The 121896-nt window shown below is 35.5% G+C and overlaps 1 protein-coding gene across 1 annotated transcript; it reads left to right on the top strand.

The window, feature by feature from the left end:
- Window positions 1-409: 409 nt before the first annotated feature.
- Window positions 410-46380, top strand: VLDLR (very low density lipoprotein receptor). Its single transcript, XM_074280636.1, has 18 exons — window positions 410-548; window positions 20200-20319; window positions 23995-24117; window positions 26342-26464; window positions 29279-29650; window positions 29777-29899; window positions 30018-30140; window positions 30858-30977; window positions 31094-31219; window positions 31911-32082; window positions 32887-33111; window positions 34299-34417; window positions 34831-34970; window positions 35433-35574; window positions 35903-36049; window positions 38424-38504; window positions 38711-38880; window positions 40130-46380. The coding sequence occupies exons 1-18, from the start codon at window positions 470-472 to the stop codon at window positions 40163-40165; spliced, it is 2541 nt and encodes an 846-aa protein (XP_074136737.1). The 5' UTR covers window positions 410-469; the 3' UTR covers window positions 40166-46380.
- The last annotated feature ends 75516 nt before the right edge of the window (window positions 46381-121896 follow it).

Raw genomic sequence — 121896 nt, 5'->3', positions numbered from 1 at the left:
TTCTTGACCACTCCTCCCTCTCCCCCACTCTCACTCCTTCTCCTTCCCTTTACCCCCCCACCCCCCTCTACAGTCGCCGCTGTGCTTGGCTCCTGGCTCCTGGCTCCTGCTCTCTCCTCGTCTCCCTTCCCCACCCCCTCACCCTTTCCTTCCCCTCCTCTGCATCGCCTGCGTTATTTTCGTTTAGCAGGCTTGCTTTTGCAAAGCAAGGGGGAGGTGGGTTGATTAGTGGAGGGGGGGATATTGTGCAAGTTGTAGGGGAGGGGGACGTCCTCTTTTTTTCCCTCCCCCACCCTCCCCCTTAACTCCCTTACCTTCTCCCTCCCCTCCCCCTTTACCCTTCCTTCCCCACCCCCTCAGGCCCTGTCCCCTTCCCTCTTTCCCAAGGGCTGCTAACTTGTGCCAGGGAGCGGTGTCGGTACCACCTCCACCAGCAGCAGCCCAGGAGCAGCAGTAGAAGCCCGGCACCATGGGCACGTCCTCGCTCTGGGGACTCTGGCTACTAGTCGCAATGTGGTGTTTGTCTGGAGAGCGCAGCACTGTGGAGGGTAAGTGAGAATGGGGCACCCTGAGTTTGCCGGTCCTGGAGAAATAAGCCTAGGTGTGATTTCCCTTTCCTCATTTCTACTCGCCACCCCTTCTCCTTCTGTCTTCTCCCTGCCCACCCTGGCGGCGCCCCAGAGTCCCCTCTGCCAGTCAGTATCTTGGGGGTGGGAAGAGAGAAAAGAAGGTGGTCGACAGAAGGGATGACTTTAAAATCTCACTTTGCTCCCCCCGCAAAATAAAAATAAAAATCCCTACCATTCTCAAATTAAAGGTCTAAAGAAACCGTATTTTCCTTCATTTACCCCCTCCGGGGACTCCTTGAACGTGAGCTTGTGCACGATTGCAACAATGGTTTTCTCTCCTCCCCAAGGAGTAAGAGGAAGAAGGGAGGTAAAGGGCAAGGCCAGCCTGAGCCGGGCGCCAATGCCTCTCGGTGCTCCTCCGGAGCTGTCTGAGGGTGGAGGAGGACCGGCGGACCAGGGGGTTAGGGAGTGGGTGTTGAAGTCTTACCAAGCCTAGTGGATAGTACTACTGCTGCCGTGAGCCGGCGCACGTTCGGAGTATTTCTTTCTGCTCTTGTAAAGGAGGCAACAGTGGATTTTGCTTTCAGCTAGGCTAGAATAGTCTGGTTCTGGAGCAAGTCGCTCCCTAGGATGTGGATGGAAGCGGAGGCTTTGGATAAGACTCCTCCATTAGCTCCATCCTCGCCTCCTTTCTCTTCTCTTCCCCCTCGCTTCGGACAAGAATGCTCTCGGGCCTTTTATTCGTATTGCCGGGGAGGGGGAAGTGGAAGATGTAGGATTTAATTCAATTCTGGTCTCTTTGCATCTTTCTCAGGAGGTTTTCAGAGATGGGAGTCCCAAATCTAGTGACTTTAATTAACGCTCTCTCCAAACAAAAGAGCAAAAGGAAATAATACGAAATTATGAGTCAGGGTTTCTTTTGGAGTGAGGGGAGGAGGAAGGTGATATACGTTTGTTGTTCTACCCTAGGCACTGAGATTTTATGACTATTCTTCACACCTTGGTCGACCGATGCTATCTCTTGCTTCAACTCTGGAAATCTCCTTCCTTAAAAGCACGTCAGGAGCTTCTGGCAAAAGGGTTTTAAAAAATTGTTGAGGTGCTAAATTACCCGTTTACTGGCGATGGAGCAGGTTGTCCGAATCCCCGGCTCGAGTCTGAGGTCCTAGGCTGCATCTCCCCAGAGACAGGAGGACAAAACTATCGGCCATCAGCCACTTGTGAATTAGGGGTTGGGTTTTAAGGGGAAACATCTTCAAATCTAAAGACCAAAAAGAAAAAAAACAAAACAAAACAAAACTGAATTATATAGCTTTCTTCTTCAAAACTGCTCTCTCAATTTAGTCACTAAAGTGTTCTAAGTGATATCGTTCTTGTATTCTGACTGGTCCCTTTCCTCTACCTTTGAGATTGCATCACACAGAAAAAAATGTGATAGAGTAACCATTTTGTAACTTTGTGAAGTAATAAGTTGAACAATTTTGCGTGGAATTTTGTAAAAAAAAAAAAAACTTGTGTGAAGATTCTACCATCTTCAGAACTTTGGACTTTGAGATGGACTTTCTTTTGGGGTGGGAAGATGTGAAACCAAAGTTGTCTGCCTAGTTTTGTTTTGTTTTTAAACTATTATCCCTGCCTTGCCCATTCTGCATCTCATCTTAAACCTTTACAGAATTTGGCTTTCTTTTAACTAGTCACTAAAATACACTCTAAATGAGGGAGAAGGGCAAATGATTAGTTTATTATTGCCACCTAATAGGATTGTTACATAGATAAAATAAGGAGATGTATTAAAAACATCTGGCAAATTTTAAGATGCTACACAAATCAGTTATTATTAGTAAACCATCACATACAGCTAGAGCAAGGGTTCTTAAAATGTGTGTCTTGGACCCCTTTGACTGTCTGGTGGCTGCTATAGGCCTAAGTGCTATGACCTCAGGTTAAAAGAATTCTGTATTTGAAGAAGATCAATTTCTTGTTAGTTTAAATCTTTCTTAAAACAGAACTATTGTGTACGTTTATAAGAAAGTAAAGTGTGAATTCTTAAATAATTGAACCACGTAGGGCTCTATGAAATTTAAGCTGTCTTCTCTAGGAAGGGCACATATCTTTAACTTTACCTCAAAAATATCAGGGAAAGGGTAAGAATCCCAACATCATAGTTGCTACTATCAAATAGTAACAAGCTTGTGATACTATTTAGTAAAGATTGGATTTCTAGACACAATAATAAGTATATTAAAATTTAGACTGCATCCTCAGAATGAATTTTGTGTATTTTCAATAGTATTTTCTGTGTCATAGTGGTTTAAACACAAAACTTTATTTGCTATATAGGGATGCTATAGTTTTCACTTAGCGATGACAAAGAAATAGTGATATCTAATCACTGTGCCCCATTCTTACCTGAACAGTTCTAAGACTCCAAGGGTTTACAAAAATTTATCAAATTATGGAATTCATTTGGTCAAAAGCAACTGAATAACTTTGGGAATATAGTGGCCTCAATGATATGGGATATGCGTTCTTCCTGTAATCTTAATCTGGATACCAGTTTTACAAGCACTAAAATAGTTATCTTGAGGGAGTAGAAGAAAACAGGCAGAGAAGACTTATCAAAAACATATTTTTTTTAAGTCCAAACATTTTAAAGACAAAGAAAATTGATTTTTTAAAATTACAGCAAAAATTGTAGACCAGTTTTAGACACCTTTTCCCTCTCCTTCAGCAAGTAAAATCATTAAATATTAGGTATTATGTTTTATAGGAAATCAGTTGTGATGAATTATAAAGATTGTTCCATATCTCTCACCAGTATCTAAGTATTTATTTCATTGCTACTATAATGAAAGGAAGCCTGTATAATTATTCTCAATGTGTGACTTACAGAAACTGAATTTTGATCAATAATAAACCATTTTGGCTTCAAAGAAGACGAAGATGAGGAAACACATCCCTTCTTTCCTTAGGCTGGAATCTTGGGCACAAAATATGACATACTCTAAAAACTTGATCTCTGGTTTTATAAAACCAAGTCTTGGTGTTACTCCTTTTTTTTTTAAGAGGACCAGTGAGATCACAGAATGTCTTGACTTGCATATGAATTGAATTTAAGTGAGACACAGTTCCACAAAGTCATCAGCCTCACACTTTCTTCCAGTCATCTAAGTCCAATGACAAAACAAAAGGTAAGATCAGATAATCTATGGAGGAGTAGGAGAGTATCCAGAAATTACTAATGTTTAAGAAAAAATCATCAAAGGTTGTGAGTTTTTTTTTAAATAAATATTTGATAGATCTAGCCTAAATGACAAAAAGTTGCTAGGTCACTTTCCCAGGATAAATCATTCTATAAATTTGAAAAGGCTAATTTAGTAATCATAGGCTTATCTCACCCTATAGCCACAGCTGGGCAATCTATAAATTTGAAAACATAATCTGGGACAAGAGACAGATGAGAGAATCAAGATAGAGAAGGGTAAGATTTTGTTTTTTTCTTTGAAGAAGTAAGGCCTTAATTGATATATAAAAGTTTTGCAGACTGGCACTTGGGCATCAGTATTCCAGACAGTTGGTAGATGAATTTAAATGTCAAAGTACATACTTCTAGTTGTCTTAAGTTCACATCAGAAATAAAAATGTCTTAGTTATTTACCCATGCAAAAGTTCTAAGGCCTGGGGACTTCTAAAGCAAAAAAGTTTCCTAATTCCCATCTCTTCTTTGAAGCTAAAGAAGAGACCACAGACAACTTTAAAGATGTGCTTTTTAGGAGCTGAAAGCTAGGGTATCTAATTTGTGATGTGGCTATAGATTAGCCACAAGAAAGAATCCATGTTTTTGGTTTTGTTTTTGTTTTTTTGTTTGTTCGTTTGTTTTTGTTACAAATATTGTCTTCATGCTTTTGGCTTTTTGAATCATCCCTGGAAAGATTTACTTTCTCCTATTACTGTGGGACTAATGATATAAGGATCAAACGTCGTTGCAGTTCGAAGAACCCTGGTTTTGGAATTGGAGAACCTAGCAAATCCTTGGGCAAGTTTTAATTTCCTGGTCCTCCAGTAAGATAAGGGAGTTGGACATGGTGGCCTCTAAAGGTCCCCTTTGGTTCTTATTTTATTAATCATGCATTAGAAATAAAATAGCAGATAATGACAAACTGTGCTTTAGAAGCAAGAACAGTAAGCATGTCCCTCTAGTGTAAGGGTTCATAATTCCTAAATAAGGAAGGGTTAAATCTGTGGATAGATTTCAGTCTGAACTTTTTTTTTTTTTTTTTTGCTAAGGCAATTGGAGGTAAGTGACTTGCCCAGGGTCACGCAGCAAGCAGTATATAAGGACACAGAATTGGAAATGGCCAAGACTGGAGTGGATAATCTACTTCATTTGAGAACATAACATGTTAGGTTCTTATTAGGTGCTAAGTAGATACTTAACAATTCTCTAGCTCAGGGTTCACACCTTTGTTCACACCTTTAAAAGGAGTTTACACCTTTTTTAAAAGGAGCAAGTTCATTGGTTGTAGGAGTTCCCACAAGCCCATTCTCTGGGAGGATAAAAAGAGGCAACATTGAGTCTGGAGTCAGTCTGGATTGGGTCAAGGAGAAGACTTCCCACACTCTGAAGCAGAGTCTGATTCCCACACTCTAGGTGATTCTACCTTCACTCTGGCTGCAGACTGCAGGTTCCAGAAGCCTCCCAAGAAACCTGTTCACAGAGAAAAGGATTTGCAGAAAGGAAACTTCCTCCCAGAGAAGGATTATAATTGAGAGACAAAAGGACACTACAATTTGGTGCCCAATGTGGGGCAAGGACTTATTCTGAGCCCTTCAGAGGAGCTAGCCCGACTTGACATTTTGGCGCCTGAACAGGGACAGACACAATCCTGATTCTAGTGGAAAAGCCTCCAATCCAGATCTCAGTGGAAAAGTCTCTCTGAGCCAGAAATAAGTGTGAGTAACAAGGAAACTTTGTTAAAAGCTAAAGTAGAATTTCAATGAAATGGGGTAAATTTTGTTTCTGTTCAAAGAAAATGTTTAGAGAGCATTATCAAGGTTATGAAAAGCCAAGGATTGATTATAATTTTGGAGGAGATTACTAAACTTTTAAAAACTGTGCAGGTCATATGTCCTTGTTTTTCTCTGGAAAAAGAATTGGATCTAGATGAATGGGAATTAGTAGGAGAGCAACTAGGTGAATACTTCAATTCCAAACCAAACTTAATTTCCAAAGATACACTTCATAGTACAATCTAATTCAAGTGGCTTTAAGAAATTATATGTGTTAGATTAAAGAAAAAGAAGAAAGAGCCAGAGGGGGAGGATCCAACTAAACTAGGTGAAAAGGATGAATCGGATAACAATGGAGTTAAGTACAAGTCTGAGCAAGGGGAGCATTTCCCATCTCCTCCCTCAATTAACCCTTTAGTGGTGGAGGAAGAAGTTAAGAAAGGAAGAGTCCTGTGAAGCAGCCTATGACAAAATTAGAAAAAGCATTGGTTAAGGCTAAGAGAGAGGGGCAGGATGTAAGTGATTTCATACATGCATATCCTGTAATTGAAGAGACTGACATTTTAGGTTAAAAAAAGAGAAGATATACTCCTTTTGATTTAAATAAAATTAAGGACTTGAAAAAAGGTTGTACCCTTTAGGGGGCTACATCAGCTTATGTTAAAATGTTACTAGATGCCTTGTCTTATGAAATCCTAACCCCAAATGATTGGAAATCCATAGCTAGGACATATTTAGAACCTGGAGTTTCATGAATTATGCATGATTCAAGTCAGACACAATATGGAAACAGGAGTTAACACACAATTCACTTTTGACCAACTAATGGATGAAGGTCAAGGAGAAGACTTCCCACACTCTTGGAGGCAGAGTCTGATTCTCATACTCTAGGAGATTCAGAGTCAAGATTTCATTCTCATATCTACCTTTGCTCTGGCTGGAGGCTCCAGAAGCCTCCCAAGAAACCTGTTCCCAGAGAAAAGCGTTTACAGAAAAGAAACCTCCTCCCAGAGAACAATCCACAATTTCTAGAGACAACAGGACACTACAATTTGGTGTCCAACATGGGGCTTATTCTGAGCCCTTCAGAGGAGCTAGCCCCGACTTGACAATAATGTAGCAGTACACTTGGTTGAAAAGTAGATTGAGGTTAGATTTTAAAGCCTCAGATGGGATAATAGGAGTTGTCATTCTCCTGTATATTATATGTAAATCTTGTTTAAAATTGCAGCTATAGTTTATAGTATATTGACTTTCAAAGTATTCCACACATGATTTCATTTGATCCTCATGCCTAAAGTCAAAAGTACAATTATCCTTATTTCTAAAATGTGAGCATAGCATCTCACAGATGTTACATAACTTTCCCAGGTTTTCACAATTATCTGTGTAACTAGGACTGATACTCAACTCTTCTGACTCCTAGATTCATGCTCTTTTGTACATTTTGCCTAGTCTATAAAATGATGGATATTAGCTAGTTATTTTTGTAAGACTTTATTTTAAATTTTTTTTAAAACAAATACAATTTTTTAAAAAGAAAAAGTTTGCCATGTGCATAACAGAACATGAGGAATCAAAATATGAAATAAATTTTCATTTAAAGAGAGAGAGCCTATATAATAAATACTACAACATTTTGTTCCAATCTCTCCATCTTTGCTCCCTTCCTTTATTTTGTTTTGCTATGCAATTATTTTATTCTTTTTCCCCCTTTTCCTCCCTCCCTTCCTCAAGATTACAACTTAATAAGGAAATATTTTATATTTACATATAATATATACAAATACACACATATAGATATCTATAATCATACAGATGTTTACATATACACCCATATATATTTATGGAAGGCCATACTATGCTTGTTTCTTCTGTTTCTCTGAAGATAATCTTTCATAAGTTTCTTTCCATATTTTTCTAAATCCACCAAGTTATCATTTCCTCCCCCACAACAATTTTTCAGTCTTATACTATCTAGATATTTTAAGTAGTCTAAAACAAGATTGATTAATATGGCTGCCAATAGTTTCAATATTGTTCTCTTTTGACTAATTTTTAGTTTTAACTTAGAGATTAATGATTACTACCCCTGCTTCCCCCCCCCCCAATGAATTGTCATAGGACTTGAAACTTGTCTTTTTGTACTGAAGCACCAGATCCATACAATTGCTTTAAACTACTGAATCTTTTTACTTAACATTAGCAAAAGTATTCTAAAATGAAGAGCATCAAGATGGTTTTTCTACCAGAATGATAGTTACATTTAATGACCATTAAGCATCTAACATACAAAGCTTGTGCTAGGTATGGTGGGTTAGGGTAGATAGATATAAAGCTGATGTGGAATTTGCTATTTATGGATTTGTGCCAGTTTAAGACCTGACAATGTATGTTTTGTTTTTCTGTATTTTCTTTGGAGAGCTAATTCCTTCTAGCAATGAAGATCAATAACTGTTGTGCAACAGTATTAGTGTTTTCTGGGGTCAGTGAGAGAATAAGTAATTTTCCTGGGATCACATAGCCAGCATATCAGACATGACTCAAACTCAGGTGTTCCTAACTAAAGTGACACATTACCCCTATGTCATAGTCCTTACAACAATTTCCAAATATTCTATCCTAATGATCCTGAAACAGCTTAGAGTAGCCTTCCCTTGTAACTCATCTGAATTAGAATTTATTTTTAAATTATCCATACTAGTTTATCATAGATGGGTGTCCAAATATACATAGCAATATATATATATATATATATATATAAAATATGATATACATAGAAAACTCAGAGTTTATATCACTTGGACAGCCATAGTTTAATAGAAAAAGTATCTAAGAGAAACATCTAAACTTATTAATATTTGGAAACAAATATTTTGCTTTTAACACAAAGATGTGATTGACCTTTATCTTCTAGCCATAATTATAGGGCTTTGATCTCTCTTGTGATCCAGGACCAAAAAGGCTCACTAATCCTGTTGGTGTCCCTAAAGCAGTAATAACTCTCCTTATTCAAAATTCACCCATCAAGACATCATTAGCATAATAATGTGGCTCAAAGTAGTGCTAAAAAGAGAATCTACTAGACTCAAGATGTTGGAGGAGTTTGCTGGTAAATATTTATCAATCATTTGGGAAAGGAGAAGAAACAAGCAGGACATAATTTTAAGTTTAATCTACATTAATTCCATCACTGAAGTTTAGGAAAAAAAAAAAAAAAGAATCGAGTCTCAATTTGTAACATTTGCTGATTTCCCAGGTGTAAATGCTTGCTTACATGGAAAACTTAATCTGTGAGAATTGGCTCCAGTATCTTTCTGCCTATGGAAAATATAGATAAGAATAGTTCTATTTGAGGGCCGAAGATAGTGGGGAAACTGAGTAAGATATAAAGACCCTTCATCGCAGAGGGAACCTGCTGACAATGTCTGATTTGGCTCCCCACCTCCCTTTGGTGTGTCTCACTCTTCCTGAGAAGTCAAGGAGGGCATGACCACCTGTGTTCTACTTAAAGCAAGGGATACTTACAGTAAAGAGGCATTTACATTTCAATAGCAGGGTGCTTTCAGTTAACACTTGTGCAGTGTGCTATGGTTATGTAATGCTGCTATAGTTAGCATTTGTGTAGTGTGCTGTGGTGATGTAATTATACTAAGGTATTTAGGGACTGAGAGGACTTGAAATAAATGGACTCCATCTTTGACTAGCCTAGTGGGTCTCCTGCCTTTTTCACTCCTCCACTAAACCAAGGAGTTGGGCTGGTCCGGAGATCCTCCAGAGAGCTAGTCTGGACTGTATATTTTGGCACCCCATCGTGGGAGCTGTAGAAAGCATAGTACACTTTGTCAGTCCAACTTGGGGGCTCTAGAAAGCACACTACAGTAGGCAGTTTCTTTTAAGTAGGTTTAGTATCTTTTATTTTATTTGAGAGAAAAGCTAAAACTTGCCATTTTTGGTTAGCAAATATCACTTTTTTAATGTTGACTTTTTAACTAGTGACTTCTGAATTTAATAATATATCCAAATGATCTCTTCACAAGCAAAAAGGAAATTGCCTAGGAATTGAGGTGAGGTGATCCCTCCTCCGCTTAGCCTTACTATAACCTATAAATTCAACAGGTCAGCAAGCTCTGAGAGGAAAAACCTGCTCTAATTGGCAGCACTGAAGGGCCACCAACTTCTACCTGCCCCTCAAAAAGATATCCAGCATTTATTTTGATAAATAGTGACACATGGGAACAAACTAGGAGCTTTCTAAGGAGGAGGAGAGAGTATACTTTAATCTAAAGTACCTGAATGAAGAATCAACTTCTTGACAAGATTTGCTATGCCTTACCTCTGCCCAAAGGTCATTTTCATATTAGTTAAACAATCTTTCTCTCTAGAACACCTGACTTAGAACTAGAATATAAAGTAGTTTTTAAACAGTCTTGGCATCTGTCCCTTAACTCACCCTTTCCTTCAAATTTTTTTCTCCCTACCCCTTATTTAAAATTATTTTGCTGCTTTGACATGCTTACTCAGACACTAGAAATCCTAATCTACATTTCATCCTGTGTAGAAAGATTGGAGTGAAAGCAAGCAGTGGGAATGAACAAGGCTTAAAATAAATGCCCTTGGTTGTCTTGGAAGTGCCAAAACAAACTGAGTGTTTCCAGTAGAGAACTTAGAAGGTTCCAGCAATGAGGAGATATGAAAAGTTGATACTTAGCTATGATGTTCCATTAGGTTTGCCTGTTCTTTTAAAAAAGGAGTTTATTCTTTATACTTAAACTTAAACCCACTGCTTCTAGGATGTTAGAACCACATTTTTATTATATGTAATAATGTATTTTTACTATAGGCAATTATGTCATTTATATAATCTGTGATATAATATACCAAATATATGCAAGAGTTACATATGTTGTGAGCGATATATATAAATGCATAAAAACATAAGCATTCTTTTTAGAATCCTACAAATCTCAGAACTTTGTTATAATAAATTTCGGCATCTGATAAGAGTAAACAAACTTTTTTTTTAAAAAAAAGTTTTTTATAATTTTTCTCACACCAATTCAAGTGGTTAGATAAGGAGCTGGCCAGAATAGAACTTTAGGATAAGGATACATATTTGATTTTAAAATAGCAAGATAGGGAGACACTTTTTGCTAACTGTTCTACATATCACCATGGATGCCCCCTACTAAATTAATATTTTTATATCAGAGACCTGGGACATTTTTATTTTAAATAAAGCATATGATTTACCTTTCACTGATTTAGACTTCAGTGATCTGCTATTTTATTTTTTCCTCTCTACATTCAGACCATGGGCTTAATTTTTCAAGCAGCACTTGCAAGATTTAGCTGGGGGATGGGGTTGGACAAAAAGAGCCATGCAATGTTTGCCTGTGTCAACATGGTTCTCCTTGAAGGCAGTGAGCTGTTAATATGGGATGTGTCACCAGAAGCAGTCCCATTGTCTAATAGTGCTTCACCTCACTGGAAAGCCATAGAATGGGGGGGACAGAGGACAGGACAGCTGTCTGATTCAAACACTTAGGAAATCTTCAGTGTATATATATGTGATATATCCACAGGCTATTTTACAGATATATATTTGATTTTCACAATCAAAAGAAGTAAATGGCAGTGTCTGGGGTTTGGTTAGTGTGAAGTAGTCCCTCCTTCACTTACTTTTACTGCACTTAGCTATACTGACAGGTCAATTAGCACCTCTCAGCCTCAGTTGCCTTACATATAAGGAGGATAATAATAGCACCAACTACCAGGATTGTTGTGAGGATAAAAATGTGAATCTGTGAAGTGGTTTACAACTCTCAAAGTGCTATATAAATGCATGTGGTGGTGGTAACAATGTGGTAACAACTACCACAAATGATGGTTTTCAGTTTGTTTGAAATTCACTGTCAGCATTGAAACTCTTTTAAGAGAAAAATCTGCTTTAGGGTGTGTGTGTGTGTGTGTGTGTGTGTATCAACATATATGTGTGTGTGTGTGTATATATATATATATATGTATATATATATATATATACATATATATATGTGGATATGTGTGTGGATATGTATGTAGATAGATAAAATAAAAATCTACCCTCTCTTTGTTAGGTAAGAATATGGAGTGGAAAACTCCTAATCAAGCACCCATTGACTTAAGGTTTCTCATGCCTATGGATTTTTTAGCTATCACCAAGGGGTTTAGAGGCCTTTGGTATGATTTTTCTTATCATGCCTTCTTTTCTTTATTTCTTTTTTTCTGATCTAATTTATTATTTTAAAAAAAGTAGGCAAAGCAGCTATGTTTAAAGTAAGCTTGGTTTATATTTGTGACTCCCTTTAAGCACTTGGTGCTTTAACTTGTGAGTTAAAATGAGCCTGATGGAAAAGCATTGCTTGGTCATTGTTATCATCACATGCATCCTTATAGCATTTTAAGACTTGTAAAGGACAAAACAAATTCCTATTTTATCCTCACAACAATGTTGGGAAGTAGGTATTATTATTATTATGCTCATTTTACATGTAAGGCAACTGAGATGAGAGAGGCTAATTGACATGTACAGTACAGTTAGTGAATGTCTGAAGTTGGAGATGAACTTTGATCTTCCTGACTCTGGGTCTTGTGTTCTATGTACTATGCCATCAAGTTGCTTCTCACTTAGTTAAATACCCTGGGAGTTTTCTGTGTAATTCTTTCTGTAAAGGTATTACTGGATGAGCAACTTTTAGCTATAAAATACCTGTTTGATAAAATGCCTGTAGTGATCCATTGGAGGTCAGTGTTAGTAGCTGAATTTGTAAAAAATCTGATGCAGGCAAGACATTTTAACATTTGGATTCCAACTTTACTCTAATTCTAGCTAGATCTAATGGAATACACAGAAACAGGAGGCATGTATTCCCAGACAAATAGAACAAATTCTAAAACTAAGATGTGCAGCCAAAGGTATCATATTTTCTGGATACACTCTAACTCTTTAAATTGGTTGGCTTCTCTCAATTTATCTGGTGATTTCCCTGACAATTCATCTGGTATAGGAATATTAGATTTTGCTGAAATATAAAGTATTAAATGGCATATTCTGTCCCTTTAAAGGGACAACAAGCCTAAACTGTGGCTGGGAAGATGCCATCTTCTAGGATTTTTATCCGTTTTTGTGTCTGAACTTCTTTGGAGTCTGGATTTCATGGAATCCTTCTTAGATTTTTTTAAATAAAGAAATGCTAACTTTCAGTTAGAGATTAGTAAAAATAAAGAGTTTTGGTTTTTTTTTTTTTTCATCTAAGTTTATAGACTTTTAAAAATCTATTCATGATCTTCCTGGTTAAGAATTTCTGCTGCAGACTTTCCTATCTGTCCTAGCTATAATAGGTTAGTTATTTGTGAGTGAGAGAAAACCTAAAAGGTATATATAAAAGCATCAGTAGTTAAGAAGCACAATCAATTTTTCAAGAGACTATATTTAATGACCATTACCTTAATCTGTGACCATTCACCTGAAATTAATTGTTCTTTTTAAAGAATATCTTAACAGGTGAGGGCAACCCTGCTTCACACAACTGCTTCAGAAACTGAGTTGCCCTTTTTAAAAATTTATTTTTAAGCATCATTTACAGTACCTTACAGCAAAATGTTTGCAGCCTGAAAAAGCTTGAAAAACTAATATTCCACTAATAATTTTATTAAGTGTCAAGCCTAAAAGAAGATAACGTCCTTCAGCTAAATTCATAGCAATCTTCAGCTTGGAACATGATTTTATAGCTGTTGAAATAATGAAAGCAATCTAATTCATTCCAAAATTAATGTGTTAGCACTTCATGGGATCCCCAAGATGTGCAAAGTGGTCACAATTTAAAACTGTTTATTCTTATTATATCCTTATTATATCCTTAAAATGAGATCTGTCTCCTATGCCAGAATTGGGAATAAATAATGTCTAGGATTTCTTAACCAAAGGTCCATTGTTCAAAGGTCCAATGTTAAAACATTGTTAACTATATCTCAAAATAATCGGTTGCTTTTGTACTCCTAAGTAGTTTATTTTATGTCTTTAAAAACATTCCGAGTTATAATCTTCATCAGACGGCCAAGGGGTTCATGACATACAACTTGCTGTAGTCTGATATTATTTCTGAGATAAAGAACCTGAGGACAAATTAATACTACAACTTGGATTTCCAGATTTGTTCTTTCCCCCACTTTATGTGTAAGTAAAAAGTACTGTATATTCAAGAGAGAATTTAACAGCCTGCCCAAGCAAATTGCTATAAAAATGGAGCTTCATTGTTGCTACAGTAATAAGTTTTTTATCTTTAAAATAAACATTTATTCAATCTGTAACAAGAACATTGACTTTACACATCAGTGCACAAGTTCGCATTTGAAAAACAACAATGCATATTATACTTTGCTTTAACTGACTCTGGTCTCAGAGACTCTAAAGAGCATTTGTTTTATTAGACAAAGCACAGATACAGAGATATGGGTGGAAGAGAGGCTAGATTCAAAATAATTTCTACAATTCTGCCACATTTTAAGACAGGAGAAAAGACATGGTCATCATGAGCTATATGTAGCAATTTGAAGCAACACCTATAGTACTTTATTCCCAGCTTCTAAAACTGGTTTATGAACTCATATGGGGTCTCAAAATGGTTTATTATCAGTAATGTCTGATATGTAATACTTTTTCATATATGTGTATACTCAGGGGCATGTAAAAATTTCTCTAGAAAAAGTTTAAGAAGTCCTGAAATCTATATTACTTAGTGTTTATAAACATGCTATCTTTTAGAATAGTTATTTGTCTTTCTTACCCCTTTAGCTATACTAAAGCCCTTTGAAGTCAAGGATCAATAATCATTGATATTCCTTTTTCTCCTAGCTTCAGAGCACTTAGCATAAAGATTCAACCTGATGGATATTCACGTGCTCATTTGGATGAGAAAATTCCTACAGTCTGACAAAAAAAAAAAACAGAAAAAGCATAACTAGGAGAATGTACACTAACAAGAACAAACCCTCCCCCCAAAAAAACCCTAAAACACAATCAAAATTACAAGCAATTATAGTAAGCAATATCCATTCCATAGAAGACAGGATGAACCATCTCTTCCTCTTGTTGGAAAGGAAGAACTGCAGTTAAAGAATGTTAATATCTACTAGTATTAATTGTAATCTAGTTTTGCTAACTATGCTTTATTATAAGGGAGAACCTTAGAGTAGAGTGTATAACAGAAAAGACTATCACCACCATCCCCCTCAAAAAAAGAAAACTTTAAAAAGCTTCTTCTTTAGAATAACTTTTTAAAAATAATTTCATTAATTTTATTTTTCTGGTTATATATGTATATTAATTTTTAATACATATTTTTTTATAAATCATGTTGGGAGAAATTAGAACAAAAGGGAAAAACCATGAAAGAGGAAAAAATAACAGAAAAAAGTGAATGTAAACTAACACATGCTATGTTCAATCTCCATAGTTCTCTTTCTGGATGTAAAGAGTGTTTCCTATCCAAAGTTTATTGGATTTGCCTTGGATCACTGAACCACTGAGAAGAACAAAGTTTTTCTTAATTGATCATTGTACAATCTTGCTGTTATTATGTACAATATTCTGCTCCTGGTACAATGTACTATGTAAACATTTAATCCTGGTTCTGCTTGTTTTGTTCAGCATCAGTTCATGTAAATCTTTCCAGGCCTATCTAAAATCAGGTTGTTCATCATTTTTTGTAATACAATAATCCATTGCCTTAATACACCACAACTTATTCAGCCATTCCCCAATTGATGGGCATCTATTTATTTTCCAATTCTTTGCTACAACAAAAAGAACTGCTACAAACATTCTTGCACATGTGGGTCTTTTTCTCTCCTTTATGATTTTCTTGGGATACAGACCCTATAGTGGTACTACTAGAGCAAAAGATACGCACAGTTTTATAGCCCTCTGGGCAAAGTTCCAAATTGCTCTCCAGACTAGTTGGATCATTTTACAACTCCAACAAGAATGTATTAAGTGTCCCAGTTTTCCCATGATGTAGAGGGCAGCAGATAGTGGGGGAACTCTGGGTAAGGTATAAGATCCTTCTGGTTTGGTTCCCCACTTCCCTTTGAGTCTCACCCTTCTTGAGAAGTCAAGGAGGGCATGACCACCTGTGTTCTACTTGAAGCAAGGGATACTTAACAGTAAAGATGTATTTATATATCAATAGCAGAATGCTTATGGTTAACACTTGCTCAGTGTGATGTGATGGTATAATGGTTCTCTAATTGGCACTTGTTTAATGTGCTGTAATGCTATAATCATAGTGAGGTATTTAAGGGCTGAGAAAACTGGAAATAAAGAGACTCCATCTTTGACCATCCTTGTGAGTTTCCCGCCTTCTTCACTCCTCCACTAAGACCAAGGCTGGTCCCAAGATCCTCCAGAGAGCTAGTCTAAATGGTATATTTTGGCACCCCAATTTGGGGGCTCCAGAAAGCACACTACACCACATCACTTCCAACATTTGTCATTTATTTTTCTGTTATCTTAGCCAGTCTGAGAGGTGTGAGATGGTAGCTCAGAGTTGTTTTAATTTTCATTTCTTTAATCAGTAGTGATTTAGAGAAATTTTTCATCACATGATTATCAGTGGCTTTAATTTTATAATTTGAAAATTGTTCATATCCTTTGACCATTTATCATTTGGGAAATGACTTGTATTCTTACAAATTTGATGTAGTTCTTTATATATCAGAAACACTGGCTATAAACTTTTTTCCCCTTTACTTCCTTTTTAATCTGTGTTGGTATATTTGTGGATGTTTATTCAAAACTGTTTTAATATAATATGATCAAAGTTGTCTATTTTGCATTTCACAATGTTCTGTAGCTCTTATTTGGTCAATAAAATTTTTTGGCAGTTTGGTATGATACTGAATAAGTAGACCAATTTAGATAGAATTGTCATTTTTATTATATTAACAGCCTACTAATGAGCAATTTATTTTTCCAGGTGTTTAGATTTTACTATTTGTGTAAGAAGTGTTTTGTAATTGTACTCATGTACTTCTTGGGTTTGTCTTGGCAGGTAGACACCCAAAATTTTTATTTTGTCAACAGTTATTTTAAATGGAATTTCTCTTTCTATTCTTCTGGGTTTTGTCAGTAATATGTAGAAATGCTGATAATTTGTGGGTTTATTTTATAGCCTGCAATTTTGTTAAAGCTGTTGTTTCAAATAGGTTAGAATAACTTTCTAGTAATGGACTTGTCTTGTAAGGAAAAAGTCTTGCTCATTTCAGATGTACCAAACTTGAAAAAACCAAGTTCTCAAATAGAAAAATTCAGCTGTTAAGAAGTATATATAGCTATTATTAACAACATGCCAATTATTGTTAATCATTGCATCAATGTGAGTAACAGTGTGTGCCTGTCACTATTCTATCTGTTCTTGCAAATGTACCCCAGCTTCTTACTGTTACAGAATAGACTTTTTTGGGGGGTGGCGGAACTCTGTTTGAAAGTCTTCCTACAAGTCTTTTATCTTCCTGTAACTTGTTAGCAAAAGTTAACTGAGGATTTGAGGGTGAAAATAGCAAGATTTTCATATGACATGCACTGAGGACTCTATTCCCTAAAAAAAAAAAAAAAAAAAAAAAAAATCCTCCTTGAATATAGACCAGAACTGTCAAATTGCAGCTGCCAAACTTCTACTGGAGCCTGAGCCAGATTAAATTAGACTCCAGTTTAATCTGGAGTCCAGAAATGTTAAAAAAAAAAAAAAAAAAAAAAAAGAATACAACATACCTAATGTCAATTTGTGTTGTTCCTGATAGCTAGATGGGCTATTCCCCAAGTTCAAAATATTTCACAACTAGACTTGCAGGTAAATAAACACCATCTAGCCTCAGTACTTCTAAAGCATTATAAAAAGTAAACAAGTCCTTGCCAGATTGTGTATTAAAGCCAAAAGGCAAATAAGTCATTGTGTTTATGACTTCAGTATGAAACCATGAAAAATAAAAGAATCTGATAGAATGGTGTGTGGATTTAATTAGAATAACTAATTTAGTACTTCTTGTCATCTCTGAGGTCTTGGACAAGACTATCTCAGTACTCTCATATATAAAACCTTTTAATCTTTAGGCTTTAAGCTCCTTGAGGACAGGGATGTCTTTTTTCTCTTAGAATCTCCATTGCTTAGTTTGGTCTCTGGTAGTAAATGCAAGTGATTGATTATAAAATTGCAATATATGTCCTATCTATCTTATTTGGGCACACTGAAGAATACTAAAAAGGCTTAAAGTAGGGGTTCTCCATCTAGGATTTATAAATTTCTTTGAAAATATTTAAATAACTAGATTTTCATTGTCTTCATAATCTCATGTATTTTTTTTTATTTAAGTACATTATACTAAGAATTATTTACATAGGGTTTTTACTGACTGTCAAATGTATGCCACAACATGCAAGAGAAGTTAATAATCACGGCTTTAAAGGATTGTACAAATAAATTATTATTATTTGCTTAAATTAGTTCTGATCTCAATTAAAGGCATTAGAAGTGATTTGGGAATAGAGAAGCCAAAGTAAAAATAGTTCCTGACCTCCAGGAATTTACAACATGGAGCCAAATAATCTCTTTGTTGATTTTCAATCTTTCATCTCCAACTGCCATTGAGCCATCTTAAACTGAATTCATTATCTTACACTTCCCCATTATACCTTTCCTGTTAATTTAGAGGACAACACCATCTTCCCAATCTGTCTTAAAATCTAGAAGTTATTCTTGATTTTTCACTATCTTACCTTTCACATCTAATCTGTTATTGAGACCTTTCAGTTTCAGTTTTGCACCATCTTATAATCATCATCATAAATATCTTATGCCTCCATCTCTCCTCTGACATTGCCACCACTTCTAGTGCATGCCTTTATTACCTCACCTGGATCATTATGGTATCTGCAGGTTGGTTTCAAGTCTTTCTACTCCATTTCATCCCCCTCCTTTCAGCCACTAAAGTGATTTTTTCCTAAAGAACAGATCTGATTGTGTCACTCCCCAACTCAATAAATTCCATTGTCTAGCCTTCAGGATAAGATACAAATGCTCTGTTTGGCATTGACTCTTTCATAACCACCTCCTACCTTTTCAACCTTCTTATACTGTATTCTCCAACATGGACTCTGTGATCCAGTGACACAGCAAAACATTCCATCTCTTAGCTCTGGGCATTTTCTTTGACTGTCCTGAAATGGACATTCTGTCTGCCAACTTCCCTGGCTTTCTTTAGGTCTCAACTAAAATTCCTTCTTCTGCTAGAAACTTTTCCTAATTTTAATTCTAGTGCCTTTCCTCTATTATTTCTTATTTATTTTGTATATAGCTAATTGTGTGTGTGTGTGTGTGTGTGTGTGTACTTGAATATTGTCTCCCCCAATAGATGTTAAACTCCTTGAGGATATAATTCATGAGGATATGAATTATTTTTCTCTTTTTGCATCTCCAGCACAGTGTCTGCTACATAATAGGCACTTAATGTTCAATGATCAATGAAGATAAGTGTAATACAATTTGAGGTGGGAGAAGCCAAAGTGTGGTGAAAGTAACTCTAATGGACTCTGGGGGCCAATTGTTAAATTTTCAATGTGAGCAGTTATACTGTGGAAACTGGGTTACTATTTTGTTTTACTTCATAGACTTAAATGATAGAGAAAATGTTAAAAATGCGTATTGAACTTGTGTCATGCATGCAGGATTGGTTCCCACCCCCAACCTTCCAAAGAAGTGTTCGTTAGACATTTACCAAGCATACTATTGGAAGAACAGTAACAACTAAGGAAAATAGAAAAGGTGGAAGTGATACCTGGGTTAAGCTCCGAAGGAAGCTAAGAATTCTAGGTAGAATAAAGGTGAAAAGAAAATTTTATAAGAACAGGGAAATGTTTGTTCAAAAGTATAAAGACTTGTGAAATGCATTCTGCCTGGACTATAGAGCCCTTAAGAGGGAGCTAGCATGCAATTTTCCTAGGAGGAGAGGTTGGAGCCCAAATTGGAAGGGCTTTAAGTGGCATGTTTAGGAACTTGCATCTTAGCTTTAGTTAGAAGTTCATTGAAGTTTCTTGAGCAGAGTAGAACCAGGATCAGACTAGTGGTTTTGTGGAAGGTGAATTGGAAAAGAGAGATTAAGAATCCATTATGTGAATTGATATGGTAGCCATGGGGACTTAGAGAAAGGATCAGGTACAAGAGATATTATAGAAGGAGTGACGTGTATTGATGGGATAAGATACCAGGAGTGAGGGAAATGCCTAATAACATGACTGTGATATGAACCTAAGTAACTAGAAAGAGCCACTTTCAACAGAGGAGATTTCAGAGGAGAGATCTCCAAGGGTGCTCATTTGTCAAACTCTAATGTCTAAGAAATGGCACTTGATAAAACTCATTCAGGATACTTGAAGATGGATGGCTGCTACATAATTCTAATGATATATTAACCCCCTTTTCTAAGAACATAAGACAGTCTGCATTTTTAATTTCAAGGTAACAAGCTGTCTATTCTTATCTTAGTTTAAAAAAAAATTCTGATTTAGCTAAGATCTTTCTAACCTTAGGGACAAGAACAAAATGTGAGTCATCTCAATTCCAGTGCAGCAATGGCCGCTGTATTACTTTGTTGTGGAAGTGTGATGGTGATGAAGACTGTAGCGATGGCAGTGATGAGAGTTCATGTGGTAAGTAGCCTCAGAATCTGTTGAATGCTTTCCCCCTTATCAAATCACTGAAATTCAGTATTTTGCTGAAAAATCATTTCTTGACTTATGTTTCTATAAAATTATTCCTTAATGAGCAAAGATCTTTTGGGACTTGGCTTGAGCTTGAAATTTATATCTAAACAACTCCTAGAATTATTGATGATAGATAAGTAAGTTTCCTAGAAGTCTTCTTAGTAAATTGGAACCAGTATACCTTGAGCAAGAAAGGAAAAAAATGAAGAGTGACTCCTCTCACCATTAAAAAAAAAAAAAAAAAAAAGCCCCTATTTACCTCAGATTCTAACAAAGAAAATCAATAGCGCAGTATGTCTAACCCATAGGCAATGAAGAAAGAAGAAAACCATAACCACAACCAACTAGTTGAACTCATTTTACAAATGAGGAAACTGACTGATTTACTCAAGGTCACACAAGCAGTGCCAGAGACAGAATTTTAGTCCAGATTCTCTCCTCCAAGGCCAGAGCTCTTTCTATTAAATTGTTCTATCTCTGAAGAAGTTACAGTCTTATTAGACTAATACTCAAACTCCCAAATCCTAGATAAGTCCTTAGTCTATTAATCCCTATCTCCCTAGAAAGTTGTTAAGTGCTAACTTTAAGGAGCATCTTCTGTCCTTGGTAACAACTTTCATTCCTTGAAGAAACCAGATTTTATAGCCACTTCCTTTGTGAAATGAGAAAACTTGGAGAATTCTGGACTTTATCTTCTTACTTCTGTAAATATAGTTATAAAAACTTGGCTCTAAATAATAGAGTAAGCTAGTGAATTAGAACAGAATATAGAACAGAAAGATAAATAACAGTTCTTCACATTTTAACAACTATTCATTTATGTCCAATACACTTTGCTGGGAGAAAGATTAGGTATCGTGATCTCAGCTCTTAGTAATTCATAATTCTCGTCTTATTCTTCTATTACAATTCTCATTAAAAATATTGTGAGTTCTGAGGAGGGATAGATCAATACTGGATTGAGGGGGGGAAGGATAGGCAAGTTATTAATCTTCCTTCTATTAATTCTATTACTAACATCTCCCGTAACCAATGTTCTACAATCACCCTATTCACCTAACATTAGCTTATCCTTATCTGGAATAGGTTTGCATGACTTTGACAAATCCTTTAATCTACTTACTTATAAAATGGGAGTGGGGGAAAGCACGTGGATCTAGTTCTAATGTTTCATTTCAGAGAGGTGACTACCCATACATCTGCTACATGACCTCAGATTGCCCACAGGTAATTAGGCTGATAGGATTTTTAAAAAAAAATTCCTTGCCATCCAAAGAAATTCACTTTGAAGCAACTTTTCATCTCATTTATTAATTTGACTATATTGTGACTTAAAGGAATTAGATTTGTATGTTCTGTCCCTGTGAGTGAAAGTTACTGGCTTACTTTTTTCATTCTTATGGAGATGGAGCCATAAATGATCTCAATTCAACCCTAAACTAAAAAAAACTGAAGTCCCTTTGTTCATCCATGTAGAATGTATACATAACAGTTTATCCATTAAGCAGCTCAATTTACATAATGTGATCTCTTTCTTTATTTACTCAGACTACTGTAGTTAGAGTATGGTAGTTCTATCACTACTGTTCAAAGAGGTTATCCAATATATGTCTTCTTTCTCTAAATGAATAATATAAACCTGGATTTGGTCAAGATCCAAAATAAGTTTTCTTGCCAAGTCCACCTATTGGAGGTCAGGAATGGTTTCCTCAGATCACTTATATGGGAAAGCTTATGGTGGTAGAACTTAACATTAGACCTCAAAACTTAAATGTTGAATTAGGACAGAATTTCTAGAATACAGTTTGATTTAAAAAAAAAAATAAACTATCACCTACAAATTCCAAGATAATTGCTCTAAATATCACTAATAGATGGTTCTTAATAACTGAGTTTTTTGATGAGATCAAAGGCTTAGATATTCCTACTCTAGATACAGCACTTAGTCTACCACTGTTTGTAAATTCTGTTAAATCCGACTAAAAAGGACTTCCTTCTCTTACCATATAAATTTTATCATTAAGGATCAACTTAACTCTTATGTGCCTAGGTCTTAGTATTCTAAACTCTTCCTTTGATATTTTGACATCAAGAACTAAGTGATATATAATTGTCCTTTCCTTCATCTGAACTCACTTTCCTCAAACTTGAACTCCCTTCTCTTACCAAGTCTAAGCTTATTATGAAGGAATTAAATTGGTGGAGGGTTGTTAAGAGTCTGCTTTATGCTGTAGTGGTATGTGCAGATATATGACCTTAGACAGTTACAAGGGATATCAATAATATTGAGAGGAAAAAGACCACTTAACAGAAAGAATATAAGTTTAATAAGAATTCCATTTCTCCCTAAATAAATCTGAGGGGATTTAGACTTATGGGAGGAAAAGAGAATAATAGAAGAGAAGGCCCTGAATGGGGAATAGCTACAAGTCCCATTATCTATATTCTTTAGCTCCACTAAGGGGTGTAAATAGCTGGAAAAACCCCATAGTATTAAGTACCTTATCTAGCTTCTGAAACCAGAAGTTATTATAAACTATTTGGAAAAAGTTATGGTTATGAAATACAATTAAAACTCTGACAATGTGAATATAAACAAAATAATTCTCACCAGAAGCAAAATTCAGCATGACATAATAAAGAGGTGACTTTGAAGTTATGAAGCTCCAGGTTGAAGTTCTGCCTTACATTTCTTGATGACAGTGGGCAAGTTATATCTAATCTTGAAGTTCCTTCTAAGTAGTTTTCAAATAATTAGAAGTTGAAATGAGTATGCTGATCTATTTTAGAAGTGGTATCTACTACAAGATACACTGAAATCATAGTAAAACTATTAAAAAATATAAATTCAAGTCTAATACAAGAAGCTAATAAAATTAAGGCACATTTCATCCTTAATAATTATTCAACTGCAGAAGTAGCATTCATTTTCTTAGGCTTGGCTGTTTTAGAGAAATGTGCTTTGAGTATTTGGGAAGTGTCAATCAAAACACTGGGATTTTTCCTCCCACTTTTGGATTGTTATAAATTGTAACAATCTGGCTAGGAGCCTTGTATTTAATTCTTTAAAATACCCAATTTATTATTTCACATAATAACTTTTATTTGCCTTATCTGCCATGGTCACTCATTCATCTTGAGGAGTTTTCTTGCTCTGTACTTCTTCCTTTTTTATGAAAACAACTTATAAAATTTGCTATAACATAATACCTTGGCATAAAATATGACCAATTACAAATTTTCTTTAGAAATGGATGTTCTAATTCCCAAACTCATAAAAGAATCTTTTATATTGGAGCAATTATATTAGTAATGTTTTCTCTTTTTTCTTCTGGCAAAGTTCAGTTTCCAATATTTTCATATAGCAATTTTTCACAGGACCAATCATTATTAGGAATAGCACCTGATATATCCAAAGATAAGAGTGACCCTTAGATATTGGCACTTACCAGTTTAAGTGAAGCCATAACTAAGAATTTATTTGGCTGAGTTGGAAACCTAGCATTAAAGAGATTAAAATATAGTTTTCCAGAGAGAGATCCCTTGTACTCTATCAAACAAATGGACTACTGAATTATTTTGATACTAATTCTGTAACTAAATATAAAATTTTATTTGTAGTGAAGAAGACATGTGCTGAGTCTGACTTTGTATGCAATAATGGCCAGTGTGTACCAAACAGATGGCAGTGTGATGGGGACCCAGACTGTGAAGATGGATCTGATGAAAGGCCAGAACAATGTAGTAAGTGCTACTACTTGATTGACTAACTTCCCAAAGTGACAGTTTTCTTATGGGCACTTTTTGGAGTTTATAAATGAAGATTAAGGGGCTAGCTTCAAGTACTTGAAGGACTATCACATAGGAGGGCATAGGCTTGTTTCATTTGCCCAAAGAAGGCAGAACTAGAAATAATGCAGAAACATTTTTTGATTGGATGTAAGGAAAAGCTTCTTTGAAAATCCTAGGTATAACAAAAAATAAATAAATAAGTTGCCTCAAGAAGTTAAGGACTCAATCATGTTAAAGATTTCTAAGCAGAGGCTGGATGACCTTATTAAGGATGTTAAAGGAAACTTTGGTCAGGTATGGATTAAATTAGATGGCCTCTGAAGTTTCTTCTAACACTGGAAGAATGGCATCCATTATATGGTGTATTTTCAACTTGGGAACTAGAAAACTTCTTTCTACATTGCCATGGTAGAGTTAAGTATTGCTTTTGAAAATCAGTGTTTAAAATTTAATCTTTTTTTTTCCTTCTCACAAACTACCCCCTTCGTGCTTACAACATCTTTAAGGTCTTCATTATCCAGGAAGCAGTTGTTGACATAGGTCATTGATAAATTTCAATACAAGTATTTTACCAGTTTTTCCCCCCATTTCAGTTTGTGAGCCTATAGCTAAACTAAAGTTCTCTTGGGTAGTTTATATATGTAGTGTTGAGCATTCCTATTGCTGCCTCAAGTCCATTGAGAACTCATTGACTAGGTGCACAAATGACCCACATGTTCTTGATTATGATTACTCTATAGAAATGGTACGTAATATTAAAAGCTTTCAACATTCCAAATCCCACAAATGGACAGTGAAGTAGTGGACATTCCTTAAAAGTATATATAAAAATAACTGAGGGCTTTTGCTTATTGTCTTTATAAATATCCCTCTAAATGAGGAAACATGACTAGCAAGACAATTTGCAAATGAAAACTAAAATATTATAGCTAAAAACAAACTTACAAATTTTATACCACACACACAGCACTAGGTCTGATATTTCACTTATTTTAATAAAAGGCCATATTAAAAAGGGCATTTAAATTATTTTTCAGGATCAGAAAAAAAAACCAGAAACAAAAGTAACTTTTTAAAGCAAGTCTTAATGATATGAGTTATCACTTTTAAATATACAACAATTGACTTATCGTGAATTATTTGTTATTTTTAAATCCTGGTTTACCTTCTACCCTTTCCATTTGCTATGTTCAAGAAACAAACTCAATTGAACAAAACCAATTCATTCCAATTGCAATGCATAATCTGTAAAGTAAATAATTTTAGAATCTACAATGTTATTCTCTTCTATTGGTTCAGAGAATATTTTCATCTAACATGTTAACAGCTGAACTTTGACTAAGTGCTGTTAGGTATTTTACAAATTAATCTTTTCTTTCTTTCTTCCCCAACTTAGAAGGGGAATGTTTCTGGGGGAAGTAAAAGGGGTGGGATTGACATTAGAGTGAAGAATTTTGCCTAGAAAAATTTTGGAATAAGAGGGTAAAAGGAGGTCAGAATACAAAAGGGATCTTGGAGATATTTAAGAATGGATATTACAAAGAACTGATATAGAAGCATAGAGTATATTTGGTTAGATAATAACTTCTACCTGCCTTAATTTCTTCCTCTATAAAATGGGAATAATAGCATCACTTATCCCTTTGGGTTGTCAAGATTAAATTAAATAAAATTTGTAAAGCACTTTATAAACCTCAAAATATATATAAGTGCTAGCTATTATTGTTTATTTTAGAACTATAAAATATTTTTCTAATTTACTTAGGTGAAGCGTTAGAGAAAATGATCAAGATCATAGAGTAGGAAGCACAGCTGGGATTAGAACCCAGATCCTGACTCAATTTAGCAAACTCTATCATACTACTGCCACATGAGGCAAGAAAATAACAGAAAGCCCTTAGTTTGAATTAATAGATCTTGAAGCTAATAATCACCTAGAAATTACTTCAGTGGTTTGAAGGAAATGTTTTGGGCTTGGTCATCAAATGTCTCAGAATCCCAAGGAGTAGCACTGGAATAAATACTAAGATTTCTCAAATGGAACAGTTTCATAAATATGCTCTTCTGATAACTGAATACTGAACGTCATCAGTACCAAGAAACCATAATCTTCCTCAGCAACTTGTATCGCTTATCACAGTTCTGAGGTTCCTTTGAGACTATGTATCCTCAACAGATATGAGAACCTGCCGAATAAATGAGATCAGCTGTGGTGTTCGATCTACTCAGTGTATCCCAGTGTCCTGGAAGTGTGATGGTGAAAACGACTGTGACAGTGGAGAAGATGAAGAAAACTGTGGTAAGAAGATACAAGTATTGAATCCGTTGAATGGCTTATCCTAAGGATTCTTTGCTAAAGGGACAAAAATCTGTGCCTGAAACAGCTTAACTCTTCAGTGACTTGCTCTTGGTTATTGGTATAAGAGTAAGAATTCAAAATTTCTGACTAGCAATTTGAATAGCCCCTTTCTAAAAGCTCTTATTAAGAAATTTCCTAGATTCATCTACTAATACATTTCTAATACTTTTAGAGTCAGAAAAAAGTGATAAATATATCTGAGGAAGATAGACTATTAACAAATTGGGACTGCAAACTGTCTTGCCTACCCTATTGACAAAATAACTGTGCACTCCTGACCCAAATCCAGTCAAGCTAATTGAGAAAGCAAAATTTCTTTCCTATTCCAAATATGAAAGTTTCCATTTCTGGACCTATTAAAATTTGCCAAATTAGTCTTAGACTTTGCTTTTCTAGGAGAATCTCTGTCTCTGACATCATTCTCTTGCTTGCCTGGCACAGAGTAAACCTGTTTGCTTAATGCAGGCAACCAGAACAAACTAACTTTAAATACTATCGTCTTCTAGGCCCCTGGCCCCCACTTTTTCAGGTTCCTTTCCTAGTGGCTTTCCATTGAGTTCTCATTCATTTGCCTATAGCTTCTCTTGCTCTTTCACCTTTCTGCCTCTGAAAATGTATAGTGGCACACTATATGTTAAAAGTGAGGCTATGAAGGAAATTTTAGGTTGAATAAACAGTTCTTAGTCAACTTTGATTCCCCTTTTAAGTAGGATCCCAAACTCTTTAGTTACAATACAAATCTAAGAGAACTTTTAATTATGGCTATTTGTATAAATCCTGGGTGTTTGTAATTAAGAATACTAATCTTTTTTTAAAGTACATAATGAGATTTCTGGGGTTAAAGCAACTGCACCTAGTCTAATGAGTTTCTTCTCCAATTCATTCCTGGAGTCAAGTTTAATGTTTCATTCTAAATTTATATTGGAAAGCCACAAAATTGCCAGATGTTTCCTTTTTGAAAAAATAGACATTGCTTCCCAAGAGAGCAGTGGTTTTCACCCTATTATGATTATATAAAACAATAACTTATAAATACTTTCATTTTTATCTGGCTTAAGTTCCTGCAAAATGAACTAGACTTATAACCAGGATTAACATGCTTTTTTTTTTTTTGAAAGTCTAAGATTATATTCTAATCCTAGAGTCTGCTAATGTTGGGTTTCTAAAATTTGAAAGAGTTATATGTTAGTACTTGCTTCCTGGCCTAATAATAAAATCTAGAGATTAGGAAGGGAATATAAGTGGTCATCCTACTCTCTACTTTCCCCTCATATAAATAAGAGATTGGCCAAATAGCTTATATTTGTATAACATTTCACTTTTCAAACTCTTTACCTCAATATTCCCATGTTGCAGTAGTATAAGTAGTCTTACTTGATAAAAGATGACCCAGACTAAGAGGTCAAGTTAACTTGCTTCTCTGAATAAATAATAAACATCAGATCTGAAACTTTAACCCATTTCTCACTCTTAATTTCAGTGCTTTTCAATAACATGCTGCCCTATGAATTTAAGTTCATTGATTTGAAGCTGTGAGGGACCTCAGAGGCCATCTAGCCTAATCCACTTATTTTATAAGACACTGAGGTCCAGTGAGGTGACTTATACTAATCACATAAATTTGAATGTCATGTCTATATTATTTCTGTCTAGCTCTAAAAGCTACATCACAATGCAGATAAACTTATTTTCAATATTATCTTTTTAAATTAAATATTTATTTTCTTTCCCTTCTTCAAATAAAGAAAACCTTCATACCAAATATAGTCAAAAAGAGAAAATGCCCACATTGACCACATCCAAAAATATTGTCTAATTTTGTCAAGTTGGCTAGTTACCTAAAATTGTGGTGGATTGGGTTTAAGGCTTTCAAGGCTGTTTTTTTCTCCTCACTTCGTTCTGCATCAATTCAATCAGACTTTCCTAGGTTTCTCTGAAACTATTAGTATTTCTTATGGCATAATACTGTTCCATTATATTTATATACTACAGTTCTTCCATCCACTAAATTATGGGTACCTATTAGGTTCCAGTTGTTTTCTATGACAGAACTGTTATAAATATTTCTTTAAATGTAGAGTTGTCTTTCTTTGATCTTTTTGGGGATATAGACTTAGTAATGTTATTGAGGAGCCACCATTTGAGAGACACTTTATGTGCCTAGTTATTGATCTGAGGTCTTAGTTCCAAATTGCTTTCCAAAACGACTAGAATAATTCACAGTACCACCAATGATGAATTAGTGTGCCTGTTTTCTTGTAACTTCCCAACAGCTGTCATTTCCCTCTTTTTGTATTTGACACCTTGATGGATATAAGTTATTTTAGAGAAACTTTTTTCTTCTAATAAAATGGTATTATAGGCACATGGCATTCATGACTATATAAGGAGTTGACTGTGAAGAGAAGATCTAGCCATAGAGATAAACCTTGTGCTTGTTGATAAGCCTCTACAATGTAACAATGCCTTTCTTATCTTGGAAAGAAAATGGCAGCTTGTGATAATACATGGATTTATTATGTCCTTCTACCTTGCCTCAGTTCATTTCTCATTTCAACTACATTTTTAGAAGTTTCCCTATTTCTGTTGATTAGTGCTATAGAAATTTGTGAATTTTGCTTCTAGTAATAAACATAAATTATTCTAGCTTTTGAATTCTGATATGACTGACTGTAGACCTTCATGTTTAAAATGTTGTTAGAGGTGATAATAAAGTTCAAATGTTGATAAGAGATCATTCCATTTTTCTCTTAGGCAATGTAACTTGTAGTCCAGAAGAATTCACTTGTTCCAGTGGCCGTTGCATCTCTAAAAACTTTGTCTGCAATGGTCAGGATGATTGTAGTGATGGGAGTGATGAGCTGGATTGTGCTCCTCCTACATGTGGTGCCCATGAGTTCCAGTGTAGTACTTCTTCCTGTATCCCTATTAGCTGGGTCTGTGATGATGATGCTGATTGCTCTGACCAGTCTGATGAGTCCCTTGAGCAGTGTGGACGTCAGCCTGTGCCTCATGAAAAGTGTCCAGCCAGTGAGATCCAATGTGGTTCAGGGGAATGTATCCATATGAAGTGGCGCTGTGATGGTGACCCGGACTGCAAAGATGGAAGTGATGAGATAAACTGTCGTAAGTAGTTTCTTTATCTTGGCTTTCAATATGTCCCCCTTAAAATTGGAGTTAATGGAATGCATTTCACTATCTAATCTGGTGGGATAGTTTGTCATCTAGAGGCATTTCTTCGCTTCTTCCTAGCTTCACGAACATGCCGTCCTGACCAGTTTGAATGTGAAGATGGTAACTGTATTCATGGCAGCAGACAGTGCAATGGTGTCAGAGACTGTATAGATGGCACAGATGAACTCAATTGCAAAAATGGTAAGCATCATCATTCTTTTACAACTGGGTAAAATTGGGTGTAGAAGGGACGCTACAGTAGCCATAGTAACTCTCCTAATGGGTATTTTCTTCTCTCTGTACTTTGGATCATGTGTAGCCAATCAGTGCTCTGGACCTGGAAAATTCAAGTGCAGAAGTGGAGAATGTATAGACATCAGCAAAGTGTGCAACCAGCAACAAGATTGCAAGGACTGGAGTGATGAACCTCTAAAAGAGTGCAGTAAGTGAAAGCATTTAAGGATCTATATGGAAGTGCAGAGAAATTTTAAAAACTTGCTTTGGAGCAAGTCTTCCTAAAATTTCTCAGGAGAGACCTATAACAACTTTTATTGCTTCTGTTTGGTGCTGAATTATACTTTTCCAAGAGTCTGATAGAAATTTCACTTATATACTAGCTTAGTAAATTCTTGGTTACATTAGCCAACAGCTGATTTTCAAAGATATTTTGTAAAATAGGGATCAAGTTCCTGGTTTCTTTTTCTTTCCCCTCTCATTCTCCCTTTGCTAGAAATGTCTCTTGGCTGCCACTAATTGCCATGGTATACATAAGGACACGATCTTTCATTAAAGAAATACATATTCCTATAAAATAAGATATAATTGTATAGGGGCAAATCACAGGGAGAAATGAAGACTTCTCTTCCCAATGCCCATGTCTTTTTACTTTTTTTTCCTTCTACCATGTTCTAGTTTGTACATATCTTATCTTTAGCCACACCTCCAATAAACTTAAAAAAAAAAAAAAATCCTGCCTTTAAGGTGCTTAAAATCTTAAGTGGCCCTCTGGAAGAAGCCATTTAATTATTTTCATGAAGAAGTTTAGGCTGATCATTAAGATAAATTTGGTTTTTCAAATAAATGCTTAGATCAATGATTAATTAATCAGTAGCCACAAACAGTAAAGCCCAAATTCTTGTTTGTTTGTTTTTCTCTCTAGATATAAATGAATGCTTGATTAACAATGGTGGATGCTCTCATATCTGCAAAGACCTAATTATAGGTTATGAATGTGACTGCGCTGCTGGGTTTGAATTGATAGATAGGAAGACATGTGGTGGTAAGATTTAAAAAAAAAAATCTATCTTTGCAGGGAACTTGAAAGGGGAAAAAAAAATCAAGATATAACTTGTAAGGAATAGAAATAGCAAGACTAATTCTAAATTTCCCTCCTAGATATTGATGAATGCCAAAATCCTGGAATCTGCAGTCAAATTTGTATCAACTTAAAAGGTGGTTACAAGTGTGAATGTAGTCGTGGCTATCAAATGGATCTTGCCACTGGAGTGTGCAAGGCAGTAGGTAAATAAAATCCAAAGTATAGTGTTTTAACATTGCCTCTGTAAGCAAGTGCTTACAATAGGTACAAGTCTTAGCTTGACATTTTGCTTTGCAATCTTATTTGAAAGCAGTAATGGGATAGGGGAACATAAACTAAGGTTTTTCTATAAAAATAGCATGATATTTCAGTTGTCATGGAGGAGAGCCTGGATTCTTCCAGCTTATGCCAGCAAAGTCTAAACTTTATCATATTTCATTAACCTGGAAAGGTTTATATAATGGTTCTGGGGTACAAGAATATGGAGAATCTCTTCATCAGTAAGGTGAAAAATGTTTTGGTGCTTTATTCCTAGCAATGCATGAAAATGTCATATACAGATATGGTGGGTCTACAAGAAAGTCATTCTTTCAGGTATCATATGTGTGTGTGTGTGTGTGTGTGTGTGTGTGTGTGTGTTTTCTTGATATGAGTCTTGATTCGTTTCAAATTGAAGGAAGAATTAAAGGTTTGGTCTTGACTAGTTGGTATTGTTTCTATTTCACTCAAATGAGAAAACCATAGTGTTTTTGTTCTTTAAATAAGTACTCGGAACTGGAAGATTGGACTGAAATTGAAGGTAGTACTTAATGTTTTGGGTTGTATTTTGGCTTAGTATTGCCCTGTGGGAAAGAGGTCTCACAGTGAGACTAAAGCATAACTTTTTGCTTTCAGGAAAGGAACCGAGTTTAATCTTCACTAATCGAAGGGACATCAGAAAAATTGGCCTGGAAAGGAAAGAATACATTCAACTTGTAGAGCAACTAAGAAATACTATAGCACTAGATGCTGACATAGCTGCTCAGAAGTTATTTTGGGCTGATCTAAGCCAAAAAGCAATCTTCAGGTAATTTGCCCTGTGCTCATTTGATTGTGTTTGAGTGAGTAGATTATTCTATCACTGTTGGGATTGTTGGTAAGATATTGCCAAATAAAAATGTTGATTTTAAAACTTTTTGGTATTCATATGATATGTTCGATGTTTAGCTATAAAACAGGACCCAATTTTGGTTGCAGAGAATAGAATGAGGGAAGATAAATAGTTTAAAATGACTGATAAGCTGGTATGTGCTGGACCAGATTGAACTGGCTTATGAGAGGTAAAGGTAAAGTTTTCAGTGTGAGCATTTCTACCTCAGAAATTTACAAATACTACAAGACTTGATACAGTTTTTATTGATTGTCCAAACTTAAGAAAGCAATTGTGTTAATAATGAAGATTATACTTTAAAGTGTAAGCATATACTTTTTCCCCTGAAGAGCCAGTTTTAACATTTATCGGCATACCACTGCCAATAAGACTAACTTATATTCCTTACTCTCACTAACCACTCTAATTTTACAGTAACAATTTCTTGTATTTTTAATATCAAGTTTTTCAATAATGCTTTTTCAGTCATTATCTGAAATTGCATCATAAAATTTGATTCAAATTCTTACTAATGAAATTCATAGCTTGTCAAATGAATTAGTGTGTTAGCTTCTAGCAACAAATGTTCTCATGCCAAAATCTGCCCTACAACATGGTAATCTAGTTAAATTCAAGCAAAAATATACTACCTTCTATTTTATGAACCTTTTAACCATCTGGAGGCATAAATGTCCTCATTTGTCAAATTCTCAAATCTCATGTGACCCTGTTCTGTTTCAGTGCCACAATTGATGCTCGTGACAAAGTTGGTAGACATGTTAAAATGATCGACAATGTCTATAATCCTGCAGCCATTGCTGTTGACTGGGTCTACAAGAATATCTACTGGACTGATGTGGCTTCCAAGACTATTTCAGTGGCTACTTTAGATGGAACCAAGAGGAAGATTCTATTTAATTCTGATTTGCGAGAGCCTGCCTCCATAGCTGTGGACCCATTGTCTGGGTTAGTTTCTAGGCATTTTTGTTAAGTTACTTGGGAGCTACACTATAAAAGTAAATGGTGACAACCAGTAATTTCATGGTTCCTCCATGAGCCTATGTAACTCACAATCAATTGTTTCCTAATGAGTTTAATAACAAATATCTAGTCTTCAAAAGTAACTCAGGAAAGTCACTGGACTAAGCTGGAAGTTAATAAACTGTTAGCTGGAAATGTGCTCACTTTTGGTATAACAAAGCTGAGTTGTGGTATTCTTAGCGAGTAATTTATTTCAGATGTTCAGCAACAATTTCATTTTAAAAACTGATTTGATCCACATTTTACTTTGGTTCCTTTTATTAAAGGATGTTAAAAAATATCTTTTATTTATTCTCAGCAACTTAAGGTCACCTATAACTTCCCAATTTAAACACCTCTTTTACTTCATCATTTAGTCTTATGAAAGCATAAAATTTGTCCCTTGAGTATATCTAGGTAGAAGATGACTGATTTATTGTGAAATTATGTTAACTGAAAGTACCAACTTAAATCTCGTAATAATACTAGAATGTAAACTTTTAAGGTTAATTTCCCATAGTTTTAGAATTGGCATTTTGTAGCATTAATAATGTATAATTACCCACCTGGACAACTTTCAGAGTTCTTGCTGTTAGAATTTTGGCAAGTCACCTTCATAATATGTGATTTTTGCCCCTTACCATGTATCAGCATCTGCCTGCAGAGACAGGGCCAGAAATGTCTTACTCAAAAGTCATATAATTGATGATATCTTAACCCAGATATTTTCCCTCTTAAGATGAACAATCAACTGGGAAAGGAGGATCTACATAATATTTTAAGTGTTTTTTAAAAAAATAATACATGATCTGAAAGATTCCATTGAATATATTTCCTCTGTATTTAATCCTGATGTGTTTTAATATATCTAGATGATTAATGTATATTTATTAATTTTTATATTTTTGAACATTATTTTATATTTCATTGTGTCTTGGGTACCCAAATATGTAATATAAATGCCTCCATATTATAGAAATAAAAGATTTACCCACTGAAATTAGACCATCAACTTTTCAAAAATCAATCTAACAACTTATACAAAGCTGCGTGTGCAGCTGATACTTTACAGGGTTAATACCATAAATTCTGTTTACTAAACCAGTGATGTTTGATTAATGTTTTCTTTACAGCTTTGTTTACTGGTCAGACTGGGGAGAACCAGCTAAAATAGAAAAAGCGGGAATGAATGGACTTGACAGGCGGCCACTGGTTACTGTAGATATTCAATGGCCTAATGGAATTACACTTGGTATGTCTCTTGGGTTTTTGTTTAACTTTTTGACTCAAGGTACTAAAACAAAGGCACATCGCACCAAAATATAAACCATCATAAAGGTTGAAGATAATTATTCATATAATCTCATTAGGGATAGAATGTTGACAGTTGTATAAACTCAAAATCTTTGTGTACCTTCATTTTAGATTTTATACTGAAAATTAGCAAAACTGGAAACAATAGCATAGCACTATTGGCATTCTACTTTTCCAAGTATAAATTGTAAAATAAACTGTTTCATTTAATGTTTTTTTTGTTCAAAATTATAAAAAGCATTATAGAAGAAACCATTTAGATATATGTACACTTCAGATGAATATATGTGATCCAGACTCCTCTTATGTTGAATGTATTAGCAAACAATATAATTCATTTTTCCTACCTAGACCTTGTAAAAAGTCGTCTCTATTGGCTTGATTCTAAACTACACATGTTGTCCAGTGTGGATTTGAATGGTCAAGATCGTAGAATAGTACTCAAGTCTCTTGAATTCCTAGCACATCCTCTTGCTGTCACAATATTTGAGGTAGGACTCAAAAGTATTTCAACTCTTAACAAGTTATTTCTGTTTTTTATTCCTATGCTTAAAGGTGGGGGGGAGCACAGTTTCTTGGATTTAAGACTGTTTTTTTCTTGAATTCTTTGAAATCCTGGAATAAGTCAACTTTAATTCAAAAGCATATTAATTTTATCTAATCTTTATAACAGTTGAACTAAACATTAATATATGACTAAATTGATATGCCTCAAAATTTTCATTCAACTGCTGTTTCCTTGAATTAATATCTATTTCAGTAGTACAAACCACAGCATGCTGTAGAAAACATTTTCTTCTTCTATAGCTCTATTTTTATGAAAGCTTTCAGTTAATCCTGATTGTGAATAAAGTTTCTTTATATCTCTAGCACTTAGCATATTTTAAATTTTTAATTATTCTATGCAACAAATTCTACAGATAATACCAATTTAAAAAAAATTTCTATTCTAGGACCGCGTCTATTGGATAGATGGTGAAAATGAAGCAGTGTATGGTGCCAACAAGTTTACAGGGTCAGAATTGGCTACTCTGGTTAACAACCTAAATGATGCTCAAGATATAATTGTATACCATGAACTTGTACAACCAGCAGGTAACCTCTAGATGGGTTATATCTTTTAATGACCACCATAAAACCACTCAGAATAATTTGATCTTGTAAGCAGATTAGAAGTTTGTCTTCTAATTTTGACTCTAAATAGACTTTCCATGCATTATGCCATATTGCTTTTATGTCATGAAAAAACTAATGTTCTGATAAATTTGAAGTATTTTTTTCAGAAAGTACAATTAACAGCATATATTAATATAGTAGTGTTAGGGTAATGACTATAAACTGTAGGTAGATTTAAGATGCAAAAATTAAACTCCAAAATTTCTTAGAGGTAACAACTTGAAAGGATTATCTTTTATTCCAATAGGTAAAAACTGGTGTGAAGAAGATACTGAAAATGGAGGCTGTGAGTACCTCTGTCTACCAGCACCACAGATTAATGATCATTCTCCAAAATATGCCTGTTCTTGTCCCAATGGGTATTATCTGGAAGGTGATGGCAGGGCATGTAGAAGTGAGTTTTCCTTTTATTTCAAAATTAGTGTTTTTGTTCAGGTGAATACATGCTATAACTGTCCTACCCCACTCTGCTCCCTCACTGAAAAATAACAACAAAAAGTTTCACATAATGTTCAAGTTTTCAGGGAATTTACTGGGACATAGATATAAAGCAAAACCTGCAATTATTAAAAATAGAAAGTAGGGGCAGCTAGGTGGCGCAGTGGATAGAGCACCAGCCTTGAATTCAGGAGGACCCGAGTTGAAGTCTGGTCTCAGACACTTAACACTTCCTAGCTATGTGACCCTGGGCAAGTCACTTAACGTCAGCCTCAGGAAAAATAAAAAAAGAAAAAGTACACAATATTTAAGAACCTTTGTCTTAGGACCCCTACTATTTCGTTAATATTACCTGTTGTATGAGATTCAGGTGAAACCCCATACAATAAGTACTTTATAAACAGTAAAAGCCCTATATAAATATCTATTAGCATCTATTTGGGGAAGTTTGGCTCTGAAATCCAAGCCAGCATCGAATAAACAACTTCTATAAATTCATCATTTTGGTGAATCATAATTATATAAATATTTTCTAAGCTGTAGGTTTCTAAACAAGAGTTAAGCATAACCTAATAAAGAATTGACCTTCTCCTGATTCACCTAAATTCTTAACATAACTATATTGGTATCTCAGTGAATAACTTTATCTCTGACTAAGATTTAAAGCTTTCACATCGGCTCAGATTTCAAGTGGACTATTGTTAGAGAAATAGTACAGTATTAACATGACTGTTTTACTTCTGGAGCAAAATCTAATTCATCATTGTTTATGCCTGGACAGTTCCACAGATTAAGCTCACCTGAACACACTAATAAAAAGTTTCTTTATTAATTTTATAATTATAAAATTTTTTGACAGTACATATGCATGAGTAATTTTTTTAAATAACATTATCCCTTGTATTCATTTTTCCAAATTTTCCCCTCCCTCTATTCCCTCCCCTAGATGACAGGCAATCTCATACATTTTACATGTGTTACAGTATAACCTAGATAAAATATATGTGTGTAAATCCAATTTTCTTGTTGCCCGTTAAGAATTGGGTTTCGAAAGTATAAGTAACCTGGGTAGAAAGACAGTAGTGCTAATATTTTACATTCAATTCCCAGTGTTCCTTCTCTGAGTGTAGTTATTTCTGCCCATCATTGATCAACTGGAAGTGAGTTGGATCTTCTGCTAATAAAAATTTTCATTTGTCAAAGAGTTACTTATAACCTAGTCACAGTTATACCGCATGGCCAATAAGTACAATCAAGGAGTACAATGCCAAATTTTTGTAGACATAAACTGATTATCCTAAGGATCTTTACTTAGAGGATATGCTTCCAGTGGAATATGAAGTATGTTTATACTTCATTTAACTACAAAGTAAGCAAAGACTTAATTTCTTGAGTTTGTTTGGTATTAGGTTTTCCACTCAATGAAGTATCCTGGATCTCTTAGACTTTAGCTTCAATGAATAGTGTATATTTTTAAACAGTTGATGACTAAGTGCTATTGTATGATTTGATTGATGTAATCTTCTCCTCTAGAAGTAAAATGAAATTCATGCCAAAAAGTGGAAAAACAACTTGCTTGTCCAACATTAAATCATCTTAAGATCTGGGTAAACCAAGTTTATGACTGAAACATTGAAATAGAATGAGACCAAAGCTCCTCAATACAACAGAAGTCATGAACTAGCAGACTGATATTGAAAGTTTTGGATTGAGTAACTCAAAATGATCCTAATTCTAAGATATATAGAAATAACTACAAAGTATGACACTTTTTTAACCAACCTTCCTAGAAATTACTATTGTCTGTTGATAAAAAGCAACCTTTCTCCTATGTTAATGGCTAATAGCTATAAACCTTTGCAGAAAGCCTAACTATATATAATGTACACAGAAACTTCATTTTAAAAATTTGACAAATATTAACTAAAAATTGGTAAGACATAAAGGATGAAGTTTTTTTTTTCTCCTACTTCTAGACCCTAGTACATTTAAGACCTTGAGCCTCTTGAGAGTGCTGAAGAAAATTACTGGTCTAAAGCAAAGAACATGTTAAATAACTTTAGTTTGCGAGTTCCTTGAAATCAAGGATATCTTTTGCTTCTCTTTATATCTCCAGCACTTAGCACAGTACTTAGCATAAAAGAGGTGCTTAATAAGTATTGACTGACATTTGTAATATTAAAGTTTTTAATACTTTCTTTATATAAGAGATGATAGACTTATCTCAATTGTTTTTATTTCTCAAATCAGTCTCTGAATTACTTTCTATTTAGTGCACAAAAGTCTGAAATCATCTGAACTGGCATCATAGATAGTATTTTCTTTTCTAGGAATCAATGTGACTACTGCAATATCAGAAGTAAATGCTTCTCCAGGAGGAACTTCAGCTGCCTGGGCCATCCTTCCTGTCTGTAAGTAACAGGACCAACATATTATACAACAAATACAGTATGATTTGAGTATTTTTTAATGAGTGTTTTTGTATTAAAATGTCACTGAACTATTAATGTGTATGTATGCATATATTCATATACATAATACTGTGTTTGGCACAAAATAGGTGCTGTATAAATGTATATTTCTTTCTTGCCTTATTAAGCTACCATTGTGTTTCTAGTGCTCTTGGCTATGGCTGCAACTGGTGGTTACTTTATGTGGAGGAACTGGCAACACAAAAACATGAAAAGTATGAATTTTGACAATCCGGTCTACTTGAAAACCACAGAAGATGATCTCACAATAGATATTGGGAGACATAGTAGTTCTGTTGGTCACACTTATCCAGCGGTGAGTAAACCTGAAGCTGTTTCCTAAATGTGCCTAAAAGCTCCTAAAAGCTATAGCTCACAATGTGAGCTTCCCATATTCTCTGCCTCCCTCTATCCATGTATATGTACACATATACACACATACACACATGGGTATGGCAATATTCTCGCAATGCTCTTTTTTTTTTTTTTTTCCCTGAAGCAATTGGGGTTAAGTTGTGGCGACTGCACTAGCACCCTGGGTACCTTGGAATTAGCCAGAATCAGGATAAGCAAAAGTCTTTATTCTTGGTCTTTAGCAATAGAAGTGAAGAGAGTGGATGTGTAGGATCTTTGCTACCTCACTACCTCATCTCTCTTGCAGAAGTGACCCTGGCTAGTCTCACTGCACCTCCTAGTCCCTCCCACAATTTTCTGTATACACCAAACGATTGGGCCAGCACAGGATAGTGGGAGGCCATTTTCCAAGCATATTCTTATAGAGTATTGTCCAATCAGTAATTAGCCTCAAGTGTTCGATTGTCCAACCCCAGTGCATTGATTCAAGAGTTTCATCCCTTTACATTAAGTGACTTGCCCAGGGTCATGCAGCTAGGAAATGTTAAGTGTCTGAAACCAGATTTGAACTCTGGTCCTTCTGACTTCAGGGCTAGTGTTCTAACCTCTGCACCACCTAGCTGCCCCACTCAATATTCTTTTAAAGTGAGAACAAGTCATTTTTAAGTATTTCAACCTAGATGAAAATATGTGTGTGTTCACATGTATGTAAATATGACACATATATTATGTATTATCACATAATGTCATATGTACATATAATTAGTATAATATAGTATATGTGTATATATATATATATATATATATATATATATATATATATATATATATATATATTTTCATGATTAAATGTGGTTGATAATCTGATCCATCCTTCAGAATAGCTGTCTTGTGGAGAATTCTAGGATGACTTAAGTAATTGCTATATGCTGTTTTATGACTAGTTGATTACATATAGGTAGCAAAGAGTTAGCATTAGGTTGCATTTCAATTAGAAACTATGGTTAACTTGCTATTTCTTCGTAATGCTTAGAATTTGCCTTAGGTGTCCCTAGGCTACTTTCAAACACTTTCTTGTTTCATCTGTTCCTTCTCCGATTTATTTTTCGTGGAGAAAGGGGAAAGCAAGTTTTTCACAAACAAAATGCTGTCTATAATTTGTAAACTTACTATGATACTCAAAAAGTAATATTTTTTTTCTTTCCTTTCAGATATCAGTTGTAAGCACAGATGATGACCTAGCTTGAATACTTGGACAAGAGACAACCCTTTCAATCTACACTGTTTTAAACTTTTTCTTTTTGATGGTAACCAAACCAATGGCTGAAAAACCAATTCCCTTCCTACCATCTGGAAGATTTTGATCATATTTGTGTGGGACAAGTTTGTGTACTCTACTTTTTATATTCCACTTTTTTTGTAAATATTCTTGTCCACAGTTTAGTTCAGCTCTGGATGTGGTTACCAAATATTTGTAACCCTTGAATTTTTTAGACAGTATTGCCATCAATGGCCAAATATGCACTTTCCATAGAAAGCCATATTCCAGCAATGAAACTTGTACTATAGTATACAACCTGTACATAATTTGTATAGGCCATCTGTAAATATCCCGAAGAACAATCATTATTCTTAAGCACTTTGAAAATATTTCTATGTAAATTATTGTAAACTTTTTTCAATGGTTGGGGCAATGGCAATAGGAGAAAACGGGTTACTAAAATGAAATTGCCAAAAAAAAATTTGTAAACTAATTTTGTATGTGTGAATGAAATCTTTGTGGCCTCCATGGAGGCTTGCAGAGGATGAGTGTTCAGCAAACCACTGTACAATTGTTTTTCAAGTGCTAAAAATTAAACCAAGAGCTTAACAATGGCTTGTGCCTATTCCTATAGGGTGGGAGTGCATTTCAGCACTTCAAGTGACATTACTTGGGCTTAGTCTATTTGGCAAAGCGTAAACAAAGCTTTAAGGCTTAGTTACTGTGAGATGCAATAGTTTACAGACTTTAAGATCTTATGGTCCTGGATTGAATACAGTTAGTATAATGCTTTTATTTAAAAAAAAATCATGACTGGTAAAATAGAGAGAGGAGTAGAAGTTAAGCTATCAAAAAATGATCAAATTCTTCTTAGAAGTGATTTTGGCCTCTTAACATTTTAAGACTAGAAAATTTGGCTTTAAAGTTTTATCTGTGGTACCAAAAAGTGAGTTATTTATACTATCAGCCAATAGTTTTCATTAGTACTTTCTCTGGAGTACTTTTTTTTTTTTCATTAGTACATTTTTAATTAGTGATATGTGATAAAACCTGTGTTCGTTTCCTAGAAATGGTTATATTTTTCCACATGCTTAAACTTTGAAGCCAAAATGAGTTATTTTGCATAGGGAGTGAAGGAACTACTTTATCCATGAGGTAAGAATTCCAGAAATTATTTGATCAACTTGGACAAGGTTTTAGTTTGGTTTTCTGAAGGTTTACATTTTAGCAGTGACTAATTAGGGAGTCACTACTGATCAGGATGTATTAGAGGGTTTCTTCAAGTATATGATTGGGAGAAACAAGGCCAGAAGAATGGAAGTCAGTCTATTTTCTCAGTCATAAAAGACAAGTGATGAGAAGTTTCTCTTATTGCTATCTGAAGTCTCCTGTCTTTATTTATACATAATCTACCTTATCCTAAGAGACTTAATTTCAAATACACAATTAGTTTTGCATGGAATCCATGTGTCTATGGGAGAAGACTCTTTCCTAGAGTCATAGTAAAAATCATGAACCAGAGATGTAGACAAGGAATAGAACTACATGGGGTATTTTTTAATGGATTGTCATCATATATAGTATTGGAGAAATTCAGAACAGGCTAAAAACCAAGAAATCATCAGTTCTTGGAAGAACATGGCAATGAAGGCCCTAAGAAGGAGTTATTAGCTTTTCTTGAGAATAGAGAAACAGCTTGTTGGTCCTAAATACCTTTATTTATTTGACAATGTGACACTAATCTTAGGGAAATGGAGATGGAAATTGTCAGAAAACTTGTCAAATGTGTAAAGATAAAAGATGTAGTAATAGTCTTGAATTGTTTAAGGGTCATGACATAAGAATGCTTAAACACTGAGAAGAAAATGAACAATCAGGTTTAGTCTCTTCTCAGACTCTAACCTTTATATAAGGTAATCAATATTGTAAACTTGGGTAATTCTTAATAAAATTAAAATTCTTATAAAACTTAATAAAAACTTTGGATAATTTCCCAAAAGACTTAAAAATGTATTTTTTCAACTATGAGTATGAATGAATACAAAGTTTTACTAAACCATGTAGCTAATTTGGTATGGTTAAAGGCTACTCTTTAATCTAGTACAATCTACTAATATGGGGTCAGCTAGGTGGCACAGTGGATAAGGAACCAGCCTAGAATTCAGGAGGACCCAAGTTCAAATCTGGTCTCAGACACTTAACACTTCCTAGCTGTGTGACCCTGGGCAAGTCACTTAACCCCAGCCTCAAAAACAAAAACAAAACAAAACAAAACAAAAATCTACTAATATACCTCATTTGTTACCAGATTATAAAAAGAATGAGAAAGTGAAGTAAATTACCCTTACTGTCACCTAATGAAAAGGATTGACACTGAACAACTAACGTCCAAAAAATGTTACATTCATGTCAAGTTCCTACTTACACTTTGGGTTATTTTAGGTTATATTTCTAGTCTTAATAGATTTTTTTTTGTGTTGATGTGCCTCATAGCTGAAAAGATAGGTAAACTGAGCTTTTTGCCATAGCATACATATTTTGAAATTACAATTTTTGGGAGAGTAATGTTCTATAAAACCTTTCAAATGTTCCACATTGGCCTCTTGTTGGCATAAACCATAAATAATAGTCAGATGGCATTACCCACATTTAATGGAAGTGAACATCGGTTCTAACCCAAAATAATTTAATTTTAGATTGTATTGTAAATTTAAATCAAGTTAATAGTGTCTGCATATATACATATGTATAAATATAATGAAGATAAAACTGAGAACAGTTTATAAATAACTTCAAGTCCTATGAAACTATTGAGCCGTGCTCAAGGATTTTTTTCCTAACTGAAAACCTAAGTTTTTTGAGTTATAGTATACATGTTGAGTTATTTATGATCCTGATGTTTCTTGTTCTTTCAAGTTCAGATCCAAAAGAAATAGTAAGAGCTGCTCAAAATATATTGAGCAAATGATTAAGAAGTATCTGATCAAGGATCGAAGTTCCTTAATGGCTTGCCTTTGAATTAACAGAGATTATCCTACCATGGCTTTCTGGCCAAATACATGTTGTAACTAAGGATGACTTTTATATTTTTAAATACAATAAAAGTTTATTTCAAAAAAATTAAAATATTTTAACTATGGGGCTATACAAAAACAAGAGTGGGCTGAATTTGATTGTGTCTGCCTTAAGGGATCAAATTAGCAAGAACTTGTTTTAAAATTTATTCCAAAAATTACTTTCAATCTCTTATCTTCTACTAGTTCACCTGAATTTATGTGCTTAGAAAATTTAAAACATATGGCCATTCTTTACTAATTCTAGTTGTCAAGTTAACATTCTCTGGTCTTATGGAAAATCTATATAATTTTTTAAAAATGTCTTTTCCATAATTATCTGAAATATCAAATTACAACTAAGAACCAGTGAGCAAAAAAATGCAATTAAATGTTTAAACATTTAAAATAAACACTAAAAAGCCTTTAGGAAAGGAATAGAAAGTCAGGAGATCAGTCCTTCACTCTACTAAGCAACCTGAAGGGGAACATACATAGCCAGTGATGCTTTCCAGAGTTTTGAAAGGCAGGAAAATATAACTTGAAAAGCTATCAGTGGAAACTCTTAGCTAATAATTTCACTTTATTCTGAAGCTAAAGTCATCTTGCTATATGTAGCACTAAGGCATCTCACATATGTATATGTGTATACACAGAGAGATGGATTGCAATTGCAATCTCCAAGTTTGAAAAGGACCAACTTACTGTTCTGAAACAGTGGTTCTCAAAGTGTAGTCCAAAGAATCCTGGAATCTCTGAAACCCTTTCAGAGGGCCTACAAATTCAAAATTAGTTTTTATTTCCAATGTGGTAAATATATAAATACAATCCATATAAACAAAAACTCTTTGGATAGTTCCTCAGTTTTTAGTAGTATAAAGGATACCAAGAAGAAAAATTTGCAAACCATTGTTCTAAGATAATGAATTTCTTGATTACTATTTAACAAAATAACTTGCAAATTCATTATTTATTTTCTTCCAAATTTAGGTATCTCTAGCATATAAAGTCTCAAGTTTCTTTTTTTAATGGAAGTATATATTGATATCATAAAATAGATTAGGGCATAGAGGTAGAAGAGAGTTTAGAATGCTGTGCAGTGAAGTATTCCTCTTCTCGGTCACCCCACAGTTGCTGCAGATAAAGCATGTGGTAGCCAACTATTCGACACTCATAACTGAGTTAGGAGGAAGATTGTTATATCTTGGATCAACCTGACCCATACTGAGTCAAAGGGACCAATAAAGTCCGGGGTTCCTTTTGAGGGCCTAGGTCTTTCTATTCTGGAATCCATTCAAATTAGGAATCAATAATAAAAGATGTGGACAGATCTAATGTGGAGTTCCCATCTGATGTTTTGTTGCCTTGCATTTCCTTCCTGTCTGTCTATGATGGCTGCTACAGGCACAAGATACAATGTAATCAAACATGTTACTTCTTAGTACCAAATTCTTTGAGATAATGTTCAGTTTCTAAGTTCATATCACAAATGACCTTTCAAAACTATTTGAAAGAACCTTAAACTGTGAGGTCTAAAGACTGACTTACAAGGTGCTTAAGGCAAGTTATCTTGCCTTTCTGGGTCTTTGTTTAAATGAGAATGTGATATCAATCTCAAAAGAAGTCCTATTCTCTTTTTAGTTTTTTATCATAGGAAGTCTCAGAAGCCAAACACTGGAATTTGGGAGAAGGTGTTTATTAGAGGGGAAATAGATGTACATAGACATCACAACTGGCAGGTGGCTAGAATAAATTGCTTTGACTCTAGTTTGCTTCTTTTTTTGAAAACTCTTCAAAGTATTGAGTAGCAGTTCTGCTATATTTGGAAAGGATCAAGTTGAAGACAAAAGGTAATTTGGGCATCTGGTGGGGACCACTTGCTAAGTGTTTTTGAAATGGAGATTTAGATAGAATTTTGCATAAGAAAAATCAAACCTTCATTTTTGCTAAATCTTTGCTTAAACTATCTATTCTCTCTAATCATAAACAGTGTCTACTTATTGGTATCTGAATAGCCAAGATTTAAAACATTTGGTAGCCCATGTTGATTAACTTTGTTACTGAAGAACATAAAAACTTAAGTTGTGAATAATGGCTCGGGGTGATTAACATATTTTGGTACTTATAGTCAAACTCTGCTTTATGCCTTTTTGCTTTGGGGAATATAAGTTGTGAATTTGTAATGTTATGTTAGAATGTTTCATGTTTAGCACCCAAGCAAGAGAATGCCTGTCTCCAAATTTACTTTCAAATATGGCAACATTACAAGACTGTAACATCAGTAATGACATGTTCACTTTTTAGATTTTTGCTGAGCTAATATGGTTTCACACCTGGAAGATGTTATTAACTGGCTATTTGGGGGATTCCATATAGAATAGATGAAAAATTTAAAAATAAAATTTCCCCAAAGATAAATTTTGAGAAATGATTGGATGATCTCTGAAGTCTCATCCAGTATAAAATTGTATCTTTTGTATTTACTCATGAATTTGCCACAGGAATTTATCATAAAAAATACTAGCCATCTGGCATACAGGTCTGGGAGTTTGGGGGTTGGGGAGACTTTATAGGAAAGCAGTAATAGTGAATAGAGCCAAGCAGGAACCGTTGTGTTCTGGTATAACAGATGTGATGATTCAGAATGGACCCTCATCTGCATATTTTTGTATTGAAAGTTAGCTATGACGTCTATGAATATGTGGAATCTATATCTGCAGAAGAAAAATCATCTAATTCATAGCCTATAACATTAATCTTTTAGTCTAAGGATTCTTAACGTTTTTTCTGTTATGGATCCCCTTGTCAGTCTCATGAAACATATGGACCTCTTATCAGAAGATGTTTTTAAGTGTGTAAAATAAATAGGATTAAAAAGGCAACCAATTATGTTGGAATACAGTTATTAAAATGTTGAAAAATAAAACATTCTTGGATAGTCTCTTGAAAATATACCCTATGATATCTAAATCCTATAATGCTTTTTGGAAACCAAGTCCAGTCTAAGAAAACCATGTTGTCACACATTGGGACCTTTAGATAGTCCCAATTGGAAAACGTACAGTGCTGCTGATCTGTAGATAAGAGCTTTTAGTCTCTAACCCTTTTAATCACCCTTATGATTAAATAAAAATCTATTTTTCAAAAACCTTGTCATAAGCCTCTCCTTTTATTGCTAATTCTGAAGATAGAGGTGTAGAAATAGACATACTTCCTCAACTTTTTTTGACTGAATCGTTCATTCATTGAATACTAATTAAATCATGCATAGCTAGAGCCAGTAGAAACCTGATTTTTGCAATTCTACCCAAAAGAAAAGAAGTGAGGTTTTCCACTCGCTGCCTAGCCTTGAAGTGCATATGCTCCTCTGAGATTGCCAATATAAATTGGTGTATTTTATATCTCTTTCCTGGTAGTGGATTTTTTTCAGAAGTTAAGCTCCTACTCTACCTATTTCTCAATTTTTAGTAAACACAAACTAAAATACTTAATTGCTTTTAGTAAAGTCCTAAGAAAGATTGAGTTGGAATGAAGAGACTACGTGCCATTGTCCATCATGTCTTCCTCCCCCATGGCAGACACTGTGTTCTTGGCACTCTGTGAACTGCCTTCCTAATGAGAGAGAGAAGATTTCAGTGGGTTTATCCTCCAGTGCTAGTTAATCAAAAGTAGCTTACTATTCAGGTCACTGAAGTACAAAGAAGCCCAGAGGTTCTCAAGGCTTCAAACAAGTTCAGCACATTGTTAGATTCATGAGGTGAGATCAAGCATGCTTTCCCTGATATGTACTTTAGCAAGAACTTAGCGCATGCTAAATGGTGCAATGCATTTAGCACCATATCTGGATTTTGGAAGAATCATCTTCTGGAGTTCAATTTGGCCTCAGAAACTTACTAATCATGTTAACCTGGACAAATCACTTAACCCTGTTCATCTTGGTTTTTTTTCAGCTGTAAAAATTGAAAAGCAAATGGCAAACCACTTCAGTACTTTTTCCAAGGAAACTTCAAAAGGGATTACAAAGAGTTTGACATGACTGAAAATTTCTAAATAATAGCAATATCATCATCTACTAGGCACCATCAGAGCTATAGCTAGAGTAGAACTATGTGGGTTCCAGAATTTTGAGGGACACATTGTTTTCAATCCTCCCACACTACTGAAGCAACTTATACAATATAAGCCCCTTGAGGGCAGGAACTATCATTTCTTTTTATTCTCAGTCCTTAGCACAAGCCCCTCCCCCCCACATATGTCCCTAACTGTTAGACTGTTATGTGCTATTTGACCTAAAGACTATTGTTGCCCTTCATGAAGTATTGACTATTAAGTGATGGATTTTTCAACAAATTTGACAGAACGTGTAAATCCAAATGAGGACTATTTGCTCAGGAATATCCAGACAACTTTAAGAGTTGTGAAGACCAGCACATCTTTAGAAGATAAAAGAAGTTGGGATTTGTCTCACTCTGCATACTGAATCCATCAACTCTGTCAAGAGGTAAGGGGTATGTTTCTCTGCATGATTGGTCATTGCATTGATCAGAGTTCCTAAATCTTTCAAAGTTGTTTGTCTTTAGAATGTTGTTATTATTGTACAAATTATTTTCCTGGCTTTACTCCATTTTGCATTGTATTGGCTTTTCCAAACTGTCTCTTTTTTCATTTCTTATGGCACAAAAATATTCCATTATATTAATATACCATAATTTGTTCAGTCGTTCTCAAACTGAGAGGCACTTCTTTAGTTCCCAGGTTTGAGTTTGGGTTTGGGTTTTTTTTTTTTTTTTTGCTATTTTGAAAGGGCTCTATAAGTATTTTTCATGTATTGGTTCATTTTCTCTTTTTTTTAGTCTGTGAATAGGTTTAGTAAATGTATTATTGGATCAAAGAATATTCATAATTCAATAACTTGGAGAATAGTTCCAAATTATCTTCCAATACAACTCAATATAGTTCCATGATATTATCACTATGCTTGTTTTTGACACAAATTTTTCATTTTCCATTTTTGATCAACTTGCCATTAGAATTCATTGATTAGTAGAATACCCTGGTAGAACTTGCACGTTAGGAAAATTACTTTGACAGGTATGTGGAGAATGGATTGGAGAGTTGAGGCAGAGAGACCAATTAGAAAATTATTAAACTAGCCCTGGTAGGAATGATGAGTACCTGAACTAGACTGGTAGAGAAGGGGGGAAATGAAAGAAATGTCGGAGTATAAAAGCCAAGATTTAGCAATTAAATGGTTACTTAGGGTGAAAGGGAATGATGAATCAAAGACAATGATTTGGTTGTGAACCTAGGTAACTAAAAAAAAGGTGATGTCCTTGACAAACAGGAAGTTTAGAAGCTGGTTATTTTGGGGGGAGTTCAATAATAATAATGTTTAATAGGTCCTTGGAAGTACTCATTACTGGAACTAAACAAATAGGGTTAGTCTATAATCTATAGACTTCAGAGATATTTGCAGAGAAATTATAATGAAACCTATGGATCAAATGAAATCATTGAGTGAGAATAGAAAAAGAAAAGATGAGACTAGAGGGTATGCAAAGAAAGATAATAAACCAAAGAGACTGAGAGAAATCAAAGAGTCAGGAAGGAAAATGGAGAGAGCAGTTCCATCACAATCCAAAAAGGAGATATCACCTACAGAGAAGTTTAAAAATGTTGGGGATATCATGAATTACCAGAGTGTTAAAAGAAAATAACCTTTTTATAGTCAATCTTTGGTGTATCAGGCTTTCATAGAATCAAAATTATGGAGATGAGAGGGATCGTAGAAGCTATCTATTGTAATCCATTTTTTTTTATTTTACAAGGAAGCTGAGACTCAGCTTGTTCAACATTATACAGCTAGTATATGGTAAAAAGTAGGATTTGATCCTGGGTCTTGTGTCTCCCAATTCTTTTCTCATGATTCCATGAGACATGTAAATCTAGACCCTAATGAATTATAACAGGACTCTACCACCTTCACATATTTAAGCTATTCCATATAAGCCATACAAAAGAGAGCTAATATAGCTACTACAGGAACAGGCTTTTCCCAGGGACTTGCAAGTTCACTTCTTAGAAAATGATTTTGGAAGTTTGATGTCATGGGATTTGGTTTACAATGAAAATCACTGTGCACAATGTTCTCTGTTTAAAATCATGTCACAAAAGTTGTCAGTGCCAAGTTGATCATACAAATGCCAAGTGAAATGTCATCCCTTCTTCCTCCCTCCTCCCCTAACCCCTTTTTCTCTGCCTGAGATGTTGCTTACATCTCCCAAAAGTGGTTTGCAATGCAAAACCATGCCTGCTTTCTGGGCAATATTACTAAAGTCCTTATACAGAAAGGGGGCCTGTTAAATGGGAGAAAAATTTTAGGGGTAAGACTTACAGAAACCACTAAGTTTCTCTACAATAGTACAGCCTCTAACATAAGCCCTGGGGCACTGGAACAAATTCCTAAGTTCAGAAAAATTAGACATGGAGTGCTGGAAGGGACCTCTAGAACAGATCCTTCATTTTGCAGATAAGGAAACTGAGGCTTTTTGTACAGATTTTTAGCAGTTAGAGCACTTGTGGTTTGGCTGTCATCCCGTTACAGGGGCTGATGCAATCAAGTGAAAGAACTGGAAAGCTACCATTGCAATCAGCTGGATCAAATTGCAAGGGAAGTATACTGTTTATTTATTTATTTTTTGAACAGGAAGAAGGTTAGAACAGAGAACTGGAGAAGGAATTTGGCTTAAGAAAGATTCTGTGGGGCTGTTACATAGTATCACTCAACTGTATCATATGACTTTTCCAACATGTGAAGAAAAGAAAGACTAATCATTTCCTCTCCCCTCAATCCTTCCCATCCCCCCACTCCAATTTTGACTCTTACATGAAATATCCCAAGCTAAGGGTTCTTAACTTTTTGTGTCATCAAGACCTTTGGTATTCTAGTAAAGCTTCTGAACACTTTCTCAGAATTATGTTTAAAATATACATAATAAAATACACAGAATTACAAAGAAAACCCAATGGTACTGAAATGCAGCTATTAAGATTTTGTGAAAACAAATTAATTGACCTTAGGTTAAGAACTCCTACTCCAATTCCTATGCTAATACTTCATTAAATAAATCAAGCCAGATTTGACATAGCTAACATAAAAAAGAAGCTGTGGCCACCAGAGGTGACTGCCTATCTAGAAGTTAATTACAACATATCACAGTAGATAAAGGGCCAATCTCAATATCAGAATGACCTAGCAGGTTCAAAAATGACCACATGACGATGGATGGACATGTTATCTAATCCCTCAGAACCTTTAGGTGCTTCTCTGCAACTTGAGATTCCAGAGCAATTGTTGGTATGTATCAGTGTAAGGATTTTCCCCACCGAAATCACTGGATTAAAGACTCAAAGCTAGAAGAGACATCTCATGCAATTTCCCCATTTTCTAGTCAAAGAAAATGAGGTCCCTAAGATTACATGAGTAGAATTTGAACACAGATCTTTTGACTCCAAAGCCATTTTGTTTTTGTTTGTCTTTCTACTGTACCACATTGTTTCCCACTTACTGGAAGTAATGAAATCACAGATCTGACTACCACCAATCCCCTCCCCAAGTCTAATTAATTATAATATGTCTATCATTGAACTATACATAACTGAAGGGTAATAGAAAGAAAAACTAAGAGTCAGGGGCAGCTAGGTTGTACAGTGGTTACAGCAACCAGCCCTTGGAGTCAAGAGCAGCTGACTTTAAATCTGCCTGTACATTGTCCAGAGAGAATATTTTCCCCCTCTCTCTAGAGCTATATGTGGTGTGGTGTAAAAAAAGAGTACTTGAGGTCGGGAAGCCTGGATTCCAGCTCTGACAAAAATAGACACTAACAAGCTGTGCAATCTTTAGCAAGTTATTTGCCCTTCCTGGGCCTTATTTTCTCCAACTATAAGACAAGGGGTTTGGAGCAAATGAGTTCTAAGAATTTTCCCTGCTCTAATATATGACTAATTCTAAATACATCTCTCTCCAATCTCCCACCAACCCTAGCCAGATCCTAAAATGTAGACAATATCAGTACTTTAAGCCCTGCCTTTTATATCTCTAGGCTATAATCCAATGGGATAACATGAATTGTACTTTGCAAACTCTAAAGTATTATATAAATGCTATTATTGTTATAACTTGTTGGCATGAATTCATCTCCTAAACTCCTGAGGGATATAGGGAAGAAAAAGAAATTGGGATGGGCCAGGAATGGGGAAGTAGCATTATGTTTTGGATAGTATGCTGGATTTACGAGATAGGACAATCAAATATTGTGTTAAAATAACTGTATGGGCATGTATAGATATATTGTATTTAACTTATACCTTAACATATTTAACATGTATTGACAATTTTGCAATTGTCAATGATGAAAAATTACCCATGCATATATCTTGTAAATAAAAAGCTATTTAAAAACAAACAAATGCTGTGCTAATAGCTATGTGACCCTGGGTGGGTCAATTAAACTCTGTGAAATTACAGTTTTGTCATCTGTAAAATGGGAGAATCAAAATTATTTTCATATTTATTCTGAAGTTATTCTAAAGCTCAAATGACATAATACTATCTACAAAGTAATTTACAAACTTTTTTTGCAGAAGGGTTTTCCTTCTGAAATCATTTCCCATCTACTTCGTATGTACCTTTTTATTGACATGTAGTCTTCCCTCTTTAGAGTTGGAACTTTTTGAGGACAAGGAGAATGTTTTTGCTCTTCTTGAATTCCCAGTGCTTAGCACAACACCTGTCCTGGGTGTTTTTCAGAGCTGCTCATTTACCGTTGCTGTCATTCAGTGCTCACTTGTAGATCCAAAAAGCTATAGCATGAGCAGTGGTAACACCCTAGTAAACCATCTTAGTGGATAGGCTAATACACAGGTTGAGGGTAACTCATTTGTCAAATGAATTAGCAGATGTCTACCCCAATCCTGAGAAGATTTTCTCTGGGGGGAAAAACTTAATGAGAACAATTTATTGTAGCACCCATGAAAGTGGCTGAAGCAGGTGTTGTGGTGCTCTCAGAGTTTGATCAGGCATAGGAGATAATAAAGTCATCCATTGAATTATGGGCCAGCCAGTCATATTGATTTTTGTCTTGCCACTGGACTTTGATGACTTTGGAAGTGAGAGTGAGGCTGACAATTTTGTGCAACTCTGCAAATTTAAGTGCAATTCACACATGAGTCAAGATATCACTGTAATGTCATGGGATGATTTGAAAATGAAGTACAAACAACAAAATGAATGTCAATTGATCTTTTGAGTATTCTTCCCTACTAGAAGGATAATTAACATGCCATGGAATTCCAGTCTTCTGTTACAATAGCATTATATATAATGGATATGTTTCCAATACATCTCTTATAAATTAAACAAATATGCTGGAGGTTCAGCTTTTGTTATGAGTTGAGTCAGTTTGAATTCATTTTCCAAAATCTAATCATCTCATTTTGAACTAACAAAACTAGATTTCTGATAGTAGAAAATTATAAGGGCTAGGAATTATGAAGGTAGATAGAATGACAGGGGTTTTTTTCCCCCCAGCTTACCCAGCATATCCCTCCACAACAATCTAGAAAATGTATCAGGCAAGTAAAGCCTAGTAAAAGTCAGAGAGAGTCATTTTTGTTTTTGCTTTTTTTCCCCCAGCTCAAAGCAACTTCAGTAGCTTGAGATTCACTGGACAATGAATGGGATGGGGATTGGCCAGGAAAGCAGTACAATAACTGGTAGTGGGTGAGAGAGCATTCTTTAAGAATCATAATGGTACTACAACTGAACTGCTATAAGACACGAAGCATGGTGGTAGGAAGAGATCCTAGGGAACTCCTACAATTGTAGTAGAAGAAATGGGTGACAGGTAGAAGTTTGTCACCAGTCATCTGTCATCCAGTACCAGGTTATAATTTCAGAATGGAAAAGAACACTTTGTGAGAGTAGCTCATTGTATATAAGGAGAAAGCAACAGGTTCCAATACTTATCTGTGTGGCTCAGAGTTCACTACTAAGTCATAAAGGCTTAGAGAATTGGCCTAATAAACCACTGTCTGGTGACAATGAAAGTTGGTCAGTAGGTAATCTTTTTAAACTCCTTAAAAATCATTTAATTGTCTATGAAAGCTTCAACCTATGTCCATAACAGTTACATCCACAGTATAAAATCATAGCTATTTTGATGTATCGAAGCAGTATTAATAATTATTCTGGATGTTGGGATGATCATAACCAATAATGGATATATTGTGGAGCTACCCTAATAACTGAGCTTTCTTTTGGCTAGCCAAATAGACTAATTTTTAGACTGAAAAGGATAGAATTTAAAAATGGGTGAGTTGTTCCCTAAAGAAAGTACCAAACTGTCCCTATGAGTGCATATCATTAGGCCTAGAAGAATTAACATCTTGGGTGCTAGAGGAACTGACATCTGTGAGTATCTATTTTGACTTCTCTTTTAAAAAAAAATAATTTTAATAGCTTTTTAATTTTTCCCAATACAAACAAAGGTAATTTTCAACACTCACCTTTACAAAATCTTGTATTCCAAGTTTTTCTCCCTCATCTTCTTCCCACCCCCTCCCACAGACAGCAAGCAATCCAAAATAACTTAAACACATGCAATTCTTCTAAACATATTTCAATATTCATCATGCCGCACAAGAAAAATCAGATCAAATGGTAAAAGGAAAAAAAATAAGAAAAAAAACAAGTTATCTCTTAAAGGCTATAGAAAATAGAAGCAATCCAATAAGGATAAATATAGATTCTTATCCTTAGGGTAAAGAAAGCAATTTCACAAGAAGGATTTGGGTAGACAGCTGTTTATCTAGGGGAAGAAGTTCCCTAGGGGAAAATGTGCGTTGCAAGCTCAGTGTGAGTCAACAGGGTGATATAACAACTTGGAAAGTTAAGGCAATCATAGACATTATTAAGAGATGTCTAAAACTAGGGAAGTGATAGTTTTTCTGGACTATGCTATGGACAAACTACTTTTGAACTACTGATTATTATCATTACATTACATATTATGTTATATTTGAAGGATTGTCACCTGGAAGAGACATTAGACTTAGTTTGCTTGACCCTTAAGAAGAAAAAATGGGTAATAAAATATAAGTAGAAGTTGCAAAGACAACTAGGATTGACATGAGGAAATGGTTGCTAACAATCAGAGTTATCTAAAAATGGATTTGACTTCCTTTAGATGTAGTGAATTCCCTTTCACTAGAAATTTGCAAGTAGAAACTGGATGGCTACTTTTCAAATACAGTGTAAAGGTTTGGGCTGAATCAGGCATACATAGGGGTCTCTTCCAACTCTGGAATACTATTATTCTATAAGTATATATCTCACAAATAAACTTTTATAGAATCTCATTTGATACTGAGAGAATAGCATTTGGAAAGTGACTTGATTCTAGAATCAGAGGACCTTTTTTCCAAATCTGGTCTCTTACCTGTGCAACCTTGACCAAGTCATATAATCTCCCTTAGACTTAGTTTCTTTATTTGTAAAACAAGGAAGTTGGAATAAAATACTTTTGAGGTTCCTTTTAGCTCTGGAGCTATGATCTTGTGGACATTTTAAATTCCTTCCAACAACTCTATGAGATAGCTAGCATAGATATTATGAATCCCATTTCTCAATTAGCTTAGAAAGGTTAAATAGTTTTCCCAAAGTCTTAGCTCATCAGTGGCAATGCCAGAACTCAAAATCCAAATTTGAATTCAAATCTATGGCTTTTTCTATTACAAAACACTCTCTAACAAAGGTGTAATAATAGATAGAATATGAAGTCCCAGAGTTTCTATAAACAAAAAAATAAATAAATAATTTCCTAAGATTGTTTAAGGAAAGGAAAAAGGGAAGATAATTCAGGAATTGGAGCATAGAGATTGAAGTAGCAGTCCGAGTGAAGCAAACAGTGGGAAATGTGTTAATGCTATTAAAGTCCTCCTTCAGAATAGTGGAGAGAATACACTCCTTTCTATTAGAAATCTAAGTAAATCACTGAGAAGAAAGCATTATAAAGAGCAGGACATAGTCATAGCAACCAGCTTGAAGATCTACCAGGTAAATCCTAGTCTACCAGGCTCTTTCATGGCAACCACCATTGAAATCTGTCACAATGAATTCTGATCTACTGTTTGAAGATCTGGAGAATTGAATTAGAAAACAACAACAACAACAAACCTAAAAAGTATTTTTAGGAAACTGAGAAAATATGCCAAAGTAACCTTGAATTCCAAGCCAAACTAAAAATCTATAGAGGAATGGTGCTTTTTAACTTCCTGTATAGTTCTGAAACAGATATCATACCAAGTTCTCTTTACACCAGCTGAAAATCCTACTAAACCTGAAAGAGTAAATTAAGATCACCAAGGCAACAAATCCACAGGTATTTATTAAGCATTTACAATGTGACAGATACTAGTTTGTTGTAAGAAAAAGTTTAGTGGTCTTGACACTACCATAACAAGTCTTCCTTTAAGAGAGGCTCTAATTTATAGAATCTATACATGAAAAGTAGAGCTATAAGATTAGACAAAAAAATACTGACAATAACATTTTAAGGTCCATATAGTTGTATGTTGCAAAATAATATCTTGCCAATTATCAGTTTGTCTTTCCCTCTCATATGTGTGTACCTCAAAAATCCCCTATGTACTCTAAACTTGATATGCAAATTGTCCAGCTACAGGCAGCAACCAGGGTCAAAATACATGCATCTCACTCTCAGAAGGGTATTGTAGAGTCTATCTTCCTTCCCTATCTCTTAGAAGCATGCTATTACCATAGGGCCAAAACTTCTCACTCACCTGAATGGGACATATTTCCTGTGTTTCCCAATGCAATGCCACACTTACTTCAGTACTATTCTATGATAATATGTAATATGTCTAACTTGTATATTGGGCTCCCTTTCCCCCTTCTTCCCTTCTCCCTTCTCTTCCATGCTTCTCTATTATTTTTCAGTAAAATTTGAAAGTTGAATTGGTCCCCATTATTATAACCTATTATTCAAAAAAATTGACCAGATCAAAGGGCTTTTATTCCTTGACATCTCTGGTTGCCCTTTCTTTAGACCTAAACCTGATTCCCAGACAATGACTTTCCCTTCTGACAATCAATCATATCTTTAGTAGGGGTGTGAGCACTTTGCTCCCAGTCTTATAAAGCAGAGTCAAAAGGAGAAACTTTGTCCTCCCAGGAGGGACTCCTTTTACCAGAGGACTTTCACAGAACTCTTATTCCCCCATCCCTGAGTCATCTCCTCTTCTTTCTTTCCTTAGATAATCTTAGAAAATCAATCTTTTTGTTTATAGAAACTTTGGGAACCGATACTCTTATCTACTCTGTCTTTTATCACACAATTGGTAGAGAGTGTTTTGTAGTATGAAAAGCCATGGAATTGAATTCAGATTAGTTGAGTCTGAACTCTGGCATTGCCCCTTATGAACTGGGACTTTGGGAAAATTATTTAAACTTTCTGAGTTAGTTGAGTCTGAACTAGTTAATCTGAGTTAAGTGCTTAGGATTCAAAGAGAAGTAAAAAGAAAGATATTTACTGCTCTGAAGAAACATTCTAATGATGAAAGAAAATAGATAAGAGATCTGAAAAGTGAAATGAAGAAGAGATATTCATGTTGGAGCATGGTTCCAAGTCCAAAGAACTTGGTTCTTCCTCATAGTGGAGGTTCTGAGAAGAATTCACTCTTGGGATAAAAAGGCCATAAGGAGAAAAGAAGGTAGCTGATGCATGATAATCTGAGCTCTTCCCTAATGTGCCAATACAAAATCAATAATTGAATGGTCTTGTTGTGAAATGGTCATACAGGAATGACAGAACAAGAAATTCAAATAGCTACAACCAAAAGCCTAAAACTGGGAACTGAGACTATCAGGCAATCTGTGATACTCAACTTCTTATTGTAAGGTTCTTTGTGGTTTACTGGAGGTCTTAGAGCAGCCTTCTTTTCAGCAGATTAATCACCACAAGAATAGCCAGGTATTAAAGTCCAAAAGTCTTTATCATCTCCTTAGCCTGTTGCTCAGCTAACTTTCTTAGAGGCCTTCCAGAGTCTTGGTTTCAGTGGAGAAGCAAAGGAGGATAGCCCTGCCACCAAGGTGATGTGAGATGGGATGAATCTTTCTCTGTGTCCGCCGGACTTATATGCTTTACACCAAGTATAAACCTATCACTATATCACTAGGAAACCATTATTTGTTATAAGATTAAATCAATCATACTGAATTTAGAGAACTATTATTAAGCACTATGCTGAACTAAATAATCATTGTCTTTATCAATCCCACTGACTTAACATCTTGTAAGAATCTTTGTTTAAAGTTCAGAGTTCTGGCCCATAACATCTTACTTCAATGTAAAATATAAAATAGAAGCTCCTTGAAGATAGGGACTAATTTTTTTAATTTCATCTTCACTTCATCTAGCACAGTGCCTTTATGTATCAAGCACTAAATGTTTGCTGAATGGAATTGACTTCGTAGTTGTGAACCTCAATTTTAGTAACAGTTTAGTTTCCTTTTTGTATCAGTTTCTGGGATCTGGGTGGTTTGAAAAAACATCACCCATGCAATCTATATTTTCATTACCTCTCCTTCTTAGCCAAACTAAGTTTCATGTAGAGATTGAACCTTCCCTTTCTCAAATATCAAAATGTCCACTTCCTGGAATGTACTCACTATGTTTCTTCACTATTCTCCCAGGTTGATCATATTTCTCTTAGATGATCACTGGAGACCCAAAAGCTTGTTCCAACGCAAGCTGAAATGTGGATCTGAAAGCCTCAAAAGTTGTACCTTATAATTGGGCCAGTAAATGTTGTATCATTAATGAGAAAGAAGATCGATTCCTATCATACCTTCACTGTAATATATCTTTGAGAAGGGTGGCCTGACAAGACTATAGATGAGTGAGATCTATGTCTATAATATCATATGACATACCTATGATATCTATAACATATATGTAGTCATAAAGAGGAGAATTGGGTTTTTGTAGGCAAAAATGCTGAAACAACCAATATGAAAGAAGCATTTCTAATGACTGCTTTTTCAGGGGACGAGCATGGGTGCTGATTTTTGCTTAGAAAGTGTTCTTGAAACATATCCAAAATTATAATTTGCATTCATAGAGCCCTTAAATAGAGATTTATATTGAGTAACTATATCTGTTCTACTTAGTATACTCCTTTATTCCACCAGATGTAGATGCAGGTCTCCCTAGACATGATGGACACAAGTATTATCCCAATACAATTTTCTTATGTTCCCCTCCTTCTGATTTTGTTCCTTCTGTCAGATTAAATCCTCTATCTCTATCACCCTATTAAGCCATTTTTCTTAACATAGTGGCTCCACAGGAGGGTAAATTAGGGTTTCCCACTACTTCAATAGGAATGAGGGCTCTCTGAGTTTTAGGGATTCAAAAGTGAGGAGATATGCTCAGTTTTCCTCTTCATTTCAGTTCCTTCATTTGGCAGTGGGTGCCACTTCAAATGAGTGATTATATGATAATGCTTTAAAGCAGAGGGAAAGAAACCCAAGAATAAAACTTGCAAATGCAAAGGAGATTTATTAAAGAAGAGTTTTTAGAACTAGATAGAGACAGAAGTGAGATTCTATGGACTTCTAAATCTGTGTCCAAATTGGGGTGATAAGGCAGCTCCAAAAATGATGCCTGATTTTCCCTTTTTACATAAGAAAATTCCCAACTGAGATGTGTGTTAGAAATGTTCCTTTCTTTTTTGGTTCCAGGCTGGTGTCTGGGGCGCTAGTTAATTGAACTAAGTGCTGAGGATGCAGAAAGAAGAAAAAAGAAAGACAGTTACTGCTCTCAAGAAACTTCCATTCTAATGGGGGGAAAAATATATGAGAGATCTAAAAAGTAAAATGAGGAAAAAAGCACTCATGTTGGGACATGGTTCCAGGTCCAAAGAACTTGGTTCTTTCTCGTAGTTGAGGTTCTGAGAAGAATTAAATCGTGGGATAAAAGGGCCACATTTATTATCTCTCTTATTTTTTAAGTCTATTCTTTGGGACTCCTTGAGCATGTAACTTTTCTAATAGTAATAATTAACATTTATACAGTACCTATTATGTGCCAGGCACTGTGCTAAAAACTTTATAAATATTATTTCATTTGATCCTCACAGTAACCCTGGGATATAGACACTGTTATTATTCCCATTTTACAGTTGGGGAAATTGAGGCAAATAAAAAATTGCTGGTTACTGCCTGAAGTTAATTTTTAACTCAGGTATTCTGATGCTGGACAATGGTCAGAGAGCCAAGGTTGGACTCAGGAAAACTTCTGAGTTCAAATCTCATCTCAAGACATTTATTAGACCCTGGGCAAGTCATTTAACCCTGTTTGCCTCAGTTTCCTCATCTGTCAAATGAACTGGAGAAAGGAATGGCAAATCATTCCAGTATCTTTGTCAAGAAAATCTCAAAAAGGATTACAGAGAGTTGAACACAACTTTTGTAGGGTACAAAGACCCTAACCCAAAATTGAGTACTTGGAGACCTCTCAAAGTGAAGGTAGAAGAAAGTTTTTATTAGAATCTCGCAAGAAGCGAGCAGTCCCAACTCCTTGGAAGTCCTGAACTAGGAAATAATAAATAATAAATAAAGTAACAGTTAAAGTAAAACTAATAATGGCCTCATCTGAAAGTATAGCCATATTCCATATTTAGAGCACTTTCTATTTCTAAACACTCCCTTCTATTTGAAAAAATTAACAAAAATCCATTTTTTCTTCCTTCCACTTCACCCCTACTCCCACCCTATTGGGATAAAAAAGAAAAAAAAAAAAAAAAAGAAATGTTCTTGTAATTGCTTATTGCTCTTCCTTCTCAAAGAAGACCAAAATAACATACAATATGATAGTCAAATTACAGTGTATCTGACTGTGGATGATCAAATCAATACAAATTCAGAATGTTCTACCACAGGTCAGACACAAATATTCCATGTGAACATTTGGGGTAGATTTTCTAAAGTTACATATCTCTCATTTCTTTTGAGCTACTTCAACTCTGCTTTGTTTGCAGAGCATAGATCAATTCCAAAAAGACCTTGAAAGTGTCCTCATATTACTTCTTCTGAATATCATGTGAGAGCTTACCTTGTGTGAATTTTCTTTAAATAACAATCTTCTATAAAGTATTTTAGGCAAGAATACATTTGACACTTGAACAATATGGTCAACCCATCAGAGTTGTGTTCTCTGCAATAAAGTTTGAATTCTTGGAAGTTTAGGTCGAGAAAGGACCTCAGTGTCTTTTATTTAACACTACCAGGTTATCTTCAGAATCTTCCTAAGACAGTTCCAATAGAAGTGATTCAGTTTCCCATTTAGTAATGGCACTGGTAGAACGTCAAGATTTCATAGGCATACAACAATGAGGTCAGCACAATGGCTCTGTAGGTCTTCCATTTAGTTGTCAGTCTAATATTTTTCTCCTACATTTAGCTTTTGAGCTTCCCAAACATTGAGCTGGCTCTGGAAATGCATGTATCAACCTCATAATCAATGTGAATGAACATCCCAGGAACGAACTTATCAAGCTAACTGAATTTATTCACAGTATTAAAAACTTCTCCATTTACTGTAACTGATGATTCCACATATAGATAATACAGTGCTGGCTGGTGGAGCACTTGCTATTAATTGTTAGGCCAAAATCAGCATAAGCAGCAGAAAAATATATCCATATTTTGTTGCATCTCAGCTTCAGAGACTGCATTGAGTGCACAATCAACTGCAAACAAAAAATCATGCAGCACCTCTCCCTCCATTTAGGTCTCAGCTTGTAGTTTTTACAGGTTAAATAATGTACCATCAGTGAGGCATAATGCCATATTCATCTTCATTGAAAGTGTCTGACAACATTGCTGAAAATATTATGCTAAAAAAGTATGGGAGCAAACACATAGCCTTGCTATCACTCTATTCAAAATCTTGTTTCACTGACTGGGGAAGCAAGAAAGCATTGTGCATTTTCCCAAACCATGGTAAGCATGCTGTCATGACATTGACAAACAACTGATGAACTACTTCAGGCAACCAAATTTTTACTTAATTTTCCATAGACCTTCATAACAGACAGTATCAAAGGCCTAGTAGCAATTGTATTGTCATGAGCCTATCGTTTACTTCTTTCTCAACTTGAGAAGATTAATTTTTATTGCAAAATCTACCCCAGCTTAATAGTATTCCCTTTCATAGAAATCAGAAAAACATTTATCTAACTTTGACTTGGTAAGCCCACCTTCATTTGCCATCCTGGTTTCATCCAGAGCTGCCATTTGTATGTAATACCTGCTTAGTTCCCTTCCAACAATAGTAGTTCATCTTTCAGGTCTACTACATTTCATGTTGTCCATAAGTGTGTGCACATTCCATGTACTAATAATGAGTAGAACCATCTTTGTTTTTTCTTCTCCATATAATTTATTTTTGATAGCTTTTTATTTTTCAAAATACATGCCAAAATAGTTTTCAATATTCACCTCAGCAAAACCTTGTGTTCCAAATTTTTCTCCCTCACTTCCCCTTTTCCCTCTCCTCTGGACAGCAAGTAATCTAATATAGGTTAAACAGGTGCAATTCTTCTAGATGTCTTTCCACATTTATCATGCTGAACAAGAAAAATCAGATCAAAAGAGGGGAAAATGAGAAAGAAAAAAACAGATAAGCTGTTGTGGGTCTGCTTCCCTGCAGCTTCACTGGACACTGAAAGTTTCTTACTGCACGCTTCACGCTATCACCAGCCTTCGGACGTCTCCGGCCCCGCTCCGGAGACAGGAGCGGGGAATAAGCAAACAGAGAGCCAACATGTAGCAGAGCTGTTCTTTATTGTCTGCTCCCCAAAATGTCTCCCCGAGCTGTTGCTGTTCCCTACTTTTATACAGAATCTTTTTGGACCCTCCCCAATTCCTCCCTTCATGGGCGGGGCCAGCTCCTTTAGCAATGCCTAGCCGTTTTTCTCCTTATATGGCCAGGCAACTCATAATTCCATGCATCTACTGACATGTAGCTCTATTAGTCGACCCGGAACCACATCCTGGAGATGACTGACATTAGGGCGGCTCCCTTCCGCACAGGGGGATCAGTTCCAGGCCCATTACAATAAGCAAGCAACAACAATAACCAAAAGGGAGAAAATACTATATTGTGATTCACATTCAGTCCCCACAGTCTTCTCTCTAGATACAAATGGCTTTCTGTAACATGCCCTCCTGTCAGTAACTATTACCAGTCTGTCCTAGGCCCAACAGAGTACCTTTGACCACTGACCTTTGCAGTGTCAACTCTACCCAGCTCACCTCCTCTGAGGCCTTCAAAGGTTTCTGGCCACAATTTCTTGAATAGTAGTTTAATAACCAGTAGTGCACTCAAGAACAGCCACGTGTAATCTTAAAAGCCTTTATTATACCTACTTATATAATGCCCTGACCTAATGCCCTGACTTGTTAGTTCCCTAGTGAACACCTGGTCTGAAGACCCATGTGTTCACTACCAAACTTCTTACCTCTCTCGGCTATCCATTGACTTGGCTCAGCTACCCCAGGTTCAGGAGCCAGGTTAAAGAGCAAGACTGCTGTCTGCAGTGGGCTTATAAAGGGCCTGTGAGGTCACACACACAGCTAACCAGCGAGAGAGCCGTCACCCATTACAAAGCTATCTCAATATGACCAGGATATGATCTCAATATGACCAATATGCCACAGGGCAGTCCTATATACACAAAGAATATTTCTGGGCCACTCAAATCTCCTATTGTGCTGTCCATTTAAAGGACCCTTACAGCTTTCTCCATCACAAGTTTATGGGAGTTGGCCAGAATCATCTTGCTATTGAAAAGAACCAAGTTCATCATAGTTGATCATCACATTATCTTCTTGTTGCTATGTACATTGTTCTCTTGGTTTTACTCACTTCACTTAGCATCGGTTCATATAAGTCTCTCCAGGTCTTACTGAAATCAGCCTGCTCATCATTTCTTTTAGAACAATAATAGAGTGGAACCATCCTTGCCAAAATTTTTGAATTTTTTTTTTGTGTTGTGACTACAGGGTGGAATACCTGCCTGACACAATAAACAGATCAGAGTTGATTCAAGCAGACAATTTTTAGGACTCCTGGTCCCTCCCTCATACTATCAAGTGAGCAATGTGATCCTTAAAAGGCTGTTCCAGACACCCAGGGAGCTGCGAAATCCCACTCTGCTTCTGTAAAGGACTAGAACTGAGTAGATGCAAGGTAACCTAGAAAGTGTGGCTAATTACCAATTGGACAATTCTCTATTAACATATGTTTGGAGGATGACCCTACTTAACTATTCTATGCTGGCTTTATCAGAGGGTGTGGACAAAGAAAGGAAGGTGAGATCAGTGGGTGGAATAGGAGGAGGAGATTCATTCTTTTGGCAGTGGAGATAGAGGAAGGAGGTGTGGAGATTGCTAGATCTGATCCCCTGAAGGTGACCCCAAAAGACCAAGAATAAAGACTTTCGCTTATCCTGACTCCGGCTGATTCTAAGATATCCAAGGTCACAACATGCTTCCAGCCACAAAATGACTCTATGGCCTGGGCCACCTGTGTATAAGATTATGACTACAGCTCCCAGTGTATAATGTACCTGCTGTTTTGTCACTTGCCTTTCACTATAGAACTTTGAGACAAATAAAAATGATAAAATGGCATGGTGATTTGTACATACATTAGATTTAAATGAAGCAGATTTGCACAAAGTCACTAGCCTTACTATCTCTTCCAAAGTCATCACAGTCCAGTGGCAAGATAGAGTCAAGAAGACTGATGATGACTCAGGATTCAGTAGATGATCTTGGTGTCTTTGATGTCTAAGTGCTCCACAGTGTCTGCTTCAGCCTTCATGGCCATTAAAACAAATTGTTCTCATCTGCCTATTCTAGCAGGAGAAATCTTCACATCTTTGGAGACTACCCCCCTAATTTGCCCAAAGGGTTTGAGACCCTTCAGTTATCCTTAACCTGCTTTAGCCTATCTGCCAAAACAGTTTACTAGGTCATGGCCATTACATTGACTACAATTTCTTGGAGTCATAGATGAGGTAGGTGGATCAAGTGGTGAAAAGAACATACCAGAGGTCTTAGTCTTCCCTGAACATACCTTATACCCCAAATTTGTTGTAATTCATATGCATAGCAAGCAAAATGAATTCCCCTACTGACTGTCCCTCCCTAAAACCATATATATGTATGTATGTGTGTAGGTACATATATACATGTAAATATATATGAAAACATTATGTATATACACTTACATAATATGTATATTATTTATATAATATTACATATGTAATATAACAATCATTGTATGGATCATAGTTCTTTAGAGTTTTCAAAGCTGTTTCTTTTTATGGTGTTGTTATTGTTCTTCTGGTTCCACTCATTTCTCATTAGTCTGTGAAAGTCTTCAAGATTGCTCATTTTTAAGAATATCAGTATTATAATATAAATTATTCTTTTGTTTATAAATATATTCAGATATGGAGCCACAATTTCATTGATCCATAGTACACATCACATTTCAGACCATTCACATCTTTTCATACTGCGTGTGTGTGATCCCATAAATCTTCCACTGGTGAATCTTCCACAAAAGTCCTCCTTTAATGTCTTATCATGGTGACCCAACATACTCTAAGGCTTTGCCACCAGAGCATAAGCTATGTAAAGATCTGTCAAGACAGAATGTCTTCAAGTATGGACCCAGAGGCAGACTACGTCTACTTTCTTTTTTATTTTTTATTTTCCTGAGGCTGGGATTAAGTGACTTGCCCAGGGTCACACAGCTAGGAAGTGTTAAGTGTCTGAGACCACATTTGAACTCGGGTCCTCCTGAATTCAAGGCTGGTGCTCAATCCACTGCGCCACCTAGCTGCCCTTACATCTGCTTTCTGAACAACAGTTTAGCTAAGTATAGAAAAAATCATCCTCGATGTGTTCAATAGTAGATGCTGAATCATGCTGCTATGGAAATCCTGGTCTCAAGAATTTTTCTAAAAGTTTGAATCGTTAATTCTTGGGGAGACTCTGTTCTGCTGTTCTCCAAATTAATTACTCTTTTGAATCTCACCACTGAAAGTTGGGTCACACTTATTTAGCGCCAGGACTATTGTGGGCACTCAATAAGTTTTCCAAGGCTACTACATTAGGTTTATTATACTTCAGAAAGACAGCGCTAGAATACTTATATTTCGAGTCCAAGGTCCTGACTTGTATTATTCATGTTTGGACTCTATGCAAAATTTCTGGCATAAAGGATGAAGCAGATCCACAGTTAAGGGATATTGAAGCATAGCTTTACAAAAATTTCTTTCAGGAAGGACAAAAATGTTGCCAATTTGATCTTTTAGAAGCTAAGATTCTAAATGACATGTTCAGGGTAATGTGATTATGTACCAAATATATAGCTAATATTTAATATAGCATTCACTATGTACTAGGCAGGGAGTGGCACAGTAGCTAGAGTTCTGGGGCTTTATCTTTCTAAGTTCATACCTGAGCTCAGATACTAGTTGTGTGACCCTGTGCAAGTTGTTTAACCCGATTTGTCTCAGTTCCTCATCTGTAAAAATTAGCTGAAGAAGAAAGTGTCAAACCAGGTCTTTGCCAAGAAAATACCAAATGAAGTCACCAAGAGTAGGGCACAACTGAAAAATGACTCAACAAAAAGACAGTATACTAATTGCTTTACAGTTATTACACTTGATCCCCACAACAACGCTGGAAGATAGTGTCAGACAGGTCTTCCTGAATACAGGCACTCTATCTACCATACTACCAGGTGCCTTCCATTTGAATTACATCAGTGAGATGTCTATTAATAATGAAAATTCTCCTTAACTAATATATTTTTATAATTATATAATCACCCCCTCCTCTAAATTCTAGTATGCTAATGAAAAACCTGAAAAAAAATCTTGTTAATTTATTTTGCCTTCTGAGAAAGCCCAAGAAAACAGGATGTGTTATTTTATATACCATAATGCTGAAGTATATGATATTAGGGGCAGCTAGATGACGCAGTGAAGTCAGGAGGACCTGAGTTGAAATCTGCTCTCAGACACTTAACACTTCCTAGTAGTGTGACCACGGACAAGTCACAGCCCCAATTGCCTCAGGAAAATAAATAAATAAATAAATAAAAATTTAAAGGCTATGATACTAGTCAAAACACAAAACTGAGCAAAACTTTAATTTTATAATCCTCAATACACCACCAAATCACTATATATTGCATCATCATCATCTCCCTCTCTCTCCCTCCCTCCCTCTCTCTCTCTCTCTCTCTCTCTCTCTCTCTCTCTCTCTCTCTCTCTCTCTCTCTCTCTCTCTTCATATATATATATATATATATATATATATATATATATATATATATATATATATATATATATGTATAACACAGCTTGCCAGGCTTTCAGGCTTTTCTATCCTTCACTATCTCTCAAAGTCTGCCCAACTTCATGTTTGATGTTTGTATGATACTAGGTATCCATTTCGTCCCCTGCCATCCCCTTTTCTTTTTGCCTTTAATCTTTCTCTACATCAGTGTCTTTTCCAATGAGTTCCATTGTCTCATTCTGTGGCCAAAATATTTGAAGTTTGGCTTCAGTTTTTGACTTTCCAGTAAATAACCTGAATTAATTTCTGTAAGTATTGAGTAATTTGATCTCCTTGCTATCCAAGGGATTCTCAAGAGCCTTCTCCAGGACAATCCAAAAGCATTGATTCTATTATGCTTAGCTTTCTTTACAATCCAAATCTCACAACCATACATTGATACTGAAAAAACCATAGTTTTGTCTATTCAGATCTTTGTTGGCAAGGTAATGAATGTCTCTGCTTTTTTAGTGCACTGTCCAGATTTGCATAGCAAATCCTAACTTTTCTACTTACTATTTGTGTCATGTTCATTGGGCAAGCTAGCTCTTTCTCTCCTCCAGTTGTGTTTGAATTTGTGTTGTGAATTCATGACTCTAAGGAAAAAAATTAAGGATGACTAAATGTTTTTCAAAACATGAAGAAATTCTGGAAAAAGTTGGGATTTGTTATTATAGTGATATAGAAAGCATTAAATAGACACCTCAAATATTTCTTCTTCCCTTCCTCCTTCCTACCCTTTTTAAGTTTCTACTATTTACCAAATAAAATGCTTTTCTTTGGTGATATTGACATACAAAATTCAAAACGAATATGAAAAGTCACAAAGCCCTTCCTGATACCTGAATCAATAATAGTTGCACACATACTCTCTCCCTCTCTCCCCTCCCCTCCCCATCCCCCTCTTTTCCTTCCCCTCCCTCTCCCTCTCTCCACCTCTCCATCTCTGTCTCAAAATTCTAATAACACTTTCTATATATCTTACCCAATTCTCCAGTGTGTTATAGTGTTATATTTATATACTCATATATTAAAACAATCTGTGTAAATTCCAAGGGATCAAGGATTCTATCATATCTAAACTTTGTGTTTCCCTTAGCAACTAGTAGCAATTTTCTCTTCAAAGCAGGTACTTAATAAATATTTGAAGAAAGAAATCAGTCAATCAACAAATATTCATCAGCTATAAACAATGTATAAATAGATCATAGGATCACAAATAACTTAAGACAAGTAACCCCCAAAGAAGAAACCCAACCCCATCCTTCAATCTTCTCATCTCCAAGCTAAAAATGTCCGCAGTTCTTTTAAGTAATTTTTCTGTCACTTGCTTTTTCTCAAGTTCCCTCAGTTTCTTGCCTGCCTTCCTCTGGGTACTCTCCAGCTTAACAATGCCTTTTCTTAGAAGTGATGCCCAGAACTTGACACAATGCTTCAGATATGTTCTGATCAAGATAAAATATAGTTGGTCTATCACTTAATTCAACTAAAGATAACATTAAATTGAGTTAACCACTAAAAGTCAAGTAGAATAATAAGTTTTATGGAAAATTCTCCCCTGGGTCCTGTTGACAACTATATTCTCATATATGTTATATATGCTTGTATATAATAAGTTATATGCTTAGGAATGTCTCTAAACTCAGACCACAATCATATATGTCAAAAATCATGGGAAAATATAGCTCAAGACCATACATATAGATTTTCATCAAATGATAATCCAACTTTGCTCTCCTAAACTCAAAACAACAGAAAACATTCTTGAAAACTTTTTTTTCCATTTTCTGCCATTCTTTATTTTATATTCTATCTTGTCTTGGATCCAAGGACCTAAAATCCCCTCCATCTAGTCTTGATGACTCTGATTATCCTGTACCAGAATGCCATTTATGGGGTCTGTGAACAGAGCTTTAACTCATTTCTGTATTCTTAATAATTTCATCTTTGAACTAGGCTCACAAATTTGGGATATTATAAATAAAGAGCACTAAACTCACAAGATACATATTTTTAAAAACATGCCTATGTTATTTCTTCCCCAATTATATATTAAAACAATTTTTAACATTTGAGCTTTTTTTTAAAGTTTCAAATTCTATCTTTCCCTTTCTCCTGCCCTTCTCCATTCCCTAAAATGATAAAGCAATCAGATATGGATTATAAATGTGCAATCATTTAAAACATTTTCATCTTAATCATTTTGTATAAGAAGATAACTTTCAAAAAGAATTAAAGAAAGTGAAAATAGCTATATTCAATCTGTATTCAAATAGTATTAGTAGAATGCTTCACCATTAGTTCTCTGAAATTGTCTCAGATCTTTGTACTGCTGAGAATAGTTAAGTTATTCACAACTCTTCATCATATATTGCTGTTAATATACACAACCACCTACTGGTTCTTCTCACTTCACTTTGCATTAGTGCATGTAGGTCTTTCAAGATTTTTCTGAATTCATTGTTTGTCATTTCTTTAGCACAGTAGTATTCCATCATAATCATATACCTCTACTTGTTTAGCCATTCCTCAATTGATTTCCAATTTTTAGCCCCCACAAAAAGGAGCTACTATAAATATGTTTATACAAATTGGTCCTAGCAAAGACATATCTATATAGCATCTTGATAGAAGTAATCAAGTTTTTGAGTCTAAAGGGGGAACTCACTAATAAAAATCAAGTCCTTATGAATTTGGGGAGCCTGTTTCTGAAATTTCATGATGAAGTGGGATGAAGGGGACTGCCTCCCCACTTCAGACAGTGCACAGGTATACTCTATTTCAAGTCTATTTGCTTCCTAGTAAAGAATATGGTTTTTGTTTGTTGTTGAGCTAGAACTGAGAGTAAGGACAAATGTCTCCAGTGAAGAAACTTGTTCTTTTTCCTTCTTGCTGATCACAAGATATGGGAAAAGGATGGAGAACAAACAGAGAAATAAAGCTCTGTAACAGAGAAAAGATTAAAATAGGGCATGACTTCTGTTCCAGGCAAAGACTTGCCTAGGGAGCCATTTACTCAATGGAGAGAGGGATAGGTAGTACCTTATTAACTGGAAGTCATAATCTGAAGACTGTTCTGAGAGTTGTCTTTTCAACCAGAAAGGAAGGAGAATGAGAAACTACATTGAGGAAAAGACATAGTAGTATTCTGATAAATGTTTGATCGTTTAAAAAATTTTTTTCACACTAAAAATAACATGAAAATTTAATCTCCATAACATTTTCTGTATCACTTTCTCTTTTGTTGTTTTTTTAATTGAAGTATTTTTTTTAATTTTCAAAACATATGCAAGGATGATCTTTCAACATGGACCCTTGAAAATTTTGATGTTCCAATTTTCCTCCACTTCTCCCCACCCCCTCCCCTAGATGGCATGTAATCCAATATATGTTAAACATGGTAAAAAAAAATGTTAAATCCAATATAGGCATACATATTTATATAATTATCTTGATAAATAAAAAAATCAGATCAAAAAGTAAAAAAAAAATTGATAGAGAAAATAAAATTCAAGCAAACCATAACCAAAAGAGTGAAAATGCTATGTTGTGATCCATGGTCAGTTCCCACAGTCCTCTCTCTGGGTGTAGATGGCTCTCTCCATCACAGGTCTATTGGAACTAGCCTGAATCATCTCATTGTTGAAAAGAGCCACATCCATCAGAACCGATCCTCGTATAATAGTGTTATTGCCATGTATAATGATCTCCTGATTCTGCTCATTTCACTAGCATCAGTTCATGTAGGTCTTTCCAGGCCTCCCTGAAATAATCCAGTTGATTTTTTCTTATAGAACAATAATATTCCATAATATTTATATATCATAACTTGTTCAACCATTCTTCAACTGATGGGCATCCACTCAATTTTCAGTTTCTGGAATATTTTTACACATGTGGGTCCTTTTCCCTCCTTTAAGATCTCTTTGGTATATAAGCCCAGTAGAAATACTTCTGGATCAAAGGGTATACATAGTTTGATAATCCTTTGGGCATAGTTCCAAATTGTTTTTCAGAATGGTTGGATCCATTTACAATTCCAACAACAATGAATTAGTGTCCCAGTTTTCCCAAATCCCCTCCAACATTTGTCATTATCTTTTCCTGTCATCTTAGCCAATTTGACAGGTATGTAGTGGTATCTCAAATTGTCTTAATTTGCATTTCTCTGATCAATAGTGATTTAGAGCACCTTTTCATGTGACTAGGAATGGTCAGTGTCTTCATCTGAAAATCATCTTTTAATATCCTTTGAATTGGAGAATGGCTTGAATTCTTCTAAATTTGAGTCGATTCTCTATAGATTTTAGAAATGAGGCCTTTATCAGAACCCTTGAATGTAAAAATGTTTTCCCAGTTTATCTGCATCACTCTTTTGATGTCAATTAAAAAAATAAATCAAACTTTGATTTATAGCCTTCTAAGGTTTCAATACACTGAAAAATTTAATAATTGTCTCTTAAGAACTGTTAAAAACTAGTCTCAAAACATCCCTGATATTCTTTACTATGTAGTCAATGAACAAGAAACAGAGAATATCTGCAAGCATGCTCTGAAGTAGAGTTAGACCTCTTCAGTCTATACCATCATGAATTTTCAGCAGCAGAAATATCATCAAATCCAAGATCCTGAGACTTACATGAGAAAACTGCCATAATGGCTTGGTTTCTATTATCAATTGATCTCCTATATTAACATCAAACACTGAATGCTGAAAAACCGAAGTTAATAAAAAAATCTTTATTACTTCATTTGAGTTAATATAGGAATATGTGTGTTTACATATCTATATCTATATACACTTGCATATGTATATGCATTCATGTGACCCATCTGCCAGGATCATTATGTCCTATGTTCTGTAGATTGGGTCTAATATTAGAGAATTCTTCCCCAACTCATTCTCTCTTTGGCTTATATACCATCCATCCAAGAGTTTAATTTGAGAAAATATTAGCATACAGCTCATGTCTAGGTCTCCACAGACGTTGGTATAAGTGTCCCTCTAGATCTCATACAAGCATCAAATATAGCAATAATAACACATTTATTTCATCTTGGAGAAAATGAAGAAATTTAAAAAGACTTACAGAAACTTGTAAACAAATGCAGGAAGCATGCAAAGGGACCACAATAGCTCATAAACAACCAATACAACAACTCTCCTTTTCAAGTGGGTCCCACTTTTCTGCAAGATAACAAAATCTTCCAACTTAGCAGTATAGTATAATTTTAATTTCCTTTCCCCCAGAAAGGACTGCATTTTGGGGTTAGTAGACAGGAAACTTCTTCACCTGAAAAACGCAGAGCAAAAGAGTAAAGTTCAAGTCTCTTTATTTCCCAGGTTGTAGTTCTGATCCTCAATCTGTGGTGTGATATCTGGATAGGGGTACATGGGTGATCCTTTTCTTTTTCCAATTTCCCTTTTATGGTTAAAAGGACAGATCCTTTTATTCTTGAGGGTAAGATTACCCTCAAGAGGGATTACCCAAGAAATTTACTTTTGCTGACTTACATGTCAGATTCTGGGATCATGTTACCTAGGGAATTCCTTTCTACCATTACACCTATAAATAAGGGACTGTTCAGGAACAGCAATATATAGGAACTATTTCTTGGACATATAAGTAAGCATAGGTCTGTCTATCTGCTATATGTTTTGACAAATCCACTTTTAATGTCTCTCCCAAAGGGACGAACAACATTGTACTTGCTCCATTCTAGGAATCTATTCAGAAGAAATTCAGGAGGAGAACAGCTGAAAATAGTGAATGAGTTTTTGAGGAAGGCCCTTTTAATAGAACAGCACAAAGAGGTGGCTCCTTTGATAAGAAATGTGTACTAATGACCACACTCCCAAGAATTTGTGTCAAGTAATTTATTTTGATGACAAATCCTATCAGTGAAACACATTTTTTTAGGAGGTCCAACATTCCAAATTATTAATTCATCCTGACGACAGCCCCAGTAACTGAGTCTTAATTAGATGTCTTCTCCAAAAAGTGCCAATAGACATGTCCATCCTCTACAGAGAGATGCAATCAAAAGTCTAACAAAGACTGGCAACTTTTAAAATTCATCCAGTTGAACTCAAATAGAAAATCTATATCTAATTTTTGGGGTCATTGATTTCATTCAAATTTCTCTCCAAACTGAGGGAATTAGACTATGTGACCTATAAGGTCCTAATCAGAATCTAATGGCTTACCATATGTTATATAAGAATTTTTATTTATAACAACTACAACAACATAAATTCAATACACAAAAACAATGAAACTCTTGTCAGTTAAAATGGCCAATGTTAGTACCATGCTATTGAACTTTAGGGCACATTGCTCCTTACTGTTAACATTTGGTTTGAGGGTAAATGTATATTGTGAAGTTTCCAGGAAACATTTATTGTATCAAAACAAAATATGCCAATACATATTTCTCAGGGTTGTAGACTTAGATTCGGAATGGGTTAGTGGGAAAAGGAGATTATAGTATTTTCTATATGCCAGTCATTGTGCTAAGGGTGCCTACAAATACCACATTTTATCTTTACAATAAGCCTGGGAAGTAGGCTTCCATTAGGAACTCCATTTTATAGTTGAGGAAATTAAGGCAAATCTAAGCAAAGTAAATTGCCCCAAATCATACCACCAGTAAGCATCTAAGGTTGGATTTGAACTCAGGTCTTTCTGACACTAGACGTAGCATTTTACTGTATCAGCAGGATCAGGTAGTTCAACCTCCTCATTTTATATATGAAAAAAACTGAAAAAAGACAATAAACTAAAATCTAGAAGTTACATAGTAAGTAGCCAGAGCTACTTTAAATCCAGTAAAATTTAAGAATTATTGCTGAGTTCTAGGCTAGATAGTTGACGTGAAGTCAAAGAAAGAAGAAAGAAAAAACCCCATGGAGACTCCAATGAAATAGGTTAATATTTACATGGTATTTCTTTTTAGAAAGACTTAGTAGTAAGGTTTTCCAATGGAAATATTAGAAAATTTGCAAATTACTTCCCTTGGATTTCTTTATTATGCATACATACAAGAATACACAGGATGTTTTAAAAAAATATATTTAGTCAATCAATTTATTAATTGTTCTGCTCACCATTATCTTCTTTTTCCTGACCTTGGGCCAAGATCTACATCCTTTGGTTTCAGAAAAACCTAGAAAGACTGATATGAACTGTTGCAAAGTAAAGTGATTAGAACCAGGAGAACAACAATAACAGTAATACTGTATAATAATCATCAGTAAATGACTTAGCTATTTTCAGCAATACAGTGATCTCAAACAATTCCAAAATATTTATGATGAAAAACTGCCTCCAGAGCACCTCCAGAAAAAGAACTGATAGAGTCAGAATGCAAATTGAAGCATATTTTTTTCTTTATCTTTCTGGTTAATGTTGAAATACATTTTGAATGATTTCACATATATTCTTGATATCATATGTATTGCCTTCACAATGGGTAGGAGGAAGAGAATTTAGAACATCAAAAAAATTAAATTATATAAATAAATTGAGGGAAATGAAATATTTTTTAAAATTTTATTATAGCTTTTTATATACAAAACATATATATGGGTAATTTTTCAACATTGACTCTTGCAAAAACTTCTGTTTCAACTTTTCTCCTCCTTCCTTCCACCTCCTCCCCTAGATGGAAGGTAGTCCCATACGTGTTAAATATATTAAAGTATATGTTAAATATAATATATGTATACATGTTTATATAGTTATCTTGTTGCACAAGAAAGATCAGATTTAGAAAGAAGGTAAACTTAATCAAAATTTTCTATTTTGTGATCAATAATGACCTCTAGTTCTTCTTTGGTCACAAATTCCTTCCTCTTCCACAGCTCTGAGAGGTCCTAAATTCTTCTAATTTATTTATAATCTCTTTCTTTATGCCTAGATCATGAACTCCTTTTGATCTTATCTTGGTGTACAGTGTTAAGTATGGATCAATGCCTAGTTTCTGCCATACTGATTTCCAATTTTCCCAGCAATTTTTGTCAAATAATGAATTCTTATCCCAAAAGCTGGGTCTTTGGGTATGTCAAACACTAGATTGCTATAGTTATTGATTATTTTTTCCTGCGAACCCAACACATTCCACTGATCAACATCAACATGTCTGTTTCTTGGCCAATACCATATGATTTTGGTGACCGCTGCTTTATAATATAGTTTTAGATAGGTACAGCTAGGCTACCTTCATTTGTTTTTGTTTTTTTTTTTTCATTATTTTCCTTGAAATTCCTGACCTTTTTGTTCTTCCAGATGAATTTTGTTATTTTTTCTAGGTCATTAAAATAGTTTCTTTGGAGTCTGATTGATATAGCACTAAATAAATAGATTAGTTTAGGGAATATTGTCATCATTATTATATTTGCTGGATCTGTCCAGGAGCACTTAATATTTTTCCAGTTGGTTAGATCTGATTTTATTTGTGTGGAAAGTGTTTTTTTAGTTTTGCTCATATAGTTCCTGATTTTCCTTGGCAGATAGATTCCCAAATATTTTATACTATCAACAGTTATATTAAATGGAATTTTTCTTTGTATCTCTTGCTGTAGGATTTTTTTAGTGATGTATAAAAATGCTGAAGATTTATGTGAATTTATTTTGTATCCTGCAACTTTGCTAAAGTTGTGGATTATGTCTAAAAGCTTCTTAGTAGAATCTTTGGGGTTTTCTAAGTATATCATCATATCATGTGCAAAGAGTGATAATTTAGTTTCCTCATTACCTACTCTAATCCCTTTAATTTCTTTTTCATCTCTTATTGCCTAAGTAGTGTTTCTAATACAATATTGGATAGTGGGCAATCTTGTTTCACCCCTGATTTTATTGGGAATGGTTAAAGTTTATCACCATTACATATTATGCTTACTGATGGTTTTAAATAGATGCTACTGACTATTTTAAGGAAAAGTCCATTTTGTTTTTAACAGGAACAGATGTTGGATTTTATCAAATTCTTTTTCTGCATCTATTGAGATGATCATATGTTTTTTCTTAATTTGGTTATTGATATAGTCAATTATGCTAATAGTTTTCCTAATATTGAACCAGCCCTGCATTCCTGACATAAATCCTATTTGGTCATGGTGCATTATACTGGAGATGGTTTTCTGTAATCTTTTTGCTAATATTTTATTTAAGATTTTTGCATTGATGTTCATTAGGGAGATTGATCTATAGTTTTCTCTCTCTATTTTCAATCTACCTGGTTTAGGTATCAGTACCATGTCTGTGTCATAAAAAGAATTTGGTAGGACTCCTTCATTCCCTATTTTTTCAAATAGTTTATATAGCATTGGAGTTAATTGTTCTTTAAATGTTTGGTAGAATTCACATATAAATCCATCTGGTCCTGAGAACTTTTTTTTAGGGAGTTGATTAATAGCTTGTTTTATTTCTTTTTCTAAAATGGAACCATTTAAGCAATTTATTTCTTCCTCTGTTAATATGGGCAAGCTATATTTTTGAAGGTAGTCATCCATTTGTTTTAAATTATCAAATTTATTGGCATAAAGTTGGACAAAATAACTCCTAATTTTTGCTCTAATTTCCTCTCTTCTTTAGTGGACATTTCTCCCTTTTCATTTTTAAGACTAACAATTTGATTTTTCTCTTTCCTTTTTCTAATCAAATTTACCAAATACTTATCTATTTTGTTAGTTTTTTCATAAAACAACTCTTAGTTTTATTAATTCAATAGTTATTAACTTTAAATTTTATTAATCTCTTCTTTTATTTTTAGAATTTCAAGTTTAGTGTTTGATTGGGGTTTTTTAATTTGCTCTTTTTCTAGCTTTTTAAGTTGCAAGCCTAATTCTTTGATTTTTCTCTTTCTCTATTTTATGCAAGTAGGCCTCTAGAGATATGAAATTTCCCCCTTATTACTGCTTTGGCTGTATCCCACACATTTTGATATGTCATCTCATTATTGTCATTCTCTTGGGTGAAATTATTGTGTCTATGATTTGCTGTTTCACTCATTCATTCATTAGGATGAGATTATTTAGTTTCCAATTACTTTTTGGTCTATTTTCCCCTGGCTTTTTACTGAATGTAATTTTTATTGCATTGTGATCTGAGAAGAATGCATTCATTATTTCTGCCTGTCTGCATTTGAATTTGAGGTCTTTATGTCCTAATATATGGTCAGTTTTTGTATAGGTTCCATGAACTGCTGAGAAGAAAGTGTACTCCTTTCTGTCTCCATTCAGTTTTCTCCAAAGATCTATTATACCTAACTTTTCTAGTATTCTATTTACTTCTTTAACTTCTTTCTTATTTATTTTGTGGTTTGATTTATCTAGTTCTGAAAGTGCAAGGTTGAGATCTCCCACTATTATAGTTTTGCTGTCTATTTCTTCTTGCAGCTCTCAATTTCTCTTTTAAGAATTTAGATGCTACACCACTTGGTGCATATATGTTTAATATTGATATTGCTTCATTATCTATGCTACCCTTTAGCAAGATATAGTGTCCTTCCTTATCTCTTTTAATTTGATCAATTTTTGCTTTTGCTTGATCTGAAATCAGGATGGCTACCCCTGCTTTTTTTTTTTACTTCATCTGAAGCATAGTAGATTCTGCTCCAACCTTTTACCTTTACTCTGTATGCATCACCCTGTTTCAAGTGTGTTTCCTGTAAACAACATATTATAGGATTCTGGCTTTTAATCCAGTCTGCTAATTGCTTCCTCTTTATGAGGGAGTTTACCCCATTCACATTTATGGTTAAAATTACCAATTCTATATTACTTGCCAGGTTTTATTCACCCTGTTTCAAGTGTGTTTCCTGTAAACAACATATTGTAGGATTCTGGCTTTTAAACCAGTCTGCTATCCATCTCTGCTTTATGGGAGAGTTTACCCTATTCACATTTATAGTTAAAACTATGAATTCTGTATTTCTTGCCATCTTATTATCCCCAAATTATGCTTTTCTCTTTCCTTTTTCCCTTACCCCCTTCTCAGTATTAGACTTATGAGCACAACTTGCCTCATGTAACCCTCCCTCTTTACAATCCCTCTCTCCCCCTTGAAGTCCCTCCCCTATTCTTAAACATTTTCTTTACTATCTCTGTATTCCCTTCTATTTAGCCTATCCTTTCCCTTTTTGCTTTTCCCCTCCCGCTTTTCATTGAGGTGGGAGAAGTTTCTATATAAACCAAATATGTCTAATATTTTCTCTTTGAGCCAAATCTGATGAGAGTAACATTCCCACTATGTTCATCCTCCTCCTTTTTTTCCCTCAGATATAATAGGTTTCCTTTGCCTTTTTGTGAGATATAGTTTTCCTCTTTTTACCTCCACTTTTCTCTATTTCTGGTACAATTTCCTTTCCACCCCTAGTTCCTTTTTATATTATAACAATAAAACCAAATTATACATGTACTCTTTTTGTATAGCCATAAGAGAAATATAGTTCTTAAGAGTTCTTGAGTCCTATATTTGGAGGTCAAACTTTTTGTTTAGTTCTGTTTTTTTCATCAGAAATAAGTGGAATTCACCTATCTCATTGAATATCCATCTTCTTCCCTGGAAGAAAATGCTCAGTTTGGCTGGGTAAATTATTCTTGGCTGCATGCCAAGTTCTTTTGCCTTTCAGAATATCAGATTCTAGGCCCTTCGATCCTTTAATGTGGATGCTGCTAGATCCTGAGTGATCCTTATTGTGGCTCCTCGGTATTTGAATTGTGTTTTTTTTTTGGTTGTTTTTTTTTTTTCTGGCTGCCTGTAGAATTTTTTTTTCTTGGTCTGATAGTTCTGGAATTTAGCTACAATATTTCTTGGAGTTTAGATTTTGGGATCTCAGTAGGTGATCAATAAATTCTTTCAATGTCTATTTTGCCTTCCGTTTCTATAACATCTGGGCCATTCTCTTTGATGATTTCCTGAAAAAACAGTATCCTGGCTCTTTTTTTAATCATAATTTTCAGGGAGCTCAATAATCTTTAATTTATTTCTCCTAGATATATTTTCCAGGTCTGTTGTTTTCCCAAGTAGGTATTCAACATTTTTTCTATTTTTTTTTTTTTTTTTTTTTTTTGGTTTTGCTTGACTGATTCTTGGTGTCTTCTCGAGTCATTCATTTCCATTTACTCAAGTCTAGTTTTTAATGAATTATTTTCTTCATTTATTTTTTAAAATTTCTTTTTGTATTTGTCCAATTGAGTTTTTAAATGAGTTTTTTCCTATGTTTTTTTTTTTTTTTTTGCTATTTTGCCAAATTTTTTTAAAAGAATTATTTTCTTTTTCAAATTCACAAATTCTGTTTTCCTGGGACTTGATTTCTTTATCGACTCTATCTTTCAATAAATAACATGACTGACTTATCCTGACCCATTTGCAAAGCTTTCCTTTCCTTTCCTCATTTTTCTTCTAGTTCTCTTTTAAGATCCTTTTTAATTTCTTCTATGAGAGCCTTGTGTGATGGGGACCATCTAGAGACAAACTGTTTTTAGTCTCCTCAGGATTTGAAGTCTACTCTCTTTCCATGTAGAAGCTAACTATTGTTAGAGCCTGCTTTGCCTTTTTGCTCATTTTGGGGGGGAAAAAAAAGCTATGATCTGCTTATTTCTAAGCTGCCTCTACAGACAACAGGAAGTGATAATCACAGGCTGTGTTGGGATCAGCAATTGTGCTGAAATTAGCAGCAGTGGAAAGGCAGCAACTCGGGCTACACTGGGACCAGTAACTACAGCTGGGCTTAGATCACACTGAGTCACTCCGGGTGGGTGTAGCCAGGTCTCAAGAGAGACTCTAGCATTTTGGGGTTATAGTCTTTACTCCCTGTGTTTATAGCTTCTCTGCTGATCTACTGGCTTGTTGCCAGGGCAAAATAGCCAACACTGTAGTAGAATCCTCCTTGCAGATTTTCCACCAGCAGAGACCACACCCCACATGAAGTGTTTCCTGTGCTTTCACAGCCTGGGGTCTGTGCCTAGCCTAACCTCATTCCATCCCCATGCACAAGCTAAACAGACCTTTTCTGGTGAATTTCGAGATTATCTTCAGTTGGTAACGTTTTGTTCTCCCAATATTCATGGGTTCCGACAGTCAAGCTCTAATTCTGAGGCTGAATTACATTCAAATAGATTGAGGGTAAAGGAGAGTTTAGAAAGATGCCTGTGTCCTCTCCACCATCTTGGCTTCACCCCCCACCTTCGCTCAAAATATTTAAAAATTTTAAAAATCTAACTTTAGTCAATTGCCCAGGGGTTCTCATACCACGCCCATGGGCCAGATGTGGCCCCCAGGGTTATGGCAAATGGGCTGAGGGGCAGAGACAGAGTATGAGTTTTTGTTTTTACTATAGTCCGGCCCTCCAACAGTCTGAGGGACAGTGAACTGACCCTCTATTTAAAAAGTTTGAGGACCACTGATCATCCTCAAGATTTATTTAGAAAATGACTGAAGCTCCTGAAACTCCACATCCTTTCTTTTGAAATTTATCCTTTGTCATTCTAAGATTAGCATATTAGCTTTTAGAAATAGTGCATCACAAGAAAAAGAACTGCACTTCAAATTAAAAGACATACATACCAGTCTTGCCCTAATTACTAATTTCAATCTTTCTTAGCCCCATTTTTATCATTTGTAAAATGGGAAAAACAATAAGTAGAAATAGATACTGTTGCCAATTATAAGAGCCTCTGTTGGGCTTTTAAAGCCTCTATACCTTGGCCTTTTCTACTTTTTCAGTTTTCTTACACCTTATTCTTACTCTTATTCTTCAATCCTGTGTTCACTGGTCCCCTTGCTGTTCTTCAGACATTCGATTTCCTAACTCTAGTGTTTAATAAATGTTAGTTGAGTCACTGACTGATAAGTATATCTCTGTCTTATTTCAGGATAGCTGAGGGGCTCTGACTTCTCACTGATTTTCCTTTATAACTTACCTGACATCTCTTGAGGGCAGAAATTGTACTTTGTATCTTCCCCTCCACAACACTGTTCCCATTCTCCTCCCCACCCTAGTGCCTGCCTTGCACAAAACCATTTATTGACAAGAAAGATATAGAACTGGAAAATGGGATTACTATTCCTTTTTCAATTAGTTTGTCAGACTTAAAGTCAATTATACAGTTAAAAATCCTCCACTTAAGAGCTTGTGTGTAAGGCTGGAAAGGATTTCATAACTCATCTATTATTTCTTTACTTTTTATTTTACAAATGAGGAAAACAAGCTTCAGAGATGAAATAACTGTCCCATGGTTATACAGGATAAAGCAGGCATTTGAACTGGGGTCATCTAAGTAAGCACAATTATCTTTCAGCTGTACCACACTAACTGATTATTTTGAAATTTTCCTTATCATTTATGAGCAAACATCCAGCATTCTTAGGGGAGTTTTCTATTTGTTTGTTTTTGTGTTGTAAAAAGGGAGAAAGGAAAAGGATAATCACTGGATTTGAGATTTCATTGATATAAAGAACTTGGTTGAAAAGGAAACTTTCTAACAACACAAGCTGGCAGGCACCTTCTCAGTAGCAGCTGATCTTAAGAGTAGTATAAAGGACTGAGAAGGTGGCTAGGTAGTACAATGAATAGAGAAGCAGGCCTGGAGTGAGGAAGACCTGAGTTCAAATCCAGCCTCAGCTATTTCCTAGCTACTTTCCTCATCTGTAAAAAGTGCTGGAGAAGGAAATGACAAATCATTCCAGAATCTTTGCCAAGAAAACCCTAAATGGAATCACAAAAAGTCTGAAATAACTAAACAGAAAGATAATTGAGAGGTTGTTACTTGCCTGAATTTTTTTGCTAAATTTTGCTGAATATGTAAGTTCTCAGAATTGGTTATGCTTTTTACTTGGTTCTGGCAAGAGGCAATGATTATCCCTATCTATGGTCATAGAGAAAACTGAGATTATAAAATTTGTCTAGAACCCAGAATTCTACTTCCCAGAGATTTCAGACAGTTTATTGCTGTCTACAGTGAAAAGGGGAATGTGCCAACCCTATTCATCCCTGCACACCTGGTACCCAATACCACTCAAACTTCCTTTTCTCTGTGCTGCCTCAGGACCTGGGAACATCCCTTGAGGAAAATAGATTCAACGTTCCAGACAAACTGAACAATTCTGTTTCACATTCTTATCTTATTTGCCCTATCTTATTTGATTGTTTTTGCTTATTTATTCTTGAGCTTTGGCTGACACCATCCCTCATGTTTAGAATGGATTTCTCCTCCAATCATTTACATCTATTAAATTCTTCCCATTCTTTTAAGATACTACTTAGGTTAATTTCCTCTAAGTATTCTTTCCCGACATATCCCTCTTCAGATGAAAGTAATTCCTTCCTCAGATGTCTAATAGCACTCTGCCTATGAGTACCTTTATGACAAACAAATCCCAAAACAAAAATTATCAGTCCCAAATTTAAAGCCCTTCACAGTTTAAATCATTCTCCTTCTCACACTTTACCTTCCAGTCAAACTAGCCTATTTACTATTTTCTCATTCAGTATTCTATCTCCTGCCTTTGTACATTTGCCAAAGCTGTTCCCACTGCCTGGAACACACTACTTTTCATGTACTTCTCTTAGAATATCTAGCTTCTTTTAAGCCTTAGCTTGAGCGCTTGCTGCCTCCTCCCTGGAAGCCCTTCTTGTCTTCCCAAATCTACTCCTATCAATTGTGAATACTTTTTCCTCTTCAAGTTATCTTGCATTTATTGCTCATAGGTATCCCCTACTATCACATAAGCTCCTTGAAGGAAGGAACTGCTTTATATTTATCTTCTAATACCAAAGCTGGTCATAGTGCCATGCACATAGTGATTGAAAGATCTTATTGAGTTGAAATGAATTGCCTAGGCTTTGTATTTATCACTCACCTTTGCATCATAGTCCTTCGAGCACAGCTCTTTCTTCCAATTATAATAAACTCCTGCAGAGAACAGTCTATGCTGGATCTGTGTATCCACAGTTCAAGTCCCAAGCTCTTAAACACAGCAGGTATTTAATAATTGTTTATAAAATTGTTGAAATGATAACATATCAGCTGGAATTCTATGTTCATTTCCAATGTGCACTAGATATATCTTTATCCATATATAGAAATGATATATAGTTATAGATAAAAATAATGAAATTTATATATATATATATATATATATATATATATATATATATATATATATATATATATGATATAGGTATAGAAATTCTGAGCTACAAGCACCAAAGGAAAGCTATTTTTGATGACTACTTTCATTTCTTAAACTTTCTTCCCACAGATAGACTATTTTTCCTAAGCAAAATGATAATTATTTTCTAGCCTGATTAGCTGTCCCAGGTATCTTCCTTTTCTTTTGCAAGGCCATGCATGTAATGACTCCAGTTCAGTGAATAATTATTCTACAAATTAATTAGAAAATCCAGGTGGGACTCAGGAGGATATTTGCCAACAACATTTTCAAGTTGGACTTGTTTATTGGACTAAGGCCCAAAGCAGGACACCAATTACAGTTTAACCCCCCCCCCAAAAAAAAAACCATACACTAGCTGTCAAAAGAGGTGGCACATCCGAAAGGGAAAAGAATTTAGTACCAGTTCTGCCATTCATGCTGTTTGAACTCAGGCAAGTCACTTACCTTGTATGAATTTCAATTTTTCTGCTAAAACAGGAATATAACTTGTCTCACAAGTGTCACAAGAATATTGTAGGGATCAAAAGAAATAATGGCTATGAAAGTACTTTGAGAAGTGTATTCTTTTAGACCTTGGGGAATGTATTATTTTAGGGAAAGCTTTGCAGTACAATTTGAAAAGGCTATAATGCAAGACTTATGAATTAACATAAATACTATCATATTACCCTCAGACATCAAATGTTAAAACTGCTCTTATTCAAATGATCTACTTGGATTGGATTGACTGTAATTAGAAGTTAGTAGATTAGTTAATTCCAATATGACTCTGGTTACATTGCATTCTAGGGCAAACTAGCAAAACTGGTTTTAGTAAGATTAATGTTGATGATCCATTAAGTATTCTGCAATAGGGAGGAAGCATGGTGTAATGGAAAGAGCAATAACTTGAAGTCAGGAATCCTAGAAATGAGTCTTTGTTCTTTGGATTAGTAGTCCAGTAATCGGGTAGTCAGGGCAGAACTAACCTGGCTGCTGATTCAAGGTGAGTCCCTCAAACATTACTACTGCTGCTAAGAAGAGCATGACAATCAGCTCCATAATTCCTCCTTCATAAGAATCCCTGTGATTAGGAATGAAACCATAGAGTGGTATCTTGTCCCAATTTGAGCTGGCTCTTCTCTCCTTGCCCATCCAAATGAAAAACATCAAACCTGTCCCACTATACCCTACCTTTCCATTGTGCCAGTTAGAATTCCACCCTATTGTTAACAAATTATCCTTCATATTAAATGCTTTGTCCTTCTAAATATTAATTTTTATATATTTTGTATTTAATTTTCTGTGAATTTTTCTGAAATTTTCTGTGAAAATATATTGTTTTCATTCACTTCTCCATAGAATGTAAACTCTTTGGGAAAAACTACTAATTTTTTTTTTCTTTTTATGTCTATTGCTTGGCACATAATGCTGCTATTCAGTTGTTTTTCTGTTGTGTCTGACTCATCTTCATCCCATTTCAAATTTTCTTGATAAAGACATTAGAATGATGCGACATTTCCTTCTCTAGTCCAATTTACAGATGAGGAAATAGAGATAAATAGGGTTAAGTGACTTGCCCAGGATCACACTGCTAGAAAATATCTGAGGCCACATTTGAACTCAGATAAGTCTATTCACTGAACCTAGTAGATAATTAATAAATGTTCATTGATTTAGTTAAATTGTGTCATTTCCTTTCAACAGGTTTCAATTTTTTTCTATAAAATAAAGGAACAGAATTAACTGACTGTTGGCTCCTTTTAGAGCTAATGTTTTATTAATCTATACCAGGCAAACAGTTGATTTAACTCAGTAGTTTAAAGGTAAATTATTGCTCTTACTGATGTAATATAGCAATGATTTTGAGGTCCCCTGATTTTTTCTTTAGTTTCAACAGTTTGGTTTCTTTGTTTCCCCACCAGATTATTTCTGAGTCTGGCTAATTATTACTGCACGAATGGCTGTCAAACAGATCTAAGGAGGCTTTATCCTGTCATGTATGTTCTCAGGCTGAGGCCTGACGGACCCATTTTGATGCTATTATGTTCCTGCTTTTTCCTCTTACAGCAAATTTCTATAATCAGAGCAAGTGGTCAATAGAAGCCATGAGCCCAATCTAAGTATACCAGGGAACAAAATGGTTTTCTATTCTAGATCTAAAAGATGTTTTACTTTGCATACTATTGCATGCAGATTCATAATTTATTTTTGTCCTTGAAAGGGCAAATCCAAGGGAACGTAACCCCCCCCACCAATTGAAGTATAGATTAGAAGTTTAAGTATAGATCTTGATCTGCAGCCCTACCTGAGAGGCTTCTTTGGCTGCAGCCTGATACAAACCCTTAACTTCCAGCCCCTTTTCTCCATGCAGGGAAGTGAAGTTTCATTGTCTTTTGTCCACATAGTCTTATCAGTCTGATGATGACCCTGAAAGCTAAACTCATCTCTTGCCTGAACCTTTGCCCTACCCAAAGCCTTTTATACTGTACATTGATGGAAGCGAGGCCAGATCCTAGGGGTCTTGATTACTTGCCTTGGAGCTAACTGCCACAACCCTTCAAATTGAGGAATCCCCTTGGGTTCAGAGCATTTTTAAAGCCAAAGAGCATCAGTGGCTTGATAATGGGAAGCTTACTAGTTATCAGGCTCTCCTACTGTGCTACACCCGTAATTAACCCTGCCACTCTGCTCTCTGACAACATTCAGACATTATAACCCAGATGGTGAATGGTTTACAGATGGGTCCAGTTTTCTTGGAACTGGGGAAAGGAATGAAGTGAACAGTATACAAATTCTAAATATGCTTTTCATGTTTTGCACACTGATGGAGCTTTTTGGAAAGAAAGGGGACTTTTGACAGCAAAAAACTTCTCCTATTAAATATGCAAGGGGAATTCTACAGCTTTCACAAACTGTCCATGGACCTAAAGACACAAATAGGGGTATTCACTTCAGGCCAAGGGAAACAGGCTTGCAGATTCAGCTGCCTGTGCCACTACCTGTTTGCCCCTGAGCATGGCACTTTTAAGTCCCCAGCTTCCCAACTCCCACACTCTTTCATAGCTCCCAGGAACAAGCACATTGCTAAAGAAAGGGGGATACACTCTTTCTCCTTCTGGGTGGTTTCAAACATCCTCAGGCCAACTTCTAATCCCAGAGACAAGCTAGTGGGAACTTCTTTTTGGCCTGCCTTGCTCTTTGCAGAGCAACAATGGCCTAGTCTTCACTTCTCAAATAATTCAAAAAGTGACTGAGGCACTTAAGATTAGCTTGCTTGCTTTCTTATTATTTTCCACTTTTTTTCCCAGGTGTACCTTTAACAACACTCGGAGGATGAGAGCTTTGCTCTTAGTATCTTCTCTCCAGCTTTCCTGGTGTCACTCTGTGGGTCCTCACTCGTGGGGAGATAACTCCTTAGTCTTTAGTGAGACTAGGAAACTCCGTGGGCATTGGTGGCATTCAGGGTGGTTGAGTGTGCCCTCATGTGTGATCTGATGCATTAGAATATCCATTCCAAAATTATTCTGGCAAACCTCCTAAGAACTAACATTCTGATTGATATACTGTCATGTAATTATAATCATTCATGGAGACAATTAACTAGGAAGCTGCTATAAAACTTGACCTCAGGTACCATTTGTGCACCAACTACTTCTATGTTTCTAAGGGACCTATTATGGTGCTTGCACCCTAGGTCATCTGAGTGTTCCTCTTTGTATATAACGCTACTGCTTTAGATACTGCCTCCACCTCTTTAAGGAGACAAAAGCAAGGATTTGGGAGGAAACATTTTTTGGTATTTATACTAGGAAAAGGTATTTGGATTTAAGGCATTCATGATAACTTCATCTCACCCCCTAGTCTTCCGCCGGATGGGGTTCCCGGCTATTGTCTCTATTAACCCCTGTACTGTAAACGGCCACAGACAGTGGGGGAACTCTGGATGACGTATAAGACCCGTCAGCAGAGGGAACCTGCTAACAATGTCTGATTCGGCTCCCCATCTCCCTTAAGGGCTCTCAGCCTTCCTGAGTAGTCAGGGGTAGTGATAACCTCCTGTGATTGAAGCAGAGTGATATCAAGTGGCAAACTATGTACAATAGCAAGTTGTTTATGTGGTCCCACTTACCTAGTATACTTAGTGCAAGTTCATTGTTGTTTTGGTTACAGAAGGGTATGAGGGTATAAAAAGGAATAAATGGACTCCATATTTCCACTATCTCAGGAATCCTGCCTCATCACTTCTCCACTAAACAGTTTAATCACCCCCAACTTGGGGACTCTAGGAAGTGGAATACAGCACTACACTAATTCTACTTTTAATTTATTTATTTTTTGGTTCATATTTGATCCCTGCATTTTTAAACCTACTTTGTGAGATTTATTCCCTCCAGACTCCAAGCTATGAACTTTCAACTATTTATTTACCCTGAATACCGTTGGCTAACTGATTCTGACACCCAGTACCCCTCTGAATGCTGCTTGCCTCCCCTCCCTGGGTCTAGGCCCCACTAGGCAGGGAAAGCGCTATGCCTCTTAGTAGCATGAAACAGCTCCAGAAGATGAGCTCTATGTCCCTTTGTCTCAAATTGTACCAGTGCTTGAGAGGGGCAAATGATAAAATATAGCAATGATTTTGAGGTCCCCTGATTTTAGGGGGGCTTCTGTTCTAACAATTAATCAATAATCCTAAATTTTTTGGCTTTAAGAGTCTGAGTCAGGGACTTCCACACTCACAACCTAAGAACACCAATCTGTCTGATTCTGAATAGACTACTCCTTAATTCATTGCTGACTGTCAGATAGCTTCTGGACTCAGGATAGTCCCAATGGACCAAACTTCTGAGACAATAGTGATAATCTGCCGATCAGTGAGAACCAAATTCTGGAAACCATGCCCTGGCCCTGGGCCTAGATCTGGGCCACAGAATTAGCATGTCAATGATAGAAAGCTGGATAAAGATGTCCTCTCTTTCTTAGTACTTTGCTAAATTTTCTTGGAATTTAAACCTCTTGAATGGCATTACAATTACAATAAACTTTGCCCTTTGATTTGGAGCCTGCAAATTCTTTTGAAACACCTCATGAGAGGGGATTTCCCTCCAAGATGGTGGAGAGGATACACACATCTACTCATCTTTGCTCTCAGAATTTATTTCATGACAAGGCCTCGGAATTAGTGCTAAACTGAAAAAACAAAAAAAAAACAAAAAAAAACACACACACAAATAATTACCAACAGAAGACATCCTTGAAATTCGCCAGAAAAAGTCTGTTTTTGCTCTAGGGTGGGGACAGTTAGATTTGGTGCAGACTGAAGGCAGGCAGTAGCAGCACAGCAGACAGCGAGAGTACAGAGCTGACTGAGGGGGGTGGGGTGTAATCTCAGCTGTTTCTGCAGAAAGATCTTTACCACTGTGTGGATATTATGTCTTGGCAGCAAACCAGTAGACCACCAGAGAAGCTGTAAACACAGAAAGTAAAGACTATAACCCCAAAAAGCTAGAGTCTCTTGGGACCTGGCCACCCCCACCCAGAGTGTCTCAGCATGCTCTCAAAGTCTCAGAAAGCAGATGAGCACAGCCATTGCTGTCCTGCTATTGCCTCATTGCTGCCTTCTCCCCCTATTCCCCCCCCCCCATTCAGCCATTATTATGGCTGAATAAGTTATGGTATATGAATGTTATGGAATATTACTATTCTATAAGAAACTATCAGCAGGATAATTTCAGAAAGACGTGGGAGAAACTTACATGAAGTGATACTAAGTGAAGTGAACAGAACCAAGAGAACATTGTACACAGCAACAACAAGATGTCATGATCAATTCTGATGGACATGGCTCATTTCAACAATGAGGTGATTGAGGTCAGTTTCATTAGTCTTATGATGGAGAGAGCCATCTGTATCCAGACAGAGGAATATAGGGACTAAATGTGGATCACAACATAGTATATTTGCCTTCTTTATTTGTTAGGTTCTTATTAAGTGCTAATGAGATAACGAGATAATGAGTGCTAAGTCGGTACTTAACAATTCTCTAGTTCCGGCCTTTCCTGGGAGTTTGACTTGTGAATTCCTGGGGAAGAGCTTGCGTGCTAGGGAGGAGCAAGTTCATTGGTTGAAGTGGTTCTTCCCAGAAGCCCTTGCATTATCCCACGCCCATTCTCTGGGAGGATAAAGAGGGCAGCACTCCAGAGATAGAAGAAGTCTCTGTACTACATCAGGCTTGACGCGGCTCTCTGCAGGAAGGGAAGTCACTTCTCTGGACAAGAGTTAACGGCAACTGTCTGGAGACAACAGTTCTCTACAGGAAGAAGAATCTGTCCGAGAAATTTGAGTTGACACAGCAGATCTCTTCCCAGAGAGCGATTGGCAGCTTCTGGAGACAACAGCACCTTACAAATAACAACAAAATTCATCAAACAAAAAGGTCAAGAATATCAAGGGAATTAAGGCAGATAGCCTTCTAACCATGTTAGCCAGTAGTCCTTTATTTCAGGAAGCACAAGAATCTCATTCTAAATATCATCAGGCTGCTTGAACTTTACATTTACAATTTGGAATCACAAGAGAGGAAGCTAGGAGCATAGTATGCAAAGGATAGTGGCTTAACAGTACCAGACCTAAAACTCTATTATAAAGTAGCAGTCATCAAAACCAAAAATTGATGGGAAAACTGGAAAATAATATGTCAGAAACTCAGCTTAAATCTATATCTCACACCCTATTTAAAAAATAAGGTCAAAATGGGTACATGCTTTCAGCGTAAAAGTTGCCATAATTAAATTATTCCTTGCTCTTCTAATTTGCTTATTTGATCTTTGGAGAAGGAAGGAATTTATGACCAAAGAAGAACTAGAGAACATTTTGGAAAAAATAAAATCAACAGAAATAAGATTAAAAAAGAAGTACAAAGCTTGGAAATTGTTTTCACAGACAGTGTTTCAGATAAAGTTCTCATTCTCAAAATATATAAAGCACTGTGACAAGCTTATAAGAATACAAGTCATTCCTCAATTAATAAATGACCAAAGGATATGAACAGAAATTTTCAGATGATGAAATCAAAGCTTTGTATAGTCATATAAAATGCTCTAAATCACTATTGATTAGAGAAATGAAAATTAAAACAACTCTGAGGTACCATCTCACAGGTCTCAGATTGGCTAAAATGACAGAAAAGGATGTGAGATAGGATGTGGGAAAATTGGAACACTAATGCATTGTTGGTGGAGTTGTGAAATGATCTAACCATTCTGGAGAGCAATTTGGAACTATGCCCAAAAGGCTATAAAAATATGCATACCCTTTGACTAGCAGTGCCATTACTGGATCTGTATCCCAAGGAAGTCATAAAAAGGGGAAAAGACCCACATGTGCAAAAATATTTATTGAAGATCTTTTTGGGGTGGCAAAGATTGGAAAATGCCCATCAATTGGGGAGGCATTACACATAATTACACAGATTACATAAACACATAGTAACATAACACATGCTAGAAGTATATTACAAATAACATGATCAAATAATCATAAATTGAGAATTTATAAATGTCCATAAGTCCATTGTCCATTAGTCTCATCTTGTGTTAGGAAATCCATTGATTCCTGCTGGTTTTTAAAGTTCTTTAACAGTCTTCTTATTTGTTGTTTTGCTTGCTTTTTGTTTTCTTTCTTATTTTTTCTTCCTTTTTGATCTGATTTTTCTTGTGGAGCATGATAAATGTTGAAATATGCATAGAAAAACTGTACATATTTAACATATGTTGGATTATTTGCCATCTAGGGGAGGGTATGGGGAGAAGGGAGGGAGAAAAATTTAGAACACAATCTTTTGTACGGGTGAATATTGAAAACTATCTTTGCATATATTTTGAAAATAAAAATCTATTATTTAAAAACATTGTCAAGTTGTGAACAAAAAAAAAAAAGTCTGAAATGATTGACATTGCAATTTCCCAATTAGGATCTGACCTAATCCTTCTGTACTACTTAATTCAGGACCTGGCTCACTGGCTGTTCTGTAAAAGATATATGAATTAATGAAACAACTTGAAGAGCTGTCTATCTAACCATATGATACAGTAGAGAGAGCACTAAATGTAAGTTTGGGAAAACCTAAGTTCAAAAATGACCTTAGACACTTAACTAGCTATGTGAACCTGGGTAAATTTTAAACTTCTGTCTGCTTCCATTTCCCTATCTGTAAAATGAGCTTAATAAAGATTGGTTGATTGTTGTCAGTCATTCCCAAAGAGGACCAAAATTATATCACTATGTTAGAGTTGAATTACAGTGTGTCCCTCTGATAAGACCAATATGAGCTCGGAACGCTCTGCCACAGATGAGATACAAGTAGTCCACATGAACATTTGGGGTAACTTCTCTAGTTTTGTGCATCTTACATTTCTTTTGAGCTAATTCAATTCTGATCTGCTGGGAAGTCCTGTGCCAAGGTCTTTCATGTCATATAATCGATTCTAAAGTTCTTAAAAGATATCTTGAAAGTATCCTTGTATTGCTTTTTCTAACCACCTTGTGTGCACTTTCCCTGTGTAAGTTCTCCATAAAATAATCTTTTGGCAAGTATACATTTGGCATTTGAACAACGTGGCCAGCCCAATAGAGTTCTGCTCTCTGCAATAGAGCCGGAATGCTTGGCTATTTAGTTCTAGAAAGGACCCCAGTGTCTGGTATCTTATCTTGCCAGCTGATCTTCAGAATCTTTCTAAAACAATTCAAATGGAAGCCATTCAGTTTCCTGGCATGGTACTGTATTCTGTCTACGTTACATAGACATACAACAATGAGGTCAGCACAAAAGTTTTATAGACCTTCAGTTTGGTAATTAGTTTAATACTTCTCTTCTTCCACATTTTTGCTTCTGAACCTCTCAAACACTAAGCTAGATATGCATGTGTCAACCTCATTATCAATGTGTACATCTCTGGAATGTATCTTGCCAAGGTAAGTGAACTTATCACAGTATTAAAAACTACTCCATGTATTGTAACTGATGGTTCCACATAAGGATGGTACAATGTTGGCTGGTGGAACACCTATGTTTTCTTGGTATTAATTGTTAGACCAAAATCAGCACAAGCAGCAGAGAATTGATCCATACTTTGTAGCATCTCAGCTTCAGAGGCTTTATTGAATGCACAATCATCTGCGAACAAAAAATCATGCACCAACACCCTTTCCATTTTAGTTCAGCTGGTAGCCTTGTCAAGTTGAAGAATTTACAATCAGTGCAGTAGTTGACTGTGATTCCATGTTTTCTTCATTGAAGGCATTTGACAACATGGCTAAGAAATATCATGTTAAAAAGCATTAGAGCAAGCACACAGCCTTGTTTTACTCCACTGATGATTGGGAAAGCTCAAGGGCATAACAACAGTACCTACTTCATAAAAGCTATCTGTGAAGATAAAATGAGACAATATTTGAAAAGTGCTTTGCTAATATTAAAATGTTATATATATTCTAGGCAGTATATTATAAGGAAAAGAGTGCTAGACTTAAAATCAGGAGACACCTGGGTTTGAATATTGTCCCTAACACTTAATAGCTATATAACCATGGAGAAGTAATTTAACCTTTCAACTTCCTCACTTGCAAAAAAGAGGATTATAATATCTGTAGCAACCTCATGAGGTTGTTTTTGAGAGTCAAATGAGATAATATATGTGATATATTTATAAATTGAAAAGCATTTTATAAGCAGCAGAAATTATTAAATAATCCCAAATTTATTTATAGATACAGTACAATAAATCAAAATAATAAAAAAAAAATTTCAATATTAAAGTGCTAGGTTTGAGTGTTAGTCTTGGATTCAAAAAAACTTGAGTTGAACTCTTACTTCAGATGATTATTAGAGGGGATTAGACTTGATAACCCCTATAGTTTCTTCTAAATCCATGAGCTATGATTATTTTTTTAGAAAAGATATAGAGAATAGATGGATTCTATCCCTGTGATTGCCTCAATGTGGGGAAATTGTGATACCATTGGTACCAGTCAGAAACTTATCTATAATTTATGATTTCAAGAATCTTCCTATGCCATCGAGAGTTTAAGTGATTTGTCAGTGATTGTATTGCCATTATTTACCAGAGTTAGGGCTTGGACTCAGGTTGTCCTGACTCTTCCACTATAACATGCTGTCTTGCTGGATACTTCAAGGAATTGGAGAAATTGGTAACAAATGCATGTAGAAGAATAAGTTGTCAAGAATGTTAAGGGCACTTACTTATGGAGATCCATGATTTCATCAATGTGTGTGCATATTCCCTACAGTCTAGCACATTATCCAATGTAAAGAATGGGAGAGTTGAAATCCAAGGTCCTGGAGTTGAATTGGAGCCTGCCACCTTCTGCCTGTGTGAGCTTTGGCAAGCTTCTTAACCTCAGTTGGCTCACACAAAAAATTAAGGGGTTTGACTAAAGCCCCTTCTAGATTTGCATGATCCCATTATTTGTGAGTTTCAGATGCCATTATTTGACTTCCAGATCCCATTATTTATGACTTCCAGATTCTATTAGTCATAGAATAGCAAAGGTTTATAGTATCCTAGATTTAGAGAGACTTTACAAATTATATATTCTTTTCCCATACTTTATACAGATGATGAAGTGAAGCTTAGAAAGCTTTAGTTAAGTTGTCCAAGGTCACATACATAGTAAGTGATAGAGTCTGGATATGAATCAAGGTCCTCTAACTTCTAATCCAGTGACCTTCCCACTGAACCATACTGCCCCTAACAGTGGACATAGATATTAACATAGACCTCACATATTACTGAAAAGAACGTTTGACAACCTGAAATTAAAAGTGAGATAAAAAAATAAATATTAAATAATTTGTTCATGGGTGGGCAAAGCTAATACATAAAAATGAAAATTCAATCTAAATTAATCTACTTATTCAGTGACATACCAATCATACTGCAAAAAAAAAGTGTTATAGAGCTAGAAAAAATAATACCAAAATTAATCTGGAAGAACAAAAAAATTCAAGAATATCAAGGGGATTAGTGAAAAAAAATGCAGAGGAAAGTACCAGATCTAAAACTATATTATGAAGAGACAGTTATCAAAATTATTTGGTACTGGCTAAGAAATACAGTGGTAGATCAATAGAAACAGTTATGTACAGAAGATAAAAAACTCAATGACTACAGTAATCTACTACTTGATAAATCCAAAGACTCTAGCTCTTGGGATAAGAACTCACTATCTGACAAAAACTGCTGAGAAAACTGGAAAATAGGATGGTAGAAATGAGGCATGTCCAACATATCACACCCTATACCAAGATAAGGTCTAAATGGGTTCATAATTTATATTTAATGTAAGCAAACTAGAAGAGTAAGGGATAATATGCTGTCAGATCTTTGGAGAAGGGAGAAATTTGTGGCCAAAGAAAAACTAGATTAGAAAGGAAGGAAAAAGTTAAGAAAAAAATTGGTTTGCCAATGTATCTGATAAAAGACTTATTTCTCAAATATATTAGAGAACTGAGTCAAATTTATAAGAATAGAAGTCATTCCCCAGTTGATTGGTTAAAGAATATGATAAGATAATTTTCAGATTAAGAATTAAAGCCATTTATAGTCATATGAAAAAATACTCTAAACCACTATTGATTAGAGAAATGCAAATTAAGACAACTCTGAGGGATCATTTCACACATCCCTGATTGACTAAGATGACAGGAAGTGATCAAGATACATGTTGGAAAGGATGTGGAAAAACTGGGACACTGATACATTGTTGGTGGGGTTGTGAACTGATCCAACCATTCTGGAAATGATCTGATCATTCTAGAGAGCAATTTGGAGCTATTCCCTAAGGGCTATAAAACATTGCATACTCTTTACCCAGCAGTGTCTCTATTGGGTCTGTATTCCAAAGAAATTATAAAAGAAGGAAAAAGACCCACATGTGCAAAAATGTTTGTGGCAACCCTTTTTGTAGTGGCAAGGAGCTAGAAACTGAAGAATGTCAATTACTTGGGGAATGGCTGAATAAATATATGAATGTTATGGAATATTACTGTTCTACAAGAAACTATCAGCAGATGATTTCAGAAAGACCTGGAGAGACTTACATGAAGTGATGCTAAGTGAAGTGAGTAGAACCAAGAGAACATTGTACACAGCAACAAGAAGATGATGTCATGATCAATTCTGATGGATATGGCCTTTTTTCCACAATGAGATGATTCAAGACCAGTTCCAATAGACTTGGGATGGAAAGAGCCATCTGCATCCAGAGAGAGGAATCTGAAATTGAGTGGATGCCCATCAATTTGGGAGTGGCTGAATAAATTCTGGTATATGGATATATATTATTGTTCTGTAGAAAATGAGGAGCAGGCTGGTTTCAGAAAAACCTGTAAAGACTCATATAAACTGATACTGAGAGTGAGGTAAGCAGAGCCAAGAGAACATTGCACACTGTAAGAGCAAGATTATGTGATGATCAACTATGATACTCTTGGCTCTTGTCAGCCATCTGGTGACAAGACAATTCAAGTAGACTCGAGACGGAAAAAGTCATCTGCATCCAGAGAGAAAATTATGGAGACTAAATGTAGACTGAAGCATAGTATTTTCACCTTTTTGGTTTGTTTGTTTCCCTTTTCTTATGTTTTCTTTTCCACTTTGGTCTGATTTTTCTTGAAAAAATATGGACATTTACTTAAAAGTATTGTACATAAATAATCTACATCAGATTGCTTGCTGTCATGGAGAGGGGAAAGATAAGGAAGGGAGGGAAAAAATTTGGAACACAGTCTTTTAAAAATGAATATTGATAGAAAAGAGCTAATCCAATTCCAATTGATCAATGATGGACAGAATCAGCTACGCCCAGAAAAGGAACACTGGGAAATGAGTGTAAACTGTTAGCATTTTTTGTTTTTCTCCTCAGATTATTTTTACCTTCCTAATACAATTCTTCCTTTGCAACAACAACAACAAAATTCGGTTCTGCACATATATATTGTACCTAGGATATACTATAAGATATTTAATATGTATGTGAATGCCTGCCATCTAGGGGAGGGGGTGGAGGGAAGGAGGGGAAAAATTCAGAACAGAAGGGAGTACAAGGGATAATGTAAAAAAAATTACCTATGCATATGTACTGTCAAAAAAAAGTTATAATTTTTAAATTAATTTTAAAAATATAAATAAATAAATAAATAAAACAGGAAAAAAAAAAAAAAGAATGTTGATACAATGATCCAAGACAACTCTGAAGGACTTATGAAAAATGTTATCCATTCCTAGAAAAAGAACTGATGAGTGTCTGAAAAAAGACTGAAGAATACTTTTTTTTAACCTTCTTTACTTTTTTGAGAGTTGATGTTTTTATTTTTATTTTTTTTTTTGTTTTTTGATCTGTTTTCTTTCACAACATGACTATTATGGAAATGTTTTGCATGACTACACAAGTATAACTTGTATCAAATTACTTACCTTCTCAATGGGGTGGAGGTGGAAAAGGAGGGAGGGAAAGAATTTGGAACTCAGTTTTGAGAACAAATGTTTAAAACTGTTTTAAATGTAACTGGAGAAAATAAAATTCTAAATGAATTTTTTAAAGGGTATGGTCTCTGCCCTCAAAGGAGTCTTTCAGGGGAAATAAAACATGGGCACAGAGAACTAATATGGGGCAAAATAAAACACCAGCCATAGAAGCACAAGTTTTCAGAGAAGAGAGACAAGCTCATCTCCATTGCCACAAAAAGAAAAAAAAATGAATGTTGAAAACTATCTTTATATGTATTTGGAAAAACAAAATACTAGTATGGAAGAAAGAATGAATATTAAGGGAGAAAAGCTTTGAATTATGGAATTATATCCTTTGGGTAATTTTTTTTTCATTTATAAGTAATTCTTTAATATCATCATCAAAACTAAAAGTCAATAAGCATTTAGTTAAGTGCCTACTATAAGACTGGCACTGTACAAAGTGATAGGGATAGAAAAAAGGTGACAATCTCTGGTTCCAAGGAGCTCATAATTTCACGAAGGAGACAACATGCAAACAACTATGGACAAACAAGCTACATACAGAATAAGTTAGAGATAATCCACAGAAGGAAGTCACTAGCATTAAAAGCAAATCAGGACAAGCTCGTTGAAGCTGGGATTTTAGCAGGGATTTTTAAAAGCCATGTATCAGAGTTGATATTTTTTAAATATACATAGACATCATATTCATATATAGGGAATGGGGGAAGGACAGATAAAAAAGAGACAAAGACACACCAATAGAGAAAGAGAAGAAAGGAGAGAGACTGAGAGAGACAGAGAGACAGAGAAAGACAAAGACACACAGAGAGGAGGACAGAGGGGAAGGGAGACAGGGAAAGAAAGAGAGGGGGGGAAGGAGAAAGGGAAGGAAGGATGAAGGGAGGGAGAGAGAGAAAAAAGAGAGACAGATAGAGAGTAGGTGAAGGAGAGAGGGAGGGAGGGATGGTCAGAGAGAGGCAGAGAAAGAGAGGAAGAGAGACAGAGACAGAGACAGAGATCCACAGAGAGGAAAAAGAAGAAAGAAATATTTTTAGTTTTTAGAGTATAGATTTAGCCTCAGAATCAGATAAAGGCTGGGTGACCTGTATAGTCACTGATCTCTCAGTGATCCAGACAATTCTGTAAGGGGCAGAGTAGATGCCCATTTCCATTGGTAAAGGAAGTTTCTTCTTGAGAGTACCTTCCACCAATAAAATCACATGTCCAATTTTGTTTCTAAGGATTGGGAGCAGGGTCACAGAAGGGATGTATTTTAAACAATATGTAGCTAAAGAATGAAGCATAGCCCCTTACCTGGAGCAGTTAGAAATCTCATTGTGAAAAATAAGATTATTACATAAGGAAAAAAACTTAAGAAAAATTAATGCCAGTTTATAACCAAATTTCCAGTGGTTTAGCAGACTCAAAAGGAGCACTAGTGATTTAGAGGAGACTCCTAGAAATTAGATGTAGCCTGAAAAGTTTTGATGAAGGAGGTGGGTTGTAATAAATCATTTCATCCTCATACTCTCTCTGGCTCTGGGTCTATTTGTGCTTGCCAGCTACTCTCCAGTATTTTGAAGAGACTTCTGGGTACTCTTTATGCCATCTTTCAGATTATCAGTCAAAGCCAGTCATCGTTGTGCTTAGATGCTATAATTACTGTGGGGAGGTGTTAGGAGCAGCATATGTTTGACCTCACAGCTAGCACAAATCGGGGTGCTGGTCTCTGAAAACTGCCTTAATTTTCTCTTACCTTGAGATTCCTAAATAAATACCCACCTAGCCACTGAGAGGTATGCACATAGATTCATGCACAAACTGCTGTATTTGCACACAAAACACTCTGACATTCACTTACAACATGCAATTTTTCCATCACTCTTGGCTTCAAAACAAATTCTAGCTTGGTATAACAGATTTATCTAAAAATTTGTTAACAGATCAATAATGAAACCTCCTTCCAATATCTGGAGGGAAATCTCCAATGGATGCCCTAAGAATCTGTGCTTGGACCTATGCTATTTATCTTTTTTTTTTTTTTACTACTAATTTGGATATAGGTATAGATGTTGGTTTTATCAGATTTGTGGGTGACATAAAACTTGTAACATAGATAATATGTTGGATGCTAAAGCAAAGATCCTAAAAGAGTTCAACAGTTTGAACATTTAGGCCAAATATAAGAAGATGATACTTAATGGGAATAAAAGTAAAGTCTTGCCCTTGGATGTGAAAAAGTAATTTCATAAGTACAAAAGCCTAGGAACGAGATGGGCACTACAAGCTCAACATTAGTCAACTGCATGATATGGCAGCCAAACATATTAATATAATCTAAAGTTGCATCAAGACAAGCACAATGTCCAGAACTAGGCAGGACATCCTGCCATTTTCTACCCCCATCAGGCCATATTTAAAGGACCATATTCAGTTTTGTGGGCCATATTTTAGAAAGTACATTAATAAAGAGAAAAGGGTGATCAGGATGATGAAGAACCTTGAGATTATGCCAATGAGAACACATTTGAAAGAACTACATATGTTTAAGCCTGAAGAAGAAAAGACTTGGAGGTGGAGAAGAGTTATAATATTTGTCTTTAAATATTTAAAGTATTGACAAGTGGAGGAAAGATTAAAATTACTCTGCTTGATCCCAGAGGACATATCTAGGAGCAAAAGGTAGAAGTTGTTAAAATGCAAACCCAGATTTCACATAAGGAAACCTTTCTTATAAGAACTTTCCTAAAGTGAGATGCCTCTAAGGATGGTGGGGCACAATATGTTTGTGGCAGTTCTTTTTGTTGTAGCTAGAAACTGGAAGTTGAATGGATGTCCATCAATTGGAGAATGGTTGGGTAAATTGTGGTATATGAAGGTTATGGAATATTATTGCTCTGTAAGAAATGACCAGCAGGAGGAATACAGAGAGGCTTGGAGAGACTTAAATCAACTGTTGCTGAGTGAAATGAGCAGAACCAGAAGATCACTATACACTTCAACAACAATACTGTATGAGGATGTATTCTGATGGAAGTGGAAATCTTCAACATAAAGAAGAGCCAACTCACTTCCAGTTGATCAATGATGGACAGAAACAACGACACCCAGAGAAGGAACACTGGGAAGCGAATGTAAATTGTTAGCACTACTGTCTATCTACCCGGGTTACTTATACCTTCGGAAGCTAATAATTAATGTGCAACAAGAAAATGGTATTTACACACATATATTGTATCTAGGTTATATTGTAACACATGTAAAATGTATGGGATTACCTGCCATCGGGGGGAGGGAGTGGAGGGAGGGAGGGGATAATTTGGAAAAATGAATAAAAAAATAAAAATAAAAAAAAAAGGATGGTGGGGCACCTCTGGAATCAGAAGAATCTGAGCTCAAATACTTAATACCTTTGTGACACTGGTCAAGTCAGTTAACCCTGTTTGCCTCGTAAAATGAGCTGAAGAAAGAAATGTCACTCCACTCCAGTATCTTAGCTAAGAAAATCCCAAATGGATACAAGAAAAGTTGGATACACCTAACTGACAAAAAAGTGGGGAGGAGAACATGGGTAGTAAGTTCCTCTTCACCTGGGATCTACCAACAAAGTGGCCATTTGGACACTTGCCAGGGAGGCTAAAAGAGAGCTTCTAATTTGAACTAGATAGCTTTAGCAGTCTTTTTACCACATCAAACATTCTTTGATTCTGTGATTTATAGCCCTTTGATCCTGACCATATAAATGAATATGTTTTATGCAGTCATTAGAAGAGTTCAGCAATATCACCTGGTGTGTTCTACAGATTTAGGGTCACTGATTTAGTGTTACTACCCAAGCTGATGTGAATAAACAACTTTTAGAAGTCTATGTAAAAAATAAAAGTCTGCAACATTGCCTCTCTATTGAAAAATAAATGAACCTAGGACATATCTATAATTACCTTTTCACTTACCTTATCATCTCCAAATACCAATAAATAGTCAAGCTATTGTCCCTTTTGGGAAGACTATATCTGAAGAAGGGACTCCATGTGCAGAGCCATGTTTTACATCAGATACTACTCATTCTCAGCTCACTGATTTTATGAAACCTTGGCCCAATGCATTTTTCAACTAGATCTTTAATTTCCCAAGATACCCATGAGAGAGGAGATTGTCAGTCCCTGTGGTTTGGAAGAAGGATTGGCTGCTTTTAATTTGGAGATAACTTAGGCTGTCACTGGGTCAGGGTTTGTCAACTCCAATCCAAAGTGGCTTTGATTCATTTTTTCATTTGGGTCTTTTTTATGTAGTTTCTCCCAGGCAAATTCTTACATTAAAATTCAAACTGTTAAAACTCTAATAGTTTTTCTTCATGAAACAGAATCAACCATGTCTTTGTTTTTAAATAAACAGTATTTGCCCTATTGCAAAAACAAAGTTGCTATGTGCATATGTATGTTTCTCCTTCACTGAATCAAAATGTTTCCATGTTCATAGTTTAGGTTTCTTTTTCTCTAGGTCTACATTCCCTTAAATTTGCCATTAGCACTAATTTGGACAGTTTACTTATTTCTTCTTCCACCATCAATGTGGTAAAATTTTAATTTAACAGATATATATTAATCAAGGAGTTTATATTCTAAAATCTCTTTTAATGATTTTCCATATACTTTGGAATACATGTTCAATGCACATCTTTCACGATCCCTTTTCTTCTTCTTTTCAAAGTCTAGTTGAAGCCTTGCCTCCTTGGATTAAAATTTAAAAGTTATGCCTTTAGATATGCTATTCCCCTCCTAGCTAATCTTCAAATTGATCAATATTGATTCACACTCATTGACTCAAACAGTCAATTCAAATCAATAATAATAAGTACCCACAATGTGCTTAGTAATTGGGAGACAAGCAACACTGACTCAGGTCTCCCCCACTGTCTGTAAGAGAGAACATTCTTTTTTCATGGAAGAATTAACTCTGGTTGATGATAGTGGGAAAAGGTGGTAAATCTGAAACAAATGGGAAATCAGAAAGAAAATGAAGAGACTTAAGTGAATTATAAGCACGCCACATTTAAAGTCAAAAGATTTGAGTATGACCCCAGTTCTACCACTCAGTGAATAGTTATGTCATTTCATCATCCCAAGCATATATTTCTTCATCCAGTAATTGGAAGGTTAGCTGTTTAAAAATTAGTTTCAGTAAGTATTTTTAATTGATTAAAGTAATTAAAAATAGAAATATCAGATCTATGAGAAGCACAGTCAAAACAGAAAAATAGTACAAGTGCAAAAGTATTGGGAAGTAATATAGATAAAAATGATGTATATGGAAGAAAGGGGGGAAAAAAGGAAATTCAGGGTCATTGCTTTTCAGAATATATTGAAGAACAAAAGAATTTGTCTATCAATCATTTTTCTAGGAAATTATTCAAGAATATGGAGGATATGGCCAATATTTCCCCATTGAGATTAATTGATGATTTCTTCTTGATTATGTATAAAAAATTACTTTGTAAAATTGATATAAATTTATAATTTTTTCTGCCTTGAGGACAACTTCCTTTGGAATATGTGGATATTTTATCCAAACTGAAGATGTGACACATTTTTGGACCCAAACCCATACCAAAAAACCCCAGATATATCTAGCTGGATAAATTTGATAACTACAAATAAACACATAAAGTAGATTTAACTCAACTAAGTTTGAAGACTATGAAACTGTCCTCGAAGACTCATTAACTCAATTCAGAGATGGCAGTAGTGTAGATACATTTAGTAGAACAAACACATTCCTAAAGAGGATAATTATGTGACCCTAAGATATGAAGGAATCATATGATCCTAGATATGGCAACAGTTGTGAATAGTAGTGGAATGCCAAGGGAACAATCTTGACCAACTAGCAGGTGAAGGTCAGTATGGAGAGAATTCAGAACAGATTAATTACCCCACAACAGCTTATCAACAGATCTCTACTGCTGCTATAAAAGCTTGGAATTCCCTTCCAGGAAAAGATTGAGGGAAAGCCTTCAGAAAAATAGAGCAAGGTCCCAATGAACCTTCTGCTGATTTTGTGGGACGATTGCAAACAGCTATCACAAGAACCATTGGAGAAAATGCAGCTACAGAAATAATGACCAGACATCTGGCTAAGGAAAATGCTAATGAGATTTGCAGAAGAATTATATGGGGACTTCACAAAGATGCTCCTTTAGAGGAGATCATAAGACACTGTGCCACAGTGGGCACAAGTGCTTATTATACCCAGACTATGATGAATATGGGAAGATTTCTAGAGAAAATTGTCAATGTTTTCAATGTGGAAAAGTTGGACATCTAAGAATTCAGTGTAGATATGGAAATAGAGTGAGAAGACAGGCTGAGAGAAGACCTAAAACCCTATGTATATTCCAATCTGGAAACAAAGGAAAAGACCTAAGAACAAAATTTATAGGAATCATTGGATTCCGTAACACAGGATAAGACTGCTGCAGGACTTGAAAACCATCAGGAATCATTGGATTTCTTGAGATGAAAAATTGTTGATAAAGACTGTTGCAGGACTTGAAAACTAGAAGGATTCATTGGATTCCCTAACACAAGATGAGATTGTTGCAGGACTTCAGAACTTGCAGGAATTATTGGATTCCTGGCACATGAACAATGGATTCCTTTTGCACTATTTCTAGGACTTATGGACATGTATAATTCCTCATGTTGATTCATGTTATTTGTTACATCACTACTAGCCTGTGTTTTGTTACTATGTGCTTATGTAATTTATGTAATTATGTGTAATACCTCCCATATTGATGGATTAATTAATACCTGTTTTAAAAGTGAGCCCCTTCAGAAAGCCACTAATCTGATTTTATTTCCCATTTCCTTTGGTGTTTTCATCTCCCTTCCTGAGATGTCAGGGGGGGGGCGTGATCACCTCTTTTTATGGTATTTTCACTCCTTTTTTGAGCAGTCAGGGAAGGCGTGATCACCTTCTTTTTTGGGGTTATCACCTCCTTGAGTAGTCAGGGAGTCAGGACCACCTTTGTTCTAAATCGAACGAAAGCAGGAGATGTTATGATTCTTACAAGATACTAAGACAATGGAATTGATGGCGACAATAATTATCTAATTTAGCATGGTTCAGTATGATTGATCTGATCCTACAAGGAGATGTTATGGGCCAGAACTTGAAATAAGGTACTGAATGGAATTGAAGAGACAATGGTTAAACCTAATTTAGCATTGGTTTAATACTACAACAAATAATGGTTTCCTACTGATGTAATGATTGGAGTATACTCAGTGTACAACATATAAGCAAAAAGCTCTCAGGGCCAGACCTACAAGCCCACTCTCAGAGGCAGAGACAGATTCATTCCATTTTCCACCTTTGTGCTGGCTGGAGAGATTCGGAGGGAGCTAGAGGCTGAAGTTAGCAGAGGCAAAAGACTAGTGGCAAGAGCTCTCAGAACCAAAGAGAGAGACAGGCCTCTAAGAAAGCTAACCAGGCCCAAGAAAGGAGACAATACTTGAAAAGAGAAAATAAAGGATCTGGACTTTAACTCTTGGCTGCATTTGAGGTGATTATTGAACTGAACTGAAAGGAAGGCTGCCTCCATAAGTGCCCCAAGAAACCTGCTCCCAGAGAACATTATATTTTAGAGAAGAGAACATTACACATATCCTTTGACCATTTATCAATGGAGAATGATTTGAACTATTATAAATTTGAGTCAATTATCTATATATTTTAGAAATGATGCTTTTATCAGATTCTTTGAATATAGGTCAGTTATTTTCCCAATTAGGTATTTCAATTTTTTCTACTTTTTCATTTTTTTTTTTTGGTTTTGCTTAACTGATTCTTGTTGTTTCATTGAGTCATTCATTTCCATTTGTTCAATTCTGAATGTTAGTGAATTATTTTCTTCATTTACTTTTTTTAGTTCTTTTTGTATTTGTCCAATTGAATTTTTAAATGAGTTGTTTTGTTCCACGGAATTTTTTTCCATTTCACAAATTCTGGTTTTTAAGGGGTTTTTTTTTTTGTTTGTTTCACAAATTCTGTTTTTTAAGGAGTTATTTTCTTTTTTTGCTTAACAAATTTTATTTTTCTGGGAATTGCTTTCTTTTTCCATTTTATTAAATCTATCTTTTAATGAGTCATATGCCTTTTCCAAACCCTCGTTGCAAAGTGTTTATTTCCTTTCCCCGTTTTTCTTCTAGCTCTCTTTTAAGATCCTTTTAATTTCTTCTACAAGAACCTTGTATGATGGGGACCAGGTTATATCATCTTTTGGAACTTCATCTGGAGACAATCTGCCTTTAGTCTCTTCAGGTGTGAAACCTGTTCTTCTCTTTCACCATAATAGCTGTCTATCATCAGAGTTCTCTTTGGTTTTTTCTCAAAAAAAACCCACAAAAACTTAAGGTCTGCTTTTAGGGAAGGGGAGGTTTTCCAAGCTCCCTGTGCAAAAGGCAGCTTCCTCTATAAGCAGACAGGGCTCTGTTGGGGCTGCGCTGGGTCAGTGCTGACTCACTCTCGCTGCTGGGTGGGTGTGGCCAGGTCCTGTGAGACTCTTGGCACTTTGGGGTTCACTATTTACCTTTTGTATTTGTGTTGGGTGTTTTATAACTTTTCTGCTGATCTACTGGCTTGCAGCCAGGGCACAGTGGCCAACATCAATGTAGATTCCTCCCTGTAGATTCTCCACCCCAGGCAGCCTGCAACACCTCAGAACTCTGTGCTATCTGATCTGGCATTTTTGCTCAGCCTGCTTGTGCTTAACTTCCTCTCTCCCTTTTCAGATTGAAACAGACCTTTTCTGGTCTGTTTCCTCCCTGTAGGTTCTCTGCCATGCCTAGTCTGCACCACCCCAGGATTCTGTGCTGTCTGTGCTGGCGTCTGTGCTCAGCTGCTTGTGCTTAGCTTGCCACCCTACAGTTTCCAATTGAAGCAGACTTTTTCTGGTGATCTTTGAAACTATCTTCTGCTGATAATTTGTTGCACTCCCAATATTTGTGGGTTCTGCCTGCCCAGAGCTAATTCAGAGGCTGGACTTGCTAATTATTCTGAGGGTTATAGGAGAAGATCAGGAAAAAAACATGTCTCCTCTGCACCGTCTTCTAAATAGTTCTTTAAGGTTGAAATGTACTTCATATATGGGAGACCCCAAATTTAAACTACTAACTAAAAATGAACTAAAACTCACTTGAACTCTATAAGAAGCCTGCAAGGCAAGTGCTATTATTACTTCCATTTTACAAATGAGACATTTATTTAGTGTGACAACAACAAAGATTTTATGGAGAGTTCACATAGGGCAAGTGCTCAAAAGGTGATACAAGGATACTCTCAAGATCTCTCTTAAGAACTTAAGAATAGATTGCATGACATGGGAGACACTGGCACAGGATCACCCATCATGGCATGGTCTCATCTATGAACAAAGCAGAATTAAATTAGTTCAGAAGAAACATGAGATGCGCAGTTAGAGAATTTATCTCAAATGTTCATAGGGACTATTTATATCCAACTTGTCGCAGAGCACTCTGAGCTCATATTGGTGTGATTAGTTATAGTCAGACACACTGTAACTCAACTCCAACATAGTGACTTTAACATTTGATGTTTGAGAACAAAGGCCAACAGTCAACCAACTCCAATTATAATACTGTGTGAAACAATGAATATGAAGAATACAAAGAAATATGAGATTTGCATGAATTGATACAAAATGAAATAAGCAAAATCAAAAAATATATAATGACTACAACATAAATGAAAAGGATTATCCAAAATAAAAAATGAAATTGAATGATATGATAAAATAATTCACAACTTTGATAGAAAAATGATGTAGGAGAATGTATCTATCTCCCTTTGTTGCAGAATATAGATGTGATACACCGAAAAATCATGTCAGATTTGACTGATATTCTTGTTAGTTTTATTTAAGTAGGTTTTTTTTTCTTCTTTCTTTTATTATTTATTATAATGGATGGCTTTACAGGTGGAAGTAAAGCATATTTTTAAAAGTGAAAAAGTAAAATTTAAATAACAAAAAGAAACATCAATGAAATTAATGACTGAACTCAATCAGAAGAAACGAATTTAAGCCCTGAGATTATCTATAATATATTGCCTAGCTGTGTAACAAAAGACAAATCACAACCCCTCCAGACTTGTTTCCTTATTTGTGAAATAATTCTTGTACTAAGTAGCTTGGTGTAAACTTTAATGTGCTATATAGTTCTAATGATCTTCTTTCTCATTATCATTTTATAAAACCAATGCAGACTGAAAGTATAAAGATACAGTGGAAAGTGTTCTGGCCCCAGAAATAAGGGCCTGAGTTCAAAACACACCCTGGAACACTTGCTACTTGTGTTACCTTAGGTAAGACAAATTGAAACTAGGCTTTGGTTTCCTTATCTGTAATATGAAGTGGTTGGGTTAGATGGTCTCTTAGGTCCTTTCCTGGGATTGACTAATGAGCCTGGATAATACTATTTTTTGGCCTAATATTTAAATCAGTTAGCATTCCCTAGGAAGAGTCTAGATAAGGCTAAAGAGATCTGGCATTTTTAAAAACTGGTGTAAAACAACAGAGAGCTAAAGAGCACCTTGGAGATCTTTTAATCCTTGTATGAACATAAAGGGAAACTGAGGCCAAAAAGGAGTTCAGGGATTGGACAGAGGGCAACCAAATCATAAATGACAGGACTGAGGTTGGAATCCAGCTCTTTTGATATCAAATCCAGTGCCTCCTCCATAACATTATGACACTTCATAGCCGTGAACAATCTGCAAAGAGATAATGTATGTGTGAAAAATCAAAATTTGCAGCCTCTTCTGTTGTGTGACAGTGGGTATCAAATATATGCTGCTTATGAGTTAAGAGTTATAAACAATGTTTGTTGCTTATAAACCGCAATGTTTTGTGGTTGTTTTCATTTTCCCCTCCAGTTAGAACATTTCAAAAGGATACTACTTTTATTTATAGCATAAATCATTTTTTAACTATTGGAACCCAGGGGAAATAGATGTTTGGGAACAGAATGGAAATATGTCAATAATGTGCCTCGAAAGTATATTTCTAGGACACAATTAATTGAATTCTCCATTTTTCAGGCCATGGAAATCACCTAAAACTCTACAGTTAAAGCAGGTATTACTTAGATATTTTTCTTTTTTTCTAGTCATATGAAGGCTTAGATGGACAAGTAGATAACACAGTAGAGAGAGAAAACCAAGCCTACAGTCAGAAAGACCTAAGTTCAAATATAGTCTAGGACACTTAAAATAGCAGTGTAGCCCTGGACAAGTAACAACCTCTGTTTGCTTCAGTTTCTTTATGTGAAAAATGGGGATAACAATAGCACAAACCTCCCAGGATTGTAGTAGGATCAAATAATATCACAATTTAGCACAATGTTTGGCACATAAATATTAGCTATTATTTTTATTAAACTAAAATGATCACTATGAACAAAGGTAATTGTATATAAGCTGAACTGCTTTTAAAAATCAAGATCTAGAACCACAAAATTTTACTTCATAAATATATCAATTGCTAAAGGGTTTCAACTTTATATTATAATAAATTAAAGGAAAAGATCAGGAGTAGAAAAAGAAGGAAGTAGGAGTGAGGCTTCTGAGAGCTCTTCTAGTTTTAAATCTCTGATCCTTTGAAGCTTCAGTCATAGAGAAAGAGAGAAGAGAAAGAAACATTGGTGGCTGAAGCAACTATACAAATAGTTTCAGAGTAATTTGCTACCTGTTATCAGTGCCCCTTGAAATCTTATTCGTAACAGACAACTAGTAGTTATTAAGCACCTACTATGTGTCAGGCATTTTATTAAGCTCCAGGGATCCAAAGATATAGATAGGACAGTCTCTGCCCTCAGGTTAAAGAGGGAAACATCATGCAAAAAAAAAAAAAAAAAAAAAAAAAACTACAGGATGAAGTAGAGGTAATTAACAAGTGTTTTTAACTGATTAAGTACTGTCCAAAGTTCATCACCTGCTCCTTTCTTTAAAATTTAGTGGCTTTGCTTTCATTCAAATTTAGGAGGCTTTGCTCTGCTTGACACAAGCAGAGAAACTCAGCAAGCCATTGTATCAGTTAAACTTTAATTAAAAGTAGAGATAAGAAAACTGGAAAAAAAATATCTCAATGGGTAACCTGTAAAATGAGAAAGTTGAACTTTGTGGCCTCTGAGTGGCCTACTATCCTTAAATCTCTGATCCATGAAAGACAATTCAAAATAAACATTTTGATTGGAAAGAAAAGAGCTTCATAGTGGCTTTACTAATAGAGCTCTTTCTTCCACTCACACATTTGCATGGCAGGTATTGGAGGATGTCTGAGGATGGAGGGAAGACAGGGTGCATCAGGCCCATGTGGACCTTTGAAGTTTGTTATAATACAATCCCCAAAATGGCTTGAAAGGAAATCTAGGTTGAAAATCAAGAACATATTGGAGTTAAGTGCAACTTTCTAACCTAAAGTCAAATGAAGGCTTGCAACAAAGAACTTAATCTTTTTTGCAGGAGGTACAAAAGACAAACTAAATAGATGAGGACTTTAATTAGCATACTGGCTAGTTGATGTTCCCCAAAAAAAGAGCTAAGATTCTGGGAAATAAACTTTCCTTTTTATGGAGAGTTTTCATTAATTGTTGTTTGTCCCTCATTTTTCAAGATCTCATTCATTGACCTCAAGATGATGTCTTGACTTTCTTATGAGTAGGATTTAAATGAGGTGGAGTTGCACCAAATCATCAGCCTCTCTCTCTCTCATGTATGGGTTCAGTGACAAGACAAAAGTCAGGATGACTGGCCACCCCCTGAGGATGCAAGCTGTGGATGACCTTGGTGTCCTCAATAACAAATCAAGCTCTAAGCACTCCAAAGCACACTTCAATCACCTTCACGGCTGTTGGAACAAACTGTTTTTATCCATACATCACATGGTTGGGGTAGGTCCTCTCCAACTCAACAATGATTTGAGGTCCATTCGTTACTCTCAACCTGGTTAGCCTGAATCCCAAGAGTTTGCCAGAGTATGATCCAGGTGCATACTACAGCTTCTTGGAGCCACAAATGAAAGTTGAATGAATCAGGTAGACATCAAAAAGTGGAAAGCTACCCTGGAAAGGTTTTGGAAGCTTTCATACCAGAGATACAAGCCTTCCTAGGCACTTATATACCCCATTTGTCAAATACAAATCAATCAGAAGAGTAATGGAAACAGGATTCATTTGGTCAACATACTTGAATTGAAAGACTAGATTGTGGGGGACTGCGTTTTTCAGGAAAAGAGCTGAAACTTAACTTCTGGGATATGAGCCCTCTCCTCCATAAAAAAGAAAGAGATTGTAGAAATGCTCCTTCTATTATAAGGAATAAATAGAATCACAGCTGAAAACTACTTTGGTGGCCTAACAGATAGCAACTTCAAGAATAATGCAAGAAAGAGAACCATTTGGAACCACGTAACTCAATACCCTGTAGTGAGCCAACATAGCAGATCAGTGAGATAACATCACCAAAACACATTGGCAAAATTGAAACTTCAGAGACATAAATTACACCTCCAAGCATACATGTTTGCCATATATGTTCCCCACATGAACCTAAATACATGATTTATAGATGAGTTCACTCTTCTTGCTTCTAATGTGTATTTGTGAAAGAATGTGCCTCAGATTTATGGGGGAAAACCTTCTATTGGTACTATTATTCTATTCATTCTAATTCTATTCATTAAATCTCTTTATTTTGCATTAATTCCATCTGCTGGATGACTAGTAAAAGCAAACACATCAGTGGTGGCTCATGAGCTATGGTTTTGAAAATATATGGACCCTCATCTCTAAAATATATGGAGAAGTGGCTCTATAAGAAATCAAGTCATTCTCCAATTGATAAATGATTAAAGGATATGAACTGACAATTTTCAGATGATGAAATTGAAACTATTTCTACTCATATGAAAGGGTGTTCCAAATCACTATTGATCAAAGAAATGCAAATTAATACAATTCTAAGATACCACTACAAATTTGTCAGATTGACTAAGATGACGGAAAAGATAATGATGACTGTTGGAGGAGATGTGAGAAAACTGGGACACCGATGCATTGTTGGTGGAGTTGTGAACCAATTCAACCATTCTAGAGAGCAACTTAGAACTATACTCAAAAAGTGTTACTACTGGGCTTATATGCCAAAGAGATATTAAAGAAGGGAAAGCGACCCATATGCGCAAAAATGTTTGTGGCAACCCTTTTCGTAGTAGATAGAAACTGGAAATTGAATGGATGCCCACCAATTGGAGAATGGCTGAATAAATTGTGCTATATGAATGTTATGCAATATTACTGTTCTATAAGAAAAGATAAGCAGGATGAATACAGAGAGGCTTGGAGAGACATACATGAACTGATGCTAAATGAAATGAGCAGAATGAAATGAGCAGAACCAGAAGATCATTATTCACATCAACAGCATTACTATATGATGATTAGTTCTGATGGATGTGGCTCTTCAACAATGAGAGGATCCAAATCAGTTCCAATTGATCTGTAATGAGCAGAATCAGCTACACCCAGAGAAAGAACACTGGGAAACAAGTATGAACCACAACATAATATTTCCACTCTTTCTGTTATTGTTTGCTTGCATTTTTTTTCTTCTCAGGTAATTTTTACCTTCTTTCTAAATCTGATTTTTCTTGTGCAGCAAGGTAACTGTATAAATATGTATACATATACTGCATTTAACATATATTTTAACATATTTAACATGTATGGGACTACCTGCAATCTGAGGGAGGGGGTTGAAAGAAGGAGGGGAAAAGTTGAAACAGAAGTTTTTGCAAGAGTCAATGTTGAAAAATTACCCATGCATATGTTTTGTATATAAAAAGCTATAATAATTTAAAAAAAAAAGAAAAAAATATATATGGACCCAAAGAGTAGCTTTTCTGTGGGACCCACATGCAAGAAGAAATGTTCCAGATGCTACAATAAAAATTCAAATATCATTTATTAAGTTCCTTAATATATCTTTTTCTTCCCTTCCCATCTTTCTTCCTTCCTTCCTCCTTCCCTCCCTTTTCTTCATTCCTTTCTTTCTTTTTTTCCCCTTTCTTGTATAAAAAAATTATTTTTCTATTTAAATAGATAAAGCAGTTGTTAAGCATCTTATTATGTGCCAAACCCTTTATTAAGAATATGAATATAAGCAAAAATGATAGTTCCTGCTCCCAAGGACCTTATCTTCTAAAAGAGGAATCCAACACATAAAAAGGAAACTAAAAGGGGATAGGGCAGGGTGACTGCTGGCAGGGATATAAAGAAGTCTGGGGAGTGAGAAGCATAGCTGATAACATTGTCAGGTTATAGTCTAGAGACTCACTAATCAGAAAAGAGGGCTAAAGGGTGGAGGCATTTTCAGGTTAAAATGCTGCTGGTGGGGAGGTTCTGAGAATGAAAGATGACTTGAAGTAGTTTCCTTTTTCAGACAACTTGATAATTAGTTCCTCAAAATCATCAAAATTATTTTACCTCCAGCATGTACCTTTTCCGTGGATAGTTAGTTCAGTCCAGTAGCTTCTTCCATCTTTGATTTTGTTTCTATTTTTTAAATGTCATTTTCACTACATCAGTGTTGTCAGACTGAATCCAAATGAAAACTGAATCCAATGTCATTGATAGCAAAAAGAGTTTGTTATAAAAATATTTGTAGACTTTTTTTATTTTTCCATTTGTTGTCTTTCCAGTTGCCTTTCCAGTTCCATTATTAAATGTCTACAGGATGACTTTGCTTAGTTGAATCTCGTACCAAGAAGTCTTTAAGCTTATTATATCATTCCAGTGCTTAGTTATTATTCATTAGGAGGTTAGATTATAATAGCAGATAGATCCCCAGAGCCTGGAGTCAGAAAGACTCATTTTTCTGGGTTTAAATTTGACCTCAAAAAGTTACTGGCTTATGTGACCTTGGGCAAGATATTTAACCCTAATTGCCTCAATTCATCTTCTATTAAATGAGCTGGAAAATGAAATGTCAAACTCCTCCTTTATCTTTGCCAAGAAAACTCCAAACTGGGTAATTAAGAATTATGATCAAACAACAACAAAATTAATAAAGATATTGCTCTCCATCATTCTCTTCAGTAAATAATTTGCAAACAAGTTTATGTTCTAAATCAGACTAGACACTGATTGGTTGATTACTCTGAGTAGCCCTATTCCCCTTCTGGCAAGGAGATTATGTCTGAAGGCTGAGTCAACCAACTAGCTTCTTTAGGCTTCATTATGATGATTTACCTTTTTTGTTTGTTTGTTTGTTTGTTTAGGAAAGAGAGATTATTTATGTCAATGTTTATTCCTCCATACATTTCCCATTTTTTTTGGCAATAAATAGCTTGTTTAAGTAGACCAGATTGGAATTGCCTCAATTATATAATCATATCTTTTTCCTTATTTCTTCTTATTGTTGTATTAATTTTATTCTTATTCTTAATGTATTAATTTTAATTTTGTTATAACAGGCTGATGAATCTACTACTCATAGTAGATGGTTGATTCATGAACAAGTACTCTATCAATATCAATAACAAATCATCTTCTGACTTAAAATGTAACCAGTTTTATTTTTGTTAGGTCATTTGGTGGTCATATTTCCAGTGCTTCCTAACAGCCTTCTCAAATATATTATTGATATATAAATATAAGGTTTCTGACATCTTATCCAGCTATTGATTGGGGAAAGGAGGAGTGAATGAGACTGAATTTTTGTTATATCACATGCAACTTGACATCACCGAAACCACTCTTTTGTTTCTTACTTATGAACTATACATTCCAACATTTAAAAAATATTTCAAAACATTTTAAATGCATTTTACTATAGCCATTATTTCTTAAAGCAGACCTGTGATTTCATTAATATAGGAAGATCCTGGCAGGAGAACTCCTGTCAATATCTTATAGGGTTCTCTAGGGAACTGAAATATTAAATGATTGCCTTGTGCAGGACTTGAAATCACCATCTTTCTCATTCCAATGAGATCTCTCTATCTAGTAGCATAGGAAGCAGGAAGAAGAACCTTGAGTTGGAAATGTCATATTGCAACTGTAACAATTGATTTGGATTCAATTTATATAGGAGTTGATGGGTATTATTCTTAAATGTTCCTCCTGTTGCTCTATAATTTCATCACATTTTATTTATTTTATTGTTTTGAACATCACTAACCTGCAGCTCTTTCTCTTAGGATATATCTTATAAGATCCTAAGTCACTGAAATTGATAGACAATAATTATCTAATTTAGCATGGTTCAGTATGATTGATCTGATCCCTACAAGGAGATGTTGTGGGCCAGAACTTGAAACAAGGTACTCAGTGGAATTGATGCGATAATGATTCTCTAATTTACATGTATTTAGTACTTACTATAATTCCACAAGATTCACACCTTTAAGAGAGCATATATAAGTAGGAGCTGACAAGCTCATAAGAGAAAAAAAGCCTGCTTTTGGACTTCTGGGAGATTCACAAGATGACAGAAACCCACAATCCCACTCTCAGAGGTGGAGTTAAATTCATTCCAACTTCCACCTTTGTGTGGCCTGGAGACATTGGGCAAGACGAGAGGTTGAAGCTGGCAGAGACAAAGGACTAGCAGCAAGAGTTCTCGGAACCAAGAAGAGAGTTAGACCTCTAAGAAACTAACTGGGCTCCAGGAAAAGATTCAAGACTTTGAAGGAGAAAATAAAGGATCTGAACTTTTAGCTCCTGGCTGCATTTGGGATTATTGAACTGAACTGAAACTAAAGTTGATCCCAGAAGCTCCCCAAGAAACCTGCTCCCAGAAAACATTATATTTTAGAGAAGAGAACATTACATATAAGTCCCAGATTGTCATCTGCTTTCTCCCTTTCTTAGCATGAACTCTAAATGTCAGGCTTTTTTCATTACCTGCCATGCTCATTTTTATCCTTCAACTTCTAAACCCATTTTCAAACTGCTATTTTTTCAGACAAAGCATAAAATGGGCATTTTTCTCTGTCTAGTCGCATGCATGATTGCTACCTTTTTCCTGCTAGGTTATTAGACCTTGAATGCAGATAAGTGGAGAACTAAATATTGAAGTTTTATCACATAAATGCTATCATCAAATGTAAATCAAACAATGGTATACAATGAGGGCAGGCTGTGAAATCTAAAAAGATATTGCAAAGAGTTTCCTAGAATCATCCATCTGTAAATTAATTAAATAAGTAAGAAGGAACTTCCAGGGGTGAAGCCAAGATGGTGAAGACAACAAGTCTCTCTGACCTTCCCTACAACCCTCACACTAATTATGATATCCAACTTCTGAATTAGCTCTGGACCAGCAGAACCTATAAATATTAGGACTGTAACAAATCATCAGAAGAAGATAATTTTGAAGATCGGCAGAAAAAGTCTATTTCACTTGGAAATGGGAGGCAGCCAGCACAACCAGCTGAGTACAAACACCAGCAAAGACAGTGCAGAGTCCTGGCACAATGCAGTCCCTATGTGGCAGTACAGACTCCACGTGGCAGAGAATCTATAGGAAGAAACAAACCTTTTCTGGTCGGTTTCAATCTGAAGTGGGAGGGAGACAGCCTAACACAAAGAGCTGACCACAAACACCAGCACAGAAAGCACAGAGTCCCAAGGTGGTGTAATATCTGTGTGGTGGTGCAGAGTCCCTGTGGCAGAGAATCTATAGGGAGGGATCTACATTAGTGTTGGCTACTCTGCCCTGATTGCAAGCCAGTAGATCATCAGAGTAGTTATAAAAAAACATCCAACACAAACACAAAAGACCAGTAGTGAACCCCGAAATGCCAGAAACTCATGGGACCTGGCCAGGCCCACCCAGCACTGGGAATGAATCAACATTGACCCAGCACAGCTGCAGCCCCTGAGAAAACACATACCCCCTCTCCCCACCCCCCTAACGGCAGACCTTAACTTTAAAAAAAAAAAAAAAAAAAAAAAAAAACAGTAAAAAACTACAGAGGACTCTTGACAATAGACAACTTTTATGGTGAAAGAGAAGAATAGATTTCAAACCCTGAGGTGATTAAAGACAGTCTGTCTCCAAAAAAGCCCCAAAAGGCAATATAATATGGTCCTGTCCCATAACACAAGGCACTCCTAGAAGAAATTTTTTAAAATCTTAAAAAAAGAACTACAAGAAAAATGGGCAAAGGAAATGAAAAATTTGCAAGAGGGTTTGGAAAAAGCAACACAGAAACTATCCGAAGAAAATTCACTACAAAATAGATTTAATGAAATGGAAAAAGCATTTAATTCATTAAAAGATAGATTTGATAACATGGAAAAAAGAAAGCAACTCCCAGAAAAACAGAATTTGTAAACAGAAAAAGAAAATAACTCCTAAAAAAACAGAATTTGTGAAATGGGAAAAAATTCCACAGGACAAAACAATTCATTTAAAAATTCAATTGGCAAATACAAAAAGAAGTTAAAAAAAAAAAGAAAATGAAGAAAATAATTCACTAAAATTCAGAATTGAACAAATGGAAATGAATGACTCAATGATACAACAAGAATCAGTCAAGCAAGACAAGAAAGAAAGAAAGAAAGAAAGAAAGAAAGAAAGAAAGAAAGAAAGAAAGAAAGAAAGAAAGAAAGAAAGAAAGAAAGAAAGAAAGAAAGAAAGAAAGAAAGAAAGAAAGAAAGAAAGAAAGAAAGAAAGAAAGAAAGAAAGAAAGAAAGGAGAAGGAAGGAAGGAAGGAAGGAAGGAAGGAAGGAAGGAAGGAAGGAAGGAAGGAAGGAAGGAAGGAAGGAAGGAAGGAAGGAAGGAAGGAAGGAAGGAAGGAAGGAAGGAAGGAAGGAAGGAAGGAAGGAAGGAAGGAAGGAAGGAAGGAAGGAAGGAAGGAAGAAAGAAAGAAAGAAAGAAAGAAAGAAAGAAAGAAAGAAAGAAAGAAAGAAAGAAAGAAAGAAAGAAAGAAAGAAAGAAAGAAAGAAAGAAAGAAAGAAAGAAAGAAAAGTTGAAATGCTTAATTGGGAAAATAACTGATCTGGAAAATAGATCTAGGAGAGACAATCTAAGGATTATTGGAATTCCTGAAATCCATGATGAAAAAAAGAGCCTGGACACTATTTTTCAAGAAATCATCAAAGAGAACTGCCCGGATATCCTAGAAACAGAAGGTAAAATGACCATTGAAAGAATTCACCAAACAGCTCCTGAAAGAGACCCCAAAATTAAAACCCCAAGGAATATCATGGTAAAATTCGAGAACTATTGGACCAAGAAAAAATATTGTAAGTAACCAGAAAGAAACAATTCAAATACCAAGGAGCCAATACAAGGATTACTCAGAACCTAGCAGCTTCCACTTTAAAGGATCAATGGGCCTGAAATCTGATATTCTGAAAAACAAAGGAACTTCGAATACAGCCAAGAATAAATTACCCTGCTAAATTTACCCTGCTAAGCTGGGCATTTTCTTTCAGGGAAGAAGATGGACATTCAATGAAACTGGTGAATTCCATTTATTTTTGATGAAAAGACCAAAGCTAAACAAAAAAATTTGACCTCCAAACATAGAACTCAAGAGAAGCATAAAAAAGGTAAAAAGAATGAAAAACTCTTGAGAACTGTATTTCTGTTATGCATATATGTTGAGAGTACATGTATAATCTGATTTTACTGTTATAATATAAAAAAGAAACTGGAGATGTGGCGTCCACACGTGGGGCAAGGACTTTTGCTTATCCTGACAAGAGGAGCTAGACCAGACCTTTGCAATTTGGCGCCCGAACAGGGACAGACACAGTCCTGATTCCAGTGGAAAAGCTTCCGATCTAGATCTCAGTCTCTCTGACCCAGAACCGTGAGTAAGGAGGAAACTTTGTTAAAGATTAAGTGAGCGTGCTAATAGATAAATAAGGAACTTAACTTGTTAAGGGCTAAACCAGGAATCTCTTATAGCTGAAATGGGGCAGATGTTAGCTATATTCAATCCCTGGACCTCAGCCGACTCAACCCCAGCCCCAGAAGCAACCTCAGCTCCATTCAGGAGTGGTACTATAGAGAGTATAATCAACATAATTGAGGAGCAGAGTTTACTTGTAACCTGGGTACAGATTGCTAAACTCTTGGCTGCATTAAGACGCACATCCCCTTGGTTCTTAGAGGAAGAAAAGATAGATGTAGATAAATGGAAGCTAGTGGGATATGAAATGAAAGAATTTCAAGCAAAAAATGGGCCTCGTTCAATTTCTGCAGAAGTATTTTATATCTACAACATAGTTCAATTAGCCTTAAACTATCAAGCAAGTTGTAGGAGAAGGAAAAGTTCTAAAAATGAACAGAGGAGGAAGTGTGAGGAAAAAAGGAAAGATCAAGATCTTTCCCTAGAGCAAGAGGATTTAAATGAGGAATTATGGTATGATTCTCTTGAAGAAGCTTCAACCCTGCCTAGAGAACAGATTATTGACAGGCCCACATCAACCCCACCTTCAGAGATGGAGGAAGAAAGAGGGGAAGAGGCAGAAACACAAACAGAATTGCCTGTGAAGAAGCCTAAGCCTATGACAAGATTAGAAAAAGCATTGGTTAAAGCTAAGAGAGAAGGACAGGATATAAGTGATTTTATACATGCATATCCTGTGATTGAAAATACTGACTCTGTAGGTAAAAAAAGGAGAAGATATGCACCTTTAGATTTGAATAAAATTAAGGATTTGAAAAAAGGTTGTACCCTTTATGGGGCTACATCAGCTTATGTCAAAATGTTACTAGATGGTTTGTCTTATGAAGTCCTAACCCCGAATGATTGGAAATCCATAGCAAGGACATGTCTGGAACCTGGAGAAAATTTATTATGGCTTGCGGAATTTCATGAATTATGTAAAATTCAAGTCAGATGCAATTTGGAAATAGGAGTTAACACACAATTCACTTTTGAGCACTTAGCTGGTGAAGGTCAGTATGGAGAGAATTCGGAACAGATTAATTATACCATGACAATATATGAGCAAATTGCTAAGGCTGCAATAAAAGCTTGGGGTGTCCTTCCTGGACAGAAAGATCGTGGAGAGGCTTTCACTAAAATACAGCAAGGTCCCAATGAACCTTTTGCAGATTTTGTGGGACGTTTGCAAACTGCTGTCAAAAGAACTATTGGAGAAAATTCAGCTACAGAAATAATGACCAGACATCTGGCTAAGGAAAATGCCAACGAGATTTGCAAAAGAATTATATGGGGATTAGACAAAGATGCTCCTTTAGAGGAGATCATAAGACGCTGTGCTACAGTGGGAACAAATGCTTTTTACACCCGGACAATGATGAATGTGGAAAGACAGGGTCCCTCATGGCAAGGGCCTTCTAGAGAAACTCGGCGATGTTTTCAATGTGGAAAAATTGGGCATCTAAGAGCTCAGTGTAGGTATGGAGATACAGTGAGAAGACAGGGTGAGAGAAGACCTAAAACCCCATGTCCAAAATGCAACAGAGGACTCCATTGGGCATCAGAGTGTAGAATAATTCAGGGAAATGGGATGAGGGGCCCAGGTCCAGGGCCCCAGGCAAAAAAGACTTGGGGCATGATGGCAGCTGATGTTACACCCAAAGAACCTTTAGAAGGCCAGGACTCTGATTTAATCAACCAGCAGAAAAGCAATCACATGGCAGAAAGGGATTACCTGATAAGTGAGTCAAAAGGCAATCAGATAGCAAAAATGGATTACACTTGGGGAGAATACAGGCCTTTTAAACCAACAGGGCTGTGTCCAGTGCAAACAACTACAATGTAATTGCCAGATGATGAGAAGAGATTTAGAAAGTGGTAAATAGAAGGTAATTAGATAGGTTAACTGCCTGGGAGAGAGGGTTTGCTTGTATTTCTTCAGCAGGAAAAGGAATCAGATAGGTGCCAACGAGTCATATTCGCCTTGTCCATCAGAGAGAGACAGAAAAAGAGAAAGACCTCAAAATAAAGGAGAAGATCTAAGAAACATCTGACACTGAAAGAGCATGGATAATAAGAAGACTGTTAAAGAACTTTAAAAACCAGCAGGAATCATTGGACTTCCTCACACAAGATGAGAATAATGGACAATAGACTTATGGACATTTATAAATTTTCAATTTATGATTATTTGATTATGTTATATACTTCTAGCATGCGTTATGTTACTATGTTACTATATGCTTATGTAATTTATGTAATTATCTGTAATACTTCCCATATTGATGGATTTATGTTTCAAGGTCATGACTGTCCTATGTTCTAAATCAAAAGAAAGGGGGAGATGTTAGGATTACAAGGTGAGAACTCAGGTTGACTTGATAGAAGGAGCAAGCTCATTGGCTGGGGTGGTTCTTCCCAGAAGCCCTTGCATTATCCCACGCCCATTCTCTGGGAGGATAAAAAGAGACAGCACTGGGCGCAGAGAGCAGATCGGCCTGGAGAAGGATAAGAGCTGGAGGAGATTCAGAGCCAGGATTCAAGAGGAAGACTCTGAATTGCATCAGGCTTGACGGGGCTCTCTGCAGGAAGGGAAGTCACTTCTTTGGACAAGAGTTAACAGCAACTGCCTGGAGACAACGGTTCGTTACAGGAAGAAGAATCTGTCTGAGAGATTTGAGTAGACACAGCAGATCTCTTCCCAGAGAGCGATCCAGCAGCTTCTGGAGACAACAGCTCGCTACAGAGATGGAAAGGGGATTGTAATAGAAAAAAAAAGGGGGAAAGTGGAGATAAAATGAAGGAAATTACATCTTAGGAAGAGGCAAAGAAAACATTGAGGGAAAGAAAGGAGGGTAATGAATTTGTATGAATCTTACTCTCATCAGATTTGGCCCAAATAAAGAATATTAGATATATTTGGTTTTGCTGAGAAACTTCTATCAATGTATAGAAAAGTGGGAGGGGAAAACAGAAAAGGGAAGAGACTAAATAGAAGAGAAAACAGAAATAGTAGGGGAAAAGTAAAAGAAAGAGGGAGAGTCGCTACAGGAGGAGGACTGCTTGAGGCAAGTAGTGCTCATAAGTAAAATACTGGGGAGAAGAGAAAAGGGGAAAGGAAAGAGAAAGGTATAATTTGGTGTTAATAATATGGCAGGAAAAACAGAATTAGTAGTTTTAAGTGTAAATGTGAATGGGTAAACTCTCCCATAAAACATAAGCAGATAGCAGACTGGATTAAAAGCCAGAATCCTACAAGAAATACATTTAAAACAGAATGATACATATGGGATAAAGGTAAAAAACTGGAGCAGAATCTATTATGCTTCAGGTGAATTAAAAAAAAAAAAAGCAGGGGTAGCCATCCTGATCTCAGATCAAGCAAAAGCAAAAACTGATCTAATTAAAAGAGATAAGGAAGGAAAAAATATCTTACTAAAGGTTTCCATAGATAATGAAGCAATACCAATATTAAATATATATGCACCAAGTGGTGTAGCATCTAAATTCCTAAAGGAGAAGTTAAGAGAGTTGCAAGAAGAAATTGATAGCAAAACTATAATAGTGGGAGATCTCAACCTTGCTCTCTCAGAACTAGATAAATCAAACCACAAAAACAAATAAGAAAGCAGTAAAAGAAGTAAATAGAATATTAGAAAAACTAGCTGTGATAGCTCTTTGGAAAAAATTGAATGGAGATAGAAAGGAGTACATTTTCTTCTTGGCAGCTCATGCAACCTAAACAAAAATTGACCATATGTTAAAACATAAAGACCTCAAAATCAAGTGCAGAAAAAGCAGAAATAGTAAATGCGTTGTTTTGGGGTTTTTTGTTTGTTTTTTCAGATCATGATGCAATAAAAATTTCATTCAATAAAGGGCCAGGGGAAAATACACCAAAAAAAATCTCTCCTAAAGAATGAATGGGTGAAACAGCAAATCATAGACACAATCAATAATTTCATCCAAGGAAATGACAATAATGAGACAATATACCAAAATTTGTGGGAAATAGCCAAAGCAGTAATAAAGGGAAATTTTATATCTATAAATGCTTATTTACATAAAATAGAGAAAGAGAAGATCAATAAATTGAACTTGCAACTAACAAACCTAGAAAAAAAAACCAAATTAAAAACCCCCAATCAAATACCAAACTTGAAATTCTAAAAATAAGAGATCAATAAAATTAAAACTAAAAAAACTACTGAATTAATAAATAAAACTAAGAGTTGATTTTTAAAAAAACCCAACAAAATAGATAAACCTTTAGTTAATTTGATTAGAAAAAGGAAAGAGGAAAATAAAATAGTCTTAAAAATAAAAAGGGAGAATTATCCACCAATGAAGAGGAAACTAAAGCAATTATCAGGAATTACTTTGTCTAACTTTATGCCAATAAATTTAACAACCTAAGTGAAATGGAGGAATACCTACAAAAATATAAATTGCCCAGATTGACAGAAGAGGAAATAAT

The sequence above is a fragment of the Sminthopsis crassicaudata genome, chromosome 1, assembly GCF_048593235.1.
Source record: "Sminthopsis crassicaudata isolate SCR6 chromosome 1, ASM4859323v1, whole genome shotgun sequence".
NCBI lineage: Eukaryota > Metazoa > Chordata > Mammalia > Dasyuromorphia > Dasyuridae > Sminthopsis > Sminthopsis crassicaudata.
Note: the sequence above shows the minus strand (reverse complement) of the source record. Positions and strands in the feature narration are given on the sequence as shown.

Bases quoted from the DNA above. Each gene is read 5' to 3' on its own strand.
- VLDLR (XM_074280636.1), top strand. From the start codon at position 470: ATGGGCACGTCCTCGCTCTGGGGACTCTGGCTACTAGTCGCAATGTGG. The intron at 33,112-34,298 runs GTTAGTTTCTAG...TTTTCTTTACAG, and splicing joins GCTGTGGACCCATTGTCTGG to CTTTGTTTACTGGTCAGACT. The intron at 35,575-35,902 runs GTAACCTCTAGA...TTATTCCAATAG, and splicing joins TGAACTTGTACAACCAGCAG to GTAAAAACTGGTGTGAAGAA.